The following is a 144,179-nucleotide window of genomic DNA, read 5'->3' on the forward strand; positions in this document are numbered from 1 at the left end:
CTTTCCATCATGGGTTTTACATGTTCCACAGGGCCCTGTTCAATCCCTATGGACTTACATTATACATACAATATATACATTATATAATTCTTGGCCTTTGTTTTCTTTAGAATTATTTCCTGGTTTTTTTTACATATTATTTTCCTAAGAACCCCTTTAGGTGAAAACCATCTGGCCCTGATGATTTCCTGAAACTGGGTTGCTCGGTAACTTGCTTCTGGGAGATTTTAATGATTCCTGTGACAAGTGCCATTAGAATGTACACTTTTATATTGTCTTTTACAATAAAGATGTATGCAAAACATAAATACTTATTCATTTTATTGGGCATTATGACTGCATCAACAGAAGAATACACTGATTAGGCATTTATAATGCTACTGATTCCTAATACCACTTCTTCTAGTTTAAATATATTAAATATCTATTATATTAAATACATTAGTAATAGATAATCAATTGAAAATCCCAGCCAGCAGCACTTTCAGTTTTAAAAGTATTGAAGTGCCTTAGACACCTGAAGTACCTTTGCAGTTTATGATGTTTCTATTTGCTGTACTATAGCATACTAGATGGCTTTAACAGCAATTCATTATTTTATTCTTAAAGCTATAAAATGTGATAGGTGTTTTATAGACATACAGGAAACCACACTCCCTGCCCCAAGGAGCTTACAGTCTGAAAAACAGATGAAGAGTGAAGGACAGGGATGCAACACATGAGCACAGCTGTCAGAGTGATGGCTAATAACCATATAGTTAGGTTTGGTTTTGTACATATTTTAAAATGTTATAATATGTGATATACGTAATCTGTCACCAACTGCTCTTTTATCTAATGGTAATTAGCTGGCTACTGTCTTTTAGGCATCACAGCAAAAGTGGGTCTCCAGGACGGATTTGAAAGAGAAGTAGATAGTGACTTTTGCAGATCGGCTCAGGACAAGCATTCTATGTGTATAGGACCTGGAGTGTCTGCATCTTACTATCCTTATGTGAAGTTGTTCACCATGCAATTTTTGGAGTAATTGCAAAAAAAATACACTAAGACGGTCACACATGTGAGACAGAACATATTTTCCATCTCAGTATATAGTATAAAGCATTAGGATCTGGTCAGGCACCCACTGAAATCAACAATTATTTTACCATTGATTACACTGGGTACAGGATCAGATGGTAATTTGGGTGATTTTTAGCTCATATAAAAACAGTAATGAAAATGTTTGCTCTACATTTATAATATATAGAGAGGCAGAAAAATAAAAATTGAAGAAAAAATTTAAATGATCTGAGTGTGGTACACTGAAGCAACTTTGATTACCAGAACTTGAATATTTCTTTACAGAGGAATATTTTGAGTTATCAAAGATCTCATAGTTAATGCTTAGTTACTGGAGGGAAGAAATATGTTTCTATGGTAACTTAGAAGAGATTCATCAGTTGCGTATCGTTTTCCATTAAAGCAGATTGGAACAACTGATAATAAAGATAATCACAAGCAAATGCACTCAGAACGGATTACACCTTACCAGAGTAAACATTAGAGTATGTGATGGAGTGACAGCTGATATTTACTAACGCCTTACGTGTGACTTAGTTAACTGGAATTGCTGCATCTAGCATGTCGTAATACGTCAGCATATCTCTTTCAATAAACATTTAGATATGTTTTATTTCACCTTTAAGATTAATGCCATGCACTGCAAAATAATAGGTGTATTTAACGAGTACAGCCATGCTGGTGACAGTTCTTCAGCAAATATACCATGTCTCTGGAGGGTGATCCAAAGGGCTATATTAACATTGGTTTTAATCATGCCCTCCTGCTCGGACATTAGGATCATGATGGCAGCTGTTAACTGAGAAGGGAGATTGGAAGAAAAAATGTTTCCATTTAGTAACTATAGTATAAATAAATGCATAAATAAAAATAATTAACAAGTCAAGCATGGGAAATGTTGCTGGGACAGTTCTCAGATTGGATACTTTTTTTAATCAGGTTCTGAACATTTCAACCTGCTTTACAAATATTAATTAATGAAAACCTCTCAGCACTAGGTGAGCAACCCGATAAGTCACACAGTAAGCCAGTGACCCAGCTGGGAACAGAATCTTAGTTCCCAGACCACATATCTGATTACGAGGCCACACTCCCTCCCCTTAAAATAACGCTCTGAGAAAACAGGCATATCTTATACATAAACTATCCCTTTATCGTAGAATTGGTTCATTTCTACAGCATGGATCAAAACAGTAGTAATTCTACCTCAGTGATTCTCAAGCTGCATTCTATGATCCCATATTACAATAGTGAGTAAATGGTTTCAGAGTAACAGCCGTGTTAGTCTGTATTCACAAAAAGAAAAGGAGTACTTGTGGCACCTTAGAGACTAACAAATTTATTTGCGCATAAGCTTTCGTGAGCTATAGCTCACTTCATCGGATGCATACTGTGGAAAGTGTAGCAGATCTTTTTACATACACACAAAGCATGAAAAAATACCTCCTCCCACCCCACTCTCCTGCTGGTAATAGCTTATCTAAAGCGATCACTCTCCTTACAATGTGTATGATAATCAAGTTGGGCCATTTCCAGCACAAATCCAGGTTTTCTCACCCATCCTCCCCCCCCCCCAAACCCACTGTCCTGCTGGTAATAGCTTATCTAAAGTGACCACTCTCCTTACAATGTGTATGATAATCAAGGTGGGCCATTTCCAGCACAAATCCAGGGAGCTCACGAAAGCTTATGCTCAAATAAATTGGTTAGTCTCTAAGGTGCCACGAGTACTCCTAATACCCCCCCCCCCAGACGTACTTGTTAAACCCTGGATTTGTGCTGAAAATGGCCCACCTTGATTATCATACACATTATAAGGAGAGTGGTCACTTTAGATAAGCTACTACCAGCAGGAGAGTATGTTTGTGTGTGTGTGGGGGGGGGGAGTGAGAAAACCTGGATCTGTGTTGGAAATGGCCCAACTTGATTATCATACACATTGTAATGAGAGTGAGCACTTTAGATAAGCTATTACAAGCAGGAGAGTGGGGTGGGAGGAGGTATTTTTTCATGCTTTGTGTGTATACAAAAAGATCTTCTACACTTTCTACAGTATGCATCCGATGAAGTGAGCTGTAGCTCACGAAAGCTTATGCTCAAATAAATTGGTTAGTCTCTAAGGTGCCACAAATACTCCTTTTCTTTTTGCGAATAGTGAGTAAATGTTAACAATCTCTCCCATCTAGCAATAAAGTAAGGAAAGATGCTCACAACCACCCCCAGACTTGTTCATGAGCCCACATTTGTGGGGGGGGGGAGTGTTGCTGGTTTTGGAACCCTTGGATTAAGCACTCATATTACAACTCCTTCCTGAATCTTATTTTCAATGATGTCTGGTTAGCTCTTAAACTGACATATAAATGTGCCAGCTCAAGGCCAATTTCCAGCCACCTGTAAAGACTGAATTGTATCTGACGCCAAAGCAAGGTAGCCCTGAAAAATATTAAAGCCGCAGTCTGTGAAATGGATCCAGGCTGGTAAAAGATAGTGAAGAACAACTATGCGAACTACTAATGGAAATAATCTATGCCTGCTTCAGAGAAGCGCAGCTACAAAACTCCTGGAAAAAAAGCAATAGTTCACCCAGTCCTCAGGAAGCCAGCCCTTGCCAGAAAGACCTCTCCAATGACTGTTCTGTCTCCAACCCCCATTCCTGGGCAAAATAATTTGGAGAGTAGTAGCCACCAAACTCCAACCACATGTAACATCAGCTCACAACCTGGATGTCTCATAATCAAGTTGGTTCAGACCATGGCCCAACCCCAGAGACTGCAATAATGGTACAAGTAAGAGTGTTGTCATTTGACAGAGTCGGGCTGTAGACAACTGTGATCCCACCTTCTTTCTTTTCAAGTAAATTTTTCACTTTTTTAAATCATCCTTCTCCAAACTTTCATGTTTCCGAGAAGAGCTGAGTGCATGTCAATGGGGAAAAATCATAGTCCAGGTTTTGGGTTTTTGTGTTAAGAGCTTGCTTTCTAACGAAATTCAGATCAAGAGCACATACATAATGAAAGACTGAAGAAGGCTACATAGACAGACACAATAAAATAACTGATGTTTCAGGCAAGAAGCGGCAAAGAGTCCTGTGGCACCTTATAGACTAACAGACATATTGGAGCTTTTGTGGGTGAATACCCACTTTGTCGGATGCATGTCGGATGCAGGCAAGAAGATTACAGTAGTTTCATGGATGATTTGAACAGGTTACAGAAATAATGAGGCTGTTATTTTAAATTGTCCATTGCTGATTTACCGATGATGGTGCAGTTCACTGGCATCATGTTGCACTCAGGTATTTAGTACCAAATTCACAAGAGCTTAAAGGGAGGCTGTGGAAGGCTCTCTCTATGTAAACTAGTCAGTCATGGGTGTCATTATCACAGAAACTGTATTTCTGGGGATGATAATCGAGGGATCATAAAATAAAATGCCAACTGGTGCATGAGGCTTTTGCACAAAAATCTAATCACCTCCACAGTGTTACACTAAAGAGTATATCCTGTCTTCTTTTCATTGCTTGATATAATTAATCAGGTTTTAAAAACAGCTGATGAAAAAGGCAACTACAATGAGTTTAATGTCTCTAACAAATATGAGAGTTGCGCTAGATTTGGGGGATATGGCAGGCTGCCATTTGTCACAAATTCTTGGAACAAGACAAAGTCATTCATATACTTAACAGATGTTAACCACTGTAAAAATACAAAAGTGCTATTGCTAAAAAGTACTTACAGTAAATTTAGATTGGGTTCCATGTTCATAACATAATTGACTTGGCAAATGGAAAGTGGAGATTCAGAGAAATAACACACATAATAGCCAGGCCACACACAATGTGGGATCTCATAAACTACTTCAAATATTTGTACTGTACTAAAAGTCAGCTTGATTAAGAAGTAACAATGTATTCACTTTTTGTGGAACGCTGTAATTAATTTTGTCTAAAGCAAGCTAAAAGGCCATTTAAATAGACAGTAACGTGCTGATTTCCTTACTTTTAAAAGTATCAAGTACATGAATTTGTATTGATAGACATTATATTTATTATTTGCAACGATGTATTGTTTACCAAAAGTAACATTTGGCAAGATGTATTATTCTAACGCACAGTTACTCTTTCAATAAAGAACAGCTATAGCATGCTTTCTTTTCTTGACTGAAAAGGTTTTGCAATTGATTTTCTTTATATAAATGCTCTTGGACAAGACATATTGCATGTGAATTAATTTGCAGAAAGAACATTTTAATTTACAGTTCAAACTTTGAAGGAAGCTTGTGCAACTTTAGAATTTGTTTTCTTGTTCAAAGCCGTGCAGATGAAGTTACCAGCTTCCATCACCTTGTAAAGATTCACTCCCTAAGACATGGGGGGAGAAAAGTAGTTAATTTAATGCATAGTATTAAAATATGTATATTGATAACGCTTATGTCACTAGTGAACTGCTCTCCGGGGCTGTAATTTCAAGCAGAAACCTGCTTCATTGCAATCTAATCTTTTATTTTGAAGAAAAAAGGTTAACTCTTTAGTTGGAGTAAATAAACTGAGGTCAGTAAAGCTATGCTGACTTACACTAGGTGAGGGCCTGCCTTGTAATGCTTACTACAATAGTCACACTTACATTTTTCCCCCATTTTGAAAGATTCTATCAATCAATTTGCATCATCTAAAACAAATGGGGAATAGTGAGGGATTCTAGTAATACATCTCAAAATGAAATTGCTGAATAATTCATATAAACATCTCTTTGTTTACCTCTCATAGTACTCTTTGAAGCTTTAAATTTGTAAGAAAAGTATCCCATTGACAGGTTTGGAAAATGGCATGGAGTTACAGAAAATGGGATTCCATAACATAACATATACATTCCAATACCTCTACAATAACGATCAGCTCTTCCCTGGAGATTCTCTCTTCTACAGAAAATTACAATTTATTACTATTACAATTGTATGGAGAATCACAACTGACTAATCTCTCCTTGTTAAGACGCATTCTTTCTTGTACAAACAGTTCATTTTACATCGGCTAAAAAAAAACCCACACAAAAAGAGAGAGCCCCTAAAACATTGGTAATTTGTGGTTACTATCAAGTTAGGGGAGAATAAAATCACTGACCAAGAAGTAAAATGTTTCCTGCCTCATTACCAGTCCCTTAAATCATCCACATCCTGTTTTAGCCTATTTACTTGCATGCTTTGCATTAACTTGCTTTAACTTTGCATTAACATGCTTTGCATAGTCAATTCCATGAGTGAAAATTTTCAACAAAAATGGAAATTGTCTCTTGGCAATTTCCATTTAATCAAAAAGCCATATTTAACTGGAATAAAGTTACAATCAGCCTTGCACCATCTGTCTTTGTTATATCTAACAGAAATAAGAAACATGCCATCATAGCTAGACTGGGTGGGCAGGTTGCTGTGGAAACGAAGAACATCTCAAATTCACAACACTGCAATGAATATTTAATAGTACAATAGGTGTTGACAAGATACACATGCTTAGATGTGTGAAACAAAACAGCATGCACATTTTGCATGGAGTGTCTAGTCTAGAGCCTGTGCTGTTCGAATGCTCATTTTTCTGTTTTACTTTTATATTGTAAGACCAACATACTTCATAAGAGATGGTTTACACACAGAGGGCAAAACTCTGACCTTACTCTCATGAGTCACAGAAAGGTGTGTGAAGGTCAGAGAGGAGAGAAAGGGCAGTGATGGGTGCATGTAGGATCTCTGAGCTAGGACAATATAGCTCAGGGCAGATATATGTATGCTTGCTGCCCACACAACATGTGTGCAGGAGGATTGTGAGACTGGCCATATGCCTAAACTAGATGACTGTATACCTTGAGGGCCATGAAGTACCAGCCAATCTGCTTCTTTTCCATGATCTTTCTGTGTGACTTTGGGCAGTGACATAGAACCTGATCCTTCAAGAAGCGAAACATCTCTGCCCAGAAGCCAAACTCCTAAAACTCCCATTGACTCCAGTAAATCAGTTCTTATTCAGCACTTGTTAGGATCAGGACTATAATCTCCTTGAGTTTCAGCTTCATCATCTATAAAATGGCAATAATGGTACTTTACCACTTCTCAGAAGTTTTTTGAGGCTTACTGTTTGTTAAGCATAGGGAAGGCACCATAAGAGCAGGTACTATTATTATAATTATAGCTGAACCATATAAAAACTGTTTCTTTGCATAAAGTGCATGTCTCGCTGGAAACCTTTGTGACCATTAATCATGTGTGACATTAAACTGCCCATTTATCATTGTACTACCGAGCAACATGTTTGTGGACAGACTTTTACAGATTCACTTCACATTATCATGTTGTTTAATCGTTCTGGAGAACGCTATAAAATAACCATTAATTACTATTCTGACGCACATGGCCAATGAGAGAGCACTAACGAAGCCTCAAATAGCAGTTCATCCATTGGCTCACATTTTGGGTGACTTTAGTCAACAAAATGAGAGCATGAGGACACAGCTGAAATGAAAACAGACCAGTTGGTTATATATAAATTCAATATGTGCTGTCATATAAAAATAGTGAAATATTAGCAGACTATTAGCCCCACACTGCAGAATAGGGTAGTTAAATAAATGCAAATATGTACTCTGTGGGGACTAGAATCTTTACACATTAAGATGAGAGCCTATGCGAGCAATGGTTTTTCAACCTGGGCCTATAACCATCCTCTCTTTCTTTACGGCTAAGGTGGAAGGGCAATGGACTTTTTTCTGTTGCAGCAGGGGACACACTTTGGAAACAGCTTAGAGGGATGTTTGAGAAACTTGGAAATTTTGCTTCACAGGATTCCATGTAAATATTTAGGACCAAATACAAAGACAGTGCCAGTTAAACTCCCTTAAGATGACTCAGACTTACTTACTGATACATTTGCTCAAAAGGTTTGTGACCGATATCATAAAACCTGAGAACAGATCAATTTCATATGGTCATGGGCTTTGCTGAATATTTTTGCTTGAATAATTCCCCTGGACAGGCTATAGTAAAATATTATATGGGCAAAATCTGAAGTCAATGGGTGTTTTGCCCAAGAAGTGTAGAAATGAAGCCAAACGTCCCTTCTCATTCCCAAAGGACTTTGCTGTTTTAGAACATTAATCAAGAAACATCTGTAGTTCACCACCACCCCAAAGACTAATCCCCACCCTCTCTTTTAAACCAGGGTATTCTTAGTGTGAGCATCTCCACAGATTACAAATGGAAGGCAAGTTGTAAGATGCCAAACCATTTAGGGCTTTATAGATAAAAAATCTGCACCTTAAACTTCTGGAAACCAACTGAGAGGTACTGCAGTTCATGAAAGAGAGGTGTAATGTGATTTTTGTGTGCACCATTACTTAATAAACAGAAAGCTGCATTCTTCCATGACTTCATTTTCTGAATGGTCTCAAGACGTGGCCCTATGCAAGGCGCACCATGTAGTTTAGTCTGGAGGTGACAAAGGCATGCATCGGCGTATGAGGTGGTGCCTCAAAGAAAATTTTGTAACTGCTTTTCCCGTGTGCAGACTGAAATAAAAGAGACAATCTTGAACCACAGATGGAGGCAGTTAGGACAGTTTGTGTGCCATACTAGATCTGAAAACACAGTGACCGTGTTTTTTATGCTATCATTTGCGTCTGTGTTCCAAAGTCAAATTGTGTGTCCTATTGCTCCAGTTAGTAGAAACTCAGTGTCACACACGACATACTGGTCTTCAGCTGGTGTGTGGGGGGGTGAGTTAATCTCACCATCACATAACTCACCTTTGTGAACAATAATGTGATGGTTTTACGTGGCTTGAAGGGATATTGAATGAGTCCGTGTTTGACTGGTCAGTCCTAAAGATTGTGTATCATAGAATCATAGACTTTAAGGTCAGAAGGGACCATTATGATTGTCTAGTCTGACCTCCTGCACAATGCAGGCCATGGACTCTCACCCACCAACTCCTGTAACAAACCCCTAACTTATGTCTGAGCTACTGAAGTCCTCAAATCATGGTTTAAAGACTTCAAGGTGCAGAGAATCCTCCAGAAAGTGACCAGTGCCCCAGACTACAGAGGAAGGCAAATAACCCCCATGACCTCTGCCAATTTGCCCTGAGGGAAAATTCCTTCCCGACCCCAAATATAGTGATCAGCAAAACTCTGAGCATGTGGGCAAGACTCACCAGCCAGACACCCAGGAAAGAATTCTCTGTAGTAACTTAGATCCCACCCCATCTAACATCCCATCACAGGCCATTGGGCATATCTACCGCTAGTGGTCGAAGATCAATTAATTGCCAAAATTAGGCTATCCCATCATAGCATCTCCCCCATATTATCAAGCTTTGTCTTGAAGCCAGATATGTCTTTTGCCCCCACTGCTTCCCTTGGAAGGCTGTTCCAGAACTTCACTCCTCTGATGGTTAGAAACCTTCATCTAATTTCAAGTCTAAACTTCCAGTTTATAGCCATTTATTCTTGTGTCCACATTGGTACTGAGCTTAAATAAATCTTCTCCCTCCATGGTATTTATCCCTCTGATATATTTATAGAGAGCAATCATATCTCCCCTCAACCTTCTTTTAGTTAGGTTAAACAAGCCAAGCCCATTGAGTCTCCTTTCATAAGGCAGGTTTTCCATTCCTCGGATCATCCTAGTAGCCCTTCTCTGTAGCTGTTCCAGTTTGAATTCATCCTTCTTAAACATGGGAGACCAGAACTGCACACAGTATTCCAGATGAGGTCTCACCAGTGCCTTGTATAACGGTACTAACACCTCCTTATCTCTATGGAAATACCTCGCCTGATAATCCCAAGAACGCAATTAGCTTTTTTCACGAATATATCACATTGGCGGCCCATAGACACAATTGTATTTTTCACATATGAAGCCAGATGAATTAAACTACTGCCTAGTCCCATAATCACTATGGGCCTGATCCACAGCTCAGTGACGTCAATGGAAAGACTCCCATTGCTATCAGTCAGCGCTGGCTCAGCCTCCTCAGCGGTTAAGCCTGCCTGTTCAGCAGGCTTCTCTCTCTCTCACCAGTCTATTGTGTATCATATTCAAGGGCTTTTCAGCAACAAATCTCAGTGCATTGTAATCAAACATAATCTTCTTAAATGATACAACAAATAGCTCCCTGAGAGCAACACTATTATGTCAGTCAAACACACAGTGACTGGCAGTTTTAAGAAATGTAGATATGCTAACATAAATGTGCAATAGTTTACCGTATTTATCCCTAACCCATTAAGCATGTATAGAACATCCTCCGTAGCTACGTTTCCAGTAGCACCTTTCGCATATGGACAGCCACCTAATCCAGCCACAGCAGAGTCCACAACACCAACTCCCATCTGGAAAACAATAAGATACAAATGCAACATTATCACATAGCGCTATTCAGAAATTACAATTTTAACCAGCGCACAGTAGTTACCATTGGTAATACAAGATAAGGATACATTTGTAACCAATGGGCTTTGTTCTTTAATTGGCATACCATATACTGAGCCCAGGCCTGATGTCCTTAATAGTGCAAGGATCTTTGTGGGATACTACTCAGGGGGTTCTGACTAGAGAACAGCCTAGTGCATGATGCTGGCAGATATGAAAGCTATTTTTGAGGGGTGGGTTTCAACTTCACTTTTTAGATCTTCAAAGTAACCTGCATCTGTGCTGTGGTAGTTTTGTGAATGTTGGTGGAGCCTAAAAGATGGATTTAGGTGCCTATAGGCAGATTAAGGTTTCCTGGGGCCCTGGGTCAGAGCAAGGGGGGGGGGGCTTTGCCACCCCTTCCACCTGTGGTTCCACCCCCATTCTGCCTCTTCCATCTGTGGCCTCACCCACAGCCCATCCCTTTCTGCCCTGGGGCCCCGCCCCTGTTCCACACATGGTCCCCCCATTCCGCCCCCCTCACCCCGTGGCGCCAAGACCAGAGAAGCTCTGTCTCCCTGCCATGGTCCCAAGCCGCAGCAGGGAATGAGCGCTCCCCCAGCCCTGAGGCCGCAGCAGGTAGCAAGACTCCTCCAGTCCCAGGGCTGCAGTGGGGGTCTGGGTGCTGGGATTTCCCCTGCTGCCCCAGGGCTTCTGCTGGGGACAGGACACTGGGGACTTCCCCCACCCCACCCGCCCAGTGCTTCTGCTGGGGAGTGGTGTCAGGGCGTGGAGGCTTTCTCCACTCTGCCCTGCCCTTCCTGCCCACCCAGTGGCCAGGGCTCTGGGCTTCCGCCACCTGGTGGTGGATTTTTTTTTCTGGGGCCCCCCAGTTGGCTGGGGCCCCTGGGCACGGACCTCATTGACCCAGAGGCTAATCAGCCACTGCTGTAGAGGCAGTTAGGTGACTAAGTCCTTTGTGAATCTAGCCCTCCCCATGCCAATTATAAGGGTAGTATATGGAAATTTTAAACAGCAGTTAGAAAAGACAAGATCTGAACTCCTACATTTTTCTTCCTTACTCACAGAGTTGTCCCTAGGCTACAGAAGAAATGTCAAATGCTCTTCCACAAGTTCACCATAGGACTTAAAGCAGCTATTGAGTATATGGATGTCACATCTGCCATGCTTCCAGAGCCCCTGTTCATTTAATATCATTCACTCCTGTGAACCCCCTCCTAGAGTTAGGCCCCCAAGGTCTTTTTCACAAAAAGCCAAGGGAGAGAGACATCCCCTCCCCCCCAAACAACAGCAACCACCTTTAGCCCAGAGTTAGAGCACTGTCCCAGCGCGTGGGAAGCCTGATTCAATTCCCCCTTTCCCCTCTCTGAGTTAAACCTCCATGCCCTAATCACTGGACTATGGGATATGCTTGAATGGACGCTCTCAGTCTCTCCTGCTGAAATTGTTCCAATATTTATAAATAAACAAACAGTCATTAGGACATGGAGTTGAACATGTCAAAATATACCAAGTAACTATCCTTAAATCAAACTCTAATAAGTTCTCAAGCAGCATTCTTCTTATTTTGCCGAGCTGTACATTTCAGTTATGATGGATGGAAATATTTTTTCATCGGTTTGTGTATGGTGAAATTGAAGTTTACCAACATTTACAAATAAAAATGTAATCCTTCAAAATCTATTTATAAACATCTCTAACAAGATGTCTGTAAAATTAACAACAGTAGACTCAGCAGCTGCATCCATCCATCTTCTCTTGCATATGGTTTTTCTTTTTGAAGGCAAGCACACAAGATGAATTTTCTGGCTTCCGCCCAGAATCACTGCAGCTCATGACGTGAGGGATATCTACCCAGTAATTAAATACCCATGCCTCGCCCGTGTCAGCTGACTTGGGCTTGGGCTGCAGAGCTGTAAAACTGTGGTGTAGATGTTGCAGCTTGGGCAGGAGCCCAAGCTCTGGGACCACATGATGGGTCCAAGCCCAAATGTCTACACTGCAATTTTACAGCCCCAGAGCCCAAGCCCTGTGAGCCTGAATCAGCTGACAGGGGCCAGTCACAGGTGTTTAGCTGCTGTGTAGACATACCCTGAGTGGCCCATTCACAAGATCTTGAGACAAAACACAGATATAATTTTCACTCTGATAGCGTTAAAAACCAAAGGCTATTTTTTGGGTTAGCATTGCTGCAAACACTGTCCACGTACAGAGAGTCTAAAGTTATACTCAGTCAGTAACTTCTTAGTAAACTTCAGCCGTTGCAAAACTGTTTTCTTTTGATGCTCTTCTAAGGCATATTGGGTTCCAAAAGAAGGGCTAAAAGTGGATGTCAAGTGTTTAAAACAAGGCCTTTTTCTTCAGCACATGGAAAATATTTACCCTGTTAATAGAAGAGATCATGAGTTAAGGAACTCAGCAATCTGATCATGCAGTTTTTGAAACATATTCACTGCCAATAGCAGACCTTTAAAAGGTGCACATGCTATGTGTCACTTGCTGACATGCATTACATTGTGCTAGGAAATCATGAGAGTTTGAATTGTGTCGATTTTGTGGCAAATATTTGTAACAAGCACTCACGGAGTTGTTTATATCTGAACATGCATGTGTGTAACCAACAGTTCGTCCTGTAGTGAAAATGTACATGATCCAGTCTCTTTGATGATTGTTTGATGCTTGAACAGGTTTGAAGGGTTCTGAATGATTGACTGTAGTGTCCCAACACCTTACAAATATGAATCTGTTGCTGTAAGGTAGGAATGTATTATCATCTCACATTTAGAGATGGAGTTGAGGATACTGCATTCCCCAAGTGCTGAAAAATCATTAGTCTGGTCTTTACTAAATAAAGAGATTTAAAACCATGAGATTCTGAAAATATTTGCAAGCTTATCACACAAGCTAGTAACATTATTTTTAAATGAAAACTGAGATTCATAATCACCTGGGTCCAGAAATAGGCCTTTAAGAGCAATATTAAATATTACAAAACTATCAATAATATAATGACATGTGTTGGCAACACTGTTTGAGGCACAGTGTGAGATGCCAAAAATTGCACATGAACTCTGTGGAAGAGCCAGTAATTGAACTCTCTCATGCTCGTTCAGTGCTCTATCCATTTTCCACTTGGGAAATGCATAGCATATCAGGTACGGCAAGCGTTTGGCGTGTACAAAAATAAAAAGAAATGCAGGGCCACTGTCAGCATTTTCACCACATCAGAATTTAACACATTGACAACAAGGCAAGATGGGTTTTGCCCTTGTTGGAGTTCCAACATAATGTGGGGCTCCTCCGGCTTTGTGGGACAAGGGCATATCTTGTGGAAGGCAGAACTGGGAGCAGCTGCTATTATGTGGCATGTTTCCATCTATCAATGGAGTATTTCCAAGCATAAACCTTTCCAGTAATTAATCTTGCTATAACCTGTTATAGCTCCCTTCCATTGTTTCAGAGTAGTCATTGGGGAGAGCCAGTTTGTAGGGTGCACAAACGAGCTACGGTATCAGGATGGCCCAGGTTACAGCACAAAGGGAATCATTCTGCGTGCTGACATTATACATTTAGAAGGATCTTGATTATTCATCTGATCCCTGGGTTTCCCAAGGTTTCTAGAATGCCCCCTCTGTGAACTTCTTCCCTAAGAAGAGACCATGCCATGACTGAGCCGAATGGAATGGTCTAGCTAATTTTGTTTCATGTATTTTATTTCAATAGAAGAGTAATTAGGCAACAGATACTATTTTAGCATTTCAACAATTTAAAACATATTTTTTAAAAGTGCAAAGCAATAAAATGGGACTTTTTGCATCTCTTTTCCATGGCAAAAGTTGTAATTTTCTGGTTTTTCCTTCCGCTTCTTTTTCTCTCTGCTGTGATACTAATGCTTAGGTTTGACCAAGAAAATAATGCTTTGAAATGTAAAGCCCAATACACCACTGGCCACATGGTGTCACCGTTACATTAAAATCTACAAAGCTCCTGCTTCAGTCACTTTTGAGAAATTAATACATTCAGCAACAAAATGTTTTTGCTCCCGAAAGAAACTTAATATTCAACCAAGCCATGAGAAAGAGAACTGAAAAACATTGGTCAATGTGGCACGTTCTTTTTAACCTCTTGCACACATCTTTTCATATAGCCTCTGACCCATTATTATAGACAAATCTGGCAGTGACACTTATAGTTACGGTTGCCTCGCGCTTTAAATCGTAAGACCATATTTTCAGTTGCTTTTTACTTTTCAAACAAACAGTAGACCTGAAATTTTTCACACTAGGTCTCTGCCTCAGGCTGAAGTGTTTTGGAAAGGTTCACTAAAAATAGGTTCAGCCATTTCCGAGAATGAGTTGCTGAAAAAATATGAGGTTTTGTTATTATAAAATATTTCTTAAAGGTCCATGATTTGGAGAAGGAACTTGAAACTTGGGGAACCCCTGAGATCAGAGAGATGCCTTTTATTTTCTCCATGAAAAGCCACAGAGATTGGGCCAAGTTATAAGCCTTTGAAAATGACCATTTGATGGTTACAGTCTGGCAGTTCTCTGTAGATGCCATCTGCACTGAGCATACCCAGCCCAGGATGGTAAGGACTTGGCTAGTATTTCCTTGCAATTGCTGTAGAGCAAATGGTTGTGAAACCCACTGGTAAAGTGTGTGTCTCATCCCCCTTAAATGGCTGGTACACCAGGATCCGATGAAGTGAGCTGTAGCTCACGAAAGCTTATGCTCAAATAAATTGGTTAGTCTCTAAGGTGCCACAAGTCCTCCTTTTCTTTTTGCGAATACAAACTAACATGGCTGCTACTCTGAAACCTGCCTACTATTACTATCAGTTACTCCATCGCACCAGTGGTAGAGGTCTGTGCTGTGGATCTGAAGGTTCCAACTCTGCTGATGTCCCATGGGTAGGGATGGAGATCAGTATGATTCTATACGATGGAGTTCTGTTTTTTTTCAGTTTGCTTTTTTTAAAATCTTGAAAAGGACATACAGAAATCCAGACTACAGGAGCATTCAACTGGCAAAGTCAAGCACTCAAAAATGAGGAAATGCCAATACTAAGGTTGCAAGTACAGATGTAACATGTTCCCCTTTGTGAGTATGCACTGTGATACAGTCTTTAATTACAATGTGGCAGATTATTTTGTCCAGAAGATCCTGCCATATTCACCTGCTAACTTCCTACAGTGATTATGGCTGCTCCCCTGCCAGGCAATGAGAACACTAGGAAGCCAACAGGAGGAGCAGGAGATGCCATGGCTTAGGCAGAGTGGGTAGAGTGTAAAAGATATACACACCAAGGTGTTCCCCGTCCCTAAAGAGCAACTAAGGGCAGCCATGAGACCCATTCCCCTCCCCCTCTCATGTCAACCAAAGAAAACAAGCCCTTAAGATAAGTTTGAGGGCCGGGATTGGACCAAGGATCATCATTTAAATTCAGGTGAGGATCCGTTTCCTGAGGGTAGCCTTGGTAGAGGATAACTTTGCTGAGTCAGCAGGAGGAGGAGGAACAACTGGGGTTGGTGGTGATCAAATTGCTGGTGGAAACAGAATCAGCTGACTGAAGGGTCTTGCAGAGAGACTGAGTAGAGGGGCATGGGTGTCATTCAGATATAATAGAACAAGGTGTTGGTCACACAGGATGGATTAAGGGATGTGTGCAGAGAATGGATTGAGTGAGGAGCAGGGCCACAGGGATGAGTTGAGAGGGGAGTAGGTTGCAGAGGATGGACTGAGTTGTGAGGCTAGGAAGTTTATAGTGAAATGTAGTGAATGTGGCAGGCTCAGGGGCTGGAGGGGGGGGTGAGAATTGGAATGAGTGATGGGGTAGAGTATGACCTGTTAAAGAAGCTGGGGTATGGGATGAACTGTAGGCCTGATTATTGGTAAATTACAGTTTGGGGGCAAATATTTGATTAGGAGCATATGAAGGGCCATAGGTAGAGAAGCAACTGTATGGGAACCTTGGGGATCAGCTACAGAGAAGTGATTAATTAGGGGCCGAGATCTCGGGCCAGAGGATGTATGGGGAATGTTGGTGGGCAGAGGGTGCACTGACTGGGCTTGTGGGCAGAGGAGGGGTGGGGGCAGATAATTTATTCTATGACAAAAATACAGAGAATTTTTGTGGAGATCAGGGTGACATCAGAGAATTAATAAGGGGCAGTGAATTGATTGGGCTGTGGAAGAGAAGAGGAGAGAATGGATGGAGAATTGAAAGAGTGGATTATGGACAGAGACATAACTGGAGAGGCTTTGGTGGGGGTAGGTGATCAATATCTCTCTATAAGAATGATTTTCTTTGATATACCAGCTGCTTACAGATTATATTCACACACAAACAAAATACGTTTTCACACAATGCACAGTCAACCTGTGGAACTCATTGCCAGGAGATGCTGCAAAAGCCAAAAGTATAACTGGGTTCAAAAAGAATTAGACAAATTCATAGAGGATAGTCCATCAATGGCTATTAGCGAAGATGGTCAGGGATGCAACCCCATGCTCTGGGTGTCCCTAGTCTCTGATTGCCAGAAGCTGGGAGTGGATGACAAGGGGTGAATTACTCGATAATTGCCCTGTTCTGTTCATTCCCTCTAAAGCATCTGGCACAGGCCACTGTTGGAAAGCAAGATAATGGTGATATAGGTGGTCCATTGGTCTGACCCAAGATAGCCATTTTTATGTTCTTATATTACATGGTGCCAAAAGATCACATACATTGCATTCCTCACAATCATACCATAACCCCAAACTTTAACGCTAAACTCATCATCAGACATATGCATTTGGCATCCATGCATCACTGAACTATGTGATGTGTTAGTTTCCCAGGAGGAGGTTTGAGGCCGAAGCTAAGGTTTTGTGTTGCAGTGTGTCTGTGACGACTGTGGTGTGGGGGGATTAAGGTTTATTAAAGAAAGGACGTCTTAACTGGACATTTCCTTGCTTTTAAGGGTTTATGTGGATGGATGTTTCCTTAAGCATCCCTAATGATTTTTTAATTGATGGGAATTTCCTTGTTTTTTAAATGGTATATACTGGTTAAATATGACATATAGACAATTCCTTGACAATGCTGTTATTTACACTTGCATATAGGATATTAATTTCAAGATGCAAACAATTCCAAATGAATATTTTTAGTTTGTAATTGTGTATTAAAGAGAAAAAACTTTTTCCTATGAATTGCCTCAGTGAGGTGAAAAAAAAAAAATCTATCTAGTAGAATAGACTCTGAAAGTTTAAATATGTAGCAAGGATTGTGTAAAAAAAGGACTGAAAAGCACAGCAGTACTCTTTAATCCATATTACTATTATTACAATATTGTACCATAATGGGATCCAAAAGAATGAGGTGAGACTACATTGCAGCCAGAGACCTCACACAGCAGCACCTGCCACCCTTAGAGCTTGTGCCAGCACCACCAACACACACCACAAAAACATTTCCTGATTTTCAGTTTCTCTCAAACTTCACCACCTGCCATACAGCCAGTGGGGCGAGGAAGACACCCCACCCCACCCCACCCCAGACACATTTGGCTCTGACTGCGGTGTGCTGGCCTCCCACAGTAGAAGCAGTAGTTCCATATGGGTAGGCATGGCCCTGAGAACCCACACAACACAGGTATGTCTTGGGTGGGCCTGCAAATCCTCTGGGTGTGGCCTGAAGGCCAGGGATTGCTCAGCAGGTGTCCATTGGTTGAGGGACCTGGAGGTTTGACTTCAGGAACAATACTGGATTCCTCAGTAGCCTGATGACTCAAGCTGGCTCCAGTCCCTCTTTTTCCATGTTATTTCCCCATTGCAGATGTCAAGGTTCCTTCCTCCCCCACTCTGAACTCTAGGGTACAGATGTGGGGACCTGCATGAAAAACCTCCTAAGCTTATCTTTACCAGCTTAGGTCAAAACTTCCCCAAGGTACAAAATATTCCACCCTTTGTCCTTGGATTGGCCACTACCAAACTAATACTGGTTACTGGGGAAGAGCTGTTTGGATGCGTATTTCCCCCCAAAATACTTCCCCAAACCTTGCACCCCACTTCCTGGACAAAGTTTGGTAAAAAGCCTCACCAATTTGCCTAGGTGACTACAGACCCAGACCCTTGGATCTTAAGAACAATGAACAATCCTCCCAACACTTGCACCCCCCCTTTCCTGGGAAATATTGGATAAAAAGCCTCACCAATTTGCATAGGTGACCACAGACCCAAACCCTTGGATCTGAGAACAATGAAAAAGCATTCAGTTTTCTTACAAGAAGACTTTTAATAAAAATAGAAGTAAATAGAAATAAAGAAATCCCCCCCTGTAAAATCAGGATGGTAGATACCTTACAGGGTAATTAGATTCAAAACATAGAGAACCCCTCTAGGCAAAACCTTAAGTTACAAAAAAGATACACAGGCAGAAATAGTTATTCTATTCAGCACAGTTCTTTTCTCAGCCATTTAAAGAAATCATAATCTAACATGTACCTAGCTAGATTACTTACTAAAAGTTCTAAGACTCCATTCCTGGTCTATCCCCGGCACAGAATATAGACAGACACAGAGACCCTTTGTTTCTCTCCCTCCTCCCAGCTTTTGAAAGTATCTTGTCTCCTCATTGGTCATTTTGGTCAGGTGCCAGCGAGGTTACCTTTAGCTTCTTAACCCTTTACAGGTGAGAGGAGCTTTCCCCTGGCCAGGAGGGATTTCAAAGGGGTTTACCCTTCCCTTTATATTTATGACAGCAGATCTGATGCCAAGTCCCCTGTTGGACTGATAGGGAGCTAGTCAGTCCTCCACCAATTCAGCTCCACTCAATGAACCACGACCAATAGTCTCTCTAATACGGTGCAATGACCATCCCAGGCAGCAATGAGATTTGGAAGTCTTCCGGCTTTCTCTTAGGTGAACAGACACTCACCTGGAGCAAACTGTGTCTCCCCCAGACCTATACATTGTACTGTGATTTCTGGCACTTCCACTTCTCCTGGATGTGCTAACGGATCAGCTCCATTCAGTCCTACAGCTGGTGAAGGTACCCAAGTTCTGTCTTATCCTCCCCAGGTGGTAGTCCCTATCAGTTGGTCTGTTGGGGTTCCTAAGCTCTCTCCCTGACATGAAGGGAGAGGAGGTACCCCAGTGGTCTGATGTCACAAAAGCAGGTGACCATCTCAGTCCTGCTGCTGGTTTTCTAACATCACAGGTAACTGAAGGAATGAGGCATGACCACATTGTCTAAAAAATCCAGCTAACTTTAACACAGTCAGAACTCTCCCCTAGGGCTGGTGACAGGTGGCATAACCCACCAAAAGAACATTTTGTTTTGATTCTCCAATCCCCCAGGCTCTCTCTCAAACTACACACACCTGCAGCTCAGCCAGCGGGGGATGTGAAGCCCATTATGGTATATTTAAAAATGCTAATTATGGTTTCAATTGATGTTCATTTTCTTTTCTAATTTTAGTTGCAAATGTGTATTAAAGAGGATATTCCATCAATTTCACCATTTTTAAGATCGTGTATATTACAAAAATAAGTAAAGATGTAACAGTCAGTGGTCACCTCTAAAACCTTGGGTTTTAATTACTTTCTCAGCATCATACATGATGTCTGTGGCAAAAGTAAGGATAGAATTCACTTCACTGTTTGTGATGCCCAAGTTGAGATGCCACAAAGGTTTCCAGAAAGCGGGTGCTCAGCATTTTCTAAAAATCAGGCCTCTTTAATGTCTGTCAAATTGAGTTCCCAAAAGCTGAAGCATACAAAATTATGGGTTAATTTTCAAAATCTCATCTATCATATTTTCACTCACCACATTCTCTTCTGTACTTGCTCCTTTGTGGTGAAACACAGGCAGCTTCCTGAAAATAGCTCTGTCCTGGCTAGAGACAGCAATGTTGATGATCTTTCTCTCCCAGAGAAAGTCATGAGGAAGGGGAGCTAGATCCCTTTCCATGTGGACAGCTGCCTGAGAAACCAGCAGCCAGCTGGAATGTGAGAAGGTGTCTGATGACCAAGCCTGCTGCAGCAACAGATTGATAGCTGCTGAGCCACATCTATCTTCAGAATGGCCCCTCTTCGTGGATATTATTGTGTAATCTGATGTTTTAATGTCTAGAACCCCCCTTTCTCTCTTGCCAAGGAGTCAAGAATATGCAGGGCTACCCTCCAAGGACTTTTCTTCCGATGGCAAAACCTCCCATGCTTCCCAGAAGCTCCTCAAGTAGCAACATCCCTTCTTCCTACCTCAGGCTAGGCTCAGAGAATTAAGTTTTCTTCTGTTTTCTGTTGGGCTACATGGTAGTCCCCCCTGAAGCCACCCTTCTGCCCTCAGTTCTTGCAGCACAGCTAATCTTACTATTGAAAGACCATTTAAAAAAATGCCACCAACACTTTACAGAAATATTACAGGAAATAAACAATACTAGACTGGTGACTCAACCATAGGGCTAGATAATGTCTTGGACATTGAGGAAGTCATTTAATTTTCTGTCACTATATTGTCTGTGTATCAATGAGGCAACTGTAAATTACATGGTTATTAACTCGGTCACATAGTTTTGTAGAGATGACAAGCCACAAGAACTAAATTCAAGCATTATCTCTGCTCTCTAATTCAAAATATGTCTGTTTTTATTATAACAGAAGGATCTAGTTCTTGTACCCTCCCCCCAGGTCATCTGTTTTGCCCCTGCACTTCTCTAGAGTCCTGCAGTTCTTATTACTATGAATATCTGATTCTGAAGCAGATAGATTTAAAGCACCACCAACCTGAATTAGCTCAATCACAGAATCTGTTAGTTCATCAGTGCTATCTTAAAACGCATTAATTATCAGAATCTGGGTTGATCCTCCACTACTTACTCAGCTAAAGTTACTATGCATTAGGACAGGTTTCAGAGTAGCAGCGTGTTAGTCTGTATTTGCAAAAAGAAAAGGACTTGTGGCACCTTAGAGACTAACAAATTTATTTGAGCATAAGCTTTCGTGAGCTACAGCTCACTTCATCGGATGCGTTCAGTGGAAAATACAGTGGGGAGATTTATATACATAGAGAATATGAAACAATGGGTGTTACCATACACACTGTAACGAGAGGTTTCAGAGTAACAGCCGTGTTAGTCTGTATTCGCAGAAAGAAAAGGAGTACTTGTGGCACCTTAGAGACTAACGAATTTATTTGAGCATGAGCTTTCGTGAGCTACAGCTCACTTCATCAGATGCATACCGTGGAAACTGCAGCAGACTCTATATATACACAGAGAATATGAAACAATACCTCCTCCCACCCCACTGTCCTGCCAGCAGGACAGTGGGGTGGGAGGAGGTATTGTTTCATATTCTCTGTGTATATATAGAGTCTGCTGCAGTTTCCACGGTATGCATCTGATGAAGTGAGCTGTAGCTCACGAAAGCTCATGCTCAAATAAATTCGTTAGTCTCTAAGGTGCCACAAGTACTCCTTTTCTTACTGTAACGAGAGTGATCACTTAAGGTGAGCTATTACCAGCAGGAGAGCGGGGGTGGGGGGAAACCTTTTGTAGTGATAATCAAGGTGCCTCATTTCCAGCAGTTGACAAGAACGTCTGAGGAACAGTGGGGGCTGGGGTGAATAAACATGGCGAAATAGTTTTACTTTGTGTAATGACCTATCCACTCCCAGTCTTTATTCAAGCCTAAGTTAATTTTATCCAGTTTGCAAATTAATTCCAATTCAGCAGTCTCTCGTTGGAGTCTGTTTCTGAAGTTTTTTTGTTGAAGAATTGCCACTTTTAGGTCTGTAATCGAGTGACCAAAGAGAGAGAAGTGTTCTCCGACTGGTTTTGGAATGTTATAATTCTTGACATCTGATTTGTGTCCATTTATTCTTTTACGTAGAGACTGTCCAGTTTGACCAATGTACATGGCAGAGGGGCATTGCTGGCTCACCGGCAACCACATACACCACACAACAGAACCACTAACCCAGAAACCTATCCTTGCAACAAAGCCCGTTGCCAACTGTGTCCACACATCTATTCAGGGGACACCATCATAGGGCCTAATCACATCAGCCACACTAAAGGCTCATTCACCTGCACATCTACCAATGTGATATATGCCATCGTGTGCCAGCAATGCCCCTCTGCCATGTACATTGGTCAAACTGGACAGTCTCTACGTAAAAGAATAAATGGACACAAATCAGACGTCAAGAACAAGTACTCCTTTTCTTTATGCATTAGGAGTTTTTCCTGAGTAAGAACTGCAGATTGGGCCTGATGAACATGACAATATGAACTGATTGTTTAGACAGTGCCCAAATTGGGAGTTGATGCTGGACAGATATCATTCCTCTTGCTCTCATTAGCAGATCAACCTTAATGAAATACCAGGATGCACTAGCCAGCAGAAATGTATTAAATCACTCTCCTTAATAGTCAGATTCTCTTCTGTTCAGGAGACAGTTTGCTGACCTAGCAAAACTCTGGAATTTTCAGTTGGTTGCTGTTGGTTTCAGTCAGCAACTAGGTTTTGGGGAAAAGAACAGGACTACTAGTTCCTTACTTGTTCTGCAACCAAAACCAAAAGAGGCTCCTTTAAGTATTCCAAAGGAGCCTACTGATAGTTCCACTAGGAAACATGTTATAACCATGTAGCTCACTATTTAGAATTTGGGAACCACTTTAAACTCAATGTAATCCATAAATTCATTACTTTTATTTATTTTCCTGCTTTTTTCAGATGAATACAAATATCCTGACAGACTCTGCAAGAGTCTGAACTCCAGTTTAATACTTTTCCATTTTGCATGGTATCATTCACTTATTTTTAATTAGAAGATATATTGTATGCTTTTTTATTCACCATATACTGTATATGCTCACACTTTTCTTCATAAGTGATTTATTACTCCTTTCCTCATTTATGAAGATAAATGTCATGCCAGAAACCAATCATATACTCTATCTGTATCCATATAAAATATATATCCCCATTATTCATCATAATTATATATTTACATGCAAGAATTATTTTCAGTCTTAGCTAAACAAACTATGTAATGAATTACAGATGTTGACTAAAAGGTATCATCTTAGAAGGTTTTTTGTACAATTGTTATTTTTAGGCCCTTGTTTAATTATATTTTCGTAATCCTTTGTATGAAACTATGCATTAGAGTGGTCTGTTTCATCACTCAGGATGTAAGAAGAAATTCAACTATTGCTCACTGATATTTATTGATAAAACATTCACTATAAAGAGGAGTAAATTGCCAAAGAATATGCTCAAACAAAAAGAACTCTTGGCGTTTATTACATCATGTTGATTATACAGGTGCATATTTATCTTCTGCCATATTTGGGAAACAAGGACTGCATTCTCCATTCAGATGCCATTAACTTATTTACAACTAGATCTGGAAACTTAATACTTATCAGTACAAAATATAAAGCCAAATGTCCTTTCTTCAGAAGCACCAAAGATTAACAGATTAGAATGTTTTCCACATGTCCATTTTACTGTCAAGAGAATATTAAAGAAATTTCCCAGCTTCCGCAGCTCAGCCAGATGTCAATGGATCCCACAGTGAAGCAAAATTGGCAGAATAGCCTTCTTGTGACCCCAGCATTGTTTTATCAAGGATCAGTTTAAAAGAATAAATGGCCATTTCTTGCTGGGATCTGAAATGTTTTCCCCACACAATTACATAAAAGTGCTGACTTTGTTGAACTACTGATACGCAGTAGTATTTCTTACGACTCCTCTCACACTGTGCTGTAATTGCTGTTTGTGTTGGCACAAGAAAAGTACCAGGTCTTGTTTCCACGGTACTTTTCTGGACTCGGGTTTCAGTAACATCAGCGTAGGATACTGTACTGGGCATATGTTTTGTTGTGTAAATATTAACTTCTAATTTACCCTGTCAATCTCCTCAGTATGGCCTCTAATTACCAAAGGTTGAGGGACTTCAGATGGACAATTTCTAATATATTTTCAATAGTTACATTGATTGATTTTTCTCCACTGATACTTGGTGTTCTGAAAATCATGGCAAAAACCCAAACGCATATATGATACAACACTTAATTTTATAGAGGAACTGTAGACTAGGTTTCTATTTTGTTAACCAAAAACCATGGCAGTATTGTAACAGAACTATATTACGTTCAAATACTGGAGAACATACAATCAGATATTTCTGTTTTTACCTATCCATGTATGAATACTGGATTCTATTCTGCAATGTACAGTATCTTTTGAAATGAAATCAACAGATTATTCTATCAGTACACAAATGCTATACATAGTACTCTACATATTTACTAATGTAGGCCCTGATCCTGCAGACACTTATGCACGTGCTTAAGTCTACTACAAGTAACGTCTACATTTTTTATAACTGAAAGGGATTATTTTTTCTCATATTATTTTTGTTTGTTATATTGCACATTTGACAGAATTTTGTGATAAATTAGATGCACTATTTCCTATTTACAGTCAGTTTCTCAGCTTTGTGTGACTTTTTCACATAAAAACAAGGGAGAGAAAAGCATTTTTTTAAATGAGGCCGGGGGCTGGGGTAGGGAGAGAAATCAAACCCAGATCTCCCACATCCAGCTGAGTGCTATAACTACTGTGTTAAAAGTGATAAACTGGGCCCCATTACCACCATTTGGTGTGGAGTGAGTGTGATCTTAAGAACCTCTTTATGCCAACTGGCAAGGGGCACACGCAACACACTGTTGTCAGAATATTTAGCCAAACAATTTATTGTATGATATCTCATAAAAACTGGTGACGTACTGGGTCATTAATATTATTGTGTGATGTCAGTATAAAGAATTATGTATGTACACTGGAAAGGTGTTCATAAAATATGTTCAAAACAAGCAATCTGAATAGAGTGGATAAACCAGTTTGTCATAGACAAAGAATATTGTTACACCTGTTTGCATGTGTCTCCAATGTAAATTGAACAAGGTGAGGCCAGGGAGAATGGAAGTTCATTTACAACTAAGGTTAACAAAGTGATTAAGCCAACTGAAAAAGCAAATCAACTAGAGGGGGAGGAAGACAGCATGGCATCTACGCATTAGTCAGGGAGGGGAATTTTGTCTGGGTTTAATTTTCAAAGAATATGTTGCAGAAATTTGCTGGACTATAAAAAGAAAGAGAGAAGCCCTTAATGATCTATCACGTAGGGAACAAAAGGGACAGCACCCTCTGATTCTGTGAAGATTGGATTCTCTGGCCTAGAGGTGCTAGTAACTGGATGTAAGAGAAAAACCTGCTTAGGCAAAGCTTGTAACTGCTAAAATTGAGTTTTAGTCATTGGAAAGCATGTTTTGTTGTCTGTTGTTTGTAACCACATCTGTCCCCTTTTCTCGTACTTAGTATCATTCAAATTTCTGTTCTTTATTAATAAACTTATTCTTCATTTTACTATAAACCATCTCAGTGCTGTTATTCTGAAGTATAGAGTGAGTCTTCAGCTAACCTAACAGGGTGGTGTGTGTTGTATCTCTTGTGGCAGTGAACTTAATTTCAGTGAGTGTCCAGTGAGAGGGACTAGACGCTCCAGTGAGTGTCCAGTGAGAGGGACTAGACGCTCCAGTGAGAGGGACTAGACGCTCCAGTGAGAGGGACTAGACGCTCCAGTGAGAGGGACTAGACATTGCAGAGAGACATCTTTGGGAAACACAGGAAATGAAGTTCACTGATTGTTACCTGCAATGGAAGGTTAAGACTCACAGATTCTTGAGGAGTTTGATGGTGAGGTGGACAGACTGGTGTGGCAGGAAGCTGACACACAGTTTTAGCCTTAGCAAAGCTCTCCCTTGTTGAGGCAGAGGGGTAACACAGCGGCTTATGGTTCTGGGTATCCCGAGGAGAATGACGTGGAGAGGCAGGCACCAAACTCATTTTCAGATCTTAGGCATCTAAGCAGACTGACTCCAGGAGAAGGATTCCTAGTTATGGATGGCTAGTAGAGATAAGCACCTTCCTGCAGCAGCCTGGATTTAGGCATCTATCTCCACGAAAGGGGCAGGGCTTAGGACACACCCCTCACCTCAGCATCACCCACTAGCTAGCTTAGGCAGCTCCTAACCTAGCATGAAGGATAAAGCTGCCTGATTTGAATGCTGAGGGGTAAGTGTTGGACGTGGAGGGGTGGGAAGGAGTAGATTGGATTAAGGAGCCTGGGAGAGGGCTCACTCAACTGGGAATGGAGGCTGGTGGGGTAACACCAACCAAACATTTCACAGATGGTCACTAACTCTGATTCTCATTTTCTGGGTGTCCAGCTTGATATCCTGGGGGTTGATTGCAGAAGTGGTGCTTAGCACTCACAGATGCAACTGAAGTCAATAGAAGCTGTGCTTTGAATATAAAAAACAGTTCCTAGGTGTCTCAAATTGGGTACCCAGTATTAGTGGATACTTTTGACTTCAATTTCTCTGTGGCTCAATTCTCCATTACTAAAATGGAGATTATAATAACCCCTCATCTCGAAGGGTTCTGGTGAAAATAAATTCATTTATATTTGTGTAGCACTCAAATATTATAATGAGAAGCCCATGAGGAAATTAATGATTCTGTCTTCAGAGAAGGGTTTGAATAGTAAATAAGGAATAGGGCCACACATTGAGGAGAAAATAAAATATTGAATTGCTGCTTGTTAAGTGATCAACATCCATCCTTGGCACTGGATGAGGATGGGGTCCTGTGGAAAAAACAGTATGTCATCATATAATTAAGGCTGTGAGTTTGTCAGAGAGGTCACAGAAGTCACAGATTCTATGACTTTTTGTGACCTCCGTGATTTCTGCAGCGGCTGGTGCGCCTGGCCTGGGGGCCACCTGAGCAGCTCAGGCAGCTCCTGGAGACCTGGGGGCCACCTGAGCAGCTCAGGCAGCTCCTGGGCCAGTCACACCAGCTGCTACTGGGGCCACGACCCCCGTCCCCAAGAGCAACAGGAGTTTGGGTGTGGGGGAAGAGGGTTGGGGCAGAGGGTTGGGGCAGGGGATGGGGTGAGGGCTCTGTGGGGGCTCCCCGGAAGCAGCAACATCTCCCTCTATTGGCTCTTAGGCGGAAGTGTGGCCAGGCAGCTCTGCGTGTTGCCTCTGCCTGCAGGTACTGCCTCACCAGCTCCCATTAGCCGTGGTTCCCGGCCAATAGGAGCTGCGGAGCCTGCACTGTTGGTGGAGGCAGCAGAGCTGCCTGGCCACGCCTCTGCCTAGGAGCTGAAGGAGGGGGATGTTGTCACTTCTGAGGAGGTGTGGAGCCAGGTAGGGAGCTTGCCAACCCTGCCAATTCCCCGCTCCCCAGCATAAGTGGGGTTCCTGGGCCACGCACCGCCACCCCTACCCCAGCACCAGCGGAGGTCATGGGCCACATGCCGCCACCTGCCCACCCCCCTTGCACCCATGGGTGTCCCAAGCCATACTCTCTATACCAGTGTGGGTCCCAGGTTGCCCCCCCTGAGCACCCAGGGCACTCCCGGGCCATCACCGCCCCCAAGATTTAGTCAGGGGTATATAGTTCATGTCATGGACAGGTCACAGGCCATGAGTTTTTGTTGACTGCCCGTAACCTGTCCATGACTTTTACTAAAAATACCTGTGATGCAAACATCATCACTTTATAGAAAAACAAAAGCGAAAAGGGCAACTGCAACAACTACGTGGGTATCTCGCTACTAAGTGTAGCAGGAAAAGCTTTCGCAAAAGTCATATTAGTGTGCCTACAGCAGCTGGCAAATCATGTCTATCCTGAACCACAGTGTGGATTCAGGGCTGGAAGATCAACTATAGACATTAAATTTCTCTGCATCAACTCCAAGTCCACAGAGCAAAACCAACCATTGTACATTGCCTTTCTGGACCTTACCAAAGCATTCAACACAGTCAGCAGAGCAGGACTATTTGCAATACTAGAAAATACAGGATGCCCACCAACCCTACTAACTCTTAAATGTTCATTCCACAACAACATGAGAGCAACTGTCCAGTTTTATAGGTCCAAATTGGACAGCTTTGAGATGAACAGCGGAGTGAAGCAAGAATGTGTTCTTGCCCCTACACTCTTTGGAATCTTCTTCTTGATACCCTTGAACTGTGAGTTTAAGGACATGAAAGATGGAGTGTATCTCCACACAAGATCAGATGGGAAACTCTTCAATCTCTCCTGACTTAAGTGAAAGGCCAAAGTGAAAAAGGTGCTAATCACGGAACTTCTATTAACTGATGATGCTGCCCTCATAGCCCACAATGAACATCTACAACAATAACTCATGGACTGCCTTTCAAGTGGCTGTCCAGCATTTTCTCTCACCACCAGCATCAAGAAAATGGTTGTATTAGGACAGGGGGTTCCACAAGATCCTTCAATTACCTTAAATGCAAACCAGCTAGAAGTAGACCAAAAGTTCAGCTATTTAGGTTCTACGGTGACCATCAACCTCTCACTCGATGAAGAACTAAATTTTTGTGTTGGAAAGGCTGCTACCATCTTTAGCAGATTAACTAAAAGAGCATGGAACAACTCAAAGCTTACCCTCAACACCAAAATGCTAGTGTACCAAGCTTGTGTCCTCAGCACTCTCATGTATGGTGGGGAAACATGGACAACTTATGCTCATCAGGAGAAAAGGTTAAACAGTTTCCACCTATATTGTTTATGCCGCATACTCAACACCAAATGGCAGGACAAAGTCACCAACACAGAAGTTCTTCAAAGCGCAAACTTACCAAGTGTGAGAGCCCTGCTCAAGCAAAGATGGCTGCGCTCGCTAGGCCATCTGAGTAGATTGGAAGATGGACGTATACCCAAGGACATGCTATACGGGGAAATACCAGAGGGAACAACAACAACAGGATGTCCCAAACTTCATTATAGAGACACAAGCGAGATATGAAGGAATTTGGAATTGATCCTGACCAATGGGAAATCTTGGCAAGTGATCGTAACAAGTGGCACCATCATCTGCATCAGGATATTGAAGTCCATGACAAAAGCTGGCTCCTACAGCTTGAAGAGTAAAGAGCCCGTAGGAAGCAAGCAGTCCTCAACAAAAATACATACATTTGCAATAACTGCCAAAGATCATGCAAATCTCGGATTGGACTATTCAGTCACATGAGACATTGCAAACCATCTATATCATAGGCTACAAATCACACCATCTTTTGCAGAAGAAAGGATGCCAACAAACCCATTACTAAATCTAAAACTAAATAATTAAAGACTGAATCATAATGCACATGCACAAGGGGGTTGAATTAAGGATGCATGGACAACCTTAATTCCAGCATTTCCTAACTTTTGAATATTTGACTTTGTAACCTGAATAATATTCTTTTAACTTTGTGTGTGTGTGTGTGTGTGTGTGTGTGTGTGTGTGTGTAAAAATATATACACAATATGTAGAAACAATACGTTTTTGTTCACTTGATTCAGGAAGTTAGTGAAACCCAAGATAAAACAAATACATGTATGTTGGTAGTACACAGAATATCCCCAAGCACCTGCTTCCTGGTCAATCTAACCAAGATGCCCTTGATTAAAAGTTGTAAAATAAATAGTCCAATTACATGTCCCCAAATCTACCATCAGCCATGTTGTTAATCTCAATTGAGAAGCCAGTCAAGTACCCTTTCACCTCTGCAAGACCAGTTAAATCTCAATGGCAAAGTGGCATGCAGAGAAGCTGACCCTACCATGCCCTATCCTTTAAATATTCTGTATATATTGAACTTCAGTTTTTTAATTTTGGCACCTTCTGCAAGTACTAAACAGTTAATTTTTAAATATTTTTGAAGTGATTAAGTTATCATTCTGAAAACTTTTCAAATCAACTTGATTCTATAAGCACCCGAACAACTTTTTTAAAAGGCTTCCTACATTTTCAGCATTTGGAAGTAATTAATTTCTAGTCCAAAAAATGAATATCTGTCCCGAAGAGAAAGAGCTGGATTACTGCCTAGTGCACTTCAGAACTGGATTATACTGACTCTTAGTCATTTAAATAGTCAAGTTTAACAAGATACAGTCGAAATGATAAAAGGAGGTCTCTAAAAAGGCCATTGCTGTGGGCACTTGGGATTACAACTTCCAAACAGTGACCAGGAAGACAATGCTGGAAGACAGAAAATTCACACAAAGTGCCATGCAAAATAGAGTGGAGGGAATGAATGTATGGGAAAGACAGCTGCTTAGTATGATTTCCTACCTCCCTGTGGAGTTGCCGGCATCCTCTCCACTCCACTTACATGTTGATGGAGGCAATATAAGGCAAAAGGGGATTGGAGGTGGCCAGCAGAAAGGAAGAGGCACAGAATGTGGTATTCTATGGAGCATGTTGCTCTCAAAAAGGCAAAAATCCTGCTGGCAAAACATACATAAATTGCTCTAAGGCCCATATGAATCCTAACAGAGAACCCACAAAGCGTTAGATGGAAATGGTGCAATCATTGGCCTCACCAGCAACTTCGCAACACATGTAGCTAATGCTAGAGTGAGGAAAAAGGGATAAGGAGCCAGGAATCTTGAATGTGGACTGACCAAGGTTGACAGGTTTGTACTCTGATAATCCTATGAGTCCGTGGTTTCTGTTCCTTTCACTAGCTACCTGTCCAGATCTGTACCTCAGAAAAGGATGTAGCAGAAGATAATCTGACCGGGAGGTAAATATCATTTGACATACATTATCTCATTCTTTATGTTTTTCTCATTGGATGAGGTGGAAAGAAAAAAGCATGTTATTGGAAGTAGTACAAGATTGCTTAATTACGTATTAGCTGAAAAGCTAATTAGATCAGAATGACCTGAGTGTCCTGGATCTAATAACTGGAAACACACCAGAAAGTTATAAATGAAGTTGGAGCAGAGTGTGAACATATTATCAGGTTTTAAATGCTGATAAGTGGCTGCTGACCAAACAACAGCAAAAAAATACTGGAATTCAGAAAGGCAGACCTTGCAAAATGTGTGACATGCTACTTGATGGCACTTAATGCATGGGAAATTCACAGTAGGGAAAGAGTAGATATTTAATATGGAACAAGGGTGGGTACAATAAAAATTTAATTCCAGGAGAAAACAATTTAACTAGATATGGAGGAAACTAAGAGAGAAAAGAGCCAAATTCATCCTTTGTGTAAATCTGTTGACTTCAGTGAAATTACAGCAGGGAGGTATTTGACCTCTAGCCTTTAAATCCCCTAAACACTGCAGATTTGACCTCCCAGTTGCCACTGTAATTCCCCTGGGTGCATTCTCTCTCTCTCTCTCTCTGTGTGTGTGTGTGTGTGTGTGTGTGTGTGTGTGTGTGTGTGTGTGTGTGTGTGTGTGTGTGTGTGTGTGTGTGTGTGTGTGTGTGTGTGTGTTTCTCATATATTAGAATGAGAAATTCTAGAATGAGACAAACTGTTGAGGTTTGAACTTAAGCCAAAGAGAGTTGCAGTTCTGCCTCCAGCTCAAAGTAAAGTCTAGTGAGGGGAATTTGAAGATCAGGATAATCCATAATGGCTGCAGAATCCCTTTGTCTGAATAGTACACTGAAACAGATCTAGTCAGCAGGTCTGTTGGCTCAGTAACTGCCAGGGCTCCGAACTTCTGAGATACGATCATCAAACTGTGGGTGGCGTTGGAAGAAAAAGGGCTTGTTATTACTTTTTAAGTGCTAACAAGGTGCTGGGCACTGAACCAGAAGCATGTTATTTAAATTGCATGTTCTTTGGGGGGGGAAAGGAGGGGGTTGCATCTTGCTATGTGTATGTACAATAGGGCTTCAGTCTCAGTTCAGATCTCTGGAGGCTACTTTAATATAAATAAATAACCCTGCCCTGAAGAGCTCACAGTTTAACCTCTCTGAATCTACATAATTAGTTTTAGGGATACGTTTTTTGCTTATAGCAATAAGCAATGGATGTGTGTATTAGAAGGTTATTAGTATGCTCAGAAGCACAGGGGCCAAAGGCTGAGTGCTTTGACCACTTGAGAAGAGCACCAATTGCCTACTAATACATACCTGCAGTGGCTTATTGCTATAATCACAGATTTTATTTAAAAACAAAAACAAACAAACAGGTGAAAGGCTCTTTCTCTTTCTTTACAGAGTTTTGTGGCAACATATTCTTCCATTTTAAAAAGTAGTTCCTACAAAAAAGAACAAGACACAAATAGCAGGGGAAAGGTTGCAAACATCTCTACTATTGTGAATATGAACACCTGTGTTTTCCATATTTCCCAGACTTTTCCATAATTAAGTCTGCTTTGCTCATTGCTTTAGTGTGGGTTTTTTCACTTATAAAAGTAGCTGCCTGGTTAGGTATTACTAGGTCTCCTGATACCAGTGGTTTTCTGGTTTCCTGCACTCCACCCCCTCTTTTTGGTTTTCTTCACTGGAACCTTACGATTTGGAACCTTTTCTTCATTTCACAGTTCACCTGCCATTTCTCATCTGCTTTGTCTGTTTTTCTCTCAGTTTCCACTTTCACTGGTTGTACGGTAGTCTTTACTCTTCTTTGCTTAGTTAACTGCTGGTGTTAAGCAATCTCAAGGATGCTTTTCCTGTCTCATGTTACTTATTTCTTTCAGCTCAAGTCTCTAAACCAAATAAACTCCTAGCTTATTATATAATTGCCGCAAGGAAAAGAAGTTGTTTCCTTCATGTTCTCTGAGAAATGCTGCTATCTTGCTAATTACCTCTTCAGTCTGCTAACAGAAAAGGTAAAGGCATAGTCTGTGTTCATAAACTATATCCTTCTTAAGCTGATTCTTAAAGGCAATTTCAAAATTAGGCTGGGCCTTACAAGGTACCTATGCTAGATCATTTCCTGGAGAAGAAAGCTAAAAAGCAGAAAGGTGGGGGTGAGATACAAGTTTTACATGACAAGAATGTTGGACTGAATGGTCTTTTACTGATCCTAAAATGGCATATGTTCCTATTCTTATGTTTTTGCTCCAAAATTGGTTTTATTTGGCATACTGTAGAATATTAGCCATCTATGTACGTAAGTGTCCAACTCTCTCATTTCTCATTATAATTATTCACAGTTTAATAGCTAAAAAATTGGAAAACTTATCCTCCATACCAGCATCAATGGTACTGTAAGTCATTTGTTTAAGTAATAAAACCTGGGATCCACAGACGGAGCCCTCCACTACCCTGCTGGTATGTTCTTTTCAGCTTGAAAAAATTCCATTTTACAACTCCCATTTGTTTCCTGCCATTTAGCCAACTTTCCACTTATTACATGTTTCCACGCCTTAACATTGACTTCCAGTAAAGAACACTGTAAACTGTTTTCTGAAAAATCAAAGCATACGATGGCCACTACATATCCTTTGTCTGCTTTGGCAGTAACCATCTCAAAGAATTCCAGTGAAATAGTGAAGCATGACCATCCCTTCCTGAATCCCATATTGGCTATTCTTAATCAAGCTGTGCTTTTCCTTTTTAAATAGTAGTTTACTGAACAAAGTGGAATTGTAACACGGGCAATTACAACCTGTCCATCTTCTATACTTATTTTCCCAAAGCAGGTATACTATTGTATTTTTTCAAGCACCCTAAAATATGCTAGATACTTTACAAGACAAGCCACCCTCCCCCCCAAAATTGTACAACTTACATTCAACACAACACTGGTGAAGGTCAGAAACAAACAAGAATGTGGACGGGAAAGGAGGGCAAGAGTGACAATAATTAGGTCACTTGGCATGTTTACACAACTTAATAGTTCTGTTGCTTTTTATTGCCCTTCCTCCTCTCATTCTTTCCTCTTTTCATCATAAAATTACATTTATTCAAAAAACCACACCTCCTAAGTTTCAGAAAAGTTTGTCCCTATAGTTTCCACATTATGCATTGAAAATAGCCTTTGAATCGGTACTGCACTAATAATAACAATTAGCACCTGTACAGCGCTCTCCATCCATAGATTTAATGGCATTTTACAAGGAAGATGAGTATCAACTCTATTTTACACAGGGCGTAACGGAGAAGTAATTTGCCAATGGCCACACAGAAAGTCAGTGGCAGAGCCAGAAATTGAAGCCATTTCTTATGACTGCTTGAGCCTCATGCATTGGGTATAATGCCTCCCTGCTGGCGTAAGAACCTATGTGTAACATAATGCCAATAGTTTCACTAAACCTACTCTAATTATTTTTGCTTTTTAACATTTAATAATTTTAAAAGATGCTTATACAAGGCTCCAGGCTGCCTAATCCCTGCATTAAGTTTATCATTCAAACAGGAATTTAGGCAGCTACCTACCTATAAAAATGTCTTTCCCCCCTACAGCATTGTGAGAAACGTTGCCCTCTGCCCTCTCGAGGACTCACTCATTGCCTGTTTTGGGGATCAGGAACATTTTTCCTTCCGAGGAAGATTGACAAAGTTTTTTGGCTTCCTTCCAACATCCTGGAGGCCCAGTTTAAGGTTAATAAGGAGTAAAGACAGTTTATAAAACCTGTAAATGTAAGTGAGTTTGTAATTTCATTGCAACTTGTGCCTAGTGTCCAGTACAGATGAGAAGTTCGGGGGGGCAACTCCTGGAGGTGAACATGAGAGCTGGTAGACGACTGTTGGGCCCTATCAGCCTGAAGGAAGGAGGAGAGAATTTAAGTCTTTGCAGAATTTATCCTTCATGTCTACCCTCACCCTCACCCCAGCCCCTACCACTTTCAAACTCAGAGGGAGAGGGAGAAGATTAGAGGTGGACTGATTCCCGGAGCTAAAGAGAGCCAAACCTGAATACTGGTTATTTGGCATGGAGGCCATTTAACACCATACTGGACCACAAACCTCTGGTATTTTGTGGGGTTAGCTCTCCATTAAAGATAAATATTAATGAAGCCAGAGCCTTCCACTTTTGAATCCATCCCAGTGTCAGTGTTTCATTTTCTTTTATGTTCTGACCAAACCGCTGTTGTGGGATGTCATCATGACACAGAGTGATGCAATCCCTCAAGTAAATTGGGACATGGATGACACTGGTAACTGGGACCAAAACTTTTAATTTTACTCTGTATTTTGTATATGTAGTGTCTTACAATGCTTTCCTTTTAAAGTTGTGTGATAAGTTTGCAACAAACTCACCTGGTTTGAAAGATTTCACTTTGCATCATGAACCCTTTCAAGGAAACACAGGCAAAGTTTACAGATACCATGTAAAGTTTTGCATTGAAATAATGCAAAATTTGTGGTTTCATGATTTTAACACAAAACCAGGAAAAACCTGCTGGCTTTAATGTGGATTGTGTATCTGAAACTCAGAGGGGAAAAAAAATCCAGGAGGCGTGAAACTCATGAAAACTAAAAATAAAGGAAGTGTTCACATGAACCTAGGACAACTGTGAGTTTCTTAAAGATCTACTTTTAAAAATATATATAGCATTGATTTTTTTAAATAGATTTAAGAGAATAAATTTATGAACTCACATATACAATTCATTAAAAACACAAACCATCAATTGACAAACACAAAATACAAGAAAAGGTAAAGAGAAAATGTATTGTGAGGCCTACATATATACATACAGAGAGGGAGAGAGAGAGAGAGTGAGAGAGAGAAACTTGGAAGGATTCGATTTTTATTGGTAAATGTCATTAGAGGTCAATTTCACCACACACATACACAAACAGAAAAAAATATTTCCATTGATGATAATCAAAAATGTACAGATAGGCAAAGAAAGAAGAATGCTTCTTGAAAACTTAGTTTGATTTAAAATATTTAATTATTTATATTTTGACATATGATGTTGAATCTTGACATCTACTGCCATTAAATAGTTATTTTGTTAGTCCCCCATTATCTAGCCTCCCCAAATTTCCCACAGCTGCAAACATTTAAATAGATAAAAATGTTTAAATGCTTAAAACCCATAATTTTGCATAATTGTGAATATTTTTTTAAAAAAATCAATAGATAATAAATCGTTAAAATAAGCATTGATATTGTCCAACAATTATAAAAAAGTAACAGTTGAATTCGGTCAATCCTACATATATATATGCTTTAGTCCATCCACCTCCACTCCTCCCCACTAACTGTAATCATGCATTCAGATCTACTAGCATGGCTCATGCAGCTTTTTACACAACTACATGCAAGGATCCAAGCCTGCAGATTCCAGTGCAGAATACCAGCCTTGCATAAGTGGATTTTCTAGTCTACTTTTCATTGTAAAAAATTATCTTCCCTTTCTTCCACATTCCATCAAAATTCAAGGGTTTTAGGTCTACCTCTTTTTTGTTGTTTTGGCTGCTTCTTTCAGTCATCTTCAGCAGAGGAACACATTTATCAATGTTAGTTATTTGAAAATGAGTGACTACAGTTTTATTTTTAAACATACTCAAAATGGTGTCAAAAAGATTAACTCATGCAGCCATTCATTATTCACCCAAGTGTGAATTTACAGGATCAAATCCCTATTTAGTTCAAATTATTAATGCATAAATCAAGCATTTAGCATTTCCCCATACCCAATATATTCATTTCCAATATGTTGAAAAGTGTTTACTTATTTACCCTTAAGTTTATTTAAGTGGGTTTACAGTACTGTGCTATGTGTATAAAAACACACTCCCTGTCTTAGTCTTCTTCAAATCCTATGCAAGTCAATTTCAAGGTAACTAAAATCACCAGCAATCAGTGTTCTAACTTTATTGGACCTCTCCTACACAGAAATTTCCTGATCTTTTTATTCTCCCTTAGAGGTTGATAATAGTTTCCTATAAATATGTTTCACTGTTTCTTTCAGCTAAATTTTCTCTTTATCACATTATCCAGCCTACATACATAATTTTACTCAAAAATATTGTATTTGCCTAACAAAGTAGCCACACCCCATACAGTCTTGCTGAGCTTGTCACTTCTATACAGTCTATATTCTGATATTTTAATTTCCTCCTTCAGCCAAGTTTCAGCTAGTCAGTCAGTCTATTTAAAATCTTTTATTAATTCTTTTGACATATTGCTTCATATGTTCTTTACATTTATACAGAAAAATCTTTTAAAAAAGAAATATCTTTCTAGTCAATGCTTTTCATCTTTATTATTCCCCTCAACTTAAAAAAATAAATACCTTTTAAAGATTGCCTAATTTCTGTCATCTATCACTACCTACCCTTTTGTTAAAATAACACACATAAAACCCACTACTTAAATGGTAAGGCTACTTCCCCGCTAATTTCTTATGCACATTCATCCTGTCAGTCCTATAGTATTTTGGTTCAACCCCATCCAAAAGAAGATATCCTGGAATTGTATAAACTTGCATGACATAATGAGATTGGTACAAAAAATTACTTCTGAAATCACCAACACCTCTTCCTGCTCCACGTATGAGTTACAAGAGAGCTCACATCCAAGCACTGACTAAATTAGTGTAGAATGATCTGTGGCTTCCCTGCTGTCATTTATTGGTTTTTAGGAAATACAATAGTTCTTAGTCTGGGGTTTTAGTATGCAGTGACTCAGAAGGAGTGGAATTTGCTGCTCAACAGGTTTTTTTTTTTTTTTTTTCTAATTAATTCCATTGCATAATACTACACCCACACTGTACTTCATAGAGAGGCCAATATGTCACACAGGCCCAGATCCTGGTCTCTACGCCCCTGAAAGGCTGCAGAACTGATGCAAGTGAAGAGAGAAGGCAAAGGAAATCACAATCCATGGAGAACCTGGACAGTGGGCCACATCACAGAGCTGAGCTACCATGGTGTACATGCAAATTAGCATGGAAGGAGCATTTGTGGTGGGGGATTTATGGGATGATGGGGATGAAGGAGCCACTAGCCAATGCACACCATTCTTCCATGTAAATAGTGCTACAGCCAGTGGTGAGCTGGAGCCGGTTTGCGCGAACCGGTTGTTAAATTTTGAAGCTAGTTTAAAACCAATCGTTAAAGAATACAAGGAACCAGACAGTGTGCTGTGAGACAGCTAGAAAGCTTTTGAATGCTGTAACAAGAAAACACTTAAGCACATGGTTAACTTTAGGCAATTTTTACTCACCCAGCGGCACTCCGGGTCTTCGGCGGCACTTTGGCGGCAGGTCCATCAGTGCTGCTGAAGACCCGGAACGAGTGAAGGAACCAGTTCTTCACCTTTTGGCAGCTCATCACTGGCTATAGCAGACGCCACACACCTTATCTCCTAGCACTGTAAGACCTGTCTCTACCCTGGCATCTGCAGTGATCTGCAGTGGGGGAGGTTTAGATTGGATATTAGGAAAAACTTTTTCACTAAGAGGGTGGTGAAACACTGGAATGCGTTACCTAGGGAGGTGGTAGAATCTCCTTCCTTAGAGGTTTTTAAGGTCAGGCTTGACAAAGCCCTGGCTGGGATGATTTAACTGGGAATTGGTCCTGCTTCGAGCAGGGGGTTGGACTAGATGACCTTCAGGGGTCCCTTCCAACCCTGATATTCCATGATTCTATGAACTTCTGCAGAGGGGATGAGTGTACAAAATTTGGTCTTTAACGCTGTCTTTCCAAACTAGAACTCACCTAAAAAATGCCTTAATAACTCACTTGTCTGAAAGACAAATGTTTCATCTGACCTGCTTCCCACAAGCAAAAACTCTTCCAAATAGGAATATGAAAAATAAATAAATATATCTGGAAGAAAACTGTACTCAAAACTACAGAATTAGGTTCTATTACAAACAGCAACTGCAATCTGGTATATACAAAATAATGTGTCAATATCCGTACAGCTGCAAGGTAGTGACTGAATTTATTTTATTCAATGACAAGAGCAAGAATTAAACTGCAGCCACCCATATAATATCCCAGAGCACTATCCTTTGTCCACCAGGAAAAAAATATGTACCATATAGCGTGTTTCAAAATGAAATTATGTGTGTTTTTAATCACTAAAGTTACTCAACTACAAATTAGGTACAAACTTATTTAGTACTGAAGATCAGACAAGCTCAGGCTGATTCAAGATCAGTGAGATAATCTGTTTTCACTTTTCCTTTTTTTTTTTACTATTTGTATCATGGTAGAACCTAGAAACCCCAATCAGGGATTAGGACCTGTGGAGCTGGGCACACTACACACATCATAAAAAGGCAATCCCTACCGCAAAGAAATTACTATCTTAGCGTATGACAAAAGACAACCAAAAGAGAAAACAAACAAAGGTGGGTAGGGAGGACCAGGTAACAGCAAAACAAATTTGGTCATTAAGTAGCAGTTTTAATACATCAGCTGCCTAGTCATTGTTCAGTGTTTTGTAGGCATCATAAGACCAATGAATTTTAAGGAGAGATTTGAAAGACGATTCTCTGTGAATTTTTATGGAGAACTCCCATGCTCAAGGGTTTTACAGTTTTTTGTGAAATTATCCATTGTGACAAAGTTCCTCCTCTACCTTGGTGGGTCCTGCACTTATTGGCAGATTTTGCTCACCTCAGAGATTCACAGCAGCCCTCAGTTTGGCCACTTTCGTGGCTCAAATCTGCCATTCATTCAGATAACCTCATCACTGGCCAGCATGGGGAAAAAAGAGTAAGAACAATTCCCGCAGTTTCTGCTGATCCACCATGTTGGTCGGGGACCAGCTCAGACACCTTCCCCTCTGGTGGAAGTTCCTGTGTTGGGTGAGGAGTTGGGAGGTTTGGGGGAACCCAGGCCCGCCCTCTACCCCAGGTTCCAGCCCAGGGCCCTATGGACTGCAGCTGTCTAGAGTTCCTTCTGGAACAGCTACGCAACAGCTACAATTCCCTGGGCTACTTCCTCTTGGTCTCCTCCCAACACCTTCTTTGTCCTCACCACAGGACCTTCCTCCTGATGTCTGTTAACACTTATACTCCTCAGTCCTCCAGCAGCATGTCCTCTCACTCCCAGCTCCTTACCCACATACCTCACCAACTGGAGTGACAGCCTTTTTAAACCAGGTGTCCTGATTAGCCTTAATTAATTCTAGCAGCTTCCCAATTAGCTACAGGTGTCCTAATTAGCCTGCCTGCCTTAATTAGTTCTAGAAAGTTCCTGAGTGTTCTGGATAGAACCTGTTATCTTATCCAGGGAAAAGGGACCTGCTTAACCTAGAACTAATGTATCTACCTTCGACCACTCTCTTGTAGCCATCTGGCCTGACCCTGTCATACCATTTATTTCTACCAGGAGACATAGCTATGTTTGCAACAGCAAAAGTGGGTGTTGATGAGCTTTGGATACCATAAGCAAAAGTTTAAACCTTCTTAACTTGGATGCATAACCTTACTGTGCAATGTGCTACTCCAAGGCCTGAAGATGGGAAAGATGCCCCTATTGAAACATTTCCCTGCTACTCTTTTTGAGCTTTTAAAAACAACCATGTTTCAATTATAAGAGCAGAAATAAAAGACAAACTCAACAAAAAATGATAATTTTTCACAAGCCCATATTACATAAACAAGTTGTATTTCTTCAAGCTTTTAAAAAAATTCTCCTTTAGAATGAGTCTAAATATGAAAATGTTTTGCCCCAAAAATATTTTACAAAATTACAGTAGAATGAAAACAAGTGATTAGTACAGAAGGTTTCTTGAAGAAGCCAATATATCTATTATCCAAAATTATTAGTATAGAAGGGGAACAATTTTTTAAAAACACAAGTCTTTTTGCCAACTAAAATCACATTTGAAAGGGAACTAAACATGTTAGAAAGGTGTTTGATTTAACTTGTTTTACTATCTCCATGTACATAAATAGGTAATAGAAAGAGAACACCAAAGCCAAGTTAACAGTGGAAGAATAATCCAAAATATTTACTACCTGTGTGGAATAGATAACCAACAAGCCTTAGGTTAATGCCATGTGAGCAGTTCAAAATAAGTTGTTATGGCTGGTATGAAAACTCAAAATCCATTCACCGAAGGAGTAATCATACATCATTCTATTTGATATTGAGGCACTTTCTAAATTAGATGGTGCTAGACAGTCAGTCACTTTGGTAACCTGTGGACAGACAACATGCTTCCAACAAAGTGGTACCTGAGGGCTAATTAATATTTAATTTATATTCTTGTTTTCCACTAAAACCAAAGCCACATAGTATCACCACAACTGTGTCTTGGTGTGTTTATTTTGTGTGGCATTGAAGACATTAAGTGAATAAGGATATATAACTGATAATGGCTTATGAAACATGCAATGCAGTTGTAGCCGTGTCTAACTAATGACTAACAAATTTATTTGGGCATAAGCTTTCATGGGATAAAACCCACTTCATCAGATGCATGGAGTAGAAAATACAGTAGGTAGACACACACACACACCATGAAAAGATGGGGGTTGCCTTACCAACTCTTACGAGACAAATCAATTAAAGTGGGCTATTACTGGGAGGCTGTTCCAGACACTGGATTTATAGTTTATTACAACAATGATCCCTTAGAATATGTGCTAACTACTTACATTAAACAATCCGTTCCACCTTGCATTTACCTGTGATGCTCGAATGACCCTTCCCAGACCTGAAGAAGAGCTCTCTGTGGCTCAAAAGCTTGTCTCTCTCACCAGTAGAAGTCAGTCCAACAAAAGATATTACCTCACCCACCTTCTGTCTCTACTGGTTTATGAAATGACACAATCAGGGTTCTGAGGTACCCTTAGCATGTGCAAAAATAGTAATAACTATAGAAAATGCAGAAAGTAACTGGCACTTACTTCATAGAAGTTTAGCAAATGAATTAAAGTGCAAATATTACTTACAATATCTGTAAAGAGAGTCTGAATTACCTGTATGGCTGTGAGGATATTGGCTAAAGCCTGGCCATACGTGTCATGGCAGTGAACAGCAAGAGCACTCACTGGAATTTCCTTCATAACAGCTTCCAACATTCTCTTCATGCTGCCTGGGGTCCCCACACCAATTGTGTCCCCCAGAGAGATCTCATAGCAGCCCATGCTATACAGCTGTTTTGACACCTAATTAGAAAACAGAAAAGCATTCTAAAATGATGAGACGTAACCAGAGCAAAAAATAATACTTAGAATATATGGTAAAAAATGATTGCCATCTAAGTAAAACACACTGTTCCTCTCCTCTTCATAGGCAGTGCCCATGCATGGAATAATCTCCAAGCTAAATTCATCAAGTCACAACGCTCTCCCTCATTCTCCCATTACACCCAAAAGAATCAAGATTTTTTTATGTTTATGGATTAACCCCCCAAACCCTTCCCCAAAGTTACCCACTTCCCTGGGGACAGAGCTGCCCCTAGGGTACAGCAAATTGGGGCGACCACCCTGGGCCCTGCACTTTGGGGGCCCCCGCACTTTGTGAGAAGATGAGTGGGGAGCTGAGGCGAGGGGCGGGCAGGGAGGAGGAGGAGCCCCCCTACCAGCCTTCCCCTCCCCGCAGTGCTTCCTGCCTGCTGGCGGGACCCGCCAATCAGCGCTTCCCCCTCCCTCCCAGCACTTACTACTGATCAGCTGTTTTGCCGCATCTGGAGGCGCTGAGGGGGAGGGGACAGGAGCAAGGGCATAGCACGCTCAGGGAAGGGGGTGGAACTGGGCTGAGAAGGGGCGGGAAAAGGCGGGGTGGGGGCAGGGCAGGGATGTGAAGAGGCAGGGTGGGGGTGGCGCTTTGGAGGAAGGGGTGGAGTCGGGACAGGGCTTGGGCGGAGCCAGGGGGAGCACCACCCCGCAGGTAGAAACTTGATGTCTATGTCCCGGGCCCCGCACCCCCCTAGGGACAGCCATACCTGCGAATTCCCCAGCTGATCTGTCTTCCCTGTGTATCTTTTTAGTAAAGACTTGCCTTTAGGTTTGCACATTTCACAGGAACAAGCAGACTGAGTGTGCTAACTAGAGGCCTGATTTTTCTTTCCTTAGAAATCAAAGGTCTAATGAAAACCAAAGGAATTTTAGTCCCTAGATTGCTTGATTTTTAGAAAACTGGACACTAATAAAAAAATTATAGTGAAAAAAAATTCAAAACTGTAACACAATTAAAAGTCTACAAGGTTCCTTTACTCCTAACATACAACTCAATTTTATAAACCTTTACTCTCCTGAATAGTTCTTATTCATGAGAGCAGTACCGTAAACTTCACTAGAACTACTCATATGAGTAATTTAGTGCAAATAAGGGATTGCAGGATTGAGCCCATACTTTTTATTAGGAGGCATTTCCAACTACCATCACAGTCTCTTTGAATTTGTTAGGAAATGGTCTAAAAACTTATTTTCAGTTGCTGAACAGGTTTATTTCTTGCAGCATTTCCACCTGTGCTTCAAACATACTGAAAAGGACACCCTGCAGCAACAGAATCCCAGTCCGCAAATCTACTATTACAGAAATAAAAATACACTGCTTTGCAAGGTAGTTTCATTTGTATTGCATGGTACTGTTAAAGCAATTCCAGGACATCGTCAGCCGGATTGCTATATATATGTTAAAGGAGGTTGACAAAATGCTTTGCCACCAGTCCCGGAAGTACTGGTGCAATGCTGTTATTTGCTCAATTCAAAGAACAGATGAAAAAGGACTCAAGTGGATTGAATTGTTCTGTTCAAAGCTTGTAAGGCGGATATGAGTGCTATGACTATGGCAAATGTAGTAAAACCATTCTTGCTTTCAGATCCAAGATCCAGGTTCAAATCAAAATACATTTCTCACACACTTAATATAAAATTAAATTAAATTAAATTAAAATAAAAGGACATTCATTACATTGTAAGCACCTTGGTGTAAGGAAGGCCCATGTCTTGCTGCAAGTCAAACACACTGCAGGTGCCTGAATAGACCATAGCTTCAAGAATGGTACCGTTACTCTGTGAGGACTTCTGCTCATAAACCTCAATCTGTTTTTGTTTTTCTTTTTTAATTTCAACATGAGTTTAAAATATTAGATTGCATCTTTTTTTTCTGGACTGTCTTTTTAACTATCTGCTGAAGATATTGTCTGGAGGTGCACTTTCAGGATGACAAGAAGAGCAGAGGCATCTCTATCCCTCGCTTCCCCTATAAGCTGCTGGAAACCACCTTCCTTCCATCAACTGCTGGGTCTTTGAGTCCCCCTTTCTCCCAAAGAGAGAGCCCAAAAGGGTCAGGTAGAAGAGGAAAAAAATTCTGCTCTGCTCCTGTTCCTCTCCTCATCAACTGAGTGCCCTCACACACCTTTCTAACTATCAGAAAGGTGAGGTTCTGGAACAGCCTCCCAATAGGAGTTGTGGGGGTAAACAACTTAATTAGTTTTAAGAAAGCTGGGCACATTTCGGAGTGGGATTATATGAGGGGGTTGCTTGTGATGATGGGGGCAGGACAGGGGTCGGCAGCCCTGGCAGTCCCTTCTGGTTTACGTCTGATATTCCCAAAGCTCATTCTTCAGGGCTTCAGGTGGTCCCCTAGAGGAATCAGGAAGGGATTTTTCTACAAACTGTATTCTAGTTTTTATTTATTTGGGTCTCCTTTCTCTGAAGCATCAAAGATGGACACAGCTAGAGATGGGACACTGGATGGGGCAGACCAATGCTCTGAGGTGACACCCAGCATTCGCTCTCTCTCACATACTCAGCTGTTTGGTCCTTGCTCACATGCTCACGGTCTAACTGTATGTAGAGCTGGGAAGGAATTTTCCCCTAGGTCCGATTGGCAGTGACTGGATGTTTTTCACCTTCCTCTACAGTGTGCGGTGCATGTCACTTGCTGGGTTAATTAGGTAATCTCACTTAATTCTCTGCCATGCAGGGATCTCAGGCACTGGTGCACCTCAGTCCCTCCTATTTTCTGCCTTGGACACATGAAAGGTTAGGCTCCTTTGGCCTGTAATGTTTTGGTCTAATTTTGGTTGTTGAGTGTAGTGTGTGGGTGCTAGATGGTGTTGGTGGCCCGTGACATACAGGAGGTAAGACTAGTTGATATGGTGGTCCCTTCTGGACTTTAACTTTATTACCTTGCTATGATCAAAAGTTAAATTCTTAAATTGAATTTTGAAAAAAAAAACAATTTTTTTCTTTTAACTACAGATAAACCTCATGGATTGGAAAGATGGGTAGGCGAGTACTTTCACACTGTCATACAACTATTTGCATCCTAATATTCTGGGACAAAACTGATGAATTACATTCTTCAAAATTCTAGGAATTCGGGAATTACCAAGCCAGTATGTTAGCAATGTGGGGGGTTTTATATTCAAGAGGAGCAACTTCATCAACATTATCAAAGTAAAACCTTTTTCTACGCTACCCAGACTATTTTACTAGGTTATTCCAGTCCAAATAGTGTCTTGGTGCTAAAGGTGGACTGAAATAGGAATTGATGGCCCAATCCTGCAAATACTTACCCACATGAGTAGCCCTTACCCAGAGGGAGAGAGAAATGGCTTGTGAGTTAAGGAAACAGACTATGACTAGAAGATGGTTAGAAATCTGGTAAGCTAGACATGCATTTTGCCTGTTTTATTATTTTAAGATCTGATGTTCTCTGAAATGTTTTCATTCTGATCAATAATACTTTGCTTTAAAAGGGCTTCGTACCACTGTTATTGCTCCTAGAGGGAACAGAATTGCAGGGTCAGAACATAAAGTCAGATCCGCTGAGATAAATCATGTTGAGACACAAAAGACTAATCCAGGGTCCGTTCTGAGAATGGGAGAATAACGGGACTCCATCCTGAGAAACTGAGGCCTGGGGGGAGGGGTGTGCTCAAAGAAATCAGGAGGTATAAGCTGAGCATTTAGCCCCGTAACTGTGACAGCTCTGACCCAGCAAATTACATAAACAGATGTGCCTATGTGCCACCCACACAGGCTGCTCACTGCTTCTAGTGACATATGTGCTGGATCAGAGCCTAAATTAGTTACTTTAAGACGCTACTTTATTTTGATCACTCACAATGTGCTCATTGGTGTATGGCTATTGAAGAAGACATTGAATGGGACTTGGGGGGAGGGATAGCTCAGTGGTTTGAGCATTGGCCTGCTAAACCCAAGGTTGTGAGTTCAATCCCTGAGGGGGCCATTTAGGGATCTGGGGCAAAAATTGGGGATTGGGCCTGCTTTGAGCAGGGGGTTGGACTAGTTGACCTCCTGAGGTCCCTTCCAACCCTGATATTCTATGATTCTAAGGTACAATTCGGAATACTTATATGAGTACAGGTTTATGGGATTGGGCCATTAAAGAGCACTCCTACTGTAAGGGACTAGTTTTGTGCAAGGAAGGTAAGTAGTCCTTAAAATAAGCAACACACTGAAAGAAGCCTGTTGGGGAAATGTCTGCAACAAGCAATTCATTACAGCACAGCTGACTCTGTCATCATCACTATATCTAAACCTGTGCCACTTAGTTTTCACTTCATATTAAAACCAGTCAATTCAGAAATACTGAATACCTTCCAATCTAGCAAATTTTCCAGAGAGCATGTGTGTGTGGCTGCTGTGGGAGCATCATCACAAGCTCCAACGGGCACCAATACTCAGAGAAGATGTGGAGATAGAGGACATGCCTTGCAAGCTCCCCACGCTGAATACAAAAAGCAATAGGGCAAAAAAAAGGGAATATTGCCAAAAGCCTAGAGTGTGACGTGTCTTTCCCCACAATGACAATCTTTACAGCTGTTACCCGCTGTTTTATTGTGCCTCTTGATTTCTCTTTCCCCTCTTATCTCCACAGTTCTCCCTCTCTCTCTCTCTCTGACTCCCAGGAGGCCCATCCAGCTGTTTCTTAGGCCATGTCTACACGACAAAATTACATCAACCTAACTTATGTCAGGATACAGCCACCACAGTTATTAAATCGCTTGTGTGTGTCTGTACGCTTGGCTCCATGTCAGCAGTACATGTCCTCACCAGGAGCACCTTTATCAATTGTATTGTCAGTGTGGAACATTGTGGGATGGCTCCTGGCAGCCAGCAAGTCAACGTAAGCAACGCAGTGTCCACACTGACACAGTGTTGACCTAATTACATCGACTATGACTCTACACTGCTCGTGGAGTGGTGTTACTAAATCGGCATAGAGAGGTACTTAGCCAGCTGGAGACAAATTTCAGTGAAGACACTTCCACAGCTGAGTCAACGCAAGGCAGCTTATGTCGACCTAACTGCGTAGTATAGACCAGGCCTTACTTTCCTGTTGGCTTTGCCCCTTGTCTCTCTCCCTACTGGGCAAGGCAGCCTCTTTTAACCATGTTCAACAGTCTCCCCTTCCTTATTCACTTATGCCCAACAGCTTTGTAGTAAGAAAGTATTTTGTGAGTGGGTCCCTGGTCCATTCTCTCAACTAGTGGAGCTGCTGCAGATGCCCGCACTTGGGTGCTGTATGCCAAGAGGACCACGATTCAATGGCAAGTTTGACTGTAGTGGAGCAGCAAACTGGTGTCGGCACAGAGTGAATTTAACAGCAGCTGCTGCTTACAGGGGATCATGCCAGAAATAATCTCATGTAATAGGTCTATTCTCCTGTGCGTTTGAGTCTATTTTCTAAAGTATTTCCTTGCCCTTCTGTTTGAAGGAAATAACTCCTCATTTGTTGCTTTGTGACGGATTATCACCAAAGCACATTATTTTCTTTACATCTAAGTGGATAGTGCTGATCAAAATTATTCACCGAAGTCTAGAGTTTGTTTGGTTTTTGTGTTCCTTTTACATGGATTTTGATTCATTATTGACCCTTCTAGGATTAAACAGAGAAAATAATTTGAGCATGGTTAAAACATATGAAAGACAGATGGATTCTTACTTCTGCCACTTTAGCTGGTATGATGTTTCCTTCATACGGGCATCCCAATGCACAGGATACATACCTACATTCAAAAGGACAGACATAGGTAAGTGTACACTTTGTACACATATGTATTATACACATCTACTTATTAAATGCAACAAAATGTTAATGAAAGCATAGGGTTGCACAATTAGGTCAGGACATGCAAAATAAAGGTTGCAAATAGAGAGCTACTATTTTTCTTTTAACTCTAAGCGTGTAGCTTGATATACTTCTCTTCATGCTCAATGCATATCATCAAATATAAAAAACAGGAAACATGGCCAAGATAATGCTGTTGCTGGAAACTTAACTTTTAAGTTTCCAAAATCAGACTTTTTTGTTTTATACTTACCTGTATGAAAAAAATGTAGCCATTTTTTTAAACAGTGAGAAAATGTTTTGTTCTTTTTTCTGGTCAGTCACAAAACTCAAAAACAGCTGAACAGAACTTTCTTAAAGTTTACACACCCACTCACCCTCCCCCCTCCCCCCCCGAGTCTTTCAGCTGCACCAAGCATGGAAAATTTCAAAAACCCAAAGGATTTTTTTCTCCATAAGATTATGAAGTTGTAAATTAGTGAAAATAGGGGTTTGGAACAAACTGTTTTCTGACCTCTACCATAGAATTTGTTACCAAGTGAACAGAACATCAGTAGGCACGCAATATCATCTAATGGGATTATAATCGATAATCAATATAAGAATGGTAATTTTTACATAATATACAGAATATATTTACACACATAATGAAACATATTTTACATACGCATGTACATAACAGTACATCAGAGCAAGAAGAACCACATCTGATTGGGATGTGATATGAACGACCCCTGAAGCAGAGTGGGGAAAACAAAAGTAAAAGTGGGCAAAAATGTGTTTAAAGGACAATGACGTACTCCTGCCCCTTCACACAAGCTAGCAGAAGCGCTGCCCTGCTAGGCTTACATAATGCAGATGGGCATGGGGATATGGGAGGGCATGGCAAGGTAGAAGGTGAAAAGTAAACCTAGGCAGCACTTTCTTTACTCAGACATTCCCCTCAAATGCCAATGGACTTCCAAGCAGAAATCCACCCGGTAAGTGGTATAATAAAAGTGTGATTTCTGTAAGTTCAACAGAGTCTGTTCCACATGGATGATGTTGTCAAAGGAGTATCTACAGCATAGAACTGGGGGAAAATGGAAATCTGCAGGGTTCTTACTGGCATTAACATTCTTCTGAGGATCTTCCCCTCACCTCAGGGAAAGGCCTGATCCAAAGCCCACTGAAGTCAATGGGAGCCATTTTGATCACAGCCCTAGGACTTAATCCTGCAGGGTACTCAGCACTCTGGCCATGATCCACTGGAGCACACAGCTATCTTTAAGCATGTGCTTACGATCTTCATTGAATCAGGGCCAGAGTGCCAGCAGTTTGCAAGGCAGAGTCCTTGGTGTATAATCAAAGAAACAGCAGAACGTACCCAAAGTCATGCAGCCAGAGGTGAGGAGAAGGGCAGGCAGAAATGTAAGGGGATCCATATGCTTCAGGAATCATGCAGCTGTAACTTTATTTCCCCTTAGAATCCCAGGTTCTGCAAGATTAGGGAGATCTCCCATGAAACTAGAACCCCTCTCAGTCTTCAGTACAAGAACGAAAAAGAGAAACTCTGCAAGGTTCACCTTTTTGAGTTTCCCCAAGCCCTTTTCTCCTGCTCAGAGTTTCACTGCAGGTGGGTCTCTTTTGGCCCTATCATAGTTATATTCAACCCTTGTTGAACCTCAAGTACTTGCATGAGAGGAAAGTGATCAGGAACAGCCAGCATGGATTCACCAAGGGAAGGTCATGCCTGACTAATCTAATCGCCTTTTATCATGAGATTACTGGTTCTGTGGATGAAGGGAAAGCAGTGGATGTATTGTTTCTTGACTTTAGCAAAGCTTTTGACACGGTCTCCCACAGTATTCTTGTCAGCAAGTTAAGGAAGTATGGGCTGGATGAATGCACTATAGGGTGGGTAGAAAGCTGGCTAGATTGTCGGGCTCAACGGGTAGTGATCAATGGCTCCATGTCTAGTTGGCAGCCGGTGTCAAGTGGAGTGCCCCAGGGGTCAGTCCTGGGGCCGGTTTTGTTCAATATCTTCATAAATGATCTGGAGGATGGTGTGGATTGCACTCTCAGCAAATTTGCGGACGATACTAAACTGGGAGGAGTGGTAGATACGTTGGAGGGGAGGGATAGGATACAGAAGGACCTAGACAAATTGGAGGATTGGGCCAAAAGAAATCTGATGAGGTTCAATAAGGATAAGTGCAGGGTCCTGCACTTAGGACGGAAGAATCCAATGCACCGCTACAGACTAGGGACCGAATGGCTAGGCAGCAGTTCTGCGGAAAAGGACCTAGGGGTGACAGTGGACGAGAAGCTGGATATGAGTCAGCAGTGTGCCCTTGTTGCCAAGAAGGCCAATGGCATTTTGGGATGTATAAGTAGGGGCATAGCGAGCAGATCGAGGGACGTGATCGTCCCCCTCTATTCGACATTGGTGAGGCCTCATCTGGAGTACTGTGTCCAGTTTTGGGCCCCACACTACAAGAAGGATGTGGATAAATTGGAGAGAGTCCAGCGAAGGGCAACAAAAATGATTAGGGGTCTAGAACACATGACTTATGAGGAGAGGCTGAGGGAGCTGGGATTGTTTAGCCTGCAGAAGAGAAGAATGAGGGGGGATTTGATAGCTGCTTTCAACTACCTGAAAGGGGGTTCCAAAGAGGATGGCTCTAGACTGTTCTCAATGGTAGCAGATGACAGAACGAGGAGTAATGGCCTCAAGTTGCAGTGGGGGAGGTTTAGATTGGATATTAGGAAAAACTTTTTCACTAAGAGGGTGGTGAAAGACTGGAATGCGTTGCCTAGGGAGGTGGTGGAATCTCCTTCCTTGGAAGTTTTTAAGGTCAGGCTTGACAAAGCCCTGGTTGGGATGATTTAACTGGGAATTGGTCCTGCTTCGAGCAGGGGGTTGGACTAGATGACCTTCAGGGGTCCCTTCCAACCCTGATATTCTATGATTCTATGATTCCCTCTCCCACGAATTTCTTGTATAATATTTTGGAGGGAAATGTTGAATTGTCATAATGGGTCAGCAGGGAGAAGGAAGATTGTTCAACTTTCCCCAACAACCAAAACCAAATGGCAAATGATCCACAAATGGTGTGCACACTATGTGGACCCTGCAACCAAAGCACACTGGGAACAGGAGCTGAGTTCTATCACTACACAGGCCTTGCAAAAGTCTTTCACGTTCCGGACGTTAGCTACACACAGAATAACTGAGCAAATTTATCACAACCAAAGTGCATTAAAAGCAAAATAAATCCAAGAAGAAACTAAACTCTACAATGCTATCAGCTCTTTGTCAGCTTGTTTCAGAGAGCGCTCCAGAGCCAGATCCACACCTGCTATCACTTGTGGAAGTGTGCAGCCTCTAGAGAAGCCAGTTGCAGATTCATTTGCTGCTGTTTCCTGTTTCGTATTATAGTGCAAGGCTGCATATAGTATACCATGTTCGCTGCAGATGTATTTATTTTTATTGCATAATCATGCTAAAATGTATATGCCCATCAGTAGTTGAATTCCTAGTAAGTGGATATATTAGGTCCTCTTGGAGGAAGCCATTTGTCAGAAACAGCCAGTCTTTACTCCAAGAAGGGATGTGCGGGAGGGTGTGACAGTAGATTCCCCCAGAAAGGATTCTCCAAGCCAAGACCAAAATGTATCAATCGGAACAAGATTGTTATATTCACATTTTAGTTTTTATTATTAAAAAAGTAACAAAATTACATTTATATAGTGCTAATTTACAAATGGCATTAAACAGACTATTCAAAACTACTATTATTATATTGCAGTAGCACCTAAGAGCTGTCATGCACCAGGACCCCATTGTGCTAGGTGCTGTACAAGACAGAATAAATATCTCTTTTAAAAACAATGCTTTTTAAGGATTTTAGTTAGTTTAGGCTCAATCTCTATCTGGTTACCATAAAGAAACAAATTATAAGTAGACACATGCTGTGAAAAGTGTAATTTGGTACGAACACACAGTCATCATGAAAAGAACAGGAATAACTTTAACTTGCATCAGGGATACCTCTTATTCAAAAGATGGGCTAGATCAGGGGTGGGCAAACTACAGCCCTCGGGCCGGATCCAGCCTCTGAGCTGTTTGAAGCTGGCCCCCGCTCTGGCGCACCACACGGCTTGGCCCTGCTCCAGTGCTCCAGCCGGGGTGGGGCCGCACCACACAGCTTAACACTGGTTCTGCCAGGGCACTGGGCCAGGGCCGCACCATGCAGCTCCTGGCAGCCTCAGCATGGCCCTGCTCCGGCTCCTATGCGCTCCAATAGGAGCTGCAGGAGCGGTGCCTGCAGATGGGGCTGCTTGCAGAGCCTCCTGGCCGCGTAGGAGCTGGAGAATCATAGAATATCAGGGTTGGAAGGGACCTCAGGAGATCATCTAGTCCAACCCCCTGCTCAAAGCAGGACCAATCCCCAGTTTTTGCCCCAGATCCCTAAATGGCCCCCTCAAGGATTGAGCTCACAACCCTGGGTTTAGCAGGCCAATGCTCAAATCACTAGGTATCCCACCTCCCTGAAGGGACATGCCATTGCTTCCGGGAGCTGCCTGAAGTAAGTGCTGCTCGCAGCCTGCACCCCGTGAGCCTCTCCCCATGCCCCAACCCCCTGCCCCAGCCCTGATCCCCCTCCCGCTCTCCAAACCCCTCAATCCCAGCCCGGAGCACCCTCCTGCATCCCAAACCTCTATCCCCAGCCCCACCCCAGAGCCCACACCCCCAGCCAGAACTTGCACCTCTTCTGCACCCCTACCCCAGCCCTGATGCTCCTCCCGCCCTCCAAACCCCTCGGTTCTAGCCCAGAGCACCCTCATACACTCCAAACTCCTCATCCCCAGCCCCACCCCAGAGCCCACACCCAGGCCCCAATTTTGTGACCCTTCATGGCCCGCCATACAATTTCTATTCCCCAATGTGGCCCTTGGACCAAAAAGTTTGCCCACTCCTGGGCCAGAGTCTCTGTCCCATTAAGGCTATTTTTTTACCTTTCTGGTGGCATAAAGCATCCTGCATTTCACAGAGTTCAAAGGGCTCCATGTGGATTCATTTGGTTTGATATAGGCCACCATCATGGCTGAACCTTCTTCTTAACCCTCCCCAGTGCTGGCATTTGGTCATGGCAAAGGGGACAGGCTTGGGGTATTCCCATTTCCCACTGATCCATGGCTGCCAAAACTTCTCCTTGGGACTGTGGGTAGCTAACGTAATATAGAGCAAGAATACAGATCAATTTACCACTCAAGTGCTAAAATGTGTTCTTCCAATTACTATTAAGGGCTTGTCATTTTGGTGCAATTTCAAGTGTGGATACAGTTATACCAATATAGAGTGTTTATATCAGTACAGCTGATTATGTTAAATTTACTTAATATAAATATGCTACAATAAATATATAACTGCATCCACAGTAAAGGGTTACACAAAGCATTACAAAATGTTGTGTAGACCAGCCCTCAGGGATCTTAGCATGCAAGAAAAATAATCACGAGACCAAAGTTTCTAGCTGTATTAATAAAAAAAAATACTGCTTTGAAAAGTACTGATTTTCACCGGGTTAGGTTGTTGGTGTTTAGTTCATAGTATAATAAGCACTTTTATATGTGAAGAAAATGCAGCACTTTAAAGCCAGATTTGGCTTAAACAAAATTGCTGAAATCAGAGAAGCTGAGTTGAACAATAATAGAAGGGAAAGAGACATTACTGAGGTGAAAAGAAAAGGAGTACTTGTGGCACCTTAGAGACTAACAAATTTATTAGAGCATAAGCTTTCGTGAGCTAGAGCTCACTTCATCAGCTTTGCTCTAATAAATTTGTTAGTCTCTAAGGTGCCACAAGTACTCCTTTTCTTTTTGCAGATACAGAGTAACACGGTTGCTACTCTGAAACCTGTCATTACTGAGGTGGATTAACAAGAAAATTTTGCTTGAAACAGAGGAAGGTTTAGTGTGATGTTGTTGTATCAATACAAATTAGAGTATCTTGGTAATTGCAACTTTTCAAATTTTTTTTAAATGAATAGCTGTCTATTAATTTCTAACACTCCATATTGTGAAAATATTTACTGAAGTGAAAAAAAAAAACCTCCTGCTATAAATAACTAAATATTGTGGAGATAATAAGCAAGTTTTCCAAATATTTTATTTCAAATAAGTTCAAACACCACAACAACCTATAACAGAATCAGAACACCTAAAATAAATAGTGATTCTGCAATCCCCCCTCCATCCCCATTATTTTGCATCCTATTGTGTGTGTTATCATGGAAGGAAAAACAATACCTTTTTTTCCATATATTTAACAGTTCTTTTTAGTACACTGGAACTTTTTCTTTAACATAAATAGGAAAATAGCCTTAGTCGGAGTAGTTACATGTACTAAACAATGATTGACAAAAGGCTTATTGTTATAGCAGACATATACCATGGCATAAAATAAGTAACAAAATAAACAACGAGTACACTGTATTTATATATCTCAAACTTTGAATAAGTCAACTGGTGGCCAAATTATGCTCAAACCTAGAGGTAAACTAAATCATGTTAGACATTCCAATGTTCTTTTGTGCTACTGAGAAATCCATAATACTGGTCATATTTAAAATTTCAGGATTCAAAAAGAAAACATTTTTGAAGGAATAATATATAGTAATTTAGAACTGCATGCTTTAATTTAAAGAATGGAAGCTCTTACAAGGAAATATTTTAGAATTAGAGCAGTTTTTTATTACGGTGAGTATTTCTTTGTATTTTCCAGTTCTATGGCCCTGATACTGAAGACACTTGCACAAATAAGTACCTTTACACATATGGGTCTCCACAATGCCCACAGAGACTACTCACATGCAGAAGCATTTTCAGGATGGGGGCATACATTTATAATATGGCTGTCCAATGGTGCTGGTTGTTGTTGTTGTTGTTGAAGTTAGAGTAGAAATTTTCTAGCTGTATTAATAAAAAAAAATACTGCTTTGAAAAGTACTGATTTTCACCGGGTTAGGTTGTTGGTGTTTAGTTCATAGTATAATAAGCACTTTTATATGTGAAGAAAATGCAGCACTTTAAAGCCAGATTTGGCTTAAACAAAATTGCTGAAATCAGAGAAGCTGAGTTGAACAATAATAGAAGGGAAAGAGACATTACTGAGGTGAAATTTTTACTGTTATATTTGCTCCATATCAACCTCTGACCCAGAGAGACAGTCCTAAAGAACTTACACATGCATTTGAGCATTTACAATTTATGTGTGTCTTTTGAAGTTTTGGAATATATTAATGTGAAAGAAATCTAGCCTAACCAGAATTTACTTAACATTTTCTTCTTATGCTACATTTAGATTTACTAATAAAACACAAGTGAATACTTGCAATTATGTGCCATGGTTTTCCATTAACGCTATCTGTTTTGTTTCATTTTAATCACTGGGAAAATATAGTGAGATTTTCAATGTTATCTGAATTACACATTAAAGAGTGAAATTCTAAAGGCAGAAGTTTTAGCGCCATTTCACATGCAAAATATGCACAGGAGTCATTAACTGACCACAGATTTGGCACTGTGTCCTCACAGAACGTGTCCCAGATGTTATTGTAAAGTTTTGTGCACATACAAAAAAAAAACCTTTATGACACCAATAAATGGCATAACTTTTTAGACCATATGCAAGCTTTCTATTTTTCATAAACATTTGAACTATTTCAGTAAACATTAGAAGACTGTATACTGCGTTACCGACTTTCAGTGTGACAGCTGACAGCATAAATTTTCTGGATGATGATCGAGTAAATGTTGGTGCAGCTGCAGCAACAGTAAGACATGCTGAAGCTTAAACTGTTCGAATACATTTTTCATCAAATTCACAAATTGCCAATGATTTACACTCACGACGTAAATTCTAGATGGCCAGTAAAAATAGAAAATAAAATTTGAACCCTTTAAAATTATTTTTGGAAGTATTTTTCATCTGCACAAATAAGAAATTAGGGCAAGGTATCAAATTATCCATTTCCTGCAAATAAATAACACATTAAACAACAATAGTGCTTTAGAAGAGAAAATCTCTGTATTGAAAAAACATATAAATACAATTTATGCACATTAATACACAAATCTGTTTTTACTACCTAGGTAATTCAAGTAAAATATGTAGCCCGCAAAATTAGAGGCTAAATCCTGTGGACTCTTAGGAGTTTGTGAAGTAAAGGCTGCAGGGTTTGGCCTGAGTTCAGGATGTTGATTTTCAGTGTACTGAGGTCACAAAAACAAAATCATTTCAGCATAATCTTTATTCTGGATTTATCTGTCTTAACAGGCCTATCCACAAAAGCTATTCCATTACATTCTATTTATTGCAATATAAAATAAATCACAAAGTACTTATCCCTCATCATTAAAATTGCAAGTCAAAACAAAACTGAACCAGCACTACTGCTTGCCAGATAAAGATAAATCAGCCAAACAACAGATACCAATTGAAAATACCTCAAGTATTTGCTATTCTCTCAGATACAAACACTCAAATTTCCCTCCACATGCACAGCCCACAAAAACTTGGGGGAAAGGATGGGCTTTGCAATGTGCCCAGAATGTCAATAGATCTGTACTGTTTTGGACCAAAGGGGAAGTGCATTCAAACTGTAAATAGCCCTCCTTCTGCCTATGAAATACTGAGTTCCAGGGATTTCTATGAGTTTCCAAATTGCCAGTTAACTGCTCCTAATTCTATGGCTTCTTAACTTGACATGCAACTCCTGCACTAGGGCTCTGTGGAAGCAATGGCATGAAGAAGAACGATTTGTCACTAGGCCCTGCCCAAAGAGTACTGAATTTAGACCATAAATGATATCTGAAGCTCTCAGCCTCTCTCTCTGTCATCGATCAAAGTACCTATGTTCGCTCTCTCAGAACACCAAATCCCAACTGAAAATTATAAAGTCTTTAGCCATCCCACCATCATGTAATTCCTTACTGATTTTCCACAGGTCAGAGACTTCGTCTCTGCTTGGGATCTTAGCTCAGTACTGATAAAGTTAACGGATGCACATACTGTCATGTTGGGAAAGTGCACTTTATTTCACCTGCCATTAAAGAGAGCTTTTTTTAAAAAAAAAATCACAATTGCATATGCGAACACACTGAGTGAGACTTTGATGACTGATCCGTCTTTCACTGTATTCCACAGGGACAAAGTGTCTTTGTGTTTGCATAGAATTTTTTTTTGACAAAATAGTGCCTGAGTTTCACTTAAATCAGAGCATTCATCTCCTGGCTATCCTTCCAAAAGCTGATTTTCACCTGAGAAAAACTAGGCTTCATATACATGATGTTAAGGGGAAGTTACATTCTATTTTAATGGGACAACACGATTTAGGAAGCCTCCTAATATAAACTTTTTGTAACATTGGGAACCAGTGTAAGGGAAATGCCATTTCCACTCTAAGCCTGTTGAAATGGATTAGATTAGGCATTTAGATGGGTCATCCTTCAACTAGGGTGATATGATGAGATGGTCTTGCATCTCACTCTGCTATGGATAGCCTGCTTCCATAGTGTGTCCATTACAAATATATGCAGCGATTCTACTTGGAGTTTTGCACACATTTACCAAGACTGTGCCTATTCATCTGGCATCTAGATCTGATGGTCTACACTGGGAGGAAATTCTTTAATCCTTGTGTAGTTAGAAATATTCAGCCCACCTTTTTGAAGTTTTTACAGCTAGCTAGACTCCCATAATAGATAACTCGAAGAAGCTTCCAGTAATTGTGGTGGTTCTCAAGTTTTGCCTTTGTGTGCTGATGCTACTCACTCACACATTCTCATATTCCTCAGAGCTTCAATCTCTCACAGGATTCTGGAATTTAGCAGAGGGAACTGAAGTGGGGGACTGAAAAGCCCTTTCTAACCTCATTTATCGATACTGAGTGCTAGGACTGCACTCATACAGTCCCAATGATCCGCAGAAGGTTCCCAAAATTGTGCAACACCAGGGAAATTGTGCCGCACGTGCTGCTTACAAACAGGGAAGAACTGGTCGGGAAGTGGAAATGGGTGGCAACCTGGGCAGCAGTGACCATGAGATGGTCGAGTCCAGGATCCTCACAAAAGGAAGAAAGGAGAATAGCAAACTACGGACCCTGGACCTCAGAAAAGCAGACTTTGATGCCATTAGGAAACAGATGGGAGAATCCCCTGGAGGCTAATATGAGGGGGAAAGGAATCCAAGAAACCTGGCTGTATTTTAAAGAAGCCTTATTAAGGGCGCAGGAACAAACCATCCCAATGTGCAGAAAGAATAGCAAATATGGCAGGTGACCAGCTTGGCTTAACAGTGAAATCCTCAGTGAGCTTAAACACAAAAAGGAAGCTTACAAGAAGTGGAAACTTGGTCAGATGACTAGGGGTGAGTATAAAAATGTTGCTCAAGAATGCAGGGGTATAATCAGGAAGGCCAAAACACAACTAGAGTTGCAGCTAGCAAGGGATGTGAAGGGTAACAAGAAGGGCTTCTACAGGTATATTAGCAACAAGAAAAAGGTCAGGGAAAGTGTGGGACCCTTAATGAATGGGGGAGGCAACCTAGTGACAGATGATGTGGAAAAAGCTGAAGTACTCAATGCTCGTTTTGCCTCTGTCTTCACAGACAAGGACAGCTCCCACACTGCTGCACTGGTCATCACATTATGGGGAGGAGGTGAGCAGCCCTCAGTGGCAAAAGAACAGGTTAAGGACTATTTAGAAAAGCTGGACAAGCACAAGTCCATGGATCCAGATCAAATGCATCCAAGGGTGCTGAGGGAATTGGCTGATATGATTGCGGAGCCATTGGCCATTACCTTTGAAAACTCGTGGTGATCGGCAGAGGTCCCAGATGACTGGAAAAAGGCAAATATAATGCCCATCTTTAAAAAAGGGAAGAAGGAGAACCCGGGAAATTACAGACCAGTCAGCCTCACCTCAGTCCCTGGAAAAATCATGGAGCAGGTCCTCAGGTAAACCATTTTGAAGCACTTGGAGGAGAGGAAGGTGATCAGGAACAGTCAACATGGATTCACCAAGGGCAAGTCATGCTGACCAACCTGATTGCTTTCTATGATGAGATAACTGGCTCTGTGGTATGAGGAAAGCAGTGGACATGATATATCTTGACTTTAGCAAAGCTTTTGATACAGTCTCCCACAGTATTCTTGCCTGCAAGTTAAAAAAGTATGGACTGGATGAATGGACTATACGGTGGATAGAAAGCTGGCTAGATTGTCAGGCTCAATGGGTAGTGATCAATGGCTTGATGTTTAGTTGGCAGCTGGTATCAAGCAGAGTGCCCCAGGGGTCAGTCTTGGGGCCAGTTTTGTTCAACATCTATATTAATGATCTGGATGATGGGATAAATTGCACCCTTAGCAAGTTCACAGATGACACAAAGCTGGGGCGAGATGAAGATACGCTGGAGGGTAGGGATAGGGTCCAGAGTGACCTAGACAAATTGGAGGATTGGACTAAAAAAAAATCTGATGAGGTTCAACAGAGTCCTGCACTTAGGATGGAAGAATCCCATGCACCGCTACAGGCTGGGGACCGACTGGCTAAGCAGCAGTTCTGCAGAAAAGGACCTGGGGATTACAGTGGATGAGAAGCTGGATATGAGTCAGCAGTGTGCCCCCGTTGCTGTTAGGGGGCTTATTCCTTCACCCACTTACTTCCCTGGTCCTTCTCACATGAACAGAGAGCAACAATACCTGAAGTCCAAAAGTGCAAACAATTTGATGTTTATTGGGGTGCACTTCCAGCAAGCATGGTTCCAGTTTCCTTCCTTAGTGTCCCCCTTCCCAGCTCTGACACCACAGAGCCTTACCTGTGTCCCTGTTCCCATTCCCCCCCCCTTAGCAAAACATGATTCCAATTCCCCCCCACATACCCCCCACACACTTCCTGATTGACTGCAGACTATACAGTAAAACTTGAGTTCTGCTTAGCTATACCTTAACCAATCATTTTACTGAAGTTTAACTAACCAATTCTAACATATTTAACATGATTATTTAACCAATTATATCCCACCACCTAAATTAGTTTACACCCAGCAAAATTAATTATATAGCAGACAAACAATAACAGAACCAGACAGCAATTATATAGACAAACAATAGGGAAATGGGGACTATAGTGATAGAACAACAAAGAAATGAGGATTTCACATCCCAGCTATTGATAAGTGAATTCTTGCCAGACAGGATGCTATCAAACTAAGTTTCCTTTTACATCTTCTAGGCACTTCCCTTTCTCTGGAGGCAATAGGCATTATCAGGACAGGAGTGTATTCCTAACAGCCCAATAGCACCTTATTTCAGTGTGTCTAGTTTGGAATGTGAGGATCTGTCCGTTCACTTCCCAGCTTATGGCTGCCTCTGCGGCTTAGCCAAAGGCCTTAGCCTAAGAACAGGGCATCAGACTGTCACAGAAAGGGAAGGCCCTTACACCGGCAGACAGTGATTTTGATTCTTTCTTTTATACCTCTATAACTAGCTAAGTGATAAGAATACACCTAAATTCTTAGAGTATAGGCCTTTACAGACAGGCCTGAATATCTATATCCTAACAGTTGCCAAGAAGGCTAACAGCATATTGGGCTGCATTAGTAGGAGCATTGCCAGCAGATTGACGGAAGTGATTAGTCCCCTCTATTCGGCAATGGTGAAGCCACATCCGGAGTATTACGTCCAGTTTTGGGCCCCCCACTACCGAAAGGATGTGGACAAACTGGAGAGAGTCCAGTGGAGGGAAACAAAAATGATCAGGGGGCTGGGGCACATGACTTACGAGGAGCAGCTGCGGGAACTGGGTTCGTTTAGTCCACAGAAGAGAAGAGTGAGGGGGGATTTGATGGCAGCCATCAACTACCTGAAGGGGGGTTCCAAAGAGGATGGAGCATGGCTGTTCTCAGTGGTGGCAGATGACAGAACAAGGAGCAATGGTCTCAAGTTGCGGTGGGGGAGATCTAGGTTGGATATTAGGAAACACGATTTCACTAGGAGCGTGGTGAAGCACTGGAATGAGTTACCTAGGGAGGTGGTGGAATCTCTATCCTTAGAGGTTTTAAGGCTCAGTTTGACAAAGCCCTGGCTGGGATGATTTAGTTGGTGTTGGTCCTGCTTTGAGCAGGGGGTTGGACTAGATGACCTTCTGAGGTCTCTTCCAGCCCTAATCTTCTACGATTCTATGAAATACATCTCACAATCGTCAATATGCAGAAACACTCAAAAAACCCATAGTACCTCATAAATTACCTTCTTTGATTCTACTTGTGGTGTTTAGATGTTGCTTGTAATTATTAGAATTGGGAGCACTGGCTGTTGGGAGTCTGAAAGGACAGGAAACAGGAAGGAGGGGGGAGGAGTTGCGAGGCTGGGAGAAAGCTACAGAGGGTGCAGCAGCAGCTTGATAAAGAGGTTTCCACTTTGAAAATAAAGTCCTGTTGAAGGTTGTTAGTACCTTGCCTGGCTAATACAACATTTTGGTGACGAAGATGGATCTTCTCCCTCTGAACCCACCTGCACCCTTTCTGCAAAGCCCAGGTGAGCCTCCAATTGCTTTTACTGCCTGGAGCCATATGTTTGAGACTTATCTGCTTGCAATCAGTGCTACAGAGATTTCTGAAGTAAGAAAGTGTGCTCTGCTAATCCACTGCTTTGGAGCAGAAGGGCAGCGTATATTTTACACTTTTCCCCTTGCAGATGATAAATATGAGACTGCACTCACTGCATTAAAAAAATTTTGTTGTGCCAAAAGTGAATGTAGTAGCTAATCGCTACAGATTTCGCCAGCGTGAGCAGAAACCAGGGGAAACTATAATGCTTCCCTGAGGAATCTGGTTGTAATTTGTGACTTTGGGAATATGGCAGATGAGATGATTAGAGACCAGCTTATTGAGAAAACAACCATGCTTCATGTAAGAGAATGCTTACTTCTAGAACCACAACTTACACTAGAAAAAGCATAACCATTGCTACTCAGATTGAGTCAGCTACAGCTGAAGCCAAAATAATGAGCATGGATACAGGAGGCACAGTCCAGGTTGTGACTCCTTTGCAGAAAAGTTCACTACCACTGCAGACACACAATTGCAAGAGGAAAACTAATGAAAAACCACCGAATCAGCAAATTCAAAATACAGTAAAAGCATGTTTTCACTGTGGATCCCCACAACACCTTGCAAGCTACCCAGGACGTCCAGCAAAAGTAGCTGAGTGCAATCATTGCAAAAAGATTGGACATCTTCCTAAAGTATGTTGCAGCAGCCAGTTCAATCAACAAGTACATGCAGTTACAATACCAGATGTTACTGTGCTGAGCGTGGACAAAATCACTACTGTACATATTTCGGAACAGATAAAGTGCACTGTAAACATTTCCGCCATACCCTCAGGCAAACCACAATCTATTCAGCTAATGTTGGACACTGGCTCAGCAGTATCTATTCTACCTGATTCCATCTATCTGCATTACTTTAAAGATGTGCCTCTTACTGAACCCAAACTTCACTTGGTGTGCTATTTGAAAAACCATATTCCAGTACATGGCTGCCTGCCAGTAACAGTTACTTTTGGTGATTGCTGTGTAACTTCAGAGTTCTACATTGTCCACAAAGGCACTCCTATCCTTGGCAGAGATTTATTGGCTGCTTTAAATCTCAGGGTAGTTAATGGACAAATTGATCTTCCTCAGCAAAGCACTCTTGTGGTACACACACCAGTTTCAGCTGGGACCCAACACCAGGTTGAGGAGAAACTCGGCTGTGCTTATGGATTTCTGCATAAAGTTAAAATGAGGAATAATATGATGCCTGTAAGACAGAAGTTACGGCGCTTACCATTTTCAGTCAGGGAAGCTGTTTCAGAGGAACTTAGAAAATTTGTTCAAAAGGACACTATTGAAGAGATCAACTCCTCGGAATGGGTTTCACCTATAGTAGTGACACAGAAGAAGGGTGGAGGCATTCGCCTTTGTGTGGACTTAAGGGAGTCAAATAAAGGTATTGTGATTGACAGCCATCCTCTTCCTCACATAGAAGAAATATTTGCAGAACTCCGTGGAGCAAAGATGTTTTCTCCTCTTGATTTGCAGAGCGCATACCACCAGGTTATGTTGTATGAAGATAGCAGAGACCTCACAGCATTTATTACACGAGGGACTATTTCGTTTTAAACGTGTTCCATACGGTCTCACATCTGCCTCAAGTGCCTTTCAAAAAATGATGTCATTGATTCTGAAGAATCAACATGGAGTTCAGTACTATCTGGATGATATTATCGTGTCTGGAAATACTTCTGAGGAGCATGACAATAATCTGCAGTCTGTACTAAACTGCGTCAGCAAAGCAGGCCTCAAGCTCAATAGGTCTAAATGCAAATATAGACTAACTGAACTCTCCTTTCTGGGGCATACAATTTCACAGGTTGGACTAAAACCTGATCCAGATCATATCCTGGCAATTTCAATTGCTCCTCCTCCAACAGATTTGCAAACCTTATGTTCATTCTTGGGTCTTACCTCCTGGTATGCAAAATTCATTCCCCATTATGCTTCTGTCATTGAACAACTGGGAAAATCCTGAAACCTGTAACTCTTTACAGTGAGACAGGAGATGGAACGGGGAAACAAGGATGGTTAAGAGGGCTGTAACTTTATACTCAAAATTTCTATGAAAAGGAGATATTCTGGAGAAATTAGTATACTTGAGAGGTCAAGAGCATGATGCATTGGAAACTCTGCAAGTTTCAACCCCTGGAGTTTCTAGAGTAACTTTTCTCCCTCTCATGGGTTTTTGTGCTGGCGGAAATTTATCATATAATTTCTATGTATTGATTCACTGCCTCCAAGTAATAAAAATATAGCCCACCTAGTTTATTTTCATAACTCAGAAAAAAAACAATATTGTGAGTTCTTACTACTGGTCACGGTACATAACAGCGCATATCAAACGTTATTCTCAGACTTGTGGCAACAGCATTGATAACAACAGTGCATAAAAAAGGATATAAACTAATACATAAAAATTAGTTTTTGCATTTCTGAACAAAGCAACATTTATCAATGGTTGCTAAAATGTAGAGAGCAAAAATATGTTTGAGCTTTTAGAAAATATTGTTACACAATAGATTCTATTAATAAAAGTTATTTAAAATGTATGGAAGTTGATCATGTCAATTTCTGTTTGCTAACCAACAGCAATATGACTATGAAGTTACATTGCAAACTGCAGTTCATAAATTGAGATTACATATGAAGCTTTATAATTACCCTCGCACTGGAATATTCATATTTCTTGCTGATTTAGTAACTTCTTCAAATTTTTCTATGCTTTCTTCTATGGAACAATTAATATTCATTTTGTTGAAAGATTCAGATGCTGCACCAAATACTGATATCTCTGTAGCTCCTGCTGCAATCTGTAAAATGTAATTCAATAAAACAGAACTGTAAAGATGTATTAATATAAGTAAGCTAAGTATTGTATTCTGTAATGAAGAAAGAAATTCTAGATCCTTAGTTTTAAACAAATTTAACAATATATTAGTCAATACAGTATACAGTATATAACTCTACCTGAAGTTATAATAATTGTAACTTTAACTCTAAATTTTCTTCAGTCTATTTGCAACCATACAGATTTCATATCATTTGCCCTCTTAATTAACTCAAATCACCAGGGCATACTTTCTTCCCTTTGTTATTAAATGGGATAAGGCTAGTTACTGCTTTATCAATTAGCACATGAGTTTTTAAAATGATAAGCTTAGGTAATAAATTGCAAGAAATGATGATTAAACAGCCACAGGTGTTTAATTGTAGTGTACACATACCCTTAGTCTCCATCAGGCAGCTCAAACACAATCTGTTCTGAGATTAAACTGCTAACAGCAATAGGGGAAAGAACGAAAATAAATTTGAGAGAGAAGGGAAGAACATTCCATTAGAAAAAAGTACTGTTTGATTTGGGAAGGCTTGTTTCCTATTGGAAGGGAACCAGGGCACAGGCAGTGTGACCTAGAAGTCACAGCTGGCCTGGCACAATACAGTAGTCAGCAAGCCAGGATCAGGATAATCACTGGGTCCCAGATCAACAGATGAGTCAGGATCAGAATCAGGCTAGGGTGAGAGACCAGAGGTTGTGGCCAGACTGGAGCCCCAGGTCAAGGTCAGAGTCAAATTACTAGGTCACAGGCAGGGTCACAGAGATGGCTATTAGGCCTAATAGCCGAAGAGCAAATCAGCAGGTTCTGCAGGACTGGGGCCTAAACTCCTGGCTTTGGTAAAAAAATGAAATTGCCATCCCACAAGAATTTCCAAATTTCATTTAGTCCCCAATCAGAAAAAAAGTAGAAATCTTGACATTTTTCACAAAATGAATATTCTAAAATATTTTTGACCTTATTGATACATTTCTTTTCAGTAAGGTTGAAACTGTGAGTTTTAACTTTACCCTTTTGACTATTACAATATAACATAAGATAAAATAGTCAAAACAAAACATTTTGAACTTAAAGAAAAGGTCATTTCCTATTGAAAATTCTGACAACAATAAGTATTTCCACAAAAACTTTCAATTTTGCTGAATCTGCATTTTCTGATGGAAAAACATTTTATTGGGAAATTTTCAACCAGCTGTAATATCAACAAGCTAAAGAATGAAAAGAAATTCTTTGTTTCTTTCTTAGGGTATAAAGAAAAGGAGTACTTGTAGCACCTTAGAGACTAACCAATTTATTTGAGCATGAGCTTTCGTGAGCTACAGCTCACTACATCAGATGCATACCGTGGAAACTGCAGCAGACTTTATATATACACAGAGAATATGAAACAATACCTCCTCACACCCCACTGTCCTGCTGGTAATAGCTTATCTAAAGTAATCTTCAGGTTAGGCCATTTCCAGCACAAATCCAGGTTTTCTCACCCTCCACCCCCCCACACAAATTCACTCTCCTGCTGGTGATAGCCCATCCAAAGTGACAACTCTTTACACAATGTGCATGATAATGAAGTTATCATGCACATTGAACTTCATTATCATGCACATTGTGTAAAGAGTTGAACTTCATTATCATGCACATTGTGTAAAGAGTTGTCACTTTGGATGGGCTATCACCAGCAGGAGAGTGAATTTGTGTGGGGGGGTGGAGGGTGAGAAAACCTGGATTTGTGCTGGAAATGGCCTAACCTGAAGATTACTTTAGATAAGCTATTACCAGCAGGACAGTGGGGTGTGAGGAGGTGTTGTTTCATATTCTCTGTGTATATATAAAGTCTGCTGCAGTTTCCACGGTATGCATCTGATGAAGTGAGCTGTAGCTCACGAAAGCTCATGCTCAAATAAATTGGTTAGTCTCTAAGGTGCCACAAGTACTCCTTTTCTTTTTGCGAATACAGACTAACACGGCTGTTACTCTGAAACCTTTCTTAGGGTATGTACTACAACATTTATGGCATCTTATAAAGGACTGCGTGGTTGATACTGGCCACTAAAATTACATTTATCGCTCTGTAAAATTTGTGAGTTTCTTCATGAAAACTGACACTTTCAGAAAAAAAAATACAGCCTAATTCTAACAGGACTGGGTAAATGATATGAAATAGCTAGTTTATGGTACTGTGCATAAAGTGTTTGAAACATGAAGAACTTAACTGCAGACACACTCTAGCAATCCACTTACAGCAGAAAGAAAACCTTGAAGATTAGGGGTGAGTACAGGATATTGGACCCCAGGGTGCCGCTCGATCCCTCTCATTACTTCTGTGTGATCTGCCATCTTAAATACATAAATATTTTGCATTTATTTATTATGCTAATTAACAATTATCTACTGACTTTTTATTTTAAAAAAAGGTAGATAAGAATTTAAGGAGGTAACTATAACAGGACCGCTTGGAAATAGTGAAGAACACCTCGACAGCCCAACACTGTGGCATTTAATTTCAGATGGGGAACTATGCAAAAATGAGGACGTTAGTTAAACAGAAATTAAAAGATACAGTAACTAGAGTGAAATCCATGCAAGCTGCATGGACACTTTTCAAAGACACCATAATAGAGGCTCAACTTAAATGTATACCCCAAATTAAAAAACACAGTAAAAACTAAAATAGAGCCACCGTGGCTTAACAACCATGTAAAAGAAGCAGTGAGAGATAAAAAGGCATCTTTTAAAAAGTAGAAGTCAAATCCTAGTGAGGTAAATAGAAAGGAGCATAAACACTGCCAAATTAAATGTAAAATATAATAAGAAAAGCCAAAAAGGAGTTTGAAGACCAGCTAGCCAAAAACTCAAAAGGTAATAACAAAATGTTTTTTTAAGTACATCAGAAGCAGGAATCCTGCTAAATAGCCAGTGGGGCCCCTAAACGATCGAAATAGAAAAGGAGCACTTAAAGACGATAAAGTCATCGCAGAGAAACTAAATAAATTCTTTACTTCAATCTTCACAGCTGAGGAGATTCCCAAACCTGAATGGCTGTTCTTATGTTCTTAAGGATGGATGCAATTCTGCTCTGTCATAAGGTCATATAATAGCAGAAATAATACACAATAACAGAGCACTGACTGCATTACACTGTGCTTTATCTTGTTTATGCATATAGTTAATGAAAAAAGTATGATCTATAGCTAGAGATTTGAAAAACATATGCAATATGTCTGAGAAAAAAATAACAAGATTCTATGGAATATAAAAGTTTCTGTGTTCATTTATATTTTGATAATCCAGAAAATATTATATTCACTCAAATAAGGACGCCAAGATTTAAAAGAGACATTGGTGGTGATGTGCCATGTAATTTAGGCTTCATTAGATTTATGAAGAATGCTACTTTGTTATACAGAATTATCATAAATACTACAAAAAACTCTATAATTTCCAAACTAGTATATAAATGTTAACCCCTCTGTTTTACTAAGGCATGCATCATGAAAACGGGACCTGTCTGTGGGTTTAAACTTTTCCTGCAGTTTCCATATGTCATAATCTTCTCCTTATTAGATCAATTTATTACTATGTAAATTATTCTAGTTTAATAAACAGAGGATTACAATGTCAGGTGTAGACAAGATGCAGCAGCAGATGAAGCCTAAGGAACAAAGATCCTATTGTCATACAAAAGCCTTTGGGTAAAATTTTCAAAAGCACCTAAGTGACACAGGAGCCCAAGTCTCAGTGAAAGTCCATGTGACGTATGCACTTCTGAAAATGTATCTCCTTAATAATAAAGAAGTTAAGAGAGTTCTAGAATATAGAAACGTATGCAGAATTATTCCTAAATATTATTAATTCAAATATCTAAAACTAATTCAGTTCCTGGCTCCATTCTCTTTGTGCCCTAACAGCTCAGCAAGGAATTTCCTGAGTGGTGTAAAGGCTATATAACAGCCTCTACAGCAATTTTTCCTCCTGTTTCTGCATATAAAAGGTGTTTCTGGGCAAGCCAAGAGCAAACAGAAGCATGACGGTGTAACTTGGAACATCCCTTACATTGTTCTAAATTACACTGAGACCTGGATTGGCCGCTGGTCAACCCCAGGATCCGGGGAGAGGAAAGGTAACTTTGGACAGACCTAAGGCCCAGTAGGTTTATAGTCAAAGATTCACAGTCATTCATTCGTCAGTTTCTAGTTTGCAGAAATAAGGCACAAACTAAGGAATTATTCTGTAAATCTAAGTAAAATATTTCGGTATATGTTGTGCCAAATTATGGTTTCAGATGGTCAAGTACAATTCCCATTGACACAACTCTAATGAGAGCTGCAATGAGAATCTAGAGACAGAATTGGCTCCCTTAAGGGAAAATTAATTGTTTTACCTACATTTATTACGTTACCCTTTCTGTCCTCCATATCACTATTCACACCAAGTCAGCCCAAATGCCAGGAGAGAAAGGTGACTTTTAGTAATCTAAGTCCAGTACTGGCATACAGCAGTTGCTGAATTCTTAGCCTAGCTCTGCCCCTGACTCAGTGTATTACAATTAAAGCTAGTCGGAAAACTTATGCCAGAAGGTTTTTTCATTAGTATTTGCTGATTTGTCAAAAAGTAAACATTTTGTGCAGACGGTTCTAATTTCGACCAAGTTCTGACAGAACCCAGACAGAGTTATGACAGAAACTTGCTGTTTTTCCTGCCAGATTGCCTGCCTTGCTCCTTGGCAGCCCATCTGAATGACTCCTGGGGAGCTGGACTTCCAGGGTCCATGGTTTCAGGACAGCCCACCATGCATACTGCCTCGGAATCAAGGGCTTCCAGCATCCCGGGTCCTGAGGCAGCCTGCCAGGTGGACCAGCCTGGAGCCAGGGCTCCATTCCTTTCCATGGAGAATTTCAAAATTTTGGTTTTTATTCCAAATAAAAATAAAACCAAATTTTAAAATATTGAAATACTCCATGAAATGGAATACCTTTCTCCACCCTGCTCTACTGGCAAGTCACTTAATCACAGCAAGCCAAGTTCTACAGTGGGAGCCAGAGTGATTAGAAATGTGAGGAAAAAATAAAATTAGCTTTATTTTTCAATTTGAATCTCATCAATCTGGCGCACGTCTTCACCATTTTGTCCTTTTTCCATTTGGAAATCATTTTCCCCCCTAATGTTAGGAAAGGAAATATTAATATGTGTCTGTTTTTACTTTCTTGCTTTTACACCATCCAGTAGAAAGAGTAACAAATAGTGGCAGTAGAGTTAGATAGATAATTACCACAGTGCAAACATTATTTTTGTGAACAACATTGCTCATTATTATCTTTTCCAAGATACACAGATGTGGTGGGTATGTCTGACATGCAAACCTTTATGTTAGAATGGAGAGAGAAATTCTTCCTTCAAATTAAAATAGACTTACAGTATTCCTTTATTCATATTAGCATGAAGATTTCTAACTATAAACTTTAGAAAATTCTATTTACACAAAAATCATAGCTTATCACTCCAAAAACACACTCAAGATCTGGTATTATCAGATATGCCATTGGGGGGTACTGTGCCCCACTATTATCACTTATCTCAAATAGCTCCCCATGGGTACAGGATGTTGACAAAGGGTACTATATCACTTCAACAGTTGCCTAGGCTCTCCACATTCACATTTGGGGTCATTCTTCAGCTTCCACTTGGTCATACTGTCACCAGTCTTTGCCATCTCAACTCTCACTCAATTAAGAGTACAGCAGGATTTTCATTTGAGCTCAGCGCCTGGAGAACGCTGTTCTGAAGGAACCTGGTTCTCCAAGATCAATGGCATTTCCTGCCATTTTATTACTCTTTAACCTTCCACAGTTGTATTTTGTGGTCAAGGATCTTCAGAGATAAAGCTTTTTCTGGACTTCAGCCTCTTGGGTGGTATAATGTGTCCACACAGCGGGTGTCTTTGATGATGCACTTGTTTTTGTCTCTCCTTATTACTAAACATATCCCGCTGCACTGATGGCAGTGCAATCCCTGTGGGGCAGTACAGGAACAGTGTGGGAGTCAGTATCACACTCCCTGAGATGATCTTGCAGGATTAAGTTCCGTATCAATTTTGTGAGCATGACTTGAGTGTGACCATACTAGGGCGCAATACTCCGCAGTAGAGTTACTGAGCAAGACTGGTTGCTTGGAGTTTTTAGGCGTCAGCTCCCCATTTTGTGTTGGCCAGTTTCTAGAGTACACAGTTCCTGGAGCTCACTTTCTTTTTCAGCTTCTCGATGTGCTCTTTGAACATCAGCATTTGATCTAATGTGACCCCATGGTAGACCAGATGTTCATGATGCTCAAGGATTGTGCCATCTCGCAACATATGGGGTTTTTATTTGGACTTACAGTGTTTCAGGTGGAAGACACACACCTAATTGAAACATAATGGAAAGTTCTGACTGCCAGGATATAAGTTGTGCATAGATGCTAATGAGAATAAGAGAAACTAAAACCAACCCCTATGAAAAATGGGGCACCCCAAAATTCATGGGGTATGGAAGTACAGATAACGAAAAGAGAGTTGAAACCCTCATGCATATGTATAAGATGTTAGGTGTGGTCAGAACAACAAGATAAAAGAGGTTCTCTAGTTAAAAGTGGGAAGATCCAAGGGACAACCCCAACGGATGACCCCACAGGAAACCCTAACAGGAAAATGCTATCCCTCTATCAATGATCATCTATTGAGAGAGCCATCATACCCTAAAATATCTTTGAGGATGTGAGTATGACTACAGTCTTAGTCATTGCATGGGTTTCTGTAGGATTTGTATATGCATGGGTAATTGTGACTTTACTTATTGCTTTAATTAAACTTGTAGTACAGATAAGACTTTGTACTTATGTCTGTGGGTCACTATCCTTGGGCTTCACATATTCCTCAAGTCTCCAAATTTCAGACAAGCACCCATAGGTAATATTCACTCTATTGAGCTTGAAACTGTGGCAGCAGGAGCTAAATCCATGGTAGTTTAATACAAAATTTCTAAATTCAATTTAAATAAATAACGTTACAGTAACGATAGTGGTCAGTAACTTTTTGCACAGTTAGGGTATTTATGTGGTTTGAGTAGTGCAACCACTTGGACCTCTTTCCACAGCCTGGGTCTCGTGAAAGAATTAAAGAAGTCAAGATGCTACTCCTGTGCTCTTGTCCTAAAGTGAACCGATAGTTCATTAGAAATACATCGAGTCCTGCTTCCTTTCCACTTTTCAGGGATTTCATGGCAATAGTCAGTTCCTCAGTGTTGAGCTGCTTCTTGTGGACTTTGTTGTCTGTGAGGAGTGAAAAAAATTCCTGCTTAACTTGTTTTGCTTTGTGCTTTGCTTTGCGGGCTGGTTTACCATTTAGGATGAAATGGTTTGTGTCGTGGCTGGGAGAGACTTTGGCAATGAGCTTTGGTTGTTGTCCATCAGGGTTCATCTTGAGAATGGTGGCTTATGCTTTTATAGAATTACGGCACAGGTTTGTTCTTTCAAGCAGCTCCCTCCAGGGATAGCATCACTCTTTTCTGATCTATCTCAGAAACATTTCTCCAAGCCCAATTGTTTCTTCAACAAAGGGATGAGTCAAGCAATTCTGAATATCTTTTCCATTTTTGGCTTGTGTTTTTCTAAAACCTCAGGTATATTTAGTGTCCTACATCCCCTAGGGATGTGCTTTTGGGCAGTTTTCCACATGAGGGAGACATACTCTCCATAGTAGTTGTGTGACAGAGAAATATTACAGCTGGATCCATCCAATTGAGAGGAAAAGCCTTCCCAGTCAGCCTTTACCATAATGATGAAAGCAATTTCCTTATCTCCTGAAATACTTTGTTGTTATCACACTCTGACTGGGAGATGTGCAAAATAGCTGAGTATTTTAAAATTCTAGAAGTTATTTGGCAAGAGTAATGATGTTTTCATAATATCAAAATGGATAATTCTTTGAGAAATAAAATGTGCTCGCTCTATATTTCTAAAGCCAGATGTTCAGATTGTGGGTCTCTGTTGGCTCAGACTCTTTGCAGCATCTGGCTGTCATGCTTCAGTTTTCCCCTCTTCCAGCTGGAGGGCCACAATCAATCAGTGATGTAGGGTTCAGTCCTTCATACTAACCTCGATAAAACAGTCCTTCTCCTTCCAAGGATCAACAAAACATGTCCAAACTAAACAAACTAGTTCATCTGGCCCTTTCCACACTTGCTGGTCTTTTTTACCCTGTTAATGCAGAGTTCTCCATTTTAGTTGTCCCTTTCCAAACTCTCTCTGTAGGGTTTATAATTCAACAGCTCTTTTCTCCCCTACAAGGCTGGGTTTCAGTCTGTCTCTTCTCTGGTAGAGCAGCGATGGTGTATGGGAGCACAGTACCTCCCTTAACTTCTGGCCTGGGGACCCTAAACTGTGAAGCAGTGTCCCCCCCCTCACATGGTGTCTTTGCTTCAATAATGTAATACAACTCATGAGGACACTTGGTCTCCAGTCTATGATTCCCCTTTTATGGTTTTTTCAAAGTCTCAATCCCACTGACTTCGGTAAAATTACAGGAAGCTGTACTGAGAGTCAACCCACAGATTCAGACTGGGTTATCCCTGGCAAGTCTAGGCTGGATCTCATACTGGTACTCCACCTGTCAGGCTGTAGGGCCATGCCTTGTTTCTCAACTGTGTATATGTATACATCCACCCACCCACAAATACATGTTGAGGTTAAAGAAAGCTCAATCAATTAATCAACAAGATCATTAGTCTAATTCAATAATTACTGATAATGTTACACAAATGTTTATGTACATTATAACAGAAAGTGCCAGCACATTTCCACTGAGTGAAGGAAAAAACCCACAAAATTTTGAATGAGGCCCATGTCTGGAAATAATAAAGTTAACATATTCTTCATATGTCATGTGTTAAAAGCTTTGGATTTTCAAAAGATGCAACCAAAGAATATGCTGTTTAGATCTGCTCTCACACAAATAACGTTTCCAAGCAAATAATAACACTTGTCCTGGTGTTAAATTAGTCCCTGTTTTCTTTAAAATTCTATTGCTTATATGAACGGTCCTTATGGATACTCCACATTACCACAACAGAAAGAAATAATAGTTTAATCTGCCCAACCCTGTGAAGCCAAGTTAGTAGTGCCTTAGGGAAAGGTGCATGTACAAAAAGGTACAGTTTCCATTACTCCTTAACCCATTGGTTGTAAAGAGCATAACTAGCTCTACAGGCAACAGCATGTTCTCTCCTATTAACCCACATGATACACTCCTCTCTTCTGTCAACCGGCACAGTGATTCTTAAACACATACCAGCAAGTCAGCCCAAGCCCAAATGTCTGCACCGCAATAAACAGCCTCTTAGCCGGAGCCACGCGAGCCTGAGTCATATAGCAATGGCCAGCCACAGATGTCTAACTGTAGTATAGGCATATCCTAGGAGGCTGTGTTTGGATCTAGAATGCTATTGGTTTAAAACAAGGTTCAGAGTGCGTGTTGTAAGTCAAACTGTAGCTAGATATAAAATGGCACCAAAATCTTAAAAGCTGTTGTGTGATTTCATCTAAAATGGAAGAACTCTCATTATATTGGCTGTTCTCACAAAATGTACTGGGTGGCATCTGAACAGGTTCTTTCCTGGTCTGGAATCTGAAGGACTCCTGAGATTCAACAGAAGGAGGGTCAAATTTGAGATTCCGGGTCAGACCATTTCTAATTTTAACACTGGAAACACAAATTATATTTTCTAAAAATTGTCAAAATGTATGTTAATTCTTTAATAAAGCATGAATTAAGGATATGATCCTGGCAGGTGCAGAGGAAGTTGAGTGTACACAGCACATTGTAGGAGGCTGTCAGCACTTTCCACATCACATTCTTAGTCTGTATGAAAACCAGGATGGATGAGATATTTATTTGATAGCTCACAAAGTTGTAAGGCAAAAACAGTGCTAGTGGGGCCCAAAACAGCAAGTGGCATGAATGCACAGATCCAACTTTAATCCACTGATTATGATTAATGAAGAACAATCATTAGTCTCCACAACATCATCTTCTCAAACCTCATTTGTTGCACGAGACTCACACCATTAGCTCCACCAGATTTTGTTTTGATGAAGAAAATGAGATATAAGGCAACACACATACATTTTTGGTTTCCCATTGGGAAAATATATCCTGAAAAACATGGTGCACACACATGCAGCTGCCTCCTCAAATTTAACCCCAAATATATGCCTTTGAAGAAGTAGATATAGGGCTCCAAAGTATTTAATAGATACACACACCATTTACTTGTACCCATGCTCGTAATTTATCCCATGTCAGGGACAGGATGTTGGTGCTAGGCAATCTATTTATAATAGCTTCTACATGAAGTCAATCAGTATAGCAACCTAACATATGTGATAATCACTAAAAACGCACTTGGTCATAGCTTATTGCTTTAAGAACAAGCTTTCAGTCCTTAATTAAATAAAAACAAGATCTTCACTTTTCAGACCTTTGAACCCAAATGATTAATACTAAGTGCTGGAACTAGTTCCACACTTTAAAAATCATTGCAGGATTTAAAATATATTTAACAAAATGAAATGATGTTGTGATTCAAGCCGTATGAAACTGCTTGTTCTAAATAATGTTTCATGTATTATATTTGTCCCCTTGCTGTTTTTCCTGTAAGCAAAGTCTTATTTTAACAAACTGCATTTTATTACATTTAACATTTTAATAAAATATTTTCCAGATTTTACTTTAAAATATGCTTTTTAATGGCAAGTATTTATCATTTTTGGCCATTTAGATTATAGGTATGGGATCCTGTTTTATATGGCACCTTGCTACTGTGGAACCTTTTCTTTTGGCTTTTTTCAATCATAATTTCTCTGCCAAACAAAACAGTAGAAGGGAAATCATAAAAGAGCTTTAAAATACTAAAAAAAGAAATAAGTGAATGAATGATCTAAACATAACCGGGACTTCTATTCCCATGACCTATGAGAAGAAAAAAAAAGGGGGAGGGGGGAAGAAAAGACATAATCAAGACTGCACTCCATCTCCAAGCAATACAACCTTATCATTTAAACCAAAACTATTTTAAACATCATATAAGCCATTAAAAGAAAATATTCAGACTTGAATTTGAGATAAGAAGGAATTGTTCTTTTTTCTGAATCTGACAAGTCTGAGTTAAATTTGCTATTCTAAAGGTCTCATGGGAAAAGGAAAGAATTAAACATACACAAGAAAAAGAAATAGACCTATGTTTGCCTTAGGCTTTGCAGGCTAACATTAAAACCCTACGTTATTGTCTGACGCTGTAACTATCAGTGTGTGATGGTACAGTGCATGGTGAGTTACAATAAAAGCTTTTAACGTGAACAATTAAGAAAGCATACTGCAAACTTGAGCTAGATTATGTAACTGGCAGGCTACCCAGAAGAACCCATCACAGTGGAGAAGACCAGGAGGCAGTATGCCAATGTCCCCTGGGCTCTCCTGTTGCTCTGGCATGGAGGGAATAATTCGTTACACAGCTTTAGAGAGTACAACATACTCCCTGCTGCCCAGCCAGCCTGATTTGCTGGCCAGCCCACAGGGGTAGAATCATGGCCCCACCAAGTTTCTCCCAGAGGAATATCTGGCATGCAACCCCTGCACCTTCTGGCGCACTCATTGTTGTGATGTGGATGGCCCTTATATGGCATGGCCTTACAAGGCAGGGCAGAATCCTTACTCACTCCAACTCCCCTACTGGGCTACTAAACAGCCAGGCACAATCTAAGCCCTGGTCTACACTAGGAGTTTAGGTCGAATTTAGCAGCGTTAAATCGATGTAAACCTGCACCCATCCACACGATGAAGCCCTTTTTTTCGATTTAAAGGGCTCTTAAAATCGATTTCCCTAATCCACCTCTGACAAGTGGATTAGCACTTAAATTGGCATTGCCGGGTTGAATTTGGGGTACTGTGGACGCAATTAGATTAGTTTATTAGTATTGGCCTCCGGGAGCTATCCCAGAGTGCTCCATTGTGACCTCTCTGGACAGCACTCTCAACTTAGATGCACTGGCCAGGTAGACAGGAAAAGGCCCACAAACTTTTGAATTTCAATTTCCTGTTTGCATGGTCACCTGCAGCTTGCCACGCTGGCCAGAGCTCATCAGCAGAGGTGACCATGATGGAGTCCCAGAATCGCAAAAGAGCTCCAGCATAGACCGAACGGGAGGTACGGGATCTGATCGCTATATGGGGAGAGGAATCCGTGCTATCAGAACTACATTCCAGTTTTTGAAATGCCAAAACATTTGTCAAAATCTCCCAGGGCATGAAGGACAGAGGCCATAACAGGGACCCGAAGCAATGCCGCGTGAAACTTAAGGAGCTGAGGCAAGCCTACCAGAAAACCAGAGAGATGAACGGCCGCTCCGGGTCAGAGCGCCAAACATGCCGCTTCTATGATGAGCTGCATGCCATTTTAGGGGGTTCAGCCACCACTACCCCAGCCGTGTTGTTTGACTCCTTCAATGGAGATGGAGGCAACACAGAAGCAGGTTTTGGGGATGAGGAAGATGACGACAATGAAATTGTAGATAGCTCACAGCAAGCAACCAGAGAAACCGGTTTTCCCGACAGCCAGGAACTGTTTCTCACCCTGGACCTGGAGGCAGTCCCCCCCGGACCCACCCAAGGCTGCCTCCCAGACCCGCCAGGCGGAGAAGGGACCTCTGGTGAGTGTACCTTTTAAAATACTATACATGGTTTAAAAGCAACCATGTTTAATGATTAATTTGCCCTGGCATTTGCAGCTCTCCTGGATGTACTCCTAAAGCCTTTGCAAAAGGTTTCTGGGGAGGGCAGCCTTATTCCACCCATCATGGTAGGACACTTTACCACAGCAGGCCAGTAGCACGTACTCAGGAATCATTGTAGAACAAAGCATTGCAGTGTATGTTTGCTGGCATTCAAACAACATCCGTTCTTTATCTTTCTGTGTTATCCTCAGGAGAATGATATCATTCATGGTCACCTGGTTGAAATAGGGTGCTTTTCTTAAGGGGACATGCAGAGGTGCCCATTCCTGCTGGGCTGTTTGCCTTTGGCTGAACAGAAATGTTCCCCGCTGTTAGCTGGGGGGGGGGGTGAGGGGCTACCCACGTGGTGGGGGGAGGCAAAATGCGACCTTGGAACAAAAGCACATGTGCTGTGTATGTAATGTTAACAGCAAGGTTTACCGTGAAAGAGTGTAGCCATTGTTCTAGAAAATGTGTCTTTTTAAATACCACTGCCTCTTTTTTTTTTTCCTCCACCAGCTGCATGTGTTTCAATGATCACAGGATCTTCTCCTTCCCAGATGCTAGTGAAGATTAGAAAGCGAAAAAAACGCACTCATGATTAAATGTTCTCTGAGCTCATGGTGTCCTCCCACACTGACATAGCACAGATGACTGTGTGGAGGCAGACAACGTCAGAGTGCAGGAAAGCACAATATGACCGGGAGGAGAGGTGGCGGGCTGAAGAGAGTAAGTGGCAGGCTGAAGAGAGGGCTGAACTGAAAGGTGGTGGCAGCGTGATGAGAGGAGGTAGGATTCAATGCTGAGGCTGCTGGAGGATCAAACCAATATGCTCCAGCATATAGTTGAGCTGCAGGAAAGGCAGCAGGAGCACAGACAGCCGCTATAGCCCCTGTGTGACCAACTGCTCTCCTCCCCAAGTTCCATAGCCTCCTCACCCAGACGCCCAAGAACGTGGTGGGGGGGCCCCCGGCCTCCCGGCCACTCCACCCCAGAGGATTGCCCAAGCAACAGAAGGCTGGCATTCAATAAGTTTTAAAGTTGTAAACTTTTAAAGTGCTGTGTGGCCTTGTCCTTCCCTCCTCCACCACCCCTCCTGGTGCTTCATTCCTCCACCACCCCTCCTGGGCTACCTTGGTAGTTATCCCCCTATTTGTGTGATGAATGAATAAAGAATGCATGAATGTGAAGCAACAATGACTTTATTGCCTCTAACAGCGCTGACTGAAGGGAGGAGGGAAGGTGGTTAGCTTACAGGGAAGTAGAGTGAACCAATGGGCTGGGGGTTTCATCATGGAGAAACAAACAGAACTTTCACCCGTAGCCTGGCCTGTCATGAAACTGGTTTTCAAAGCTTCTCTGATGCGTACCGTGTCCTCCTGTGCTCTTCTAACTGCCCTGGTGTCTGGCTGTATGAAACCAGCAGCCAGGCGATTTGCCTCAACCTCCCACCCCGCCATAAACGTCTCCCCCTTACTCTCACAGAGATTGTGGAGCGCACAGAAAGCAGTAATAACAGTGGGAATATTGGTTTTGCTGAGGTCTAACCGAGTCAGTAAACTGTGCCAGCGTGCTTTTAAATGTCCAAATGCACATTCTACCACCATTCTGCACCTGCTCAGCCTGTAGTTGAACAGCTCCTGACTACTGTCCAGGCTGCCTGTGTATGGCTTCATGAGCCCTGGCATTAAGGGGTAGGCTGGGTCCCCAAGGATACATATAGGCATTTCAACATCCCCAACAGTTATTTTCTGGTCTGGGAATAAAGTCCCTTCTTGCAGCTTTTGAAACAGACCAGAGTTCCTGAAGATGCGAGCGTCATGTACCTTTCCCGGCCATCCCACGTTGATGTTGGTGAAACGTCCCTTGTGATCCACCAGTGCTTGCAGCACTATTGAAAAGTACCCCTTGCGGTTTATGTACTCGCCGGCTTGGTGCTCCGATGCCAAGATAGGGATATGGGTTCCGTCTATGGCCCCACCAGTTAGGGAATCCCATTACAGCAAAGCCATCCACTATGACCTGCACATTTCCCAGGGTCACTACCCTTGATATCAGCAGATCTTTGATTGCTTTGGCTACTTGCATCACAGCAGCCCCCGCAGTAGATTTGCCCACTCCAAATTGATTCCCGACTGACTGGTAGCTGTCTGGCGTTGCAAGCTTCCACAGGGCTATTGCCACTTGCTTCTCAACTGTGAGGGCTGCTCTCATCTTGGTATTCTTGTGCCTCAGGGCAGGGGAAAGCAAGTCACAAAGTTCCATAAAAGTGCCCTTACGCATGCGAAAGTTTCGCAGCCACTGGGAATCGTCCCAGACCTGCAACACTATGCGGTCTCACCAGTCTGTGCTTGTTTCCCGAGCCCAGAATCAGCGTTCCACTGCATGAACCTGGCCCATTAGCACCATGATGACCACATTGCCAGGGCCCCTGCTTTGAGAGAAGTCTGTGTCCATGTCCTCATCACTCATGTTACCGCGCTGACGTCGCCTACTCGCCTGGGATCGCTTTGCCAGGTTCCGGTGCTGCATATACTGCTGCATAATGCGCGTGGTGTTTAATGTGCTCCTAATTGCCAAAGGATCTGAGCGGGCTCCAGGCTTGCCGTGGTATGGCGTCTGCACAGAAAAAAGGCGCGGAACGATTGTCTGCCATTGCCCTGATGGAGGGAGGGGCAACTGACAACATGGCTTACAGGGAAGGCTTACAGGGAATTAAAATCAACAAAGGGGGTGGCTTTGCGAGAAACTGAACGGCCCCCTCAAGGATAGAAACCCCCTGGGTTTGGCAGGCCGTTGATTTCACAGAGGGAAGGAGGAGAAAATGAATACAAAACAAATCTGGTCTATTTCTTGTTTTGAGCCACTTCATCTATCTTTATACATCTTGCTGGCAGCAGACTGTGCAGTACAACCGCTAGCCGTCATCATCTCCTGGGTGCTCGGCAGAAGACGGTGCAGTATGACGACTAGCCATCATCTTCTGCTGGCTGGAGGTTAAAAGACAGTGCACTGCCGGTAGGACTGAATCGCCAAGAGACGAAACTTAAAAGGGAAATGACCTGACTGAGTCACTCCCATGTTTGCCCAGGCATCCAATTAAAAGAGCACCCAGGACTACGTCGATGATGGCTACCAGTCATACTGCACTGTCTGCTGCCAAAAGACAATTAACTGCTGCTGTGTAGCAATGCAGTACCACGTCTGCCAGCACCCTGGAGACATATGGTGACGGTTTGCTGAGGGGGCTCCATGCTTGCCGTGGTATGGCGTCTGCACAGGTAACTCAAGAAAAAAGGCACAAAACGATTGTCTGCCCTTGCTCTCACGGAGGGAGGGAGAGAATGGGGGCCTGACGATGTGTACCCAGAACCATCCGCGACAATGTTTTAGCCCCATCAGGCACTGGGATTTCTACCCAGAATTCAGATGGGTGGTGGAGACTGCAGGAACTGTGGGATAGCCACCCACAGTGCAACACTCCAGAAGTCAACGGTTGCCTCGGTACTGTGGACACACTCTGCTGACTACATGCACTTAGAGCACTTGTGTGAGGACACACACAATCAACTGTATATAACCGCTTACTACAAAACCGACTTCTATAAATTCGACCTAATTTCGTAGTGTAGACATACCCTAAATAGAAATATTTTCCACACATTTTAACAGACAATATGCAGCAAAAACAATATATCAAAACTTATAATCCTCTCCCTCTCACTTCAATGGTTTTCAAGGATTTATCACTCTAGTACTATGTAAAATACCCCTGGTTAAAATGCTCTGCATACTGTCCTTCACTAAATTCTGTTTGCACAGATGATGAATGTTGTACTAGTTGCAATGTTATTTCTGTTCTGTTTAAATTTGTAGAATGAAATAAAGGTTAATTAAAATAATAAACATTTTAGATTTAGAAAGTTTTTAAAAATGCTTGATATACCTTTGCATGTATTTAATTTACATAAAGCACAGTCAATTAAATGCACAAGACTTGTTTGCCATGAACCATCAAACCATCAGATGCAAAATACAAGTGTATTTCTATATGGAATGACTGGGTGTGCATGCGTTAAATAGGTGAGTGCATTCACAAATGGCTAGACACATAATTGATCATTTGTACATGCAATTACTTGACATGTGTATGCAATCAGATTAATTGCACCCAGAAATTATAAATTCAAATGAGCCTGTATTTTTTGGCATGCAAGTGTGTAATTAGGTTTCTGTAAATAAGTTTAAGAAATATAAATCATAATTGATTTTCTTCAGCTTTAACTGCAACAACAATCAACTGTAGTGGGAGCTGAGGATGCTTAGCATCTTTTGGAAGGCACTGAGTACCAATTAGGACTTAGTTTACAATATCAAACCTTGGACAAACTCCTGCCTCCATTGAAGTCAACTGGAGTTTTTTAATTGACTTTAGCGAGGCCAGGATTTTACGCCTTGTTTCTGCTGGTACATAGCAAAAGTAGCACATAAGATACACATTATAACTGCTGTTGAATAACCTCCATATGGCCATAGACAGATGCCAAACATCTATAATGATACCAATAGATCTTTAGGGTTCTGGAGCCTTACAGTTCCATCCATCTGAGAAAAACAAGTGTCTATTTTAAAAGAGCTCAGCATGATTCATTGGAATTCACCCTGCATGCCACACAGGAAGGGCCGATTTTTAAAGGTAGCAGCATCTCTAGCCACCTAAATACCTTTAAAAATTGGCCCGAAATTCCTTATGGACCAGGTGGAATTTAAGGCTTTAGAACTATAGAAGGGATCTCACTGCAACAGCTAATTTTACAAAACACAGTAGTTGAGCTCAGTTGTACTCTCTTACATATAATTATTAGCTAGGGTGTGAGAAAACTCAACTGCTTTGACTCTTTTGATAATTAATTCATTTCTGAATAGTGGGGCATGTAAACTGAAACAGTTCTCAATTGTATACATTTTACCTACCTGAGGTACCCACTTTGATGAAACAAAACTGGTTGCTTCTATTACAGACAAGCCTGCTTTGGAAAGTCGGTTGATTAACTCAATTTTGATATCTGTGGGAACTGTAACCTATGGATATGGAAGCATTTCATTGTAAAATATCCGTCATACAAGAAGTACCTTTTGCAAATAAAATGCCCACAGCACAAAATAAGCATTCATACTTCATTTAAAGTAGTTAACCATGACCACATACTCTTCCCCTTGTGGGCAGGCAGTGGGTAGCAAACACACAATGGCCCAGGAAGCAGTATGCATGCGCCCACTCCATTCTCCACCCCTTCCCTGGAGTCTGAAGAAGCCATTCAATGAGAACACTGTAAAGAGATGGCTTCACAAGAGATGGCAGAGGTGGGGATAAAGCGTCTCCACAGACAAGAGGGGACCCAGGAAGCAATCATTGTATACTAGTCCACTGGGAGGAAGAAAGCCAAAAAAACCCCCAGTAATTAATTTTCCCATTGTAATATTAACGCTCCAGCCGTGGTGAGGTACATGAATCTGCCATGCTGCCTACGGAAACGGGTGTTTTATTCTGGGATATGGTTAGGAACCATGGCATTTGGGTCCAATTTTACATGGCCCAGCTTTATTCCCACTACATTAGGCCACCATCCAGTTCCCATCCCAGGTACCAGGTGGAAGATAGGGTAGAAACAGAAATCTTGCACAGTTTATGGCAAGTTATTTTTCTTCTCCCATAGGCTGCTCTTCAGGAAGGATGATAAAGCTTTAATTTATTATTGTAGCATCTAAGAGTGCTGAACAGGGATCATTGCCACAGAGTGCTAGGCACTTCCTGCACCAAAGAGTTTTCAATCTAGATTATGACATCATAAAGCTGATGGACAAAACAAACAGGAGGAGTAGAGATGGAGGATGGTGCAATAATAAAGCAAGCATATCTCAACACAACAAAACAGTCATGGCTTGCTATTTATTTTAAATATCCAATTTAATAACCAATTAATTAGGTGAAAAAGGATTAAAAATTATGACATGTACATTGTACATAATGATAAGCATCCACATGGAAACAATGCAAAAATGGATGGTGACATAAATTACCTTTTCATTTTGTAATCCATCTCTTGGCCCAACTTCTACAATTTTAACATAGTCAGGAAGTCCAGATATTTGAAATTCCTGAAACACAAAATGATAGATTCACTGTTAAATAAAAATACATGTTTAACATATTATCAGTTTTATCACTGCTTCTTGTAAACCCAGGTATGAAGTCATTTTATCAACAGCAAAAGAAACATGCCTGCAGGGTGCCTTTAAAAAAATTCTGTGACGCCATGTTGCACACCTTGGATGGGGGAAGATGTGAAGGAGCAGAGTTTATTTGCATTCATTTTATATTTCTCTATCAGGGTCATAAATTATTATTAAACATAATTATTTATTTAAATGAACGTTGTGCTTTATGACACACAACATATTTCCTATGTCAAAAAGCTTAGAAACTAAGGGCCCAATCCTGTAAACAATTATGTATGGGAGCCCAACTGAATAAAGAACAGCAGTACTTGTAAAAAGAAAAGGACTTGTGGCACCTTAGACACTAACAAATTTATCTGAGCATAAGCTTTCGTGAGCTACAGTTCACTTCACTGGATCCACTGAATGCATCCAATGAACTGAGCTATAGCTCACGAAAGCTTATGCTCAAATAAATTTGTTAGTTTCTAAGGTGCCACAAGTCCTCCTTTTCTTTTTGCAGATACAGAGTAACACGGCTGCTACTCTGAAGCCTGTCATTATGCAAGGAATACTTGTGGCACCTTAGAGACTAACAAATTTATTTGAGCATAAGATTTCGTGGGCTAGAGCCCACTTCATTGGATGCATAGAATGGAACATATAGTAAGAAGATAGATAGATATGCATACAGAGAACACGAAAAGGTGGAGTAAGAGGCTAATTAATTAAGATGAGAATACAGTTACCTGTGTGTGTAAATGTTGTAAAAGATTGAGCCATACATCAGACAAGACTGAGACACATAAGTCAAAGGGAGGATGGGTGAAGAGATTATTAATGATGACATAGAAGGAGGACATGTTGGAAGAGGTAGACTTTCAATAGGATTTAAAAGAGAATAGGGAAGGTACGTGCCAGACAAGAAGAAAACGTTTATAGGTGTACGAGCAGATTAAAAAGGTGGGAAGCTGAGGTGGGAAGAGGAGAGGAAGGCAGCAATAAGGTCAAAAGACTAAGGAAAATATAAGGAGTAGTAGAAGGAGTACAGAGAATGTGGGGCACAAAAGCAGAAGGAGGGAAATGAAATTTCCCTTGTTTGTTATTTGGGTGGTCTGATATTGAATCAAATGGACAGGTGGGGAGCTATTGTAATTAAGGCCCTATGTAATTAAATTCAGGACCTTTTGAAATGGTTTTACAGCAGTTTAGGAAGAAAAGCTGTACATCTTTAAAAACAATTCAAATGGTTAAATTTGGACATATTACTACAGACCCATTTTGGGGCTGGGATAGTGTGGAAGCACATGATACTATCAAGAGCTCTGGAAAACACTGTGTTCTCTGCACTGCACTGAATGCAGTCCAATTCAATGTCTTCATTTTCACAGTTAAAGCCCTCTATGGGATTAATTCTTGCTACTTGAGAGAATGCCACTCCCTCCATGACCTCCCAGGACTGCTAAGTTCCACTAAACTAGAACAATGAAACTGTGGACCAATGGGGAAGGCTCATGAATACAGGAGACACAGCTTTCACAGAAACCAGATCTAGACTTGAGAAGTCACTCTTGCAAAGAATAAAAACAACCCCTAACTTCACAGCATTCACAACTGGATGTAAAATCCATCTTTCAACCCAGTCTTATTTGCACTGTCACTGCAGTTTCAACCTAGTGGCTGGAGAACTTCTGTTTTCCAGTGAAGTATTGGAAAGGGATAGAGCAACACAGTAATATACCTTTATAGCATTATCATATTGTCTCCCACTGATTTCAGTGGATGCTGTGTGCATATGTGCCCCACAGATTATATTAAATTCACTGTAGTAATATGCACAATCATTCCAAAAATACAATAAAAATCAATGCATTTAGTGTACATTTATCTGAGCACAGTAAAAAAAGAAATAGAAAACAGCTGTATAGCATCTATGAGATCACATTCAACATCTGGTGAGCTAAAACTTTGTTGGCCCATGCTAAGCCCACACTCACTGAGAATATAAACCTATTCAAATTTGAAGGTAAAAAACTTTCACATCTGCTGCATATTGTTTTTCTTTTTTAAAAAAAAGTTCTTTTCACAAATGTGGCAAGGCTTCAGAAAAAAGGGCATACATCTGGGTATTTTCATGATTATCAGGTAATTATTGTTACATGACAAATGCCACGGCTGAGCTATGAATAAAATTGTGACTATGGCTGAAAATAAGAGCAAAAATGGATTAAATGAACTGAACCTTATATTTAGTGCACGAAAAAATTTCACAAAAACTTTGGTTGCCATATTTTTTTCATTCTATGGGCCAAATTCTGTAAATCCTTATTCAGTTCTTATCGTGGCAAGACTTCCATAGAAATCAATGGGCCAAACCCTTAGACCAATTTAAATAGCCCCACTCTACTTTGTACTGGGCACTGGGTCAATAATTTCAGAGGATGATGGGAGGGTGGAGAGGACAACAGTTCTGTGGTGGACATTTTAAGGTGGCAACCAAGCAGCGGTACATGGGGGATACAGTAGTATAAGTGGATCCAAGCAGACAAGAGGGGGACAAAGAAGCAGCTGTCTGGCTAGCATGTGTTTAATAGCTGGGAAAAGAAAGGGTTGCCACACAGTGGAAGAGCTGCAGCCTTTCACACTAAATGGCATGCCAGAACTATTTGAGTATAATGAATATAATGAATATAATATAATACAAATCGCACCTGGAGCTGCAGCTACCAAGAGATGTTAAGAGTAACAAGAAAGGTTTCTTCAGGTATGTTGGCAACAAGAAGAAAGCCAAGGAAAGTGTGGGCCCCTTAATGAATGAGGGTGGCAACCTAGTGACAGAGGATGTGGAAAAAGCTAATGTACTCAATGCTTTTTTTGCCTCTGTCTTCACTAACAAGGTCAGCTCCCAGACAGCTGCGCTGGGCATCACAACATGGGGAATAGATGGCCAGCCCTCTGTAGAGAAAGAGGTGGTTAAGGACTATTTAGAAAAGCTGGACGTGCACAAGTCCATGGGGCCGGACGAGTTGCATCCGAGAGTGCTAAAGGAACTGGCGGCTGTGATTGCAGAGCCATTGGCCATTATCTTTGAAAACTTGTGGCGAACGGGGGAAGTCCCGGATGACTGGAAAAAGGCTAATGTAGTGCCAATCTTTAAAAAAGGGAAGAAGGAGGATCCTGGGAACTACAGGCCAGTCAGCCTCACTTCAGTCCCCGGAAAAATCATGGAGCAGGTCCTCAAAGAATCAATCCTGAAGCACTTACATGAGAGGAAAGTGATCAGGAACAGTCAGCATGGATTCACCAAGGGAAGGTCATGCCTGACTAATCTAATCGCCTTCTATGATGAGATTACTGGTTCTGTGGATGAAGGGAAAGCAGTGGATGTATTGTTGCTTGACTTTAGCAAAGCTTTTGACACGGTCTCCCACAGTATTCTTGTCAGCAAGTTAAAGAAGTACGGGCTGGATGAATGCACTATAAGGTGGGTAGAAAGTTGGCTAGATTGTCGGGCTCAATGGGTAGTGATCAATGGCTCCATGTCTAGTTGGCAGCCGGTGTCAAGTGGAGTGCCCCAGGGGTCGGTCCTGGGGCCGGTTTTGTTCAATATCTTCATAAATGATCTGGAGGATGGTGTGGATTGCACTCTCAGCAAATTTGCGGATGATACTAAACTGGGAGGAGTGGTAGATACGCTGGAGGGCAGGGATAGGATACAGAGGGACCTAGACAAATTGGAGGATTGGGCCAAAAGAAATCTGATGAGGTTCAATAAGGATAAGTGCAGGGTCCTGCACTTAGGACGGAAGAACCCAATGCACAGCTACAGACTAGGGACCGAATGGCTAGGCAGCAGTTCTGCGGAAAAGGACCTAGGGGTGACAGTGGACGAGAAGCTGGATATGAGTCAGCAGTGTGCCCTTGTTGCCAAGAAGGCCAATGGCATTTTGGGATGTATAAGTAGGGGCATAGCGAGCAGATCGAGGGACGTGATCGTCCCCCTCTATTCGACATTGGTGAGGCCTCATCTGGAGTACTGTGTCCAGTTTTGGGCCCCACACTACAAGAAGGATGTGGATAAATTGGAAAGAGTCCAGCGAAGGGCAACAAAAATGATTAGGGGTCTGGAACACATGACTTATGAGGAGAGGCTGAGGGAACTGGGATTGTTTAGTCTGCAGAAGAGAAGAATGAGGGGGGATTTGATAGCTACTTTCAACTACCTGAGAGGTGGTTCCAGAGAGGATGGTTCTAGACTATTCTCAGTGGTAGAAGAGGACAGGACAAGGAGTAATGGTCTCCAGTTGCAGTGGGGGAGGTTTAGGTTGGATATTAGGAAAAACTTTTTCACTAGGAGGGTGGTGAAACACTGGAATGCGTTGCCTAGGGAGGTGGTGGAATCTCCTTCCTTAGAAGTTTTTAAGGTCAGGCTTGACAAAGCCCTGGCTGGGATGATTTAATTGGGGATTGGTTCTGCTTTGAGCAGGGGGTTGGACTAGATGACCTCCTGAGGTCCCTTCCAACCCTGATATTCTATGATTCTAAGGACCTGTGGTCTATGAATACTCATTGGTTAGGACAGGACACTGGACAGTTAAGTTCAATGAAGGAGGAAAAGAGGAGATCTACCTCTGTTTGGGGACAGCAAATACATGCAAAGACCAGAACCTAAGAGCATATCTGACCCTTTTCGTCTCTTCCTCCCACTGGGGCTTAGGAGTTACTGCAAGTGCATGGCTTCCATCGGAACATATGTCCAACTTTGTTTCACAACTTTACATGTAATTTATGGGGAACAAATCTGTTCAATTCAACCTCCACTTCCCCAGTCACAGAGAACCATATGAAGCAGAAGTTATTCAATGCAGCTCTGATTCTGCACATTAAAAAGTGTAAGATTTGAAGAAGACACGTAAAGTTCCCCAGCAGTCAATCTACATGACATAAAAAAATCAACGCAAAACAAATAGAAAAGAAAAATGAAATCACACTGTACATTCTGATGGGGTAAAAGAAAGAGGAGGAGTTTTATAAAACTATACAATCATTTATGTTATACATATAATCAAATATGCAATTTTTTTTTGTTTCAAGAGCAAATGTTGACCTAATCATTTTATACGTCTATGGAATCAGATGCAACAAAATATAAGAAATAGCTATTATAAATATTGAGTGGTTTACTATTTACTGAATTATGTATTGGCTATATTAAATAGTAACGACTACTCAAAGTACATTGTTTGGAATATCAAAAAGGAAATGGTTGACATAAAAGATTAAAAGCCTGGAAAATTTGTTCCCCTATCCCCACGTATAAGGCTTTGCCAAGAGAGAACAAAATGCATATAAAACCACTAAAAAAATGTTTGCCTCCTTCAAAACAGAAAGCAGCCAAAGATTTTTTTTCCAAATTTTAGAAAGAGAGAAAAGGACTTACTACCCATCCTGGGACACTGTATGCCAAATTTCTGCATAGACACATTTTTCTCCAAGTTATAAATAGCTGAGAATAGAGGTTTAAACTAAGCCTTAATAATAGCATTATAATCCTCTTAAAATAACCATAATTGTAAACAAATCATATAATAAACCTTCAAATTAAATAAACAGCTCCAGAGTGCCACAGAATTTCCCAACGTGAGTTTTGGTTTCTATGGACTTCAGCAGTAAGCATATCAGTCTGCTGATTATCTGAATGTCACCCGCTGCTCAGCCAGTATCCCTGGCCTTCTGCTGCCTGTGTGGCACAGAAAATCATAGAAACCTGTTGCTGATTTAGACATTTAGAGCTTTATTTAGCCAACTAAATTGGTGAGGAGGAACACATTCCAGCTACACATTAGCAATACATTCCAGTTTCATATGTTTTATATTTCCAGGCAGTTGTCTTGTGCAATCACAGTGTTCAGCTTTGCCATTTAGTCACAGAGCTGCATTGGGGCGTGACGTGAAGGCACTACACTCCAGAAAGAGCACAAGGAAACATCTTGCAGCTCCTCATTGCAATTCTGCCTGACTCTTAAACAAGCTGCACAAGAAGGGTTTGAGGCTCCTTAACTCCGTCCTTTCCCATTGTACCACGAGGGCCAGGCAGAATCCAGCTGTTAGATATTTAGTTGTGGCAGGTTGTGAAATTATGGTCCCCAGCACAAGTCCCCCAATTCTGTGTCCCTCCAGGGTCACTTACTCATCCCTCACTTCTCTCTAAAACTTCAAAGCAGTCTCAGGAGAATGAAGCTTCAAGATTCTCAATAAAGTTAATTCAACTGTTCAAATTCTATTAAGGTCCTGCTGGAAAATCCCAGTTGAGTTGCCTAAAAGCAAGAGACTATCTAACAAACACTGTAGTTATTCAAGACCAGATTGATAAATTTGACATTGGGGACTGTAAATTTATAAATTTCCTGCATCTATGTATATGATAGTTCTAATTTAATTTATATCTAGCTACATTCTAAATTTACTATATGCCATCACTAAATATCAGGGTATCGCAACATATCCGTCTAACAATGAGTGGCAATAACAGAGTTATATGGTACCCCCTCAATTCCTTTTTTTAATTAAAGGAGCTTGCTTTCTCCACAGGCCACAAAATGTGACTCCAATACGAACAGACCACAACAAGGCCACCTAAACAAATATTGCTGAAGTTGTCTGATACTGAAAAGCCCAGAAATATGTAAGGTTATGATGATGGAGGGGAAATAGTTGACTAATGAACTAATTAAGTTGACACAAATAAGCTTATATTTATTACTTTTGTCCAGATTTCTTATTGATTTCCTATTGTCCTATTGAAAACGGTTAGAAGTTTTGCATTAACATTTACTTATCAAGAGTGTGTGAGAGCTCATGGAAAAGTATTGAATTAGATATTTCCAGGCATTACTGGAGGAAATGAAGTGTATTCAACTCTTCACCAACTGGATATATGCTAAGGGGATTTCCAGCAGTATTGAAAAGTTCTAAGACTTCCATAGTCATTTCCATTCATCACTCAATTATAACTTCACACATGACAACAATTACTAGACTACAGCAAGACGGTTTAAAACAAAAGACAAACCAGATCAAACATGATATCATTAAATGGCTAATTTATTCAACAGATTCACAATTGTAACCACAGACATACTTTAGATTGTCAAAATGTAAATACCAATGCTGGGTTAACATCCTAAAAGACGCTGGTTGGTTGATTTAGTTATATTCATACGTACATAGTAGGGCTTCAACAAAGTCAACACAAGCAAGTAAAAACACAAACGATAATGTATAAATAATCAGGAAGATTGACAATTTAGATTTAAAAGCTACAGTTGAATCTGCTAATTAAAAACTGCGCCTTCAAATGGGCAAAAGTCTGACATGCTGAGAGAACAAATGGTAGAGACTGGCAAAGTGACTGCAAGTCAGGGGTTTAATGCACTGAAGCGCTTATGAGAATCAGCTTTTAATGACAATATGATGGTGAAGAGTTAAGAACCTTAATAATCTGAATCAAAACTGTAAATTTCAAGCCGTACATTCAGCCTACATTTTTGGTGGAGCTGATGTATGTAACTGAAAGACTGGACAGGGGGGATGAAGACCCAGCAAACCAGCACCCGCCACCCATCTCAGTTCAGATCCAGCCCCCCCAGCTCAACTCCTGCCACCTCACAACTGCAGCCACCATCAACTCTCCACATATGAGAAGGGCAACAAGTCAAATGCCAGCATTTAAGCAACAGGTCCTAAGGGTTAGTGCAATGCACTGGATTGTAATTCCTGTTCCTTGTCTTTTTTCTGGGGCAATAAACATGCTTCTGATCTCCTTTCAGAGCAACTCAAATCAGAAAAGAACTCTGATAAGATGGATTCTTGGCCACCCACACCCTATCAATTTTTGATACCTGAAGCCTGGATTTTCAGCAGATGTTCCTTACACTGAAAACTCAGTTTGTTCTGGTTTCAGAGTAGCAGCCGTGTTAGTCTGTATCTGTAAAAAGAAAAGAAGTACTTGTGGCACCTTACAGACTAACATATTTATTAGAGCATAAGCTTTCGTGAGCTACAGCTCACTTCATCGGATGCATACAGTGGAAAATATAGTGGGGAGATTTTATATACACAAAGAACATGAAACAATGGGTGTTACCATACAGACTGTTTGTTCTGAAGGTGATCTCATGGTGTCAGATTTCATCAGGTGGTCGAGGGACATCTACATAGAACACATCACCAGGCATCGACAATACCATGGAGTGCCAATGAGAAGCGCAGTCAGGAAAGTAAATACTTTCCTCGTGGATTGTATTTTCTAAATGGACAACCTATCTAATTCTTAATTACTGAGGGACAATCTCCACTCATTGTTATATTTTGCTTTCCACAGCCAAATCTCTGTACAATTTTTCATGAGTGATGTACTCGAGTATTCGGATTCTAATATCTAAACGGTATTGTTAAATCTATTCACCTAAATTTGGGTTATTGCTGATTATGTACTCTATGTATCACATGACTTTAAAAACATACTTCGTATTTGTGGATAATCTAAGCACTATACTCAGATGTACAGACACTCTTTTCTCAACCAATGTATTATATATATTTTTTAATATTCGCTTTAATAAAAATTTTAAATCTGTTATTCGGCTAAGATTGCGTTTTTATTTACTACGTAATCTGCTTTGATCCGTTTGCTATCACTTATAATCACTTAAAATCTATCTTTCTGTAGTTAATAAACTTGTTTAATGTTTTATCTTAACCAGTGTGTTTTTGAGTGAAGTGTTAAGGAATCTTAGCTCTGTGCACAAAGACCTTTGCATATTTTTCCCACATCGAGGGGGGAGAGAACTAATTTAATGAGCTTGCACCATAGGGATCCCTGTGCAGTGCAAGATGGTATAATTCTGGGTTTATACTCCAGTAGGGGTGCAAGGCTGGGGAGCTGGTAAATTGGCTGGTGCCTTCAATGTTGGTCCATGGAGTGGCTTAGGTAAACTACTCAGGTGACTCAGTTGGGTGTGTGGCACCACCTGCTGTTGTGTTGGATGATAACAGGGCTCAAAGGGGGCTGGTTGTGAGTCACTGGCAGAGCAGGGACAGAGGCCAACCCAGCTGAATAGTTAGGGGGCGCAGTGGTTCAAAAGCTTCCAGGCTTCACTTCCGGGGCACATCCTGTCACAAGGATATTTAGGGAAGAAGTTCTCAGAGGTTTCTAAGTAGAAATGCCAGGTTGGGAAATGGCCAGTGCTGAAGAAGCTAAGGAACCACCTCTAGCCCACTGCATCCAGCAGTGTCCATCTGATGCTGTCAGTTGTTCTTGTAAGCATGCTACCCACTGCTGCTGCTGCACTTTCTCATGGCTTTGACCCACCTTGTGGTGTGGGAAATACGATGATGCATATGACATATGAGATGAGACTAAACTTAAATAAAGGCAGTTTCCAAGCAACGAGTGAGGACATTTTTGGAGTGTGTAGGCCTCTGTCCAGAAATAATACACTGGACTTCCGTCTGACAGCAAAATAGAATTATGTCAGTTATACAAATACAGTTCCCCTCATAAAAAAGAGAATTATCTGAAGCAAAATGTGCCACTAACTCACTTTCCACTACCACAAGGAATTATAAAGATATGTGCAGGCCTTTTTCTCAGCATAATACCCTGTAGGCCTCAGTAATATGCAACAAGAGATTTCACATATTAGCAAAACAAATAAGCAGTTTCCATTTATACAAAAGTAAATTTCTGTCAGGCCAAATATAAAATAAAACAATTCCCAAAGGAATTACAGGAGGTAATAGATCCACAAAATCATGACTTGCAAGAGTCACACAAGGAACTAGGTAAAAGCGTCTTGTTGACTCCCCCACTATTTTGCTTTACACTTGGTCAGAAAGACATCAACTCTACTGTAGCTTCTCTGATAAAACTATCTGATTATATTTTTTCTTGTGAGCTTGGCTGAACCTTGGAATCACATGGAATACACTCAGCCGCTCAGAGATGAAGACAAAACATTATAGGGCGTCCAACCTGTCACTTGCCTCATATAACCTATCCCAGTAAGTCAGACTTGAATTCTAAATATGCCATGAACAGTTCGTGAGCAACTAGAAAAAATCTGATGGGCAGCTAGAGCAAAAAGGAAAAAGGGACAAGCAATGCATAAAGCTCAAGAGCAGAATCTCTAGTGAAACACTACTGGTTTTGCATTACATTTCAAACTTGAAGCAGGGCTAATTGTGAATATTTTTGTGGTTCTGACCAAACCACAATGCAACACTCTCAGAACTCTGAGTGAGCAGAGCAGTAAAGTGAACTTGACAAATTCTCAGAAGCACTATGCGTCAGTTTCAAACCTTTCACTCATTCAGTGGAGCAGTGTTTAGAAAAAGTCCAGGTATGCTCTGCCAATTTATATCCACTTTCTTCCATTGCAGTGGGTACCTGGGAAACATGGTGTATCAAAACAGATAATACAGTATATAGAATTAAAAACACTATAAGGATTATGAAGTATATTCTGTTTCAACATATTCGAAAATTCTGTGTATCCATAAAATTCAGCATTGGCTATAGAAACTCAGAGAACCTGAAAACTTTCTTTCTATTGCTGTTTCTGTATTTCCCTCTATATGTGACTAAAAGTATTCATGGAAGTACTTAGGCACCTAAACCCCAGACTCAGACACTTAAATCCCCGGTTTAGGCATGCAAGTCCCAGTTTTGGCTCCACTGCATTGCACAAAACTCCCACCAAGCCCTGTAGGAACCTAAGTGCACTAGACTCTATGTTTTTCGGAGTAAAAGCTCCCTAGGTGAATCTGTTTCTGCCTCTAGACATGCACACTGCTGCTTCCCTCTAGGTGTCTAGCCTATTCCCCAGAGCAATCCACAACCCAGGGGCAGACAGGCATTTGACGACCTAAGTCAAATGTAGGGACCGATCCTGTAGGCGTTTTTCAGAGGTTGCCTACCAGATTGGATCCCATTCAAAACCTGTGAGGAGGAAGAGAGGGTGTTCCCCACCTTATAACTTTTAAGTGGTTAAAGCACTCACCTGGGATGTGGGAGACCCAGGTTCATTTCTCCCCTCTCTGCCAGAGGGGGAGAAAAAATCTGAACAGGGGTCTCCCATGTCGCAGGAGAGAGCTCTTACTACTAAACTATGGGATATTCTGATGTGCGGCTTGTTCAAATCCTCTCTCCCCTATGGCAAAGAAAGGGATTTGAACCTGGGTCTCCCACATCCCACAAGAGGGCACCAATCACTGGGCTAAATGTTATAAGATAGGCACCTCCACTCCGGCCATTCTGTGTAGAGAGAGGCAGGCACCTAATTCCTCCCACAAGAAATACATTAGGTGCCTAAGCAACCTAGCTCCAGGTGGATTGCTGAATAGAACTAGGTGCCTTCCTGCAGCCTGGACTTAGGCACCTATATCTGAGAGTGTGGAAGGGCTTGGCTACACCCCTCTGGTCGGCATCTCCCACTGGCAAGCTTAGGCAACTCCACCATGGCATGCTGTTTTTTTGTAGAATGCATTCTCTTCCCATGCACTGTATAGGGTGCCTAGGCACCTAAGTCAGTATTTTGGATCACAGTGTTATTCTTGCATTTTGTAGGTGCTCGAACATTAGGCCCTGCGGCACTCAGCTTTGTAACACCTCAGTCCGTTTGTGGATCCTACCCTAAATAAGTGAAGACTATTTCTTAACTTCTCACTCTAAAACTGTGACTAAGAACATGAGATTTAATTTCACTTTTACAAGCCTCAGAAGCATCTACTTCTTAAAATGCTTTACTTGTTTCTATATACTATCTAAAGCCTCATTCTCTGCTTGCAGTATATAATGAGCCCCACACCACAGACTGTAAACATTACATTTCAGAGCAGCCTGTAGTGTCAGCACCAGCAGAAGAATAAACCATGCTTTGAATCCTTCCTCCATGTTTAATTAAAAGGATAACAATGAGTTCTAATGAAGCTTAGGCTCAGCATAATTATAAGCTCTACCAATTCCTTAATATTTTTTTTTAAATAAGTGAAGTGTTGAACGTGCTTCTCTGACACACTGCAAAACAGAATGCTTTTCCCACAGCCCCAAAGATTAAACAGATGTTCATTCTTGTTTCCTGATCCATCACCTCCCTTCTCCTTCGTAATGGGCAAGTTCAGAAGAAATGAACCAGGTTAAGAATTCTGGCATTATTTTTCTACTATATTATTGCCATGTGAAGTCACATATTGGATGTGACTCAGAAACAATTATTTTAGCTGCACACTTTATACAGGCTACACTCTTGTTTATACCATGGTGACCTCACAACATCACGCCCCTTTCTGACCAAAAGGCACAACTATCACCACTCCTTTGTAAATCGAGTTTTCAGTTGGGCTTCTCCACTGCATACATTTGGTGCAGAATAAAGCAACGCCCGCTCACAAAACCATATTACCCCTGGTATATGCTCTTCACGGTAGTTGCATGTAAAGTGGTAGGCTGGCTTTAAACTGGCCCTATTTCTTTGTTTCTTAAAAACTTTAAATAGGGAAAGACCAGGAGGAGATATCGACCTAGATACTTACCTTGGTAGAAAGAAAAGAAGTACTTGTGGCACCCTAGAGACTAACCAATTTATTTGAGCATAAGCTTTCGTGAGCTACAGCTCACTTCCTTGGATGCGTACTGTGGAAAGTGTAGAAGATCTTTTTATACACACAAAGCATGAAAAAATGCCTCCCCCCACCCCACTCTCCTGCTGGTAATAGCTTATCTAAAGTGATCACTCTCCTTACAATGTGTATGATAATCAAGGTGGGCCATTTCCAGCACAAATCCAGGGTTTAACAAGAACGTCGGGGGGGGGGGGGTAGGAAAAAACAAGGGGAAATAGCCTTGAATAGAGACTGGGAGTGGCTAAGTCATTATGCAAGGTAACCTAAGTTAATTGTATCCAATTTGCAAATGAATTCCAATTCAACAGTCTCTCGCTGGAATCTGGATTTGAAGTTCTTTTGTTGTAATATAGCAACTTTCATGTGTGTAATCACATGACCAGAGAGATTGAAGTGTCCTCCGACTGGTTTATGAATGTTATAATTCTTGACATCTGATTTGTGTCCATTTATTGGTAGGTATCTGTATTGGCATAGTATTGCCATTGTCAGAGCTTCCATCATCATATCATAAGTCAGCAGAAGACTAAACATTTGCTGCAGCTGCTCCTTGAACTAGCTTCCAGTGGACATCTGCCTCCACCCATCCTTTACTATTTTAAAAATTAAAAAGTAAAACAACAAACCCTAATTCCAGGATACACTCCTGAGGAAGTCTTTCCTTCAGACCGTATTGAGAAAAAAAGAACTAGTTCATGCTTTACCTCCCAATTCCAAAACACACCAGTAGTAACGTAATACAAGTACACTCTGACTGATGGTCACACCTGAGACCTAGACTAGTAGAAATTTATTTACTGGAGACTTTTTGTTCAGATGAACTAGTTTAAAGCTACATTTCCAGGCTAATTTATTGTGGTCAGCAGCTTGTATAAGAACTTAGTTAAGAAACAGTAAATATTCAGAGATTGGATATAAATGAAGCATCGTTATTTTATGTATTTACATTAATGTTTTAGAGCAGGGGTAGGCAACCTATGGCACGCATGCCAAAGGCAGAGCATGAGCTGATTTTCAGTGGCACTCACACTGCCCGGGTCCTGGCCACCGGTCTGAGGGGCTCTGCATTTTAATTTAATTTTAAATGAAGCTTCTTAAACATTTAAAAAACCTTATTTACTTTACATACAACAATCATTTAATTATATATTTTAGACTTCTAGAAAGAGACCCTCTAAAAACATTAAAACGTATTACTGGCATGCAAAACCTTAAATTAGAGTGAATAAATGAAGACCCGGCACACCACTTCTGAAAGGTTGCCGACCCCTGTTTTAGAGCCTGATTCTCCTCTCACATACAGTGATGTACATCAAGAGTAACTCAACTGAAGTCAATGGAGTTACACTGGAATAAATGTGTAAAGAGCTTCAGGCCCTTACAACATCATTCTCTGGGGTAAGCAGATGCTTATTTACAAATTTCAACAATGTAAATTACACAAAGCTTCCCATAGCAAGTAGTATTAATCACAGCCTCTATGGCATGTGCTAGAAATATTAGCAACCACATTGTTAGGGTACACAAAATATATCCACTAGCAGCTATTCAAATCTATTCATTTTATGATTGTGCCCTCAAATTTGCTAAATGCAAGCTCTGGTGCACCACCAAGAGGAGAAAGAGCCAAAGGTGCATGCCTTCCACTGACTCAACCCTGCTACATGTCTTCAAAGTCAGTCCACAGAAACTGACCATGGGCAGCCAGTGAATTGGCCATTTGGGGAGGCTAGCCCTCAGCCCCTCCCCTTCTGCCCAAGGCTGCTCCCCTTCCCCTCCCACTCCCCCTCCTGTTCTGCCCCTCCTCCCCTGAAGAAGCCCAAAGCATCCCCACTGTGGCCCCCGGCCCCAGCGCTGGGCAGCATGGCCGCAGCACCCCAGTGTGCCAGGCTGCCAGGCGGCATGGCTGCAGTGCCGGGCAGGCAACACGGCCCAAGCACCAGCCACCCTAAGACCCCACTGCAGGCTGGCCTGGGCCAGACCAGGGCCAGGCCAGAACGCCGGGAATGGCAGGAGGGGCCTGAGGGTGGAGCATGAGAGGGGCCACGCCCCGCTGTTTGGGGAGGCACAGCCTCCCGCAGCCTATGATACCCTCCACCACCCATGGAACTGACAGCAAGAACATTCCAGCCCCCAATAGTCATGACAAGGCAGAGAATGAAGAGCAGCTAACCCTAACTAGGTCTGCATTAGAAAGGGCCCATAGATGATATAAGGGATTACAGACTGTAGTAAAATTGAAATATATATTTTCAGTAGGTGATGCATTACCTCTTCCTATTCCCCTAAATGTTTCCCCTCGCTAACAAGCAGCATTTCTTCCTTAATGAAGTTGAGCTGCAGCCAGTTCACTTTCATCCACATCCCTATCTTGGTCAGAGACTGGAAAAGTAATTAGACTCTGCCATCTGGGTTTGATTAAAAGGATACATAAAACTGAGAATCAACAGCATACTGATGACACTTAGCCAAAATCTCCCACAATTTCCCCTACTGTTATTTACAGTACATAATGCTACTGGTGTGCATGGTGCTTTACGGGCAAGAAAGACGACAAAGATCTAGAAGAAATAGTGCCCTTTCATACACATTGGAAAGGAGATCGATTTCACAAGACCTCACAACTGAGAGCCCTCAAAGAGGATGACCAATTTCTCAAGCACCACCCGTTGATACCTCAAAGGGAAAAAATGAACGCACTAAAGAGCCACTCCACTAGATCCCAGAGATGAATCAATTACATCTCATGGTCAATGGTACTGAAAGTTGTTGATACATCTAATGAATTCAACATGGACACCTTACGTTAGTACATCACTCATGTTAATGTCCAAAGATAGCAAAAGTCTAATGTCCATTTACTTAAGCATGGTTGGCACCTTGTCTGCCAGCATAGCTTGTAAGCTGTACATGTCACCATTAAAAAAAAAACAATTCACATTTGCGAACTACTACCACAGTTATTTCCTAGTCTAAATGTAGGGAGGAAACAGTGGTATCTTGAACACCACAATGTGCTCAGAACAGGAGAATGATAACATTTTTAAATGGTGACCATGCGAGCCACCACTATGAGTCAACAATGTGATGTGGCTGTGAAAAAGGCAAATATCATTCTGAGGTGTATTAACAGGAGTGTTGTATGTAATACATGGGACGTAATTGTCCTGCTCTACTCGGCACTGGTGAGGCCTTAGCTAGAGTTCTGTAGCTAGTTCTGGATAACTACACTTTAGGAAAGATGTGGACAAATTGGAGAGAGTCCAGAGGAGAGCAACAAAAACGATATGAGGAAATGTTAAAAAAACAGGGCATGTTTAGTCTTGAGAAAAGAAGACTGAGGGGGACCTGATAACAGTCTTCAAGCTAGTTAAAGGCTGTTTTAAAGAAGATGGTAATAAATTATTCTCCATGCCCACTCCAGGTAGGACAAGGAGAAATGAGCTCAATATGCAGCAAGGGAGATTTAGGTTACATATTCAAAACAAATTTCTCACAAAAAGTAGTTCAGCTCTGGAACAGGATTCCAAGGATGGATGTGGAATTCCCATCACTGGAGGTTTTAAAAAACAGATTGGACCAACACCTGACAGGGATGGTCTTGGTCCTGCCACAGTGCAGGAAGCTGGAATTTATGAATTCACGAAGTGCGTTCCAGCCCTTCATTTCTATGATTCTAGGGTTCTATGTATAAGCATATTCAGTGAAAATGTTTTGCTGCCTTTAAACTATTAATGATTAGGGTTAGTTGAAAATTTTCTAAGTTTGCAATTTTAATGATTTTCTGCCGTCAAAATTTCAAAACTTTGAATAAAAGGACAACACTTCAACTAATTTTTTGTGAAAAATGTATCCAATATTTTGATCAGCTCTTCTAACAATTATCCATTTTACGTTATATTGACTGGTAAATAGATTCATAATTGTATTTGAGATTACTATTGCATTGGGTAAATTATTGTATTGTTAAAGAAAATAACACAACATTTTCAAAATGAGCTGTAACATTTTTAATCAGCTAAATCTGGGTGAATCCAGGAGTAAATGAGCCTGGAGCGGGCTGGGGGTGGCAGGGAGAGGCTGGGGAAGGAAACAGCCTGTGATTTTCATGGGAGACTGGAACTGGCTTTGAACGGAGATTGGGACTGGAAGCCAGGAGGGGCAGAGAAATCTAGGAATGATTGCACCAGGAGACTGGGCCTGGGAAACAGGTGTGGGGAGACTGAAACTGGCTAGAAAACATATGTGATCATATAATTAAAGATTATACCATAATGCATTTGCACAAGGGGACTGAACTGGGGGCAGCAAAGCCAAGTCATTACTAGCTAAAGATCTTTGGCTGGGTTCTCAGGTACACCATGACGTGCACCTCGGGGTTAGGGAGATCCAAAGCTGGCATTGTTGCCACCTTTCCATTCCCTGCAGTCCTGGTAGCCAAGAGCCCATTTGACCCTAACATTGTTCTAAATTCTGCTGGTTGGTAACCGCAGTTACACCAGAAGCAATCAGTAGAGCACATGGCACTCCAATCATGCCCTGTGCTACTCTCAAAATGCCCTGAAATTCCCCTTATGCCAGGAGATGGGAGAGGAGCCAAGAGACAGTTTCACATTGTCTGGAGATTCCTCTGTGCAAGGGGGATCACCAGCTGGCTGTACCTTTCCGGCACAAAGGAGACAGAGCAGGGCCAAGGAAATTCCCAATCCTATCTTTCTCTCTCATACTAATAAATTCTTCACCCAAGCTGATTTTCTTTATATGACGCCAACATGCAGTTCTCAATTCAAACTATGTTTTCAGGTTTTTATAAATTCTGCTGTGATCAGCTATTCATTCTGTTACATCTTTTTCCTAATCCTTATTTTTCACATAATATACCTCCATCACTTACCTTCCTCACCCTGATTTCTCACATACTAACACCTACAGTTAATCGCATTTTAAACTTGCATTAAAATTAAACCCTAAAACCACTTATAGTTCCTTTCCAGATGCTGCTGTTGATTTTTTTCCCTATGGGTTCCACCTAATGTTCCATGAATGTCCTCTGGCACTTCAGACCACATCTCTCGCATTCAAAAGTTTTTAAGCTTTTTTCCCCCTAAGAAACTCATAAAATAACACCTTTATTTCCACACAAAACAGCTAACATCTGTGGCCAAAAACATCCAAACAAAGAAGAAATTTCTACCCAGCATAGTTTCATGTTGATATACCTTTTAGCCGTTTTTTGTATGCAATTAATCAATTTCTTTCTCACCAGAACTATTAAGAACCAGTCTCTTTCATGTAAATATTTAATATGGACAATAACTTCAGATGCAGCATAACAATTCAAGTAGATTTCATTAATTCACATTCTCCTCCCCACATAAAGTAAATCTCTACTTAGCAAGGAAATCATCTAAAGAGATGTATGACCTACCACAAAATACTTTCATAAAGTACAGTTTTTCTTCATATCAACTGCAGTTTCTTTGGTATCTTTTTGACAGGTTTCAGAGTAACAGCCATGTTAGTCTGTATTCGCAAAAAGAAAAGGAGTACTTGTGGCACCTTAGAGACTAACCAATTTATTTGAGCATGAGCTTTCGTGAGCTAGAGCTCACTTCATCGGATGCATACCGTGGAAACTGCAGCAGACTTTATATACACACAGAGATCATGAAACAATACCTCCTCCCACCCCACTGTCCTGCTGGTAATAGCTTATCTAAAGTGATCATCAAGTTGGGCCATTTCCAGCACAAATCCAGGTTTTCTCACCCTCCACCCCCCCACACACAAACTCACTCTCCTGCTGGTAATAGCCCATCCAAAGTGACAACTCTCTACACAATGTGCATGATAATCAAGGTGGGCCATTTCCTGCACAAATCCAGGTTCTCTCACCCCCTCACCCCCCTCCAAAAACCACACACACAAATTCACTATCCTGCTGGTAATAGCTCATCCAAAGTGACCACTCTCCCTACAATGTGCATGATAATCAAGGTGGGCCATTTCCAGCACAAATCCAGGTTCTCTCACCCCCCCTGGAAATGGCCCACCTTGATTATGGTGAGATTGGTGACACTTGGGGGCAATGACTGAGCTAATGAGGTAATTAGCCCAATAAGGGAAGATATACAATTAGCAGGACCAGGAAGTAAGGAGGGAGCTCAGAAAGTGAGCTGGGTGTAGAAGAGAAAGCTGGGTGGAAGGATCCTTATGACACGTGCTGTACTATGTTCTGCGATGGTAGGAATCTAAATATTAAGGATACACATGAGGAAAAGAAGTGGATTGTGTGTCTATTGTGAGTATGAGACAACCCAAACAGGTTAGGCAGCGTGGCACACCGAGTAACTGAGGGAGCACTGTGTTCATATGTAGGGTCTTGTCTGTGATCTTAACCCTCCTGGTTGAGAAAAGGAGGCTTGAGCTGTGAGCTACACTTGGACATGGGATCCGGATACGAAGGATGAGATGCTGCACTGACTAACTGAACAACAAAAAGACATGCGGAAGACCCAGCAGAGAGGCAAGCACTTGGGGGTCAGCAGGCAGAACAGCAAAAGTCAAGTAAAGACAGAAAAATAAAATTAAGTACATTAGATGCAAGAAGCCTGCCAAAAAATTATTGGGGCCACTGAACAATCGACCTAAAGAAACAAACAAGAAGACATTTGGAGAAGCTAAATTAATTCTTTCCATCAACCTTCACTATAGAGGATGTAAGGGAGATTCCCACACTTAAGCTATTCTCTTCAGGCGACAAATCTGAGGAACTGTTCCAGATTGAAGTGTCAATAGAGAAGATTTAGAACAAATTGATGTATTAAACAGTAATAAGTCACCCGGCCAGATGGTATTCACCCAAGAGTTCTGAAAGAACTCAAATAAGAAAATGCAGAACTACTAACTGTGGTATATAACCTATCGCTTCAATCAGCCTCTGTACCAGATGACTGGTGGGTAACTAATGTAAGGTGTATTTTTAAAAAAAAAGACTCCAAAGATGAGCCTGGCCATTACAGGCCAGTAAGCGTAACTTCAGTACCAGACAAACTGGTTGAAACTATAGTAAAGAACAGAATTGTCAGACACACAGATGAACACAATTTGTTGGGGAAGAGTCAACATGCCTCAACAATCTATTAGAATTCTTTGAGGGTGTCAACAAAAATGTGTACGAAGGTGATCCAGTAGATATAGTGTACTTGGACTTTCAGAAAGCCTTTGACAAGGTTCCTCTCCAAAGTCTCTGAAGCAAAGTAATGAGTCATGGGATAAGAGGGAAGGTTTTCTCATGAATCAGACACTGGTTAAAAGATAGGAAACAAAAGATACGAATAATGATAAGTTTTCACAATAGAAAGAGGTAAGTAGCGCAGTCCCCCACGGATCTGAACTGGAACAACTGCTGTTCAACACATTTGTAAATGATCTGGAAAAAAGAGTAAACAGTGAGGTGGCAAAGTTTGCAGGCGATACAAAAATTGCTTAAGATAGGTAAGTCCAAAGCTCACCACAAAGAGTTACAAAGGGATCTCATTAAATTGGGTGAGTGAACAACAAAATGGCAAATAAAATTTAGTGTTGGTAAATACAAAGTAATGCACATTGGAAAACATAATCCCAACCATACATACAAAATGATGGGGTCTAAATTAGCTGTTACTACTCAAGAAAAAGATCTTGGAGTCATTGTGGAGAGTTGTCTGAAAACATCTGCTCTGTGAGCAGTGGCAGTCAAAAAAAAACTAACAGAATGCTAGGAACCATTAGGAAAAGGACATATAATAAAACAGAATACATCATAATGTCATAAAATATGTCATTATATAAATCCATAGTATATCACACCTTGAATACTAAGTGCATTTCTGGTCGCCCAATCTCTAAAAAGATATATTAGATCTAGAAAAAGTACAGAGAAGGGCAACACAAGTGATTAGGGGTATGGAACTGCTTCCATATGAGGAAAGATCAAAAAGAGCTGAGACTGTTCCTCTTAGAAAAGAGATGACTAAGGAGGAATATGTTAGAGGTCTATAAAATCGTAAATGATGTGGAGAAAAAGTGTAATTTACCCTTTCACATCATACAAGAACCAGAGGTCACCCACTGAAATTAACAGACAGCAAGTTTAAAGCAAACATAAGGAAGTACTTCTTCACATAACGCACAGTCAACCTGTGGAACTTGTTGCCAGGGAACGTTGTAAAAGCCAAAAGTATAACACGATACAAAAGAGAATTACACAAGTTCATGAAGGATAGGTCCATCAATGGCTGCCAGAAGCTGGGCCTGGATGACAGGGGATAAATCACTCAAATTGTCCTCTTCTGTTCACTCCTTCTGAAGGATCTGGCATTGGTCACAGTCAGAAAACAGGATACCGGGCTAGATGGACCATTGGTCTGACCCATTATGATCATTCTTATGTGTTTATATTCTTAACAATAGCAGGCCTTACTGGAATTCATCAAAAAGCATTGTCAGATACAGAAGAGGCTTGGGAATGCTAATCAAGGAACTGGAGATTGGGCAGTGGGCCAAAAATTATGTAAAATGGTCCGGGGGATGACCCTGATGCCTTCTTGATAACACTTGAGCAGGTAGCTATGAGTGGCTATAAGACAAAGGTATGTCGGCGCTGCAACTAGCCCCTTACCTGACCAGTGACAGGACCAAGTGGGTTTTATGGCTCGAAGCAAGCAACAAACCAAGAACTGTGACACACTGAAGGCTGCTATTCTGGATAGGGTGGGCCTGTTGGCAGAGAAATACCCTCAAAAATACAGGGCAGCTAAATGGAACAGTGGGAACGTCCCCAGGCGATATCACAAAAATGATCAGACTGGACCAATCATTGGTGGAGGCCAAAAAGACTGGACATGGAGGCCACAAGGGACTCAATTATTCTGAAATAGTTCATACAGAGCCTCCCCAAGGCTGCAAAAGTCTGGGTCCAAAAGCACCAGCTGCTGTAAAAGTTCAGAGTATACAGAGGCAAACTTTCCAAGGAAAGAGCTCCACCCACCCCACTCCCCAGAAAGGGAGCAGGGGGGGAAGTTTGAGGAGCCACAGCCATCAAAGCCTGGGAAGGCTATGCCAGAGGCAAACAAAGGTGCCAAAAGGTGCCCCTTAGCACCTGCCCAATGGTGTTATCAACGTGGGAGCAAAGGATATATAAAGAAAGACTGCCCCATACATGGACTATGGGTTTGCAGAATTCTTTGGGTGGACAGGCATAAAAGATGGGCCAGAGATAAAGACAATTCCCATCAACACGGGCTGGAAAACCACAAAGGGCGTTGTGGATTTCGCTGCTGTGTATTCCCTGGCACCTTCGTCAGGCTGCAGTGGCAATAGAATGGGGGTAATGATTACAATTAATTGTGTCCATCAGAAAAGGAACACTTATCAAGTGGTGGTTGCTCCCACTGGAAATTGAAGGGAAGTTCAAGTGTTAGAGAGTAGGAGCTGTGATGCAGTAATGATAGGAATGAACTGGTCTCCATTTTCCTTAAAAAACAGAGTGGAGGACTGAGAGGGGACCCCTGGTGGCTGGACCCGTGTAAAGAACAGTCGGTAATACACCCTCCAAATAACAGTCCAAGAGCACTGTTAAATAACCCTACACACAAGCCAACAAGCTCGAAGAGGATCAAAATGCTGGAGAACTTGGGAAGTGGAGAAGTACTCAAGAAAGGAGCAATAGATCTGGGAGTAATGGATCTGAAACACCTAGCGGAGAAGGAAGGTGGAAGCTCAGCCGACTTCCAGGTGGAGTAAGCCAAGGGCAAAGACCAAGATGGAAAATATACTAAGGAGGGAGAGATGGAGTCAGATAACGAGGCATTGGAGGGATCTTATCCACATCAGCCCTTGCCTGGGGCAGGGCAAGTCAAGGGAAGAGACAAATCCCGATGTGGGTATAAACCAGGGGCAAAGTACTCTGCAGGAAAGACCCATGGGATGTGAGTTGTGTGATAACATATGGGCCAAGGTGGAAATATGGGGCAAACCACCCTTGGAATGAACTTTTTGTGGCAGAGGCCCCCCAATGGTAGCCCATGGACTTCCAGTTGGAAAAGGCACAGAAAAACCTGGTAGAACCCCACCCCCACAAAGAGAGTAAGGGTTGGATGAGCAGAGGGCACCCACCCCGAGGAGGCAATAAAAGGTCTCAAACAAAATAAGTGGGGAAGATATGTGACAGTGCGCTACTGTAGCATCCTGGTCATTTAGGGAATTGCATAACAGAGAAGATTAAAGGTTTAATTGGAGGCAATTAACTTGTTATGGTGAGACTGTTGACACTCGGGGGTAATGACTGGGCTAATGAAATAATTAGCTCAGTAAGGGAAGATATACAATTGGCAGGACCAGGAAGTAAGGGGGGCGCTCAGAAAGTGAGCTGGGTGTAAGAGAGAAAGCTGGGTGGAAGTCTCCTTATCACACATGCCTGTACTATGTTCTGCGATGGTAGGAATCTAAAGATTAAGGATACACATAGGGAAAAGAAGTGGACTATGTGTATATTGTGAGTAAGAGACAACACAAACAGGTCAGGCAGCACGTCACACCGGGTAGCTGAGGGAGTGCCCTGTGACACACAAAGACTCTAGATTACCTTCAGCTTCTACAGTTGGCTACTTCAGAGCTCCACCACCTGGATATAAAATATTTATGCTGTGAAATGGCAAAAAACAAACAAACAAAAGGAACAAGCACTCCACTCATTTCAGCTTCACTATTGGATTGTATCTAAAAATCTAGTTTCTATCTGTTCACATGAAAACTGAAATTCAGCCACAAGCCCTAGATAAGGGATCGGCAACCTTTGGCATGGGGCCTGCCAGGCTAAGCCCCCTGGTGGGCTGGACCAGTTTGTTTACCTGCAGCGTCCACAGGTTCAGCCGATCGCAGCTCCCACTGGTTGTGGTTCGCTGCTCCAGGCCAATGGGGGCTGTGGGAAGCAGCAGCCAGCACATCCCTCGGCCCACGACACTTCTCGCAGCCCCCATTGGCCTGGAACAGCAAACCGTGGCCAGTGAAAGCCGCAACTGGCCGAACCTGTGGATGCGGCAGGTAAACAATCTGGCCCGCCCCACCAGGGAGCTTACCCTGGCAGGCCGCGTGCCAAAGGTTGCCACTCCCTGCCCTAGATACAGAATGAATCCTTGAGCCTGCACAGCCAGCCAGCCGTATCACCAAAAAAGTGGAGTCACCCTACTTCCTCCAATGGCTGCAAAACCTTTTTGCAGTAAAACCCAGAGGAAAATGAGTCAGTGACCTCAATCACTTTGGGATTTCCTACCTCGTTTGCCATGCATCAAAGGCTCCATCTCCTACGAATCAAGCTCATTAGAAAGAGAGAGGCAGGTCATTAATAGTGATCTTTATTATTACCATTTATGAGTCACCTACTTGTCATTGCCATTTTAAACACAGTACCAAATGGTGATTAAGCAAAATTTCTCTCTCATAAGATAAATAAGACATAACAAAATGTTGCCTGAGGACACCTCTCTGTCTGGACAGTTGCCAATTCTTACTGTAGACAATGTAGCTTATAAACTTTCCCTGTTGAACCCACAGCTATTCTCATTCATAGGAAAAAAAGGAGTGGATGCCAAGAGAATAATGGCTTATGATCACTTCTGAAACACTCATATGGGACCACATGCGGCTGCTTTTGAAGTCAGTGGCAAAACTTGTATTTACTTCAATGATAATCCGATTTGGCTGTCGATGACTGTGGGCAGGTCACTTAATTTCAATGTGCCTCAGTTAACCCACATAGAAAATTGAGTGAAAAGAAGGATTTCAAGCTGTCCCAGTGTTTTAGTGCAATGAATTGCCATGGTGGGGGTGTCTGAAATCAGTCTTTTTCTCCTTGGGCTGGAAAGAGAGAAAACGAAGATCACTTTGCCTGCATGTACTCTTAGAGGGAGGTGGAGGTGCAACAAATCAAAGGACAGGATATCGTCAAAAAACAGATGAAGTGTCTGAGTAGAAATTTCCTATGTGTTTTTTTAATTCCCAAATTTACAAAGCAATATCTATAAAATTCTTTCGTGTTTCTAGCTATATTATATAGCCCTAAAGCCAGCTAATACTCTCTATGTAATATAATCTGTAACTGCTAAAATGTTTCAGTTATCTTTCCTCTATTTCCAACAAACTAGCATAAAAGAGTGACGTTGATGGCTCCACTGAGACAAACTTCCTTGCAATTTATTATCAGGCTCTTAATATCCCACATCCTGTTTGGCATCTTCAGCCTCCTTGTTCCTTGGTTCTTCCAAGCCTTATTCTCTCGTTCTTTATCTCTCCACCCTTACCCCATCCACCAACATTATTATGCTCTTATTTCACAGCATGAAGTCTGTCAAGGTTCCTCCCCTACTCTGAACTCTAGGGTACAGATGTGGGGACCTGCATGAAAACCTCCTAAGCTTACTTTTACCAGCTTAGGTTAAAACTTCCCCAAGGTACAAATTAATTTTATCCTTTGTCCTTGGAATAACCACTGCCACCACCAAACTCTAACTGGGTTTACTGGACACGTCTTTCCCCCCCAAAATCCTCCCAACCCTTGCACCCCACTTCCTGGGAAAGGTTTGGTAAAAATTCTCACCAATTTGCATAGGTGACCACAGACCCAAACCCTTGGATCTGAGAACAATGAAAAAGCATTCAGTTTTCTTACAAGAAGACTTTTAATAGAAATAGAAGTAAATAGGAATAAAGGAATCACCCCTGTAAAATCAGGATGTTAGGTACCTTACAGAGTAATTAGATTCAAAACATAGAGAATCCCTCTAGGCAAAACCTTAAGTTACAAAAAAGACACACAGACAGAAATAGTCATTCTATTCAGCACAATTCTTTTCTCAGCCATTTAAAGAAATCATAATCTAACGCATACCTAGCTAGATTACTTACTAAAAGTTCTAAGACTCCATTCCTGGTCTATCCCCGGCAGAAAACCAGCATACAGACAGACACAGACCCTTTTGTTTCTCTCCCTCCTCCCAGCTTTTGAAAGTATCTTGTCTCCTCATTGGTCATTTTGGTCAGGTGCCAGCGAGGTTACCTTTAGCTTCTTAACCCTTTACAGGTGAGAGGATTTTTCCTCTGGCCAGGAGGGATTTTAAAGGGGTTTACCCTTCCCTTTACATTTATGACAAAGTCTATCACGCTTTGTCTACTGGCTTGAGCATGAAATTATGCAGGCAAAATTTCATTGGCTTCTAGGGGAGTTTTGCCTGTATAAGGAGGGATTAAAGTAAAGGAATGTGGAGAGGAGCATAGCTCCCCCCTCCTTTGCATAAAGCAGAAAGCTCCTTCTCTTCTCTTTTCTTGGGTCCCAATTCTAGAAAACACCTAACCATGTACTTAAATCCATTCCTATCCAGGAAAGTAGTATGAGTGGGATTTTCAAAAGCATTCAGCATTGGCCTAACCTTACTACCACTGAAATAAAAAGGAGTCTAAAATGTAGTATTGGAGTGTCAGGATGAGTTAAAGGCATGAATGAAATTATTCCACTTATCAATGCAGAAGTCATTCAGAGACATTTAAGAAGATATGGGACCCTAATCTGAGTTTGAAACGGGCTACAATTTCATTTTTAAATGTTATGTTGTTTACTGTAATGTTTATACGGTAGTCCATTGTAAAGGTTTTATTTGGTTTACCTAAGTATTAACATTGTTTGATGCCTTTATAGGTACACCTATGCTTTATATTTATTTTAAAACTGTGCAGAAATGATCGTGCTTGGAAATCTGCAACAAACCAAGGCCCCAATCTGATACAGTACCCCATTGATTTCAAAAGGGACTCAAACAGGTGGAAGAGTCCATCTGTGCAGGGGGACTTGCAGGGTTGGAGCCCAAATCTGGTCGAGGTTTCTTAATGGTCAATCCTTCAATTTTACTGTAGACAAAATTAACTTGGAAGTCAACGCAAGTTCTGCCTGCTTTGGGAATTCAGACCTGGTAAATAAGATGGAAGAACTTTGACCTATGAAATTAATATCCTCTATAAAATATTGAACTCATTAAACAATTGGAAATATGGTTGCCTTTAAAAATACATAAGAACAAAAAGAACTTTGTGCTATGAAGACAAAGACATCTGGCTTCTTTTCTCTCTCATGGAAACACGCTTATTATGCAATTTTCAGCAGATCCAATAATCTGAATGCAAAGCATGATATATTTATTGTGTATAATAATTGTCAAAAATAATTACTGTGTTTGTAATAGCTTTGACAGCATTATTTTATAATTCTTCTTAAAATAAATAAATGTACAAATCCCAAAACAATCTAAATAAATACTCTCAATTACAGGCTACTTTAGATCTGAGCTGTTGTGATCTCACATGTCACCTCTCCTACACTTCAAGGAGAAATCAGTAACATTTTGGTTAATTTTGGTTTCCAACTCTAGGAACAAGTGCTAAGCCCTAATCCATTTCTGCATGCTGCACTCGAGGAAAAGGCAAACAATGTAAACATATCTGGCAATCACAGAGCTCTGCAGGTAGAATGAAACCAGACTATCCCTTCACAAATTGTATGCTGACCAATTACCAGCCCCCATTAGCAAGTGGTAGTGAGGAAAAGCAGCTCATACAGGACTCCAGACACCATTTTGGGCAAGTCTACGCTACAAAATTAGGTTGACATTAGTTGTGTTGAGTTACAGCCACCGCAATAATTAAACTGCTTTTGCATGTCCACACTATGCTCCTTGTGTCAGCGGTGCACGTTCTCACCAGCAGCACTTGCACCAATTTAACTGTCTGTGTGGGGCACTGTGGGATGGCTTCTGAAAGGCAGCAACAGTTGATGTAAGCAATGCAGTGTCCAGTAGCTTCAGGACTGGAGCACCCACGGGGAAAAATTAGTGGGTGCTCTGCACCCACCGGCAGCCAAGCTCCCCCCTCCTCACCTCTTTCTTCCAACCCTGAGCACACCACGTCCCCGCTCTTCACCCTCCCTCCCAGAGCTTGCTGCCGCCCCACCGCCTAACAGCTGTTTGATGGCGCTTATGACTTTCCAGGAGGGACGGGGAGGAGCGGGAAAGCAGCGCATTCAGGGGAGGAGGCGGAGAAGAGGCAAGGCAGGGACTTTGGGGAAGGGGGTGCAATGGGGGCAGGAAGGGGAGGAACTTTGGGGAAGGGCTGGAACGGGAGCAGGACGGGGGAATGCAGGGGTGGGGCCGGGGTGGGGGTTGAGCATCCACCGGGAAAAGGGGAAGTCGGTGCCTATGACTGCATCGACCTAACTACATCGACTTAAGTGCTATACCTCATGCGGAGGTGGAGTTAGTAAGTCAGTGTAGTAGGCAAGTTACAAAGGTGGGAGCTACATTTTAGTATAGATTCTTACAGAGTTTGGTCGATGTAAGCTGCTTACATGCAAGTCTGAACAAATGTAGCTATAGAAACTAAAACTAGGGTTGCAAACCCTCCAAGATTGTCCTGGAGTCTCCAGAAATTAAAGCTTAATCTTTAATTAAAGGTAATGTCAGTGATGAAACCTCCAGGAATTCATCCAGCCGAAGTTGGTAAACCTAACTAAAACTGAAAGGGCATATTGGTAGCGTGGCCCCACAAAAGTGGCTGCCATGGTATATGTCTTCCACCTACAGTTTTACAGGAATTCTTCCACTTTTGGGGCAGTCTATAAATGGAGGGGAGGGATTTTTATAAAAAAGAAAATCCTCATGGATTGTGTCTTTTTCCCCTGTATAGTGCCGCCACCACCCTGAAAGGAGACTGCATATGCTTAGCAGTGATGCTAATAGAAGAACAGTAGTTTAAAATATCAAATCAATAATAAACAACCAATCAAACAGTCTTATAGGTGTTTCCCTGGTAGGTAGTCTGGGTCTACTAATAGGCACATTTACAGAGGCCTTCAATGTCTCACATATTGAATTTAATTTTCCTCTTTATTTTACTTAAAACTTTGCTTCTGGTTAGGGGGGAGGGTTGAAATGCTGCAGGCTGACTGCAGTAGGTAGGATAGGTGGGACCACTAGAGAGGGATGGGAAGGGCAGCAGGAGAGTGATCAGAAGGTGATGGGGGTGGGGGGCAGCAGGTGTAATAGCAGCTGGCTGGGGGTGGGGACAGTAGGGGAGTGCCCAGAGGACAGCAGGCAGATGGGTGGGTGTTGGGGGGGGGGCTGCAGGCGGGGGAGTGGGGGTGGGAGGAGGCAGCTGTCAGGTGGGAGGGGGCAGCAGGCAGGGAAGGGGGGGGGCTGTTGCTGGAGAACGCGCCCCGGCAGCCCATGGATGCTGCAGCTCCACCTGCCCCGAGTCCTTCCCTCCCTGCCCGCCTCAGGCCCGGCTGGTGGCGGTACCTGCCCAGGATGCAGAGCAGGCGGCGGCGCGGCCGGCTCCCCGATCCAGAGCTGCTCCTTGAGGAGGTGCTGATAGCTGAGGCAGTGCTTCAGCGCGGACGGCACCGTGCCCATGGCCCGGCCCCGGGGCGCTCCTTCCGCGCCTGCCGCCCAGCCGCAAGCTCAGCGCATCCCCCCCACGCCGCTGCCCGCAGCCCGGCCGGACCCGGCGCCCGCCGCAGCCAGTGGCTGGAGCCCGGGCCCGAGGAGCGCGTGTGATTGGCGGAGAGCTGGGGAATCCTGCATCCCAGCCTCGCCCGCCCCCGACGCGGCTGCGGCAACAGCCTCCTGCGCGTGGCCGCGGCGCCGCCAGGGAGCAGGCTCCGGCCAGCCGGGCCGCTCCCTGCAGCACGGCGCGGGGGGGAGCTGCTGCCGCCGCCGCCCCGGCGGCTCTAGCCATCGCCCCTGCTGCTCACGCTGCCTGGGAGCCTAGGACAGCTGGAATCCCCCGCCTACACCGTCCCACGCCTAGAGTCCCCCTGTGGCTTCAGGCAGGGAGACCCAGCGTTTCCATCCTTGCGCACGGGAACTGCCCCCGCCCCCGGTCTTCACAGCCCTGCGGCCTTAGGTCAACACATTGGATAGGTAGGAGCCAGCTGCTACCTTCAGATAGTTTTGGGGGTGCTCAGTGCTAGGACTTTTGGGACTGACCCATCGCACTTCCATATCAGGCATGGAAACAAGGGATGGAAACAGGCATGTGAGATATTAGGCCAGGCCTCTAGAGCTGTAATAATAAGAATACAACAGAGACCCTGATTAGGCAGGGCCCAAGTCTGCATTCCTTGCACACCCGACATGTCAAATGAGATCACTGAGAACTTGGGCTGTGCCAAGGACCGCAGGAATTAGGCACTGGAGGATATATGTAGAAACAGGGCAACCAGCTACGCTATAATTATACAATTAATTATAAGAGTTTAAAAATTACCTGGAGATTTTCTTTGACCAGGTACAATACAACAGCACGTGAACTGGTAGATGAGCAAGAACATATAGCTAAAGAAGGAGAAAACTGATACTGTAATCATAGAATCATAGAATATCAGGGTTGGAAGGGACCCCTGAAGGTCATCTAGTCCAACCCCCTGCTCGAAGCAGGACCAATTCCCAGTTAAATCATCCCAGCCAGGGCTTTGTCAAGCCTGACCTTAAAAACTTCCAAGGAAGGAGATTCCACCACCTCCCTAGGCAACGCATTCCAGTGTTTCACCACCCTCTTAGTGAAAAAGTTTTTCCTAATATCCAATCTAAACCTCCCCCACTGCAACTTGAGACCATTACTCCTCGTTCTGTCATCTGCTACCATTGAGAACAGTCTAGAGCCATCCTCTTTGGAACCCCCTTTCAGGTAGTTGAAAGCAGCTATCAAATCCCCCCTCATTCTTCTCTTCTGCAGGCTAAACAATCCCAGCTCCCTCAGCCTCTCCTCATAAGTCATGTGTTCTAGACCCCTAATCATTTTTGTTGCCCTTCGCTGGACTCTCTCCAATTTATCCACATCCTTCTTGTAGTGTGGGGCCCAAAGCTGGACACAGTACTCCAGATGAGGCCTCACCAATGTCGAATAGAGGGGGACGATCACGTCCCTCGATCTGCTCGCTATGCCCCTACTTATACATCCCAAAATGCCATTGGCCTTCTTGGCAACAAGGGCACACTGCTGACTCATATCCAGCTTCTCGTCCACTGTCACCCCTAGGTCCTTTTCCGCAGAACTGCTGCCTAGCCATTCGGTCCCTAGTCTGTAGCGGTGCATTGGATTCTTCCGTCCTAAGTGCAGGACCCTGCACTTATCCTTATTGAACCTCATCAGATTTCTTTTGGCCCAATCCTCCAATTTGTCTAGGTCCTTCTGTATCCTATCCCTCCCCTCCAGCGTATCTACCACTCTTCCCAGTTTAGTATCGTCTGCAAATTTGCTGAGAGTGCAATCCAACCATCCTCCAGATCATTTATGAAGATATTGAACAAAACCGGCCCCAGGACCGACCCTTGGGGCACTCCACTTGATACCGGCTGCCAACTAGACATGGAGCCATTGATCACTACCCGTTATAAGAAGCTACTAGCACAAGTTGTTCGTACTTTAATACATAGATGCATCTTGAATAGTCAACACACTGGTTGGATTGTGCTGGTTGGATTTGGGTTGGGTTTTTCCCCTGCAAAACCAAATTATATGTATTTTGGTTTTGGATTACAGAACTACAAGAAAGGTTCTGAATAAGGCAGTGAATCATTTACAAACATTTTAAAAAAAACTTTTGTATTTATTGTTTTCATTTGTTGGGGCAACAGTAATACAAAACCTATGGAAGGAAATATTTTTCAAATGTTAACAGCTTTCCCAAAAACAGCAAGTTATATTTTGTCATCTTCAGCAGGAGGGTCTTCTCAGCCAATTTTCCAAAGCCACTTTCTCAAGTGGAATACCATATGCATTTGAGATTGTTTCTAATTAATTCACTTTCCTTGGTGTCACTGGACACTTATTAAATTCACTGACCTTTCTAGAGGTCATCTTCTGCAAAAGAATATCAGGTTTACAGCCAAGTCTGAATTTAAGTCTTGGGCTCATACACATAATACTTTAAAGCACTTAAAGTATTTGCTGCTATAAGGCTCAATCCTGCATTTTTTTGTGCATCCAAAACTTCCCAGGTGTGTATATTTTCATGAATCCTGAATGCCATTGTAAAAGATAAAAATAGAAAATGATAGTATACTTTGGAAGCTTGTAGTTGCTTAGTGACAATGGAAGCGCCGAATAGTAAAATTGTTTAGAAATATAATTAGAAAAAGGGCTTTAAAAATATTGCTAATGATCATCTCTGTAATTCTAAATCTAAGTGCATCTACCTACAGTAAGTGTCATTGGTATTTCCCCACTGATTAACATTTTAGGTAGTTAGTATATTTTCTCTCTTTCTTATGCCCCTTGAGTAGTCTTGGGGGAAAAAAAATCTATACTCAAACTTCTTATATTTCCACAACTTCAGAGAATTTGGTGTTTTTTCTAAATATCCAATCCAAATTACTGTATGTAATTTTGGGCCGATGAAGTCAATGGTAAAATGCTCATTGACTTTATTGGGAGCAGAACTGAATGCTTACTTCTTGGTTCCCTTGTGACAAAACATAATTTTCTAGTTTCTGTGATACATGTGAAGAGGAAGGTATTTCACTGACAGAAATAATTATCCTTCACACTCTTGCTTTTCATGTAGCTAGTATCTAGCACCTTTCATGTGAGAGTATCACAGTACTTATATATAGTATGTACTTACCTCTCCTGCTTATATGACCAGTCTCTTTTCACATTTTCTTTCTTTCTGCCAGTGATGTCAGCCTCATTTCCCCATTTGTTCATCTTTTCCACACGTGTCTTTTCATTCCCACACACATCTCTTCCATTATTTTCCATGCATGGAGTTTATCCATCAAACTGCTACCTCCTCCTCATTTAAATTCCCCGTCTTCCCAAAAACACTACTTCTACTACTTCTGTGTCTGTCAAGAATATTCACTCTTATTTTGGCTCCTTAATAAATATAAACTTAACTGAACAAAAAAAAAATGCACACATTGAATTTCTATGCTATTGCATGGCTTTAACCCTTGTCCTGTTCCTTCAGGCTGATTCTACTGTGAATGGACAATTGCTGGCTTATACCATCTTTATGCTTCTTCATCAGGGTGACACTGAAGTTTAAAAAGGAGCATCCTTATCACACACCCAAGTTTTGTGGGGGCAGAGACTGTAAATATGGCAATGCTATATTAGAAATGGAATCACACAAATGTAGTGAATCTGATTATTGTATAACAAAGTATTTCTCATAATCTTTTATTGTTGTACCTCTCATCCTCCCTACAGCTTTCTAATCTTTGTTATCCCTTCCCAATATAGGGCCCAAACCTGTAGCTCTCACTCAAATATTACATGAGTAGTCTCAAAGCCAAAAGAACTACTTACATGAATAAGAGATGCAGAATTGGGCCAGAGATTCCTCTTTCTTGGGAAAGAGGCTTTAGTTATCTGTTTAACACTATACACACATATGAACCTGTGGAAATAAACTATGAGTATGAACTAAATCCTGGCCATTATGCCACAGGCTTGAGCAGTAACATCAGTGAGGTTCTCTCCTGGTGTTGTTCCTTGCATATAGGGGCTAAAATATTTTGTTCCATCTCAGGGAGCCAACCCCACTCCTTGGCCTAGCATGGAGAAAGATAGGGCCATGACTCTTCCTGCTTTTTCAGTGTTATTCTCCCCATGGTGAGGAGAAGTCCAGAGACTTGTGGTTAGAGGCTCCTACAGAGCCATGCATGGGGTCATGGAGGCTTCTTGCACACCCCTGAATGGCTGCACATGGTCTTCTCATGATTGGGTCCTTTATGACCCCTGTGCTGTTCCTTATTTTTATTCTGTATATTTTGCTTGATAATTACATTTTGCAATAATCGTAATTTACCAGAACACATGGAAGTACTCAGATATGTTTAACGATACATCAGAATAGAGAGCATGTATTACATATGACTGACTTTTGGCTTTCAATCTGTTTGTTAAACTGTATATCGTAATACTTCTCTGAATCTATCATGTAATTGGCACACTGTATTCTGGTCAAAGGTTTTAAAATGTTTATTAAAAGGAATGCCTTTAAAAAAACCTTATAGCAAGTGATGCTGCAATTCAACAAAATGGGAAGAGCATGTCTGTATAATGTACAGCAAGACTTCATAAACTACTCTAAGAAGTGATGTTTCTATACTGCTTAGTAGAGCCCTATGCAGGACTATTTTTAATCCCGCTACCATCCTGACCCACAGTACCCACTCCCACTCCCACCTCCTTCTGCTATTATGGCAGTAGGTCCTGTGGGACCCGCAGGATCTCGGTCCCGCTGCAGGATTCTACGCTAGTCCCACACAAGGCTCTATAGCTTACTCTCTTAATGCAAGAAATAGTGGAATGATCAAACTGTTGGATTTTCCACTCTGTGGTGAAAGACATTGGCCAAGAAAGGCATAGTAAAAACAGGTTGATAGTTTACAAGCACCTTTGCATTTAAAAAAAAAAGAATTAAAAAATGACAGGTTTCAGAGTAACAGCCGTGTTAGTCTGTATTCGCAAAAAGAAAAGGAGTACTTGTGGCACCTTAGAGACTAACCAATTTATTTGAGCATGAGCTTTCGTGAGCTACAGCTCACTTCATCAGATGCAAAAATGGTTGCTTGAAGAGTGATTTGATGACAGGACAGCAAGGGCAGAATCAGAAGCAAGGGAGCTATTCATACCACTGATAATAGTAAGTGCCAAACTGGAAAGCAGCCAAAGTGCCTACTAGGCAGGAATCAAAGACACATATGGTGAGCCTCAAACGACAAATAAGCCATAGAATTTTGGCAAGCATTACAGGAGTAACATGGTCCAGCCTTAACAAAAAAGACAATGACTAAAGAGAAGACAATTGTGCTACCAATAGTGGATATTACCCAAGGGGAAACAAAGCTTTCATCATCTCAGTTTTATTGGCAAAAAGCAAAGATGACTTCTCACATTTGGTAGGTCTAGATGTCCTAAAATGATGGCAAGTGTAACTACATGTTTTAAAAGATTCTAAGAAGTTGTGGCACTAAATTAGAGTTCCATTAGCAACAGCATCATACACCATTCTTTGGAGAGTTAGTAATAGATTTACTTTGCCAAAGTAAGACTCCACCCCAAGCGATAGACACCTGGCATTCAAAGCAGACAATATCAGCAGAAAAGTCCAAATTACATCTCCCCAGATGTTGGATCATGTTGGATGTTGTATAGCACACTATACTTTCACTAATTCACTCAGATAGCTATGTTTTGCCAATTAGATCACAGGGTAAAACATAGAAGCATGGAATGTCATTTAACCAAATAATTCAAACTGCAGTTCTAGGGCATTTTATTTTGCAAATACAATACAAACTTTCTCATATTATTCTAGTACAAGCTGATGGTACACTTACAAAAATGGCTATTCTTCTAGGTTAGTCCTAGTTTCATAATCACAAGGGTTAGCCCATCACTATACATTAAAATAATATAGTCATATAGAAAAGAAGTTCTACATTATATTTAAACACAGAGAGATTGTCTGTTGTGTTTGTAAGGGTGAAATCTTGTAGCCCTTTGGATGGTCCTGTGAGTGCTATGGTGATTAACAAAGAAAACAGAGAAGCTGTGGTGGGAAGCATTTGCTTAGGCATTTTTTTCCATTCAAGACATTTACATAACTTACATTAATGTTAATGAAGCAAATGTGTCGTATAAGTCTGTGATCATGTCTACTTCTATATAGTACCCACCATGAATGATGTCCCAATCATGACTGGGACGTATAGGTGCTACCATAATTCTCATGGCAATTTTCCACTTTGAGGTAAGTATGCTTTCCACCCTACTCAGACTTTTGTCTTTGTTTTACTCACTAACACACATGCTCACAAGCACACCTTTCTAACATTCCTCTCCCCACACAGCCTTTTCTACAAATAAATGCTACTCTGTCCTTTTATAAGATGAAATATGCAGTGGTTTCTGATGCTCCCATTAATACTGCCTATTGATCCAACAGAAAAGATCAGTACTAGCAGTAGATGGGGCCAACTCTGTTCTACTAAGCCCCATTTACACCATCAGGCAGCATAAAGAGAGTACAAACGTCCCCCAGGGAATACAGGGTAAGGGGATTCCTCACTGGCTTGGAAGTGTTAGAGCAACTTTATGTTGACCCCTTGCCAACCCCATATATAGTGAGAATATCAGGGCATAGAAGTGGTGGGCCAGAACAGGGAGCCAGATCATACTGCATTCTGCCTTTTCCCTGCTTCTTAGAGAAGAAGAGTAAATTTCACTATGAGACACAAAGGCCTCTGAACAACCCCAGAATAGAGGGAGCATGAATATTAAAATAACCTTTGTTCCCCCATTCTCATTCCATTCTGAAAACAGATGTGGAGTAACAGAATTCAGTCCGTTTTGTCAGCTGCCATTGTTCAAGAAACAAAGAGCAGGACTTCCACTCTGCCCCTGATTTCTATTTGCCTTGAGTGGGCAAGGAAGTTCTCAAACCACTACAATTGGTAAGCCTTTTGTCAGTGTCAGAGGAAGGGCCAAGCCTGAATCAGCGGGATGGGTTCTCCAGAAGTGGGGCAAGGATATCAGTGGCACAATGTGTAGCAAGTTACCTAATACCCAGTGTCAGTTTTTAGTTTTGTTAGTAAAAGATGGATTAGATGTGAAAAATGTATTGTTTTTGACAAGCAATACATTTGATTTAAATGGTTAAAAAAAAAGTTTCCTTTGGCAACAGAAGTTGCTACCAGGTTATGGTGAAAGACGCCAATGCCATGCATACTGTGAGTCACGGGTATATAAACACTCAGCACAATATTCTTACTGCCCCCCAGAGAGTTGCTAAAGAGATTGTATAGAGTAAAGCACCCTGGGTCTGGACAGTCAAAATTTTTCTGCTATTCCTTGTACTGCACTGACGCTGCATACGATAGGTTGATGTGTAGGCTCACCTGTCGAGGTCACATGGTCCTAGTTGAGCTGCTTTGGGTTAGCTAGATTCCTATGTGAAGTCCAGGGGCTGAGGCAAAAAAAGGAATATTGTATTTAAATTGTGAGATTCTAAAAGAGTCCAAGGGATACAGGACCAAGTCAGCTGCTTGTTGGTGATAGGGTAGTGGTGATTGGGTAGTGGTGATTTAGCTGAGGATTCTGCAGGTGAAAGTTGCTCGGGTGATCATCTCTTTTCATTGTGTTCATTTTGTAAATAAACAAATTATACTAAGAAAATGCCCAGATACTCAATCACCAATTTCTCTTCCAAGTGGAAACAGATCTGCAGGGCCTGCAATGTACTATCACTTAAAGGGGCAACACTAGAAATGTTTCTAAAAATTGTGCTGTTTAAAATAATGAAGAATAAACTTTACATTCAAACATACCTCTATATCAATTTAAATATTTTTTTCTGCCAACATTTGAGTGAAAATGAATAAGCAGCCCTTGCGGCCAGCAAATTCTGCTTTAAAATTTAAAATGCCAATTTAAGGTGCAAACAAAATATATAAGGGCCATTTTAATGAAAACCATGGTTTTATTTACTTTTTAGGTGCATGGCAAATCATAGCTCTCCTATAACCATGCATTGAGCCTACTCAACTGACACATCTGCATACATTTTTCTGGCAATTACAGTAATATCTTGAAATCTGTTTAAGCACCCAGTTTTTATTCAGTATTTTCCTAATTTTTTCAAAATTATTTTATATTCTAGCCAAGGCTAAAATCCACTGTAGTGCAATATTAAGGTTGGACAGTTAGACACTCAAAAGTCAGGAAATGCACCAGTCACAGCTGAATGTACAACTATTTCCTCTTGCACATATGCCAAGCAATGGGGAGTATGGAAACAAAGTATACACAACTAACATCAAAATCTGTCCAAGCTGTACAATTATTATCTCTTCTCAGAACTTAAGATTTCTGCCTCCATGAACTGAAGATTTCTTAAGGTCACTAAGAAAAAGATGAAGGGAAGCTGAGAGAATAGCAGTCCTATGGTTACCGGACCAATACAATGACTTTTCCAAATTTTAAAGTTCATAGCCACAGCTTATGAACCTCATAATAAAAAATCCTTGATCCCAAAATAATAAACTACACTGAAGGGCTTGATCCCACAGACCCTTAATTTTTTCAGTTTCGTAGGAACTTAAGCCTCAGGATCCAGATATAAAAAGAACAAAGAAGAAAAAGATTGGAGACTGACTGCACTATAGAGGCAGAGTTAAGGTTGTTTGGGCACCATTATGGCCACATTTTCAAAGGTGCTCAGCAGCTAGAAGTTACCGTTGAGAAAACTGGTAGCTACTAAAGCGGCAAAGAGTCCCATGGCACCTTATAGATTATGTGACAAAGCTCTGTCCTTGCCTCCATGGGTCGCACGTTTCCTGGCAGATTTCGCTAGCCTCAGAGGCTCACTGTGACCCTCCACGTAACCCTTCTCTCTCTACTGAGCCATTTTCATCACAAGCCAGTGAGGGAGGTGAGGAGAAGTTATCCTTCTTTGCACAGTCTCTGTTGTCTCCCAGCCTCAGCGATTAATCAGGGGGCAAAGGTGCATGGGGGAGCCCAGGCCCACCCTCTACTCCGGGCTCCATCCCGGGTACCCTAAAAGTATCAGCTATGGTAGCTGACCTTTTAGAAACATAACATGTACAATTCCCTGGGCTACTTCCCCCCACAGCAGCCCCCGCCTCCTCAAGCTCCACTTCACCATTACCTCAGAGCCTCCTTCCTTGTGCCTGATATGGTGTGTACTACTCAGCCTCTCCACCAGCACAACTTCCTCCCACAACTCCTGACATGCACACCCACCTGACTAACTGGGAGGCTTTTAACTAGTTTCAGCCAGCTCCTGATTGGCTTCAGGTGTCCCAATCAACCTAGCCTTCTCCCTGCCTTCTGGAAAGTTCTTAATTGGCCCCAGGTGTCTTAATTGACCTGGAGCAGCTGCCATTTCACTTATCCTGGTCCTATTGGGATTTGTTTAGCCTGGAGCTAATATATCTATCTCCCACTACTTTTCCATAGCCATCTGGCCTTGCCCCGTCACAACTAACAGACATATTGGAGCATAAGCATCTGTGACATGCATCTGACGAAGTGGGTGTTCACCCACGAAAGCTTATGCTCCAATACGTCTGTTAGTCTATAAGGTGCCACAGGACTCTTTGCCGCTTTTACAGCTTCAGACTAACACGGCTACCCCTCTGATACTTGGTAGCTACTAGTTATTGAGCACATTTCCAAAACTGTATATAAATGTGGGCATTTTTATGTTTTTGAATGGTTGGGTTTATTTTAAGTTTAATCTTAATTCTGAATTTCCTGGCTTCCTAATGCCTTTTTTTAAAATAACAACAATATTTTAACATTCCTGGATTTGGTTTTTTGCATCCTTAAGTTACTGTTATCTTCTCTACCTTTTAACTTCATATTAAATTGTTTTGTCTGACAATTATAACAAAGTTAGTGAAGAAAAAGACATTGCCCACATTTTCTTCAGAGTAGGTCTCATCAGTTAATGGAGGAATCTTATGTCCCTGGAAACTAAACTTTGTATTAACAAATATTTCACTCACTTGCCAAGGTACCTTCCCTGTGTTTAAAACAGCTGTTGGCAATTCTTCCATTTACTGCATAGCGTTTTGCCAAAACAATGAGTAATTAAAAATGCATGCTCAAAAATTACTGAATACAATTGTTAACTTATCGACATGGCAAAAACATTTAAACAAAATTCTGCTAACTAAATGAAAAATAAATTGAAATAATGTGTGATGTGAAATAAAAGCAAATGTCAAATGCACCATTATGTAAAGTGATGTGAGATCAGCAAGTAAATGTGTGTATCATTTATTTCTTCCATTTCTGTTTGGACTTAAGTTCAGAGGCGGGTTGCAGTTTCAGCTGTATCCTATGATCTAAGATCTTCTTTGGTAGCGTGCATAAGTTAGGACAAAAGGTTGTGTTTTTTGGCTTCAGTAGCAGAGAATGTGCAATGTCAATGTAGACAACAATTCTTTAGTAAAGTATCGTTTAGGAATTATTGGAACCATATTAACTTTTAGATATTTTGAAGCTGCATGTGGGGGGTTCCCACACTGTGGTACACATACCCCTGGGGGGTATGCAAGACATTTCTGGGAGGTACATGGGAGAAATTGTGTAATGGTGGATTTTATTTATTAATTATTTTATTTATTGCATTTTCATAATAGGCTACTCAGAAGAAGCTTTAAAACTCTGTGGGAATTTGTTATATAAAATACAGTTGTTAATTTACTTCAGAACGTATCAATGAGAACACAGATACACAGAGATGCTGACGTACAGAGCCCTCACCTCTAATCACCGTACAGTGCAGTTCAGTTGCCCCGTCTAACTGAGTTCAGAACTTTAGTCAGGGGTTTTTTTCAGTTGTATATGTCGCACTATAACTATATCTGTATGTAACAGCTAAATATGAACAGATGGCTAAAGACAGGTAGCGTTAAGAAGAACACAAAGTATCAGTGATGACAAGCAAACTGATGAAATTTGTCTTGCCAGTACCAGTGCACTTGCTGAATTTGCTGATGAGACAACTACTACTCATTCGACGTGCAGATCTGAGCCTGTGAAGCGAAATGTTGGCACCAGGGACAAAACAGGATCTATATCAAAGAGACGTAAATATGATGAAAAGTACATCAAAATGGAATTTACTTGGACTGGAGACAGTGAATACCCTCAGCTGCAGTGTGTGTGTTCTGTGGTGAAGTCCTGTTGAATAACAGCCTAAAACCATCTCTTCTACACAGACACTTGGAAACAAAATATGAACAACACAAGGACAAACCACGAGAATTTTTCAAGTTGACATGGGCACAGGTAATGACGAGCAAGAAAGTTTTGCGCTCTGCTGGTGATGATGATGACAATATTAAAGCCCTTGAAGCATCATACGTAGTTGTGAAGTCAGGAAAACCTCACACCATAGCAGAGGAACTAATACTACCTGCAGCTGCAAACATGGCAAGCAGTATGCTTGGAAAGAAGATCCAAAAATTAATTCAGTAGCACAATTATCAAAAAAAAGTTCGAACTGATGACATGGCCAATGATGTCCTGACTCAATTAGTGAACTGTGCCACTAGCAGCCAATATTTTACTCTGCAGCTGGATGAATCCCCAGATTTGGCAGGCTTAGTTCACCTTCTGGCATAAGTACAGTACATTTATGAAGGTGCAATACAGGCAGACATTTTGTTTTGCCAGTCACTGCCTAGCAGAACAGCAGCTGGTTGCTTGACAGCATTATAAATCAACATATCATCTGTTCACGATGTATTGGCATCTGCACCAATGGAGCAAAGCCAATGATTGGTAGGCATAGTGGAGTAGTGACACGTATCAGAGCAGTTGTTCCCAGTGTGATATGGGTGCACAGCAATATACACAGGGAAGCACTTGCTGCAAAAAGGATGCCTACCAACTTGAAGGAGGTGTTGGACAATGCTTTGAAGATGGTAAACTTTATAAAAGCTTGACTCTTGAATTCCAGGATCTTTTACGCTCTATGTAATGAGACGGGAAGTGAGCACATCAAACTGTTGCTCCACACGGAGGTTCAGTGGTTGTCATGGGGCAAGTTCTTGGCACATTTCTTTGAACTTCACTCCAAGGTCAAGGTATTCTTTAATGACCACCCATTTCCATCTCTCCCTGTTTGCATGCTCTCATGGCTGGGCTGCTTCTCAGATATATTCTCTCACCTGAATGAGCTAAATCTAGGACTTCAAGGGCTGAATGCAACCATCTTCAATGTCCAAGACAAAACTGAGTCAATGATAAAAAAGCTGGAATTCTGGGCTCTCTGTGTGGAGGAAAACAACACTGAAATTTTCCCAAACATGCATGAATTTCTGACAACAAATAAAATATAGTTGCAGAACAGTGTTAAAGGTGAAATCAAGCAACATCTCACTGATCTGGTGAGGCAATTCCATGAGTACTTTTCTTCAATGGGAAATGCAAACAGATGGGTCCCACTAGCCTTTCACAATTTTTTCTGCAGTACCCATGCCCCAAGACTTGGCAATAAAAGAACAAGAGAATCTCCTGGACATCTCAACTGACAGAGGACACAAGACTGAGTTCCAACAAAAGCAGTTGGCTGAGTTTTGAATCCAAATGCGAGCAGAGTTCCCTGAATTGTCAGACAAGGCTGTCATGCTATTGATGCCGTTTGTTACAACTTACCTGTGTGAAAGTGGATTTTCATCACTCACTGGAATGCAGTCAAAGTATTGTCAGTGCCTTTGTGTAGAAAACAACTTATGACTCAAAGTATCAACTATCCCTCCAAATGTTATGAGCCTGTGCATAACAAACAACCTCATCCGTCATATTAATGGTGAGTAGTACTATTAAGCCATTGTTTAAGTTGGTCAAAAGTAGGCATACATGAAAACTAAAACCATAAATGATATGTATTATTATTATTATAGTCCTATATATTATGTGTGTATAATATGTACATTTTGTACAGTGCTTGGGCATTAAAACGGTTAATATATGAAACCTGTATTCTGGTAAGAGCACACAGGCAGCTGGTAGATCTGGACAGGGTACACAGTAAGAAAAGTTTAGGAACTTCTCATCTATAGGGATTCCCTTTTCAGCAAAATAGTAGCCACATCACATTTAAAGAAAATACTGTTTAAAAAGTTTGGCTCTGTTTGCAGCTGCTTTCTAACTGACCATAACACACTGTATTTTCATCACTAAACTGTAATCACATAGGAATCAATGTGTAGTAGTTGATTACATATCTGTGATGATACACACCCATGAACAGAGCCCACAGTATTTAAAATAAAAACATGGCTGCAGCCTTCACTTGGGAAAATGAAAGTTAAATCAGTAACAGTGCAAATGAAAACACTGATGTCAAAAGAAGAAATTTGTTATTATACTTAAGTGTCCACAATGTGTTCTACACCCACCATAACCAGAATGATATTCACAATATCAACCACTCCCTTCACATTCCTCCTCCCAAATTAAAACATAATTCTTATCTGAAGCAGAGCTATTTATACCATGAAAACAGGGATTTATTTTATAAGGAATGCACTGCGTTGAGGCATAGGCAATGTAGGCCCATGTCTACGGCCCAAGCTCTTGAGTTATGCGATTACACCAAAATCTTGATTTTCATCTAAAAAAAAAATGTCTTGCCCTTGTAGTTGTAAGGAAAAGCTTGAAAGCATAACCTGAGTATAACTAATGTAGCAATGTCCACCTACGTTTGCAGAGAGTCTGAAACAATCGGTAGGAGAGGGGTGAATGGTACCATACATTGTGGTTAACCCCAAGACCCAATTCTCTGGGGCTCCTGGAGCACACCCCCACACAGGTAACTATGACAGTGAGAGAAAGAGAAGAATGAAGTGGATGTACACACTTGAGCAGATTGACCCATCCCAGCTGCTTGGGTAAGTACTAAAGGGACTGCCTTTTGCCAAGTTTGTCTCTCTGTGGAGGAGAGAGGTCCCTGCTGCTGCCCTGCTATTTCTGGAGGGCATAAGAGGATCCCATGACACTACCCTGCTTCCCAAATGTGGTGCTTTATCCCTGCCATTCCAACTTCATAGAATGAAGGTACAGCGCTGGGGGTGTTTCCTTGGAGGTCCCCATATCACAGTATGCCTAGGGACCGTATGGCCCTACATTGGGTCTGGCTTAGGCCTCAATCCTCAAAAAGGTATTTAGACACCTAATCCCTGTTGAAATCAATACTGCTTGGTGCCTAAATGCTATTGATAATATGGGCCTTAGATGCTCCGATCAACAGCAGTACAGAACAGTTAGGTAAGATTAGAAAGACATCTGATGTTGCAAATGTGCACATGAGTAAATTACTCCTATGACTACTTCAAACAGTAATCTGTTCCCAGAACAGCTGATTGAAATTTGTTGAATGAAAAAGGGGTTTTTTGGTCGAACTGTGGCCTTTTTCCAACAACAATTTTTTATTAAAAGTTGTTGACATTGTCAACTTCTGGTTTGATTTTTTTTAAAATGTGTCTTTTTAAAATATTTTGTCAAACTTTATTCATAGAAAATGTTATTAAAGTGGTTATAGAAATTTTTCATTTACTGATAAATGTTTGTTCTCAAACACATTTTTTAATTTGCAAGAGATTTTGAAAACAATAAAGGGTCCATTTCAAACACTTCAAAATGCAAACAACTTTAAAATGTAGAAATTTTTCATGAAATATCAATATCAAGCTCTAGCAGTATTTTTAGAGCAATTTAAAAATATTGTATGCAATACTTAGAAACCAGCGAGCACAACCAATGCAGATAGAGTTTTTCTTCTACTTCTATAGCAATACATTAGAGTTCAATTTCTGCTTTTCTATTGTCTTTCTGGTATTGCTGGTTCCGGTCCAGAAAGATGATTAAGCCCAGAAGCACCCATTGAAGACAATGGGTAAACATTGTTAACTCTTGGTATTGGACCTGTTCTTTATTTTATTTTTTCCTTTTAAAAAATATAGCTAAAATTATCCTTCCTGTTTTTGTACTCTTGTGCCAAGTTCTGTTCTCTGGTGAGTGTGCAGGATTCCCATTAAAACCAATAACAGCCTCATATACACATCCAGGAGCATTGTTATAAGGTAATTTGAGATTATTTATACTTTATAATAGAGAGCTGTAGTGACCACTATATTTAGGTTGTCTAACATTTTCCATTCTAAAAATATTTCCAACCATTTTAAGAGTTCTAACATCCTCATGATTTGTACCAGGAACTTGAAGTTTGGCAGTGGGATTTTCCTGGGGATCGGGAGGTGCCTTTTGTTATCCCTGTGAAAATCTATTCCGATTGGGCTGAGTTATAACCTATTGAAAATTGCCATTTCCCATTTGTGTTTTACTCTGTAGAATTTGCTAGGGGCTGGCTGCTCTAAAATCCTTCAACACTCCGTCAGCACTGAGCATGCACTGTTCTGGATCTTGTCTCACTGGGCCACACAGAGCTGAACCTCCAGATGAGACAGAGAATATGGTTCCTGCTTGTGTTCCGTAGCAATGTAATCTCTAGGCGTGAACTCTAGTAATATGCTAAATAACATTTCTAAGGGAAATAAAACCTCATGCTTTTGCCAATCTCTAGCTATTGGGAGTTTGGTTGAGACCTTCACAAAAGGCAGAGCATCTCGTATCTACCTCCTGTGTGGTTTCTTTAACCTTCTTCTGAAATATCTGCTGCTGGCCATATTCAGAGACTGGATACTGGACTACATAGATCACATATCCAATTCCTATGTCAAAGCCAAATTATGATATTGTGGATCTCCAGTTGGGAAAGGTTCCCTAGTGTGCATCCTTGATGAAAAAGGTGGGGCATTATCCAGAAATAAATATAAACATACTCCAATACACATAATTATTTTTGTTTCATGCTAGGCTCCGTCCAAACATAAAAGGAAGACATACCTACCCAAGAGAGCTTACGTTCTCTAAAAATGCCAAAACCAGACAGAGAAAGAGCATGGAAGGAGGGAGAAAGAAAGGAACAATAAACCAGTCAAAAAGGTCAGGTGGTATATCTATTTGGACAAGCTTCCCATCCAATAATAATGCATACAGAATAGCCAGCAGCATCTCTCCTGAAGACAAGCAACTAAGACCAAACCTGTAGTATAAGTGGCAGAAAGTTGAAAATGCTGAGCCTTTAAAGATGAATTTGTTGCTACGCTACATTTGTTCATACGATGGCTAGATATTATGGACAGGCACATTAACAATGCCTAGATAAATGGAGTGTTGAAAAACCTTCAAGAACATGAATAATCTCTTTTTCTATCCTACATATTTTTTAGTCACCTATCCCTATGGCATCAAAACAATGACATGCCATAAAGAGAACGAAATGATCCCTGTCAGGGGGTGAAGGCTAAAATGAGGTCCTGGAAGCAGAGACATAGGTGTGGTACTGAAAGCATGAGATAGAAGCCTAGCCAGAGAAAGCTAACATAAGGATATGTGGGCCTAGAACTTGACATCCCTATACTGCCCCAGGAAGGCCATATGGAGAGGCATCCAAGCAGCACTATGGAGCTTAGATGCCGCAGGACATACCAGCATGACACTACCTGTAGCCCTCTGATAGACCAAGCGTACTAATTAACCCTGGAGGATGGCCCAGGAGATTACGTGAGCAACCACATAGACCTGTAGCCTGCTGTGACTCCAAACTGCACCTTGCTTTCTGACACCAGCCTGACTCTGACAAGAACTGCTGCCTCCCAATTCCAGCTTGGTTCTACCCCGATCTCTGGTCTCCAACCCTGACTCTTGCTTATTGATCACAGGTCAGCAATTATCCCGATCCCTACTCACTGACTACTGCCACTTGCCCATCCTTGACTTGTGGACACCAGCCCAGCTGTGACCACTAAGCCAGACCGCATATACCCCAGTCCCTTACTGTTTGCCCAGACCCACTTTCAACCCCCTTCACAGGAGCCCCTTAGTAGACATATGAACAGGAGCAGGTCTACCATCACCCACCATGGACCCCAGGGGCTACTAAATCTGCAGAAGTGGGTCTTTCATCTCCAAACCAAGAACCATGTGCTGTAGTCCCAAACAGTGCAGCTCATAGCAGAAAATCAGACCCTTCACGAACAGCTGCCATGGTCCCAGATGAAAAGTCTGTGTTCCAGGCTCGGGTTGGACCACTGCCCTTTGAACAGGGTCCCACAGTGCCGCTACCTGAATATTTTGTTGGGAACTGCCAGAAGTTCAGAGGGTTCCTGAAAAAATGCCATCTCCTTTTCCTGCTCTGGCCTCAAGTGTATGCCACCAATGTGTCTGCTAGCCAGAGAAGTGCTGGATTGTGCCTCCTCCCTGCTGAAGCAGGAAAGCCCTATGTTAACCAACTGGAATGCTTTCGTGCAAGTGTTTTCCACCATTTTTTATTACCCTTATTGCGCTCGCTCAGCGAAGCTGCATGAGGAAGACTCCAGCTGCCTTGTATGCTGCCCAGTTCTGGCAACTCACGGCCAACATTGAGTAGAATGGAGCAGCCCAACTGCACAAATTTAGGTGTGGACTTAGTGAGCAGGTAAAGGGTGACCCCGCATTAAGACTTCAATCAGCTTGGATGCTTTTATTAATCCCCTCCACATATCGATAACTGGCTGTGTGAGTGAAAGGAAGAGATGAGGGGTATGATGCTACTGCCTCTCTCACACCCAGGGCAGGCCCACAACATTTTGGCACCTGAGACGGGGAGCTCAAATGATACCCCCATACATCCTCGCTTGGGCCAAAACTTTGAAAGGTCTCAATTCTGCCTTCTTCCTGTTCTGCTCCTCTCATGTTACTGCTCTGCTACCTACCCCAGTAAAGGAGAACTAACAATTTAAAATGCCTTTTTCAAAAAATTTAAGTAACACTTAACTTTCAGGTTTCAGAGTGGTAGCCATGTTAGTCTGTATCAGCAAAAAGAACGAGGAGTACTTGTGGCACCTTAGAGACTAACAAATTTATTTGAGCATAAGCTTTCGTGGGCTAAAACCCACTTCATCGGATGCATGCAGTGGAAAATACAGTAGGAAGATATATATACACAGAGAACATGAAAAAATGGGTGTTGCCATACCAACTATAACGAGAGTAATCAGTCAAGGTGAGCTTTTATCAGCAGGAGAAAAAAAACCTTTTGTAGTGATAATCAGGATGGCCCATTTCCAACAGTTGACAAGAAGTTTTGAGTAACAGTAGGGGGAAAAATAAGCATGGGGAAATAGTTTTACTTTTTGTAATGACCCATCCACTCCCAGTCTTTATTCAAGTCTAATTTAATGGTGTCCAGTTTGCAAATTAATTCCAATTCAGCAATTTCTCGTTGGTGTCTGTTTTTGAAGGTTTTTTGTTGTAGTATTGTGACTTTTAGGTCTGTAATCAAGTGACCAGGGAGATTGAAGGGTTCTCCGACTGGTTTTTGAATGTTATAATTTTTGACGTCTGATTTGTGTCCATTTATTCTTTTATGCAGAGACTGTCAGGTTTGGCCAATGTACATGGCAGAGGGGCATTGCTGGCACATGATGGCATATATCACATTGCTAGATGTGCAGGTGAATGAGCCTCTGATAGTGTGGCTGATGTGATTAGGTCTTATGATGGTGTCCCCTGAATATATATGTGGACAGAATTGGCAACGGGCTTTGTTGCAAGGATAGGTTCCTGGGTTAGTGGTTCTGTTGTGTGGTGTGTGGTTGCTGGTGAGTATTTGCTTTAGGTTTGGGGGCTGTCTGTAAGCAAGGACACAAATCAGACGTCAAGAATTATAACCCATTTTTTCATGTTCTCTGTGTATATATACATCTTCCTACTGTATTTTCCACTGCATGCATCTGATGAAGTGGGTTTTAGCCCACAAAAGCTTATGCTCAAATAAATTTTTAGTCTCTAAGGTGCCACAAGTACTCCTCGTTCTTTTTACTTAACTTTCAAACGCCTGAACAGCAAATGTAACTTTTCTTGTCTGCAAAGTAAACACTGGCTTTTTTATCTGATTGAATAATCAAAGTGGTGCTTTCCGTGCCTTCTTGGTTGCAAAGATTTGAACTGCTTCCTGCTGAAGGTCCACAATCTGGGCCAGCTCATGCTCTATTGAGATGGTTGCAAGGGCAACCAGCCTCTGCTGTGTCATTGTGGAGCGTAGATGTGTTTTGATTAACTTCAGCTTGGAGAAGCTGCATTCTCTACTGGCAACTATTACAGGAAGTGTTAGAAGTATGCGCAGAGCAACAAAAGCATTTGGAAAGAGGGTGGTCATCTTATTTGTGCACATATATTCCAGAACAGCCTTTGGAGTTGATCCTGCTGAAATGTATCTTGAAAGGGCTTTCAGTTCATCACCTAAATCACTTGCATCAATATCGCGCATGTCATCATGTGTCAACACTGTCTCTAGTGCCCTGCATTGCTGGTGTAGGTCTTCTTCAGGTATTGTGAGGAGTTTTGGAATATTATACAACATCCCAAATGTACTGCTGTGTTCCTTGAGCTGCATGAAACGTTCTTCAGCTGACTGTATTGCACAATCTAGCGCCTGGTTAAAGAATTCAACTTTGAATTGGTGTTTGGGGTCTCTTATGGGATTATCCTGTGCCTCGTAATCAAAATGTCTTCTTCTTCAGTGATTCTTGTATTCTTGAATGGGTGGGAAAATAGCTTCAGTGTGAAGTTCCTCTGCCAACTTCTGTGCACTCTTCAGAACATTTTGAAATCCCTCATCTGACCGGTAAGACTGTTGGTATGACTTTGCTTTGTCCAGTTGTTCCATTGCTCCAGATATATCAAGGTCAACACCTTGGAGTCTCTTGCTTACAACATTTATTTCAAACAGTATGTCATGCCACAACACTAAGCCACACAGAAATTTGAAGTTATGTATGTTTCTGGTGATTCCATGTCCCTCTGCCACTGTTCTCCCACGAACAGTTCCTGCCATAGCATTATCCTCCATAATGGCAACTATGGCATCATCTACCTTCCCAATTTGGTGTTTGATAGGCTTTATCACCTCCACTCGACTTTCCCATCGTGTGGCACTCAGTGGTTTCAGTGTCAGAGAGGATGTTCCTGGATGTTGCTTCAAAATTTGCCATCAATGAGTTCATGCAGAGAAAAATACACAGATGCTTTGAATTACATTAAAAAATTCAGCAGCCTCACTAGAAGCTGATGCTGCATCACTCACCATCAAGTTCAATGAATGAGAACTGCATGGGACAAAAAAAGCTCGAGGATTTAACTCTCGGATCCGTGTCTGCGCTCCTCTTTCCTCTCATGTTGGCACCATTATTGTAGCCCTGACCTCTCATGTCAGATATCACAATTCCTGTATCTTCCAGCTTTTTAAGAAGCACATTTGTCATACCAGCTCATGTAGTATCATCAGTGTCAATAAATTCTAGAAAATGCTCTCTGACAGTCACCATTGCAGGGACATTTTCACTAGGTTCTGTTGTTGTGACAAAACGCACCATTAAAGTCATTTGTTCTGTATGGCTGATGTCAGGTGTGCAGCCCAGAATAACAGAGTAATATCTTGCTGACTCTGATCTGCCACAATCTTCCATTTGACTTTTGTTGCCAGTAATTGTATGATCTCATTTTGAATTGTTTTTCCAAGGTAGTGGTGTGTGTACATTTCTTGGTGGTGACTCTTCTTAGATGCTCCTGGAGTACAGCATCAAACTCAGCCATCAGCTCCACAATTTTAGGGAAGTTTCCATTGTTTGGCACATACAGCTGATCTGAAGTCCCACACAGTGCTAGATTTTGGATAGCAAGCATTTTCACAATGGCAATGAGCCTTTTCAGAACATTTTGCCAGTAAAGAGACTCTGATGCAATTTTCTCTTGATGCTGATCATCTATTGTGGCCTTTAATCTTAGTCTCATCTCAAGCTCTTTCCACCTATGGAATGCTTTGTGGTGATTTGCTGCCTTCTCATGGCATGCCAGATTTCTAGCCAGATTTTTCCAGTCCTTTGTTCCTGTAGAACCCAATGTGGCTGGAACATTGGACTGGAAGAATTTTCAACAAAAACAGTATGCAGCATTCTGGGTTTTTAAGTACATAAGCCATGGCCTCTCCACTTTGTCACCACTGGGGATTTCACGCCAGTAATGTGTTGGATGGAAACTTCTATTTTCATTGTCTTTGGGGAACAAGAAGTTTATCACTTGCTGTGGCCCATGCAGTAGAAGGAAGTCCCTCAGGCTACTGCTCAAGTGGGTCCACAGACCTGGATCATCGAGACTTAAGGAACTAAACTGAGCAGCGTTTCTTGTGCCTCCACCGCACTCTTCTCTGATCTACACTTTTCTTCAGGAGTGTGCATGGTTACATCCATTTGAGATGGAGCTATGGGTGCTGCAGTAGCTGCTAGGTTACTTGCACTCTAACTAACTGGAAGATCAGGCATCTCCTCACCACTCACATCCTCACTGGGGCCGGAAGGCTCACCATGAACATTTGTGTCTATGTATCTCAGAAGAGCTTCTTCCTGCTTAGATAGAAAAGCTTCCTTTCCGTTCTTTCTTTTTCTGAATGCTGCCCCAGAGGGGTGTTTTCTTCTTTCACTCATGACTGCTGTTCTGTGCCAGCTATAGTGGCTCTCAACACTCAATTGAAGGGGACAAATAAGCAAGCTGGTAGCAGGGCCTGAGTGAGGGAAGATAGCAGCGTCTTAAGGGTCTAACTGGCTCCTACTACTTCAGTTGACTGCCTGTTCTCCTCAAGTGGGTTCAGGGAAGTAGCAGGAAACAGGAAGCTCCCTGAGAAGCTGGTGTTAAATCAGTCCAGGCTCCTGGGGGTGCTAGAGAGGTGCAGAAGAGGCTTCTCCTCCTCTCTCTCCCTGCAGCTCCTGCTGCTTTGTTATTTCCTCTCATCTTTTCTCCTGCCTGCCTGTTATGTCTCTTATGCCCTCCTTCCTCCAGCACAGCACTCCACCATCTCAGTGCATCTAGAGCAGAGAGAATACCTATGCACCAGCACCAGACACAATTTTCTACACTCTGGGTCCTAGTGGTGCCCCCTCACCCCCACAGTCTGGCGCCTGAGGCGACCGCCTCAGTTCTCCTCATGGTAAGGCCAGCCCTGCTCACACCCCATGCTGAAAACCCCAGAGTCCAACCAATGAACCAATGCAGATTGATCTGGGCTGACAATGCTTGATCCTGGGAAAAGGGGAATGGCAATGGCACAATAATTTATGCTTTTATTGTGGCACACTAGGGTATGTCCTTGCCTCTCACCCATCATGGACCTTGACCACCAAGAAATTGGGAAACAAGTGAGCCCAGGCCATATAGTGGGGGCAAGCCTGGACACCACCAGGGCACTATGCTCCAGAACCACCCCTTAGCTCTCAAAGACAACCCAATCCAGGACATGTGGGTCCTCCCCACACTTCCAAGAACAGTTATGTACATAGATGGGGCCAAGCCTATTCCCCCTCAGTGGGCCCTGATCAACTCTGGGGCTGCCAACAATTTCATAGACACTAAAGTTGCTCAAGAACTACAAATACCCCTCTGTTTAAAGCCTACATCAGTCCTTGTAGAGATGATAATGTGTCACACCTTTCCTCAGGGTCAGTGATACAGGAAACAGAGGCTATAATTCAGTGTCATTGAGAAGAGCCACAATTCAGTGATTCATTCTCCATACTTCCCCACCAATTCTTGGAATAATCTCGCTGCAGTAGCATGACCCTTGCATCTCCTGGTGAGAGAAAAGGATCCTCTTCCCCTGCTGAAAGGTCTGGCTGCAGGCAGGTAGCCTCTCTAGTCCTGGACTCCTGTAGCTGATCAAAAGCATCAGCACCTGTGGGGGAACCCCAGATGGCAGCAGTTACCCAGAAGGAATTGTTCCCAAGCATGAGTCTCAATCTCCCAACAAGTATCGGGATTATACAGATGTTTTTTAAAAGAAAAACACAGACATGCTACCTCCACATCGGGACTACAGCTGCCTCATTGATTTTAAGGTGAAGATCCCTTATGAACAGATCTATGCAATGTCTAAGACAGAACTGTCAGCCCTTCATGCTTGCATCCAGGAAAACCTGGCCAATGACTTCATCGGGCACTCCACCACCCCAACAGGGGCTTCAGTCTTTTCATTAAGAGAAAGGATGGAACACTACATCTCTGTGTAGATTATTGGGCCCTAAACCAGGTGACAGTCTAAAACCAGTATCCCCCTGCCCCTAATCTCAGAGTTACTAGATCATGTGTGGTCTGCCAGAACTTTTGCCAAACTGGACCTCCAGGGGGCCTACAACCTAGTGCACATTAGGGCAGGAGATGAATGGCAGACTACCATTCAAACCCACTACGGGCACTTTGAATATTTAGTAATGCCATTCAGTCTGACCAGTGCTCCCACAATCTTTCAACATTATGTGAATGATATACCTAGAGACATCCTGAACCAGTATATAGTCATGTATCTTAGTCACATACTTGTGTTTTCAGATAACCTTAAGCAGTATTGTTGCCATGTTTGTTCCATCCTAGAAAAATTATGGAAGCACCGCTTGTCCATGAAATTGGAAGACTGCACCTTGAATGAATCCTCCACATAATTTTTGGGTTATATCCTTTCCCCAGAGGGCATTAAGATGGACCCCCCAGAAAGTGAAGGCCAATCACAGCTGGGCAGTGCCCAGGTTCCCCCGTAAGTTACAACACTTCCTGAGCTTTGCGAATTTTTACTGATGGTTAATTCCAGGCTTCTTAGGGCAAACAGCCTCCATGAAAAACTTCCTCCTCAAAGCCATCAAATTTGTTTGGATGCCTGAAGCTCTCCAAGCTTTCAAACAGCTCAAGGCTGCTTTCACCACTACCCCTATTCTAGCACATCCAGACCTGGCCCAGCCATTTATAGTGGAAGCCGTTGCATCCAATGTAGACATTGGGTCCATACTCTCTCAGAGGAGCAGCTGACAGAAGGTGCTGCACCTCTGCACATACTAATCCTGAAAACTCACCCCTGCCAAATAGAATTATGAAATATTAGTTAAAGAACTGCTTAAAATTAAATCAGCCTTCAAAGAATGGCACCATCTCCTCGAGGCAGCCCAGCAGTCAGTCCAAGTCTTTTTGGACCATAAGAATCTTGAATATCTGCATAAGCCTTGAGCCTTGAACCAAAGTCAGCTCAGGTGGGCATTATTCTTCTCAGTTTGATTTTGTCACCCACCGTGACCTGGGAAACAGGAACAGGAAAGCTGATGTCTTGTCCTGAAAGAAGTAATATTACCAAGAAGGCAAGGAGTCTAACCAAGAATCGTCTTGTCTCCTAAGACCTCACAACTTCCTTAGTACCTCAATACACCAAGAGTTGATTGACCTAATCTGATCCACTTCACGAAGTGATCCATTAGCCCAGGAGCTGATGGAACACCCTGAGCAAAGGAGAGCCAGAACCAAAATACAATGCTCCACACAGGACAGAATCAAATATTTCCATTTTTTCCATGACACTCCCGATTGGTTCCAACAGTTGCCCCTGCAAGTCGAGCTCCAAGGGCATGAAAAATCCACACTTACCTCGACTCTAACCTGCGGAGAATACAACCACATTGATTGCGGGGGTTATGATCCTGAAGAGCACTCCTGGGAACTTATTGCCCCTGTCGTGGTGAAAAGGTTTAATTGAGACCATCCAGGCCCAGCGCCAACCCAGAGGAAAGGCACGCCTGAAGTTGGGGTTAATGTAAGGATCCAGGGGACTATAACCCAGGTCTTCAGAGCCTAGGACAGATGACATTCCCACATTGCCACCAGGAGGGCATGCAGAACTACATGCAAGGAGTACTTTGGAGATTAGTTGCCACAAGAAGTACCATCCAATGGGTCCAGAGTGACAGCACTCTAATTGGCCAAAAGCAGTATTTAACACTGGAGGTTGTCCCAGGAAGTTGTCTGGGCAACCACACAGACCTCTGGCATGCTATGACTCCAGACTGCACCTTGCTTTTTGATTTCCGGTCTCTGACCCCAGTCTGACTGTGAACTCCTGCCTGCTCATTCGAGCCTGGAATCTGTCTCCACTCTCCAGCCTCTGACTGCAGCCTGACTCTGACCCAGACGCCTGCCTCCCAATTCCGGGTACTACCACTGATCTCTGGTCTCCAACACTGGCGTGACTCCGACCCCAATTCTTCCTTATCAATCCTTGCTCTAGTGATTACCCTGATCCCTGCACACTGACTACCAGCTCGTGGCCATCTTTTACTTGTCGACACCCACCCAGCTCTTACTGTTAGGCCAGCCCTCCTACACCCCAGTCCGATACAGCTAAGTTCTAACATTGCTGAAAGAGTCACCCATAGTAGCAAAGGGAAATGTGCTTGAGGATTTGTTTTTGCTGGAAATTGTGAAGCAATCTGCTAAATTAAGCAGCACATTCATTGCATATTGAATAATTTTGTTACTTTTGTTTTGAGAAACACTCATTGGCCCTCTTCTTATTAATTATCTGGTCTACCCAGGCACATTTGGCCAGGAAAGGCAAAGATTTTAACATATACATTTTTTTTAGATATGGTAATTACTGTATTAGTGCTCAGTGTATCATATCTGTAATGCATTATCTTGAATTGGCAGGTGGTGTACTACACCAGAGTAAACTAAAAAAGATTAAGTAAGAGAAAGTTATTTGCCTTTTAAACTTCTGAAGTCTTAACATGCTTTATTAGCAATATTAAGGATTTGCACTTTTTCTTGAGTCAAAGAAAAGTAAATGAAGGTCAACAGAAAATTAGTTGCTTGTTTTTGGTAAACTAGACCTTCCTTAAAGTAAGTGACATGTTATTATACATAGTGAAGAAGCAACTTCACTGAAAATCAAAATCTTTGCAAAGAATAGTATGCTTTTGAGAAAGTATCTTTGTGAAAAAAATAGTATCTTGTTAAAATAAGTAGAGGGGTTAGTCTGAGAGAAAAGGGGAGGATATAATTGAAAACACATTTCCTGAGGAATGATATCTGAAAACAGTGATTCAGCTTTTAAAAATAAACTGCAAATTATATTCCCATACAGTTAACAAAGCAAGTGATTCCTCTGATTCCTAACACATGTCATCATAACAAATCAGAAAAGTATGGCTAGCTTTCTCAACTTTCCAAGGTTAAAATTCAGTATTTCACCGATCAAGGAACAAGGAGACACTCAATGAAACTGGAAGGCAAAATAAAATTAAAACTGATAAAAACCATTTTTTACATAATCTGAAGAAGCTGTTGCCAAAAGATATAATGGAAACCAAGAGCTCAATATGATTCTGAAAAGAGGACTAGCCATTTATATGAATGAGAACATCCACAGTTACATTATGAAGGATAACAAAAACAAAAATAGATATATAAATCCTCATGCTTCAGGGCATGAGCCAGTAACTGTTAGGATTAGAAAAAAAAATAGGGGTTATTTCCTTGTTCTCCACTATCAGGTTCCTTACCCAAAACATCTGGTACTGAACATTGTCAGAGACAGGATACTGAATAGATGCGCCATGGATCTGATGCAGTATGACAATTCCTGTTTTTTTCTCTAAGAACAACCTACTATATTATATTAGGGCTTTGGGTGAAAATACAACAAAATACAACATTATCGTTGTTATAATTTCTATACATGCTAGGTCTGATTCAATATGGCAATTTGCATGGTCGGTATGTAAGAATCAACAGCTTATTCTCTGCTGTACAAGTCAAAAAGTAAGAAATGCTCTATGCCTATAGGTCCTATATTTAGGTCATATAAATGCTGCCATAAACTTTTCACTTGCAAACATTATCCAAAGCATAGGTTCTGAAGGATGACTTGGCCCCATTCTTGTTAGATTGTGCCATACCTAAATCCTGCCATCTAATGCATTGCAAAAAAAATTGGTATATATTATAGGTGAAAGAATGATAAGCAGATGACTATTCCGAATGAAAGTTCTTCAACATGAATGTCATGCTGCAGAGTGTCACCTAGCAATAACATGAGAATATGAGGCATAATGACAGAAGGTAATAAAGTTGATGGATTTGTGTCTGTGCTGAAATCAAAGCATTCTGCCAAAACAGCTGCCCAGCAGCAACTGCAGGAGTATCGGAAGAAATAAAATAATGACTTCAGATTTCAATCTCTTGCCAGAACTCTTCCTCCTATACCTCAGTATTTGGCTTCACCATCATGCAGCAGCAGGAGTGGAAAGGGAGAAATTACTCAAAGAACCAAAGTGTGTGTGACGGGTTATGATAGATGGCATGGACCCAGCATGGATGCCTTAACTATTAACACTATGTTATTAAGCTATTAACTGTAATTTATTATCCATGTAGTTTATAATTCACAGGGTGTAAATATATCCTCTTCCCATCAGTACACGTGGTTATAGTCTATCAGCCCTACATTTTTGCCAACCGTTCTAGATGCCATTAAAATTTAAGCCTATTTCAATTTCTGCCCTGGCCCGCACCACAGTATATTAAGAACCAGTATGTGTACCAATATATTAAGAACAGGTACAAAGCCCACCTCCCTTGTGCACAGAGGGTGAAGAAACCCACTCGACAACCATCTTTACTCCCCTCACTCTGCAGAGGGCTAATGCAGAGGTTCCTCAGTGCCAGACCTTAAACCTGGGAGTCTCTCAAAAACAAGAAAAAATTCTTATGATCCAAATGATTCAGATATACCTACTCATGGTATCAGTGAAACCATCTGTCTACCTTAGGGTTTCATATGGGTGCACATAAAATTGATAGCAATAATGAATTCTCTAGTGGACTTTATGGAATCGCTGGGACTTCTCCCTTCTGAGGGAACACACAGCTTGGAGTGAGTTTCTGGTTTTTTATATTTTATTTGTTTACTTTTTTTGTTTAGGTTGATTTGTTTCAGGGTAATTTGGGGAGGGAGAAGAAGAGGTATCAGCGTTGTAAGTGTCACTTTTATGGTGGAAAGGCCTTTTCAAAGAGGAATATACTCAAAGGAGATGAAGAGGTTAATTGTAGAAAAAGGGGCCTATTTTGTTGAGTCTTACCCATATTATCTGTTTTTAACAAAGACACCACTCTTGGTTCCATTGGAATATGATCCTGTAGCTTTCCATATGTCCTTGTTAATCTAAGTGCCTTGTATGTACTTTTACAGCTGGATTCATGAGGTGAAGCTGTTAAATGTAATTTCTAGCAAGCTAAATAGATTATGGCTAGTTTTCATATTCATATTTCTAGACTTTAAGCAATAAGATGTTGCCTGTGGGGATGTATTAAACCAACACATGACTAATCCGCTTCTTGAAACTAGAGTAAAGGAGGGGCCATGTATCCATATCAGGTCCCCAAAGCCTTTTTCTCATTATTCTTGCAGACAAAATAGTAATCAGAGCAATAATAGAGAAGAAAGCTTGGAGGTTAACGTGATGAACTGCTTAACAAATTTAATAAAAAGAAACAAGGCTGCAAGACAAAGTGAATTAAAGGGAGTGTTCTTGGTGTCATTATTCATATTTGACAGATGTGCTGTGAAAGGAGATACAAGGACCTTTTCTGCTGAGATATAAACTTTTCAAACCTTGGTCCATGGGTCCCAGAATGTTGAAATAGGTGTCAGAAACCCTCTTCTACATAAAAACATATTTAAAGGCATACTGATATTTTGCAACAGACACCACTTATCACACCTCCATTAATCTGAATGCTAAATTAGATTAAAGAATTTCTCATCACACAAAATAAGTATTTTAATTTTTGAAAAACATTATATTATATTTTCCCAGCAACTGTGTACATGTGTGATAGGGTACTCAAAGACCCCGGCAGCCTGTTGGCTAGCACACCTTGCCGCTCTGTCAGGGTGACAGAGATGCCTGTTCCTGACTCTAACCAGGCATCTTCAGCTCTCCACTAGTATCTTGGCACTTACAGGGGTTTGGCAGGGGAGACCTGGGCCCTCCATCTCCATCAAGTCCCAGCGCTGGGCTCTAGGGGAAGCAACACTGGCAGGGTCCTCCCTGAAGTGAGTTTAAGTCCACAGCCCTGAGCTACTTCCTATCTGTGCGTCCCTTCATTTTGGGACATGGCCCCTATAGTCCAAACAGCAATCCCTTAACAAGAGAGTCCAAAAGAGCAGGTCCCTGCCTTCCTGCTAGTTATCCAAGGGCATGGTGGTTGGAGAAGGCACTGTCCATGGGCCTTACTCTGGGGTCCTCTCTCAGGCTCTGCCGCTTGTCTGGCTGCTCATTCTTCTCTCCTGAAGCCTGTCCATCACCCTTTGCCTGGACTGCTGAGCTCCTTTTAACCCACTCTTCCAAGTCAGAGCATGCTCAGTAGGCCCACGGGGCGGAGCTACCTGGTCCCAGTGTTGGGTCCAGGGTGGGGTTTGTATACCCCATCACAACATGTATATGTAGACGTGCAAATTATCTTGTGTACAGCATGTATTTTTCGTGTAAAAATATCAGGCAATTTACACATTATGTAATTTGACTTATGATTTATTCTCTAACTTACAACTAATTTTAATTTAATTTTATACATTTTGTTTTGGTAAAAGCGTACTTGTGTATAAAACTTCTCTTGAGTCAGCTGAGCACTTCACAGAATCGCCAGCCAACTTTAACACATTGCAGCGCATTCAGCAGTCTTTGCTCAAAAGAGACTCAGGACTAGGCTAACAGTGGTGTTGCAGATCAGGAATGGAGTGCATTGGGAATGGAGTGCAGGGTTGATTGCTTAGCACCTGCCCGCAATATACTTAGTTTTACCCAAGGCACTGCCAATTATGCCAAATTGGGTGTTGGTGTTTTACTGTAGAGCACGAAAGAGTAGGCTAAGACCTGCAAACCCATTTAACATACGATGGACGTAAAATTTGACCCCAGGTCTGAGGAGGTGAAAATCTAGCAGAGGGCATGTTTAATATCAGTTTAATAAAATGCAGCTGTATGACTGTTCAGCTTATGGACTCCATGCTCAGCAGTCAGCTCAGGATTCAACACCTCTATGTGAGGATCTTTTTAAAATTCACATTAAAACACTGTGAGACACAAATAGGGGCATTTAATGCTAATGTGTATTAGATAGTGGGCTTCCCATAAAGATGTTTTCTGAAAGAGAAAATACTTTTGTAAACATGGGGCAGGGTATTCCTGATAGACTGAAAAAGGAGAAAAAGCAGAAAAAATTGTCTAATTCCGAGTCAATTTCTCAACTTGTGAATGAATTAGCTCAACTGAAGAAAATATTCTTTCTGTGCCTGTAAATTATTATTCATGCTCAATCTGGGTAGGGTTGGTTACCACACAATGTCAAGGGACTCCCTGGACCACATTGCAAACCAGGGAAGGCTTTGAAAGTTCAATAAATTTTAATAGATGTCATATCAGAATAACAGTGGCTCTGGTAGACAATGCAAATTAAAAAGAGTTCTGACAAAGGAGCTGTTGTGCATCTGTTGTAGCCACTTCATTAAGTCTGAAAAGGAGTATGGTCTTGTGGTTAATGTAAGGGAATGAGAATCAGGGTTCTAAGCTCAACCCCGTGCTTTGACATAGTACGTAACCCTGTCCTTAATGTTATGAAATGTAGAATAGGAAAGGGAATCCACATATTCCTCCCTCCCCCACATTTGTACTGATCATTTTCTCCATTGTGTTGTGCATTTCTATAAAACATCTCTTTTGTTTCAGAATTAAACATAGAATCTACAGTCCTTTTGGTACGCTCAAAATGAATGGAACCAATACAACCTAACTCTGCAAATAATTTGTGTGTGAATTTGGCCTTTAGACTGTGGTAACTGTAGTACCCTAACTGAAACAGTAGATTATGCCAGAAATGGGATCCTATTTTACTACTCAAACCCACAGGGTAGTCAGTCAGTTAAACATCTGTATTGGAAACCACAGTTTGATGCAGTCAAGCATACTAGAAATCTGTTATCTTGCAGCATGGTGAATTCAGTAGTTCCAGTCTGAGGGGGTGCTTCTTTCCACAGCAGTGATGTAAAACAGCTTCCCCCTCTGTTGCCCCATGCACTCCAACTGACGGAAAAATGTTAAATATAGAGG

The 144,179-nt window shown here is 41.5% G+C and overlaps 1 protein-coding gene across 1 annotated transcript; it reads right to left on the reverse strand.

Annotated features, from left to right (window-relative positions):
* Positions 1–5,320: 5,320 nt before the first annotated feature.
* Positions 5,321–112,961, reverse strand: HMGCLL1 (3-hydroxy-3-methylglutaryl-CoA lyase like 1). The gene is made up of 9 exons (XM_077811589.1): positions 112,848–112,961; positions 83,647–83,724; positions 82,540–82,647; positions 67,009–67,104; positions 64,595–64,743; positions 48,161–48,224; positions 42,214–42,402; positions 10,311–10,436; positions 5,321–5,422 (listed from the first exon to the last, which is right to left on the reverse strand). The coding sequence occupies exons 1-9, from the start codon at positions 112,959–112,961 to the stop codon at positions 5,321–5,323; spliced, it is 1,026 nt and encodes a 341-aa protein (XP_077667715.1).
* Positions 112,962–144,179: the final 31,218 nt, after the last annotated feature.

Source organism: Eretmochelys imbricata, chromosome 3, assembly GCF_965152235.1.
Source record: "Eretmochelys imbricata isolate rEreImb1 chromosome 3, rEreImb1.hap1, whole genome shotgun sequence".
NCBI lineage: Eukaryota > Metazoa > Chordata > Testudines > Cheloniidae > Eretmochelys > Eretmochelys imbricata.

Bases quoted from the DNA above. Each gene is read 5' to 3' on its own strand.
- HMGCLL1 (XM_077811589.1), bottom strand. From the start codon at position 112,961: ATGGGCACGGTGCCGTCCGCGCTGAAGCACTGCCTCAGCTATCAGCAC. The intron at 10,437-42,213 runs GTAATTCAGACT...ATTGTTTTCCAG, and splicing joins ATATCCTCACAGCCATACAG to ATGGGAGTTGGTGTTGTGGA. The intron at 5,423-10,310 runs GTAAACTATTGC...CCCATGTCTTAG, and splicing joins ATGGGTTAGGGATAAATACG to GGAGTGAATCTTTACAAGGT.